Source organism: Phyllobates terribilis, unplaced genomic scaffold (genome assembly GCF_046119375.1).
Source record: "Phyllobates terribilis strain yellow unplaced genomic scaffold, ASM4611937v1 Scaffold_7__3_contigs__length_470593459, whole genome shotgun sequence".
Lineage (NCBI taxonomy): Eukaryota > Metazoa > Chordata > Amphibia > Anura > Dendrobatidae > Phyllobates > Phyllobates terribilis.
The window spans coordinates 203,316,063-203,425,789 of NW_027362767.1; the positions used below are offsets into that span (position 1 = coordinate 203,316,063).

General features: G+C 46.3%; 1 protein-coding gene across 1 annotated transcript; it reads left to right on the forward strand.

Annotated features, from left to right (window-relative positions):
- The first annotated feature begins 21,256 nt into the window (after positions 1-21,256).
- On the forward strand, positions 21,257-64,103 carry NOX1 (NADPH oxidase 1). Its single transcript, XM_073639673.1, has 13 exons — positions 21,257-21,432; positions 31,717-31,812; positions 32,664-32,774; positions 34,867-34,951; positions 41,883-42,025; positions 45,207-45,388; positions 47,991-48,153; positions 50,064-50,156; positions 51,985-52,220; positions 52,306-52,468; positions 56,083-56,229; positions 58,899-59,023; positions 60,648-64,103. Exons 1-13 carry the CDS (start codon positions 21,388-21,390, stop codon positions 60,772-60,774), a joined length of 1,716 nt encoding a protein of 571 aa, XP_073495774.1. The 5' UTR covers positions 21,257-21,387; the 3' UTR covers positions 60,775-64,103.
- The last annotated feature ends 45,624 nt before the right edge of the window (positions 64,104-109,727 follow it).

Here is a 109,727-nt window from a genome sequence, read left to right on the forward strand (position 1 = left end):
ATGCAGGATGTCACCCACCTCCCCTCCCATATAATGCCCCATGCAGGATGTCACACACCCCCCTCCCATATAATGCCCCATGCAGGATGTCACACCCCCCTCCCTTATAATGCTCCATGCAGGATGTCACCCCCTCCCTTATAATGCTCCATGCAGGATTTCACCCCCCCTTATAATGTCCCATGCAGGATGTCACCCCCCTTATAATGCCCCATGCAGGATGTCACACACCCCCCTCCCTTATACTGCCTCATGCAGGATGTCACACAACTACCCCATATAATGCCCCATGCAGGATGTCACATCTCCCCTCCCTTATAATGCCCCATGCAGGATGTCACACACCTTCCCTCCCTTATAATGCCCTATGCTGGATGTCACACAACTACCCCATATAATGCCCCATGCAGGATGTCACATCCCCCCCTCCCTTAACATGCCCTATGCTGTTATGTTCTGCTACCAAAGCTAAGGAAAGAGAGGAGATCTGTCCCTACTATGAGACTCAGCTGAATCCCTACGATGTAACAGGGAACCTGATCCTGCGATCAGACCTGCTAAAGTCCTAATCTAGTCTGTACGAAGACCTATAGATGTGGGGAGGGAATCCCTACAAGTACTAAGGACTGGGAGGAATATGGGACACCTCCTAACAGAAATAGTAGCAGACAGACGAACAAACAAAATAGATAGAACATAGAGGTCCGTAGACCAAGCAAACTAACAGAGTTAGATTCAGAGCACAGGCTAGCTAGAAAGTAGATATACAATGAAGTCCAGCAAAGCCAGAAGGGCGGAGCAGGACTAAATAGGCCAACAAGGTCATGTGACCAGCAAAGGAAAAAAAACCTAACAGCAAGGTTCTAACAGTACCCCCCCCTTCTAAGAGGATCCTCCGGATCCCCTAGGACCAGGCTTATCAGGAAATCTCCTGTGAAACGCTCTGATAAGTCTGGACGCGGAAACATCATCTGACCTCACCCAAGAGTTATCCTCGGGTCCGAAACCTTTCCAGGCCACAAGATACTGCAAACTACCTCTATACCGTCTAGAGTCAAGGATGCGAGAAATTTCATATTCCCCGTCCTCCACCACCGGAGGAACAGAGGCAGAGGCGTCACCATCCGACACAACAGCTTTTTTTAACAGAGAGACATGAAAGACCGGATTAATTCTCCAGGAGGTAGGAACCTCCAACCTAACAGCAGATTGGTTGACAACCTGAAGCACCTTAAAGGGCCCTACAAACTTGGGACCCAATTTCTTAGAAGGAATCCTCAACCGCAGATTCCTAGAGGACAACCAAACCATGTCACCAACAGCGAACAAAACCTCCTGTCGTTTCCTATCAAAGTAGTCTTTAGATTTTCTGTTGGCCTCCTGAAGATTACCACGCACATCCGTCCAAACTCTTTCCAAATCACCGGAAAAATTCTCCTCCTCAGGCACGGCAGATCCCAACTTGGAGAACGACCCAAACGACGGATGTCTCCCAGAACAACAAAAAAAAGGCGAACAACCAGCAGAAGAAGATGTATGATTGTTCAGAGCAAATTCGGCAAGTGGCAGAAACTCAGACCACCCCTCTTGATTGTCTGCCACAAAACAACGCAAGAACTGCTCAACATCCTGGTTTTTCCTTTCTGTCTGGCCATTAGATTCAGGATGATATCCGGACGAAAACGACAAATGAATTCCCAACCTGTCACAAAAGGCACGCCAAAAACGAGCCACGAACTGAGGACCCCTATCAGAAACAATGTCAGTAGGAACGCCATGAAGTCTGACAATTTCCTTGACAAAGGCCTTAGCGAGAGTTTTAGCGCAGGGCAGTTTGACGAAGGGAACCAAGTGACACATCTTGCTAAAGCGGTCCACGACCACCCAGATGACAGTAAAACCCTCAGAGGGGGGAAGGTCAGTTATAAAGTCCATAGCCAAATGTGTCCAAGGAGCACTGGGGACCTCCAAAGGACAAAGCAACCCCGCAGCAGGAGTATGTGAGGACTTAGATCTAGCACATATAGTACATTGGCGCACCCACTTAATGACTTCCTTCTGCCATCCAGGCCACCAAAAACTGCGACCCACCAGTCTCTTGGTCTCAGAGATTCCGGGATGACCTGCCAACCGAGATTCGTGACGCTCAACAAACAAATCTCTCCTAAAGGTCTCAGGCACAAACAACCTCCCATGAGGAGTGTTAGATGGGGCATTCTCCTGAGCTTTAAGAATCTCATCTTCCAAAACGGAGTCTAAAGCAGCTATCACAACACCTTCTTGTAAAATGTTTTCCTCTTTCTCAGCACCGACTATGGGAGAAAAACTGCGAGACAAGGCATCCGCCTTAACATTCTTAGTACCAGGGATGTAAGTAACGGAGAAATTAAACCGCGAGAAAAACAGTGCCCACCTAGCCTGACGGGCATTCAGGCGCTTGGCAGCATCAAGATATATCAGATTTTTATGATCCGTAAGAACCTGAACGGGAAATTCCGCACCTTCCAAGAAGTGGCGCCAGTGTTCAAATGCGAGTTTAATAGCCAATAATTCCCGATTACCAATATCGTAATTCAATTCAGTCTCCGAAAATTTTTTTGAAAAAAAGGCACAGGGATGTAATCCATCCCCGTTATCCTGAGACAATACTGCGCCAACCCCCACAGAGGAAGCATCAACCTCCACCAAAAACGGCCTAGTAACATCAGGCTGCATAAGGATGGGAGCAGAGGTGAACCTCTCCTTGAGATACACAAAAGCTTCAATGGCCTCAGAAGACCACTGAACCGCATCAGCACCTTTCCTGGTGAGATCAGTCAGAGGTTTGACAATACTAGAAAAATTTTTTATGAACTTTCTATAGTAATTGGCGAAACCCAAAAACCTCTGTATCGATTTCAAACCAATAGGCCTAGGCCATTCCTGCACAGCCTGAACCTTAACCGGATCCATCTCAAAACCTTTGCTGGAGATAATGTAGCCCAAAAAACTAATTCTCTGTACAGCGAACTCACATTTCTCCAGCTTAGCAAAAAGCGAATTGTCCATTAATAACTGTAATACCTCACGCACGCTCCGCCAATGAGACTCCAGATCTGGCGAATAAATCAAAATGTCATCCAAATACACAACCACATTTTTACCGATCAAAGGTCTAAGGATGTCATTAATCAGATTCTGAAAAAATGCAGGAGCATTAGTGAGACCAAAAGGCATAACCAGATTCTCAAAATGACCCACAGGAGTGTTAAAAGCAGTCTTCCATTCATCACCCTCCTTCATGCGCAACAGATTGTATGCCCCCTTAAGGTCAATTTTAGAGAACCACTTGGCCCCCAATAACTGGTTAAACAGATCAGGAATCAATGGCAGTGGGTAAGGATTGCGTACCGTAATTTTGTTAATCTCACGAAAATCCAGACAAGGACGTAAACCGCCGTCCTTTTTTTTTTACAAAAAAAAATCCAACCGCCACAGGAGACTTAGAGGGCCTAATGTGACCGGCGGCCAAGCTTGTCTGTATGTATTCCTCCAAAGCCTTCCTCTCAGGAATAGTAAGGTTAAATAAACGACTCTTAGGAAGAGTCGCTCCAGGGACAAATTCAATAGAACAATCATAGTCTCTATGGGGAGGCAAAACCTGCGATTCCTTCTCAGAAAAAACTCTCCAAAAATCCTGAATAGGAACAGGCAATTCTCCCCTATCCAAAGCTGCAATACGCCCGTTACAACACTTGTCATAACATTTATGGCTCCAGGATTTAATTTCACTGGTAGACCAATCCAGTACAGGATTGTGAAATTTTAACCAGGGCAAACCCAATATTACTGGAGAAGGCAAGTTATTCAACACTACCAAATCCAATTTCTCATGGTGAACACCATTAATAGTGAGAGGAAATTCACTGACCTTGAGAGTAATATTCTTCAAAGGGGAGCCATCCACAGAAACCACAGCAATGGGGGATGATAAAGGTTCAGGTTTTAAATTGAGTTTTTCCACGAATCCCCCATCAATTACATTCAGTGTAGACCCGCAATCAACAAACACCCGGAATTCCATTAATTTTTCCTGAGCAATCGTGGAAGCAGCTAAAAATACACCCTTGGAATTTAAACAGGCAATACGGGCGTGACTGACCATTTTTTTTTCTTTCTTCATACGAAGCTCACAGCCTTTAATCAAATGACCAGATTTTCCGCAGTAGAAACACAAGCCTTGCGAAAAACGACGGTCTTTTTCTTGAGAGCGAGGTGCCACCGATCCAATCTCCATCGGTTCACCACTGTTAGTGCACACATTATCATAACCAGAAACTGACATAGCAGAGGATTTGCTCTCATTAACCCTAGCACGCAGTCTTCTATCCACCCGTATAGCTAATTGCATAGCCTGTTGCAAATCTTCAGGTGTAGGATAAGCAATTAGCAGGTCTTTAACCCTTTCACTGAGCCCAGCAAGAAATAGACTTTTCAGAGCAGAATCGTTCCACCCTGTTTGAGTGGACCAACGACGAAAATGTGTACAATATTTTTCCACATTACCCGATCCTTGTTTTAGACGTCTCAACTCAGTCTCAGCTGATGCGACACGGTCAGGATCATCATATAATAGTCCCAAAGCAGAAAAAAAAACTATCCACTGATCTGAAGCATGAATCACTAGGTTGCAAAGAAAAGGCCCACTCCTGAGGCTCTTTGCGCAAAAGTGACATTATGAACCCTACGCGCTGGGATTCATCCCCAGAGGACTTAGGTCTCAAACGAAAATACAATAAGCAAGCATTTTTAAATGAAAAAAATTCTCGGTGTTCACCAAAAAACAAATCCGGCAAACATACCTTAGGCTCCAAGAAATGTGCTCCAGGACAGTTACTCACGTGCTGACGGAGCTCGGCCACCTCCAGAGAGAGTCCCTGCAGGCGATGAACCAAATCCTGAACCGACACCATGATGGAACAGAAAAATCTTTCCTTAGAGAATTTGCTGGCTGGACTTACTGTTATGTTCTGCTACCAAAGCTAAGGAAAGAGAGGAGATCTGTCCCTACTATGAGACTCAGCTGAATCCCTACGATGTAACAGGGAACCTGATCCTGCGATCAGACCTGCTAAAGTCCTAATCTAGTCTGTACGAAGACCTATAGATGTGGGGAGGGAATCCCTACAAGTACTAAGGACTGGGAGGAATATGGGACACCTCCTAACAGAAATAGTAGCAGACAGACGAACAAACAAAATAGATAGAACATAGAGGTCCGTAGACCAAGCAAACTAACAGAGTTAGATTCAGAGCACAGGCTAGCTAGAAAGTAGATATACAATGAAGTCCAGCAAAGCCAGAAGGGCGGAGCAGGACTAAATAGGCCAACAAGGTCATGTGACCAGCAAAGGAAAAAAAACCTAAAAGCAAGGTTCTAACATATGCAGGATGTCACACACCCTCCCTCCCTTATAATGCCCCATGCAGGATGTCACTCACACCTCTCCCTTATAATGCCCCATGCAGGATGTCACACGACTACCCCATATAATGCCCCATTCAGGATGTCACACCCCCCCTCCCATATAATGCCCGATGCAGGATGTCACACACCTCCCCTCCCATTTAATCCCCACGCAGGATGTCACACACCTCCCCTCCCTTATAATGCCCCATGCAGGATGTCACACACCTCCCCTCCCTTATAATGCCCCATGCAGGATGTCACCCCCCTCCCTTATACTGCCCCATGCAGGATGTCACACAACCCCCCTCCCTTATATTGCCCCATGCAGGATGTCACCCCCCCTTATAATGCCCCAGGCAGGATGTCACACAGCCGCCCTCCCTTATAATGCCCCATGCAGGATGTCACACACCCCTGCCCCTTATAATGCCCCATGCAGGATGTCACACACACCCCCTCCCTTATAATGCCCCATGCAAGATGTCACACACCCCTCCCTTATAATGCCCCATGCAGGATGTCACACACCCCTCCCTCCCTTATAGTGCCCCATGCAGGATGTCACACACACCCCTCTCCGTTATAGTGCCCAATGCAGGATGTCACACACACCGCCCTCCCTTATAATGCCCCATGCAGGATGTCAACCCCCCCTTATAATGCCCCATGCAGGATGTCACCCCCCCTTCCTTATAATGCCCCATGCAGGATGTCACACACACCCCCTCCCTTATACTGCCCCATGCAGGATGTCACACACACACACCCTCCCTTATACTGCCCCATGCAGAATGTCACACAACCACCCCTCCCTTATAATGCCCCATGCAGGATGTCACCCCCTCCCCCCTTATAATGCCCCATGCACGATGTCACCCACCCCTCCCCCTTATAATGCCCCATGCAGGATGACACCCCCTTTATAATGCCCCATACAAAATGTCACACACCCCTCCCTTATAATGCCCCATGCAGGATGTCACCCCCCTCCCTTATAATGCCCCATGCAGGATGTCACACACACCCCTCCCTTATACTGCCCCATGCAGGATTTCACACAACCACCCCATATAATGCCCCATGCAGGATGTCACACACCCCCTTATAATGCCCCATACAGGATGTCACACACCCCCCTCCCTTACACTGCCCCATGCAGGATGTCACACAACCACCCCTTATAATGCCCCAGGCAGGATGTCACATCCCCCCCATATAATGCCCCATGCAGGATGTCACACAGCCCCCCTCCCTTATAATGCCGCATGCAGGATGTCACACACCCCCGCCCCTTATAATGCCCCATGCAGGATGTCACACACCCCCCTCACTTATAATGCCCCATGCAGGATGTCACACACACCCCTCCCTTATAATGCCCCATGCAGGATGTCACACACACCCCCCTCCTTTATAATGCCCCATGCAGGATGTCACACACCCCCTCCCTTATAATGCCCCATGCAGGATGTCACACCCCTCCCTCTCTTATAATGCCCAATGCAGGATGTCACACACACCCCCCTCCCTTATAATGCCCCATGCAGGATGTCAACCCCCTCTTATAATGCCCCATGCAGGATGTCACCCCCCCTCCCTTATAATGCCCCATGCAGGATGTCACACACACCCCCTCCCTTATACTGCCCCATGCAGAATGTCACACAACCACCCCTCCCTTATAATGCCCCATGCAGGATGTCACCCCCCCTCCCCCCTTATAATGCCCCATGCAGGATGTCACCCACCTCTCCCGCTTATAATGCCCCATGCAAGATGACACCCCCCTTATAATGCCCCATACAAAATGTCACACACCCCTCCCTTATAATGCCCCATGCAGGATGTCACCCCCCTCCCTTATAATGCCCCATGCAGGATGTCACACACACCCCTCCCTTATACTGCCCCATGCAGGATTTCACACAACCACACCATATAATGCCCCATGCAGGATGTCACCCCCCCCTTATAATGCCCCATACAGGATGTCACACACCCCCCTTCCTTTCACTGCCCCATGCAGGATGTCACACAACCACCCCTTATAATGCCCCAGGCAGGATGTCACATCCCCCCCATATAATGCCCCATGCAGGATGTCACACAGCCCCCCTCCCTTATAATGCCCCATGCAGGATGTCACACACCCCCGCCCCTTATAATGCCCCATGCAGGATGTCACACACCCCCCCTCACTTATAATGCCCCATGCAGGATGTCACACACACCCCTCCCTTATAATGCCCCATGCAGGATGTCACACACACCTCCCTCCTTTATAATGCCCCATGCAGGATGTCACACACCCCCTCCCTTATAATGCCCCATGCAGGATGTCACACACCCCCTCCCTTATAATGCCCCATGCAGGATGTCACACACCCCTCCCTCCCTTATAATGCCCCATTCAGGATGTCACAGACACCCCTCTCCGTTATAATGCCCAATGCAGGATGTCACACACACCCCCCTCCCTTATAATGCCCCATGCAGGATGTCAACCCCCTCTTATAATGCCCCATGCAGGATGTCACCCCCCCTCCCTTATAATGCCCCATGCAGGATGTCACACTCACCCCCTCCCTTATACTGCCCCATGCAGAATGTCACACAACCACCCCTCCCTTATAATGCCCCATGCAGGATGTCACCCCCCCTCCCCCCCTTATAATGCCCCATGCAGGATGTCACCCACGCCTCCCCCTCATAATGCCCCATGCAGGATGACTCCCCCCCCTTATAATGCCCCATACAAAATGTCACACCCCCCTCCCTTATAATGCCCCATGCAGGATGTCACCCCCCCTCCCTTATAATGCCCCATTCAGGATGTCACACACCCCCCTCCCTTACACTGCCCCATGCAGGATGTCACACAACCACCCCATATAATGCCCCATGCAGGATGTCACCCCCCCTTATAATGCCCCATACAGGATGTCACACACACCCCTCCCTTATACTGCCCCATTCAGGATGTCACACAACTACCCCATATAATGCCCCATGCAGGATGTCACACACCCCCCTCCCATATAATGCCCCATGCAGGATGCCCCCCCCCATATAATGCCCCATGCAGGATGTCACACACCCCCTCCCTTATAATGCCCCATGCAGGATGTCACACACCCCTCCCTCCCTTATAATGCCCCATGCAGGATGTCACACACACCCCTCTCCGTTATAATGCCCAATGCAGGATGTCACACACACCCCCCTCCCTTATAATGCCCCATGCAGGATGTCAACCCCCTCTTATAATGCCCCATGCAGGATGTCACCCCCCCTCCCTTATAATGCCCCATGCAGGATGTCACACACACCCCCTCCCTTATACTGCCCCATGCAGAATGTCACACAACCACCCCTCCCTTATAATGCCCCATGCAGGATGTCACCCACCCCTCCCCCTCATAATGCCCCATGCAGGATGACTCCCCCCCTTATAATGCCCCATACAAAATGTCACACCCCCCTCCCTTATAATGCCCCATGCAGGATGTCACCCCCCCTCCCTTATAATGCCCCATTCAGGATGTCACACACCCCCCTCCCTTATACTGCCCCATGCAGGATGTCACACAACCACCCCATATAATGCCCCATGCAGGATGTCACCCCCCCTTATAATGCCCCATACAGGATGTCACACACACCCCTCCCTTATACTGCCCCATTCAGGATGTCACACAACTACCCCATATAATGCCCCATGCAGGATGTCACACACCCCCCTCCCATATAATGCCCCATGCAGGATGTCCCCCCCCTCCCATATAATGCCCCATGCAGGATGTCACACACCCCCTCCCTTATAATGCCCCATGCAGGATGTCACACACCCCTCCCTCCCTTATAATGCCCCATGCAGGATGTCACACACACCCCTCTCCGTTATAATGCCCCATGCAGGATGTCAACCCCCTCTTATAATGCCCCATGCAGGATGTCACCCCCCCTCCCTTATAATGCCCCATGCAGGATGTCACACACACCCCCTCCCTTATACTGCCCCATGCAGAATGTCACACAACCACCCCTCCCTTATAATGCCCCATGCAGGATGTCACCCCCCTCCCCCCCTTATAATGCCCCATGCAGGATGTCACCCACCCCTCCCCCTTATAATGCCCCATGCAGGATGACACCCCCCCTTATAATGCCCCATAGAAAATGTCACACCCCCCTCCCTTATAATGCCCCATGCAGGATGTCACCCCCCCTCCCTTATAATGCCCCATGCAGGATGTCACACAACCACCCCATATAATGCCCCATGCAGGGTGTCACACCCCCCCTTATAATGCCCCATACAGAATGTCACACACACCCCTCCCTTATACTGCCCCATTCAGGATGTCACACAACTACCCCATATAATGCCCCATGCAGGATGTCACACACCCCCCTCCCATATAATGCCCCATGCAGGATGTCCCCCCCTCCCATATAATGCCCCATGCAGGATGTCACACACCCCCTCTCTTATAATGCCCCATGCAGGATGTCACACCCCCCTCCCTTATAATGCCCCATGCAGGATGTCATACCCCCCCTTATAATGCCCATACAGGATGTCACACACCCCGCTCCCATATAATGCCCCATGCAAGATGTCACGCACCCCTCCCCCCTTATAATGCCCCATGCAGGATGTCACACTCCCCCCTCCCTTATACTGCCCCATGCAGGATGTCACACAACCACCCCATATAATGCCCCATGCAGGATGGCACCCCCCCCTTATAATGCCCCATACAGGATGTCCACACACCCCTCCCTTATACTGCCCCATGCAGGATGTCACACAACCACCCCACACAATGCCCCATGCAGGATGTCACACACCCCCCTCCCTTACACTGCCCCATGCAGGATGTCACACAACCACCCCATATAATGCCCCATGCAGGATGTCACCCCCCGTTATAATGCCCCATACAGGATGTCACACACCCCCCTCCCTTATACTGCCCCATGCAGGATGTCACACAACTACCCCATATAATGCCCCATGCAGGATGTCACACACCCCCCTCCTTTATAATGCCCCATGCAGGATGTCACACCCCCCTCCCTTATAATGCCCCATGCAGGATGTCACCCCCCTTATAATGCCCCATGCAGGATGTCACATCCCCCCTCCCTTATAATGCCCCATGCAGGATGTCACATCCCCCCCTCGCTTATAATGCCCCATGCAGGATGTCACCCCCCCTTATAATGCCCCATGCAGGATGTCACACCCCCCCTCCCTTATACTGCCCCATGCAGGATGTCATACAACTGCCCCATATAATACCCCATGCAGGATGTCACACACCCCCCTCCAATATAATGCCCCATGCAGGATGTGACACACCTCCCCTCCCATATAATGCCCCATGCAGGATGTCACACACCCCCCTCCCATATAATGCCCCATGCAGGATGTCACACCCCCCCCTCCCTTATAATGCCCCATTCAGGATGTCACACACACACCTCTCCGTTATAATGCCCCACGCAGGATGTCACACACACCCCCCTCCCTTATAATGCCCCATGCAGGATGTCAAACCCCCCTTATAATGCCCCATGCAGGATGTCACCCCCCCCTCCCTTATAATGCCCCATGCAGGATGTCACACACACCCCATCCCTTATACTGCCCCATGCAGAATGTCACACAACCCCCCCTCCCTTATAATGCCCCATGCAGGATGTCACCCCCCCTTATAATGCCCCATGCAGGATGACACCCCCCCTTATAATGCCCCATACAAAATGTCACACCCCCCTCCCTTATAATGCCCCATGCAGGTTGTCACCCCCCCTCCCTTATAATGCCCCATGCAGGATGTCACACACACCCTTCCCTTATACTGCCCCATGCAGGATGTCACACCCCTCCCTTATACTGCCCCATGCAGGATGTCACACAACCACCACATATAATGCCCCATGCAGGATGTCACACCCCCCCCTTATAATGCTCCATACAGGATGTCACCCCCCCTCCCTTACACTGCCCCATGCAGGATGTCACACAACTACCCCATATAATGCCCCATGCAGGATGTGACACACCCCCCTCCCATATAATGCCCCATGCAGGATGTCCCCCCCCTCCCATATAATGCCCCATGCAGGATGTCACACACCCCCTCCCTTATAATGCCCCATGCAGGATGTCACACCCCCCTCCCTTATAATGACCCATGCAGGATGTCATACCCCCCCTTATAAAGCCCCATACAGGATGTCACACACCCCGCTCCCATATAATGCCCCATGCAGGATGTCACGCACCCCCCTCCCTTATACTGCCCCATGCAGGATGTCACACATCCACCCCATATAATGCCCCATGCAGGATGGCACCCCCCCCCCTTATAATGCCCCATACAGGATGTCACACACACCTCTCCCTTATACTGCCCCATGCAGGATGTCACACAACCACCCAATATAATGCCCCATGCAGAATGTCACACCCCCCCCTCCCTTATACTGCCCCATGCAGGATGTCACACAACCACCCCATATAATGCCCCGTGCAGGATGTCACCCCCCGTTATAATGCCCCATACAGGATGTCACACTCCCCCTCCCTTATACTGCCCCATGCAGGATGTCACACAACCCCCTCCCTTATAATGCCCCATGCAGGATGTCACACAACCCCCTCCCTTATAATGCCCCATGCAGGATGTCACCCCCCCTTATAATGCCCCATGCAGGATGTCACACACCCTCCCTCCCTTATAATGCCCCATGAAGGATGTCCCACACACCCCTCCGTTATAATGCCCCATGCAGGATGTCACACAACTACCCCATATAATGCCCCATGCAGGATGTCACTCACCCCCCTCCCATATAATGCCCCATGTAGGATGTCACACACCTCCCATCCCATATAATGTCCCACACACCCCTCCGTTATAATGCCCCATGCAGGATGTCACACAACTACCCCATATAATGCCCCATGCAGGATGTCACACACCCCCTCCCTTCTAATGCCCTATGCAGGATGTCACACTCCTCACCTCCCTTATAATGCCCCATGCAGGATGTCACCCCCCTCCCTTATAATGCCCATGCAGGATGTCACACAGCCCCCCTCCCTTATAATGCCCCATGCAGGCTGTCACCCCCTCCTTATAATGCCCCATGCAGGATGTCACACACACCCCTCCCTTATACTGCCCCATGCAGGATGTCACACACCTCCCCTCCTATATAATGCCCCATGCAGGATGTCACACACCTCCCCTCCCATATAATGCCCCATGCAGGATGTCACACACCCCCCTCCCATATAATGCCCCATGCAGGATGTCACACCCCCCTCCCTTATACTGCCCCATGCAGGATGTCACACAACTAACCCATATAATGCCCCATGCAGGATGTCACACACCCCCCTCCAATATAATGCCCCATGCAGGATGTCACACCCTTTCTCCCTTATAATGCCCCATGCAGGATGTCACACACACCCCTCCCATATAATGCCGCATGCAGGATGTCACCCCCCCTTATAATGCCCCATGCAGGATGTCATACACCCCCCTCCCTTATACTGCCCCATGCAGAATGTCACACAACTACCCCATATAATGCCCCATGCAGGATGTCACATCCCCTCCTCCCTTATAATGCCCCATGCAGGATGTCACACACCCTCCCTCCCTTATAATGCCCCATACTGGATGTCACACAACTACCCCATATAATGCCCCATGCAGGATGTCACATCCCCCCCTCCCTTATAATGCCCCATGCTGGATGTCACACACCCCCCCTTCCTTATAATGCCCCATGCAGGATGTCACACAACTACCCCATATAATGCCCCATGCAGGATGTCACACACCCCCCTCCCATATAATGCCCCATGCAAGATGTCACACACCTCCCCTCCCTTATAATGCCCCATGCAGGATGTCACCCCCCCTCCCTTATAATGCCCCATGCAGGATGTCACACAGCTCCCTCCCTTATAATGCCCCATGCAGGATTTCACACACACCCCTTATAATGCCTCATGCAGGATGTCACTTCCCCCCCATATAATGCCCCATGCAGGATGTCACACAGCCCCCCTCCGTTATAATGCCCCATGCAGGATGTCACACCCCCCACCCCTTATAATGCCCCATGCAGGATGTCACACACCCCCACCTCACCCCCCTCCCTTATACTGCCACAGGCCTCCATACAATAAAAAAAAAAAAATCAAATACTCACCTCACTTCTTCTCACCTGCTGACACTGCTCTGGACTCCTCAGCGTCGCCCGCCTCATCCCGCTCTGCGCTGTGACTGCTGAGGAGAGAGCGTGGTGTAAAGACATCACCGCGCCCTCTGACCTGAGACATCACAGTGCAGCAGCCGCGGAGGATGCAGGAGCTGCTGCGGAGGCACGGGGAGGGGTAAGTATTGTGACACTCCTGTCCTCCGCTCACGGGTCCCATAGCGCGCGGGGTGCCCGACGGTGAGGGGGCTTACCCGCCTGCTCAGAGCCCCGGCATTTGCCCGGGTGCTGACACCGGCCCTGTGCAAGTCTCTTCGAGCCATTGCAAAACTAAATTGGTCGCTAATAGGTAGGTTTTGGAAATATCCTGGAAAATGTCAAAATTGTTGCTACTCTTTTAAAGATAATCTGTAAATAGTTTTTTTCCTATGTAATCCGAGAGCAGCATAATGTAGGGGCTGAGACTCTGATTCCAGTGATGTATCACTTATTAGATTGTATTGAAACGACAGCGCACAATCAGTGTTTTATCAGCAGGAGGTTATTACTACAGGACAATGTGTCATGTGCCATGTAGTCCTCTTGCTCTGTATAACCCCGCCCCCACCACTGATTGGCAATGTACTGACAATGCACACATGAAGCTGCCAATCCGTGGTGTGGGCTTGGTTATATACAGTTCAGCATTCGTCCACTGATACATTTACAGAGGAAACAGGGATTTTATCAAAACTGCACTGAGCAGCCTAGTAAGTTAAATATTGCTGGAATCAGGGTCTCTGTCTCTAAATTATGCTGCTCTCAGATTCTATAGCAAAAACCTGCTGACAGATTCCCTTTAAGCTTTCTAGCACCCTACAAAATAATAAAAGGAAGTTTAAAAAATAATGGCAACATAAACTGTTTAGCTCAGACATTGAGGTGCATCCTCAAAGCCCAAGGTCCCGATGGGCACAGGCAGGTGTTGCACACAGGAAAAAGGTAGTAGAGTTACTGGAAGCCGCAAGCAGACTGGAAACGTCCGGGAAACCACAGACAGGTGACAGAATTACTGGAAATCGCAAGCAGTCAGGAGATGTCCTGGAGACCACGGACAGGCAGCTAGGATGCTGGAAACCGTAGGCAGGCTGGAAATGTGCTGGAGATCACGGACAGGCAGCTAGGATGCTGGAAACCGTGTGAAGGAGATCACGGACAGGCAGCTAGGGTGCTGGAAACCGTAGGCAGGCAGGCATCATCCAGGAGACTATGGATAGGCAGCTGGGATGCTGGAAACTATAAGCAGGCAGGCAACATCCAGGAGACTATGGATAGGCAGCTGGGATACTGGAAATCATAAGCAGGCAGGCAACATCCAGAAGACTATGGATAGGCAGCTGGGATGCTGGAAACTATAAGCAGGCAGGCAACATCCAGGAGACTATGGATAGGCAGCTGGGATACTGGAAATCATAAGCAGGCAGGCAACATCCAGAAGACTATGGATAGGCAGCTGGGATGCTGGAAACCATAGGCAGGCAGGCAACATCCAGGAGACTATGGATAGGCAGCTGGGATGCTGGAAACCATAGGCAGGCAGGCAACATCCAGGAGACTATGGATAGGCAGCTGGGATGCTGGAAACCATAGGCAGGCAGGCAACATCCAGGAGACTATGGATAGGCAGCTGGGATGCTGGAAACCATAGGCAGGCAGGCAACATCCAGGAGACTATGGATAGGCAGCTGGGATGCTGGAAACCATAGGCAGGCAGGTAACATCCAGGAGACTATGGATAGGCAGCTGGGATGCTGGAAACAATAGACAGGCAGGCAACATCCAGGAGACTATGGATAGGCAGCTGGGATGCTGGAAACCATAGGCAGGCAGGTAACATCCAGGAGACTATGGATGGGCAGCTGGGATGCTGGAAACCATAAGCAGGCAGGCAACATCCAGGAGACTATGGATAGGCAGCTGGGATGCTAGAAACCATAAGCAGGCAGGCAACATCCAGGAGACTATGGATAGGCAGCTGGGATGCTGGAAACCATAGGCAGGCAGGCAACATCCAGGAGACTATAGATAGGCAGCTGGGATGCTGGAAACCATAGGCAGGCAGGCAACATCCAGGAGACTATGGATAGGCAGCTGGGATGCTGGAAATAATAGACAGGCAGGCAACATCCAGGAGACTATGGATAGGCAGCTGGAATGCTGGAAACCATAGGCAGGCAGGTAACATCCAGGAGACTATGGATAGGCAGCTGGGATGCTGGAAATAATAGACAGGCAGGCAACATCCAGGAGACTATGGATAGGCAGCTGGAATGCTGGAAACCATAGGCAGGCAGGCAACATCCAGGAGACTATGGATAGGCAGCTGGGATGCTGGAAACCATAGGCAGGCAGGTAACATCCAGGAGACTATGGATAGGCAGCTGGGATGCTGGAAACCATAGGCAGGCAGGAGATGTCCTGTAAACCGAGAAACTCAGAGCCTTAGTAGCATTGAAGTCTTGATACCAAGATACAGGTGTGTGACTTGTTGAGCCTTATATAGACCCAGGCAGATGATCATAGGGGAGCTCACTGAGCAAATCTGCTAAGCCTGACTTGGGGCACCACGGGGTTTAGCGGACCAGGGGGAGGGAAGCAAACCACAGATCTAGGACAGGTCATAACACAAACTTGTTGACATAAATTTACTATGAACAAAAAGTATATGTCATGGAAAAAACTGCCTCAGCACATCTGATGGGAGGCAGGTGGACATACAGTATTCTAAGATTATTACCAAAGAAAATGACACAGATCTGAAAATGGGACTCAGTCAGCAAAGCCAAAACTGGCTGCGGAAGGAAGGGGTTAATCCAGCAGAAACACAATGAATGAACCAATAACCACACTAGAATACTGCTGATATTACCAGTAACATGGTCTACTGCTCCAGACCACCAGAGATATTACTTATTAACTTGTAGCCCTAGAGAGATATAATCAGGAAATCACTGTTTGGCAGAGTGGCCCAGTGTGTGCAGAAAAGTTACTGGTGTCTCTGGCGCTGCCGGCCCCAATGAGCACATGTGGAAAGTTTAGCAGGCAGAAAAAGGTTTTAAACTGACTTAATAGCAAGGCAAAAAGTTTCCTTCTTGGTTTGACCTTCATGATCACTATAACAAAAAAAGTCCTAAAGGGAGTCTGTCAGCATGAATTGACTGTTCAAACCAAGCATCACACCTTATAGGGGACATAGGCTGAATAAAAATCATATGTCTTTAGTTTCCAAATTCATTGGTGTGCTTGCAACATATATTCAAACATGCTACTGGAGCGCTTAGTGCGCCCAGGGTGTGGACAAGCAGGTCAGTGTATTTTCCCATGTATTTGTTTTCTATCTACAGTGCCTTAAAAAAGTATTCATACACAGCGAACTTTTCCACATTTTTTCAATTTACAGTCACAAAAGTCTGTAAATTGTTCTTTGCATTGATAGTCAGAGACTCTGTAGTCTGATACCCTTAAAAAAAATCCAGAGTGACCAATCGCCTCCGGAAGTCACATAATTAGTACATTGAGTCCACCTGTGTGTAATTTATTCTCAGTATATCATGAAAACCAAGGAGCCCACCAGACAGGTCAGGGATAAGGTTGTGGAGTAGGGTAAAGCAGGGTTAGGTTATAAAAATAGCCTAATGCAGGGTTAGGTTATAAAAATAGCCTCAGCTCTGAATATCTCACAGAGCACTGTTCAATCCATCATCCAAAAATGGAAGGAGTATGGCACAACTTGGAAACCTACTAAGCAAGGAGAGAACTAACTTGAGAAATAGCCAAGAGGCCCATGGTCAGTGGAAGAGCTGCAGAGATCCACGGCTCAGGTGGGGGAATCTGTCCACAAATCTGGATTTTATTGAACGGTGGCAAAAAGAAAGACATTTTTGAAGGCAAACCATAAGAAGTCCTGTTTTCAGTTTGCAAAAAGCCATGTAGGAGACACAGCGAGCATGTGAAAGATGGGGCTCTGGTCAGATGAGACCAAAGTAGAACTTTTGGGGCTAAATGCAAAATGCTATGTGTGGCAGAAAACTAACACTGCACATCACCCTGAAAACATCACCCCCACCGTCACACATGGTGGTGGGAGCATCATGCTGTAGGGAGGCTTTTATTCAGCAGGGATAGAGAAGCTGGCCAGAGGTGATAGGAAGATGGATGGTGCTAAATACAGGGCAATCCTGGAGGAAAACCTGTTAGAGGCTGCAAAAGACTTGAGACTGAGGCGCAGGTTCACTTTCCAGCAGGACAACGACCCTAAACATCCTGCAAGAGCTACAATGGAGGGTTTAGACCCGAGCATATTCCTGTGTGTGAACGGCGCAGTCACAATCCAGACCTAAATCCCAGAGAATCTGTGACGAGACGTGAAAATTACTGATCACAGACCCCTCCATCCAATCTTACTGAGCGAGAGCGAGGGGGCAAAGAAGAAGGGGCAAAATGTCACAGACCCCAAAAGACAGACCCCAAACGACTGCAGAGAAAGCTGGAGAGCCAGACCCCAAAAGACTGCAGAGAAAGCTTGGGAGACAGACCCCAAAAGACTGCATAGAAAAGCTGGGGAGACAGACCCCAAAAGACTGCAGAGAAAGCTGGAGAAACAGACCCCAAAAGACTGCAGAGAAAGCTGGAGAGACAGACCCCAAAAGACTGCAGAGAAAGCTGGAGAGACAGACCCCAAAAGACTGCAGAGAAAGCTGGAGAGACAGACCCCAAAATACTGCAGAGAAAGCTGGAGAGACAGACCCCAAAAGACTGCAGAGAAAGCTGGAGAGACAGACCCCAAAAGACTGCAGAGAAAGCTGGAGAGACAGACCCCAAAAGACTGCAGAGAAAGCTTGAGAGACAGACCCCAAAAGACTGCATAGAAAAGCTGGGGAGACAGACCCCAAAAGACTGCAGAGAAAGCTGGAGAAACAGACCCCAAAAGACTGCAGAGAAAGCTGGAGAGACAGACCCCAAAATACTGCAGAGAAAGCTGGAGAGACAGACCCCAAAATACTGCAGAGAAAGCTGGAGAGACAGACCCCAAAAGACTGCAGAGAAAGCTGGAGAGACAGACCCCAAAAGACTGCAGAGAAAGCTGGAGAGACAGACCCCAAAAGACTGCAGAGAAAGCTGGAGAGACAGACCCCAAAAGACTGCAGAAAAAGCTGGAGAGACAGACGCCAAAAGACTGCAGAAAAAGCTGGAGAGACTGACCCCAAAAGACTGCAGAGAAAGCTGGAGAGACAGACCCCAAAAGACTGCAGAGAAAGCTGGAGAGACAGACCCCAAAAGACTGCAGCAGTAATTGAAAGGTGGTCCAACAAAGTATTGACTCCGGGGCTGAATATAAATGCACTTCACAATATTCAGATTTATATTTTTAAAATATTTAGAAAACCCTGTATCATTTCCTTTACACTTCACAAATACTCGCTACTTTGTGTTCTATCACAGGAAATCCAGATAGAATACATTTAAATTTGTGGGTGTAATGTGAAAAAAGTGGCAAAGTTCACGGGATATTAAGATTTTTTCAAGGCACTGTATTTCCACCCTCCTCTGGTTCCTCTAAAGCCAGAGCTGTCAATCAAGGAAGATGAGGATGGAAATAAATGGAAAACTAGTGGATGCGAAGGTGCAATGAACTGCTCAGCCTCACTAAGGGGGCACAGAGAGCCTCATTACCATATATGAAGAAGAGGTTCATACTCATCTGTGTGAAAAACGGACAAGTGTAATCCGATAAAAAATCAGATTGCACTCTGACTAATGTTATTCTATGATTCCCTGCTTCTATTTTTTTTCTCAGCTCAGATCAGACAGAGAATAAAATTGCAGCATGCTGCAAGAGGCCGCGTATATCGGACCAGACTCGCCTATGCAAGTCAATGGGTGTGAGAAAAAAATTGCACGGCACACGGACCATGCGCATGCCATCCAATTTTTATGCACCCATCTAGAAAACCTGACAATTCATTAGCCGAGTACAGAAAATTCAGTGTGACAAGTCAGAATAGAATAGATATATATACATAGAATAGATAGAAAGATGTCAGTGACATATATAATTACTACAGTGCGTGTGTAATTTAATGTTCATGTATTTAGCTAATAATTCAATAAATTAAAGAAAAAATGATATGGGGTCCACCGAAATTTTAATAACCAGCTGAGGGAAAACGGGCAGCTGGGGTGTGATTTTTACAGCATGGGAAGGGGGTAATACCCATGGAGCTTCCCAGGCAATTAATATCAGCCCTCAGCTGTATACTTAGACTTTACTGGTTATTAAAATGCCCCACCCTTTACCCTGAAAAAATGACTTGGATCCTTCCTATAATTAATAACCAGCAAAGACTAGGCAGACAGCTGCGGGCTGATATCAATAGGCTAGGAAGGGGCCATGGATATTGGCCCCCTCCCAAACTAAGAACATCAGCACTTGGGTAATAGGGTCGGGGTTGATGTCTGCTCAGCTGACATCAAGACCAGGGGTTAGTAATGGAGAGGCGTCTATTAGACACCCCCATTACTAACCACATAGACCTATTGCAAAAAAAACACATCCAGAATAAAGTCCTTTAATTGAAAGAAAGACACAGACTGCTTTATTGAAATAAACACTCCCCTCTCTTTTACCCATTTATTATTGAAAAATAAAAAAACACCATATTCCTCCACTGTCCGACGAAAAGATAATTTGACAAGTCTAGCTCTGCTACATCTAGATGCCTTGCTGAACGGTGGCATGATGCGACCATTCACTCTGGCATCCAGAAGAGACACTGAGTTGCATGTGATAGTGCACCATCAGTGCCTCACGGTAACATGAATAAGGTGAGCAAAGTTCATAGTTGATGAACTCCGTTCACCTCACTGACATCAGCGCTAGCGGCGTGAAAACTTTTTTTCATTAATTTATTTATTTATTACTTATATACATGTACAGTAAACTGCACACACAAAGCACTGATTATATATTTCACTCACATATTTCCATCTATATATTTTTTAGAAGAATATTTACTTTGAAAACTATCATTAAATGACATAGAGAATTACTCTATGTTAAAACTGGATTACATACACATGTCATACAGATGCTAGGTGAGAAAAATGTATGTACAACATCGGACCGATTTTATTAACGCAGATGGGTATGAGCCCAAACAATGATTTCTGGCAACTGCAGAAACAGATTTGGACATTGAAGGTACAATTTTTATTAGGACTGCTGTATGTCCTCTAGAAGGTGATGTGCTTGGTTTGAACAGTGATTTTGTGCTGACCGGGTATTTTTAATAAATCGGTGATAATTTTGTGCTGCAGGGCAGAAAAACATGAGGGGTTGAAAGGGTTAAATTCTTCAACATTAAAGTATTTGTGCTGAAGAACCAAATCATTTCTTGAACTGTGAAACTAGGAAAGGCTAGGCTTTGGGAATATCCGATTCATGCAATACTGTAAGGAAATAAGTATAAGTTGTTTCCTCATTCCTATGAGATACACCGGGAATTTACCTGTACAGAGAAAGGAGTGACTAATAGATACAACATACTCAATAAAGACCGAGCCGGAGAAATGCAAGTATTCTGTGCTCAGCCTAAGGAGAGGAACCTGTACGACAGATACAAGAGCAAAGACAGACACCAAGGAGCAAAATGGGGAACTGGGTGGCCAATCACTGGTTCTCTGCCGTAGTGCTGGTAAGACTTTTGGATTTCTTTTACTGGGTGGCCAATCACTGGTTCTCTGCCGTAGTGCTGGTAAGACTTTTGGATTTATTTTACTGGGTGGCCAATCACTGGTTCTCTGCCGTAGTGCTGGTAAGACCTCTGCATTTATTTTACTGGGTGGCCAATCACTGGTTCTCTGCCGTAGTGCTGGTAAGACTTTTGGATTTCTTTTACTGGGTGGCCAATCACTGGTTCTCTGCCGTAGTGCTGGTAAGACTTTTGGATTTATTTTACTGGGTGGCCAATCACTGGTTCTCTGCCGTAGTGCTGGTAAGACTTTTGGATTTATTTTACTGGGTGGCCAATCACTGGTTCTCTGCCGTAGTGCTGGTAAGACCTCTGCATTTATTTTACTGGGTGGCCAATCACTGGTTCTCTGCCGTAGTGCTGGTAAGACTTTTGGATTTCTTTTACTGGGTGGCCAATCACTGGTTCTCTGCCGTAGTGCTGGTAAGACTTTTGGATTTATTTTACTGGGTGGCCAATCACTGGTTCTCTGCCGTAGTGCTGGTAAGACTTTTGGATTTATTTTACTGGGTGGCCAATCACTGGTTCTCTGCCGTAGTGCTGGTAAGACCTCTGCATTTATTTTACTGGGTGGCCAATCACTGGTTCTCTGCCGTAGTGCTGGTAAGACTTTTGGATTTCTTTTACTGGGTGGCCAATCACTGGTTCTCTGCCGTAGTGCTGGTAAGACTTTTGGATTTATTTTACTGGGTGGCCAATCACTGGTTCTCTGCCGTAGTGCTGGTAAGACTTTTGGATTTATTTTACTGGGTGGCCAATCACTGGTTCTCTGCCGTAGTGCTGGTAAGACCTCTGCATTTATTTTACTGGGTGGCCAATCACTGGTTCTCTGCCGTAGTGCTGGTAAGACTTTTGGATTTCTTTTACTGGGTGGCCAATCACTGGTTCTCTGCCATAGTGCTGGTAAGACTTTTGGATTTATTTTACTGGGTGGCGAATCACTGGTTCTCTGCCGTAGTGCTGGTAAGACCTCTGGATTTCTTTTACTGGGTGGCCAATCACTGGTCCTCTGCCGTAGTGCTGGTAAGACTTTTGGATTTCTTTTACTGGGTGACCAATCACTGGTTCTCTGCCTTAGTGCTGGTAAGACTTTTGGATTTATTTTACTGGGTGGCCATTCACTGGTTCTCAGCCGTAGTGCTGGTAAGACTTTTGGATTTATTTTACTGGGTGGCCAATCACTGGTCCTCTGCCGTAGTGCTGGTAAGACTTTTGGATTTATTTTACTGGGTGGCCAATCACTGGTTCTCTGCCGTAGTGCTGGTAAGACTTTTGGATTTATTTTACTGGGTGGCCAATCACTGGTTCTCTGCCGTAGTGCTGGTAAGACTTTTGGATTTATTTTACTGGGTGGCCATTCACTGGTTCTCTGACGTAGTGCTGGTAAGACTTTTGGATTTATTTTACTGGGTGGCCATTCACTGGTTCTCTGCCGTAGTGCTGGTAAAACCTCTGGATTTATTTTACTGGGTGGCCAATCACTGGTTCTCTGCCGTAGTGCTGGTAAGACTTTTGGATTTCTTTTACTGGGTGGCCAATCACTGGTTCTCAGCCGTAGTGCTGGTAAGACCTCTGCATTTATTTTACTGGGTGGCCAATCACTGGTTCTCTGCCGTAGTGCTGGTAAGACCTCTGCATTTATTTTACTGGGTGGCCAATCACTGGTTCTCTGCCGTAGTGCTGGTAAGACTTTTGGATTTATTTCACTCTTAGATGTTACTTGAAGTGGAAATCTGTAACTTGTCCTCCTGAAATTACAACTTTCATAGTAGTACAGACAAGAGTACTATACATATGTAAAAAAAAAATCATTCCAAATACAATGTTTTTGTAGTTATTCTAAACAATTAATTAATTGGAGGGTAATTCATTGGGGGTTAATTAATTAACGCTTATCAAAGCTCTACTTTGTTAAATGTTACATATTACAAAAAATTTGAGTAAATACCGTATTCTGCAAATGTATAATATACAGCATCATCGCTGTGGTTTTTGTATCTGAACAAAGTGTATGATAAAACACAGGATAGAAACGCACAAAAAAACTGCAGGTGTGAACGAACCAGCTGAGTTTTGTTATCATTTATATATATTTATATATATTTATATAATCGAGTGGTTGAATGTAAGGATTGTAAGATAGCTGTTTGTAGGTGGTTACAATGTGAGGCTGGAGGCGCTCATCTGTCTGAGTGTTACTATGTGAGGGAAATGGAAAGGTGTATTTCTATCGCTTCAGGGATAGACGTTAATGGCCGAGTCTGATCGGCAGAATAGATGAGGATAGGAGCTGCTCTGAGTCCGGAGACATGGACTGATGTATGATGTACCTATGGCTCAGTGAAACGCTATGGGTCAGAGTGCTGTCCAAGAAAAAAGCCCTAGGAAGTGTCCAGCAAATGGGTAGATGTAGCCTGAGTCTGACCCTTATAAGAGAACCTGATAGCAATGAGGCTATTCTGAAGATACAATTTGAGTATAAATAGTAATGAGTTGAGCTGTTCTCTTTTTCAATCTACAGCAACACACTGTATTAAGTACTGACGATGATGAGGAAGAGTCTGATATATTCACGAGATGGTCCCATTATTCTTAGTCTCTCTTCCCTCACGCCACCCCCTGCCTGTGATTGACAGAAGGAACTGATGGAGAGAAATGAGCAATTCCTTCCATTATTGTATGAGTTTGTTGCCACCTTCAGGTTTTTCAGGCAATTTTTGACGCTAAAGCCAAGAGTGGATGTAAAGAAAGAAGATATCTCTTTACAGATAAGAAAAAAATCAGACTCGCACACCTTTAGTATTAAATTAATGTACAGGTGCACAAATACGCTATATAACTAATATACAAATATATACATACCCGATGCGTCTAATGAATACATGGATTCTTCTATTGCTAAAATGTTAAAAACGTAAAGTACTTGGTTAGCTATTTTTGATCAGAGGAAAAGCGTCCAACCATGTCAAGGTGACCTAAATATGGATTGTCCCTAACCACTATATGTTCTACCTCTCCATGTGCCAAGCAGCTTTATGTGAATGGGGAGTGAGAAGGAAACCAGGCGTAGCTCACAATTAAAACCTTGTGTGGGAAAGATGGGTGAATAAGGGTGCTGAGCCCTGGTTTCCTTCTCAACCCCCATTTAGATGAGGCTGGTTTGGCACATGGAGAGGTAGGACATATAGTGCATAGGGACCATCTATATTAAAAGGTCACCTTGGCATGGTTGGAGCCTTTTGAGCTCTTGGATCGAAAAACGCTAAGTACCTTACGTTTTTAACATCCACAGCAATATTGGAGTTCATGTATTCATTAGTCGCAGTGTACTGATATGTATATATTTCTTTACAGTTGTTTTCTGTATTTGATCAATTTTTGCATAAAAAACGAATGTTGAAGCATAACTTTATACTACATCTCCCCTGTAACATCTTTGCAGGAGAAATTTGTAGAGAATTACATCTTCCTCCAATAAAATCAGCTCTTTGCTGGGGGTTTGATGAGCCAGAACTATGGCGATTACTGGATCAGCTGTCATATTGTAGGAGTTCTTTGTTTGAAACAGAACTTTTAAATTAAGATGTACTGAAATAATTACTAGATATACCCATCAATGTACCCATGAACAAGAGCTACAATTAAGGCTGACCATACACATCAGAGTCTTGTTTGTCAATTGCTCATCCGTCCAACAACTTGTCATTATGGAGCTCCTCTGAAACCCTGACTGTGGCCGGGCTGCAAAGGAGAATGTGATTTTTACTATATATAACAATGCTGTGGCACTGCCGTACATAGCACAAGGGATCAAGCGATCGCAACTTCAAGTCCCCTAAGGGGACTAGCAAGAACAGTGAAAAGTTAAAAAAAATCTTTGAAAAAAAACAAAAACATAAAAGTTAAAAATTTCCCCCATTAAAAATAATAATAATAATAATAATATATATATATATGTCTGTATACATATATATATATATATATATATATATATATATATATATATATATATATATATATGTACAGTGCCTACAAGTAGTATTCAACCCCCTGCAGATTTAGCTGGTTTGATAAGATGCAAATAAGTTAGAGCCTTCAAACTGCAAACGAGAGTAGGTTTTATGAACAGAAGCATAAATCTTACAAACCAAAAAGTTATGTTGCTCAGTTGAATTTTATTAAATTTTAAACATAAAAGTGTGGGTCAATTATTATACAACCCCTATGTTTAATATTTTGTGGAATAACCCTTGTTTGCAATTACAGCTAATAATCGTCTTTTATAAGACCTGATCAGGCCGGCACAGGTCTGTGGAGTTATCTTGGCCCACTCCTCCATGCAGATCTTCTCCAAGTTATCTAGGTTCTTTGGGTGTCTCATGTGGACTTTATTCTTGTGCTCCTTCCACAAGTTTTCAATTGGGTTAAGGTCAGGAGACTGACTAGGCCACTCCAACACCTTGACTTTTTCCCTATTGAACCAGGCCTTGGTTTTCTTGGCTGTGTGCTTTGGGTCGTTGTCTTGTTGGAAGATGAAATTACGACCCATCTTAAGATCCTTGATGGAGGAGCGGAGGTTCTTGGCCAAAATCTCCAGGTAGGCCGCGCTATCCATCTTCCCATGGATGCGGACCAGATGGCCAGGCCCCTTGGCAGAGAAACAGCCCCACAGCATGATGCTGCCACCACCATGCTTGACTGTAGGGATGGTATTCTTGGGGTCGTATGCAGTGCCATCCAGTCTCCAAACGTCACGTGTGTGGTTGGCACCAAAGATCTCGATCTTGGTCTCATCAGACCATAGAACCTTGAACCAGTCTGTCTCAGAGTCCTCCAAGTGATCATGAGCAAACTGTAGACAAGCCTTGACATGACGCTTTGAAAGTAACGGTACCATACAGGCTCGTCTGGAATGGAGACCATTGCGGTGGAGTACGTTACTTATGGTATTGACTGAAACCAATGTCCCCACTGCCATGAGATCTTCCCGGAGCTCCTTCCTTGTTGTCCTTGGGTTAGCCTTGACTCTTCGGACAAGCCTGGCCTTGGCACGGGAGGACACTTTCAAAGGCTGTCCTGGCCGTGGAAGGCTAACAGTAGTTCCATAAGCCTTCCACTTACGGATGATGCTCCCAACAGTGGAGACAGGTAGGCCCAACTCCTTGGAAAGGGTTTTGTACCCCTTGCCAGCCTTGTGACCCTCCACGATCTTGTCTCTGATGGCCTTGGAATGCTCCTTTGTCTTTCCCATGTTGACCATGTCTGAGTGCTGTTCACAAGTTTGGGGAGGGTCTTAAATAGTCAGAAAAGGCTGGCAAAAGAGATCTTTAATCCACACATGTGAAGTTCATTATTCTTGGTGCCTGAACTACTTCTTAATACTTTTGGGGGACCAAACAGAATTCTTGTGGTTTGAGGGGTTGAATAATAAATGACACTCTGAATTAACTTTTTACGTTTAAAAAAAAAAAAAAAAAAAAAAAATTTGCTGCAGTGCATTTCCCACTTCCAGGCTGATCTACAGTACAAATGTCACAATGCCAAGTTAATTCCGCATGTGTCAACCAGCTAAATCTGCAGGGGGTTGAATACTACTTGTAGGCACTGTATATATATATATATATATATATATATATATATATATATATATATATATATATACAAAAATACACATATGTGGTGTCACCGCATTCAGAAAAGTCTGATCTATCAAAATATAAAAATAATTATCCTGATCTTACCGATGCAATGGTGGTTCCAATTCCACAATAAATGCTGTAACAAGTGATCAAAAAGTCACATCTATTCCAAAATGGTATCAATAAAAATGTTGTCTCACCCAGCAAAAAATAAGCTATCACACAGCTCCATCGACCAAAAAATAAAAACTCGGGTCTTGGAAAATGGCAACACAACTCCCCAAAATGTTTTTTTGCAAACTTCTGACTTTTATTTTCATACTAAAATAATAAAAAAAAGTGGACATGTTGGGTATCTCCGTAATCGGACTGATGAGCAGAATCTTATTCCAAGGTCATTTTTACCACAATATGTACACCGCAAAAACAATTCTCAAAAATCGATGTCAGAATTGTGGGGTTTTTTTTCACAATTTCTCCCCACTTGGTATTTCTTTCCTGCTTTGCAGTACACTAAGTGGTAAAATAAATGGTATCATTCAAAAGTACAAGTCGTCCTGCAAAAAACAAGCCCTGATATATCAATGTGGACAGAAAAATAAGAGTTATGGCTCTGGGAGGGGAGAAAAAAATGAAAGCGCAATAACGGAAATTGACCGCGTCGTGAAGGGGTTAAGGTCCTCATTCACATTAAATTATAGGGATTTCCCTTCTGAATACATTTATCTCCTTTACACAAAACAGGTGATAAATGTTTGATCGCTGGAATATCTACCAATCTTGAAAACTGGGATAGAAAGTTCCTATGTACATAGAGCAGTCGTGCACATTACTACAGTCTCCCCTTTAAACTGATGTGTGCTCAGGCAAGCCGAGTGTGCATGTGTATGGGGAGATCAGCAAAGATTGCGTCTGCCAGCCGCTATCTACAGTTATAGGCACCTATAGTCTCATTATTCAATTCTGACAGGTACATCAGAAACAGAAGGGACTTGAAAATTAGCTTGTTTCCTAATCTGTACACACCCTTTACATAGACGAAAAAAACACATAAGTTACCAAACAAGTTTTACTATAATGTGCAGAATAAGCCTTCGTTGTGCAAAGCTGCAGGTATTTGTTCTTTCATTTATGGTATAACTGGCTTTGAATAGGCAAAGTGTATGATTGTAAGAAAATACTGAAATTCTCCACGTCAAACGTTGGATTGATATTGAACACACAGTTTATTGAAAGTACCAGACACATAAGTAGCTAGGCGTTCTGTACGGGGGGTAGGTGCGGGGCTGAAGTGGGTATGGGAGAACACATCAGTAGGGCCGCAATCGAGCAGTGGGCACCGCTGCAGATGACAAAACCACTACTGAATAAAATACACAAGACAATGATCAAGACCAATATTACCACCATACAGTGGTAGACACCAGTTTTGCAGGTCGGGATTAGAGCACAATTAGAGATAGTGACTTACAAGTGATGCCCTTTTTTATTGGAGTCGTTCACTTTTCCAGTCTTTACAATCTGGCCCAGGCCGCCATGATGACTTCTCTAAGCCACAACTTGTCTTTCTTATTGGAGTCGTTCACTTTTCCAGTCTTTATGATTTAGCCCAGATCGCCATGATGACTTCTCTAAGCCACAACTTGTCTTTCTTATTGGAGTCGTTCACTTTTCCAGTCTTTATGATTTAGCCCAGGCCGCCATGATGACTTCTCTAAGCCACAACTTGTCTTTCTTATTGGAGTCGTTCACTTTTCCAGTCTTTATGATTTAGCCCAGATCGCCATGATGACTTCTCTAAGCCACAACTTGTCTTTCTTATTGGAGTCGTTCACTTTTCCAGTCTTTATGATTTAGCCCAGACCGTCATGATGACTTCTCTCGGCCACAACTTGTCTGAATTTGTAACACAGACACATTTGACTTTCTATATTCCTAGCACCGTCCTCATCTATTCCCAACCTGCACAAACTCCTCATCCGGCTCCTACCCCTAATACTGAGTCTGTTGTTGGTCTGCCCCATTTGCCTCTATTACTGCACTTGCTGTGTGGCTCAATACCCCTGAGTACCGTACTTATGAAAAAATTATTGTCATTACTTAAATTACCCCAAAAATATGCTACAAAACAGACAGAAACCCTATGAAGAATATTGTCCACTGAGTGAACCCCAGAAAATAAGAAAGCAATAGTGCCTCCTTTTTGGCCCTATGCAGTAGTAATTGCCCCTAAGTTCTCTTCATGGTAAGTAATAATGTCCTGTGAGTGCCTCCTTTAAAAAAGTAGTTATGGCCCTTTAGAAAGTAATAACTTATTGCTCTCCTAAAAATTAAAAATGCCACATTAGTGCCATCTTAAAGAGGATCTTTCACCAGTTTGAGCATGTTAAATTGGCCAATCTGTCTCCGTGAATTTGAAAAATTTGCACGGATTGAAAAATAAAATATTTGTCTCTATGTCACCTACTGCTGAATATTGCATTAGCTGGACAGCAGGCTCTTAACGGCGGGCTTCCCCATAATGCCTTGAAGCTATCATATAGTCTAGTGCAGGCAATCAGGGGGGACAATCGCAGCCACTATAAAAGATAAGAGTAGGGAAAGCATCGACAATTGTAGGATTTTACAGCTTTAGAGATAGGAGGTGAAGGTCCACAGCACATTACACATAGGTATAGGAAAAGGCCTATGTCTTATTTTGGTGTACTACTACAGTGTTTAACCACATTGAAAATGGCAGTGATAGTCTCAGTCTGTGAATAATTATACAAAGATTCAAGTGATAGGGAGGTGCAGGACCTGCAGAGTCAGTGTGAGTCAGCGTGACTGTGAATTAATTGGTCTGTGATATACTGCAGTTCAGCACCTTAATAACACAATTTTTTTTATTCTTCACACTCTTCAAACAAGTAGGTTAGTTTTATACCCCTATGTCCTAATTTTATGTTGCGTTAAATGGCTCTAAAGGGGTTGAATACATTACTAGAAGACTTCAGAATGCTACACATGTATTTTCCAGGCAATTAAAGGCTTCACAAAATTGAAAGTGTGACAAATTTATTCAACATAAATCACATTTTTGGGTGAAAATTTGGCAAAGTCGGTGAATTGTAATAATAATAATAATAATAATAAAAATTGTTAATTTCTACTGTCTGGTCTAAGTTTCCACCAATTAATAACTGGTTTACTTTTAAACCACTTTGCATGTTTTAAAAATCAAAAAGGGGAGCACAAGTTTAACGAATATGGTATATTTTATGGGCAGCACTGTGGCTCACTGGTTAGCACTGTATGGTGGCTCAGTGGTTAGCACTGTTACTTTGCAGCTCTGGGGTCCTGGGTTCAAATCCCATCAAGGACAACATCTGCAAGGAGTTTGTATGTTCTCCCCGTGTTTGTGTGGGTTTCCTCCGGGTTCTCCGGTTTCCTCCCACACTCCAAAGACAAACTGATAGGGAATAGGGAATTTAAATTGTGAGCCCCAATAGGGACAGTGCCCATAATGTCTGTGAAGCGCTGTGGAATTAATGGCGCTATATAAGTGAGTAAAATAAATAAATAAAAAATGTACAAATACACCCCTACATAGAAACTTATTAAAAGCGAAAGGGCAAAAAGTATCTAAAACTATTCCAAACAATTTTGGCAAATTTTAGTTTGTTTTAGTTATTTGTCTGCCCTAGCCAATCACAGACCTCAGCGTTCCTGTGACAGGACATTCTGTGCCGGCACACACCTCTGGGGGGGCCTGCTCTCGATCCACAGGGGTGACAGCAGGTGAGTATGGCTCACTTTGTTATTTTCATTACATTCATGTCCCTGTAAAGTTTTTATTTGGCCCGGAAAACCTCTTTATTGTCCAGTTTACTGTGTCCTTTAATGAGTTGATAAGCCTCACCCAGATTCACAAGATTGCAGTTTCAGCACTGATGTCCTGCTGGTGCAGTGTTCATTCCGGCAAGTCTAGAGCCAAAGATGGGGGAGGCTCTAAAGTTGTTATTTCTGAAACTAGCTGTAAATTTGTGGGACATATCTAAAGTGGACATTCTATGTATTTAAGCATCAGTGTTTTTGTTATATGACTATCCTATTACTGCAGTCACCTGCCTGGTAGGGTGCGGACTCATCTCCTGAGCCTGCTCCATATACAGTATATTGAACCAGGCATAGGACATGTTATTACATACTATGTCTAAAAGGGGTTAATAATCTGACATAGAGAAAACTATATAATTTTGTCTTTTATAAATCACCACCTTTTGAGTTTTAGTCCCATAAAATATACCTGTGAGCACAGTAATAATTAGTGTTCCTCCCTGAAAATGTTTGTGTCGGGTTTTCCACTCTTTTCTTGCACACTCAGTATTTGGGCCATGATCTATTTCAGAGCTATATCCAGTGTTAGTTTTAAGCTGCAGTTTCTTTATAAAAAATGTCTGTAATTGGGGATACAATAGGTATTTTTTTTTGTTATTTCTGATTTATTTTATTTGTCTTTTTTTTGTTATGTTTTGTTTCATTTTTACAAGGTATGAGATTTTTATCTCTTCACCTTTTTCTAAAAGCTTTTCTTCATGTCTTGCAGATTGCCTGGCTTGGACTAAACATTTTCCTATTTATTTATTACTTTATGTTTTTTCAAAACCAGAAACAATATGCTTATACGAGAGTTCTGCTGGGAGTAAGTATTCACCAACACCATGTGTAATGAAGAAATATAGCATATAGCTTACTGTATACATTGTATACGGGTGACTCAATGCTTGTCATGGCTATAATTCACATATAAATCCCATGGACTCTGTATGCCAGCCTAACATGCTCCATTGTGTGTCGAATGTGGAAGATATTGTCACCTAGAAGCACAGCCTCTGTAATATGACTCGTGATGGAGCATGGCTCCGTTTTATAATATTAAATATTTTTAGATTTCAAAAGTAACAAAAAACATAAAATATCATAATCAATTTCACAATCTAAAGATTAATTCATAGATCTCTTAGACCAGAGGAGGCTGGTGTACCTACTTTGGAAAGCCATTTTAGAAGGATTGTATAATTGTCAAACTATGAATTTTAAGAGTCCAGCTTAGGGAGGACTCATAAAATGTTCATTTTTATTTTAGGCAGAAATACTTTCACAAATGATTATACAGCCATTTTTAGGGTCTTTCCACAGGGAACCCGTCTGAAAAACAGCTGCAAAACTTTGTTCTGAAGCGGCTTCACCTAGGAAAGCCTTGCAGAAAAAGATGTCATATTCACATACCCTAAAACTAGCAAAGTTGTCATGAAAAAAATAAAAAAACTTAGAAGATTATGCAAAACGTATATGATTCCTTGTGCTGAAACATATAGAGAATACGGTGCAAATACAAAAGCCATTAATACAGAGCAAATTACTCCAGAGAACTAGAGAAAGAACAATGATGAATCGGGGCCATAGTCTTTTTGATGCCCATATTTTACTATTCACCTAAACTGAAGGTTTCTGTTTAAACTGAACTTCCATTGTTTTTCTGCTTCCTTTCAGCCTGCACTTGCCTGGGCCCGTGGATCTGCCGCTTGTCTTAATTTTAATTGCTTGCTGATTTTGTTACCTGTCTGTCGAAACCTTCTGTCCTTTTTACGTGGAACCTGTTCAGTAAGTACAACTGCTATTTTTACCAAGTCGAATACAAAGGAAAATAAGTCTTCATTTCATGTGCATTCTGTAACATTTTTGAAAAATTATAATTGATGAACAAAGAAAGGAAAAATTGGTGTGATGGCGATTAGTTGGCAAAGAATACTAATTTTATATAAAAGAGGTGAACAACTTAGAACAGCGAAGGAAGAAACTCAGAAACAGTGAATCATTTCCCCTGTCCATCTCTCCCATTACAATAAATATGTCTTAAGTATAATAAAATATTAAGAGAAGATATACTTATAAGATAGAAGTGATAAGCCACATGCACAGTTTGTTATTGTTGTTAAAAAACACATTTTGTTTTTGTTTTTTTCTTTTCTTTTTTTTTTTTGGAAAAATAAATAAAAATCTATTGAAAGAGAAACAGTGAATCATATAATTCAAGTAGCATGACAACATATATGAAGGGATATCATTTTAACCAGACTGACATTTATTTGTAATACAAAATAGAGAAAAGAAAGAAAAAGAAAAGAAAATGGCAACATGTACAAGTGTCAGGTATCATAATATATTATGGGTAGAATGAGGGTATATAGATAAAAAGTATACCCTATACATTCCTTAAACAGATGGGGGGTGAATAGAGAAGGGAGTATTCTTTATAATTTCCATAAAGAGAACCTGTTACTTGCACAAAAATAATTGCGTTAAATACCATGTAAAGATCCCTGAGCTCTCCTGATTCTGCCGCTCTTTTTTGTTTTGTGCTGCGTCGCTCCATTGCAGAGATATTCACATTTGTTTCTTCTGGAGCGCAGTATGTGACATCTCTGCTTGTAGTGCAACTGGGCGTTTCTTCAGAGTCTCCTCTGGGGAGTGTGCTTTCACCCCTCCCAGGTGCTGCCAATCACAGTTCAGCAGCTGATCTTGCAGTTTAGCAGTCTCAGACAATGCTGAGCTATGACTGGCAGTATCTGAGAGGGAGGGATGACAGTGCACGCCCCTAGAGAAGAATCTGAAGAAACGCCCAGTTGCACTGCAAGCAGAGATTTCAGATATCGCGCTCCAGAAGCAACAAATGTGAATATCTCTGCAATGGAGCGACACAGCACCAAATGGGAAAGAGCAGCAGAATCAGGGGAGCGCGGGGATTTTTATAAAGGTATTTACCTTTTTTTGTGCAAGAGACAATTCTTTTTTAGACAAATAGATGTCGAATTACAAGTAGGATTTCCAGTTGTGATCTTGATTTTTTTTCAACAACTATTGCAAAGTCGGATTATTAGCAACATTTACAAACTTTCTGTTTGCAATAATCCGATTAAACAATAACAATCTAAATTACGTGGCACAACTAAAATAGAAAGTGGTTTTGCCAAATCCATCACAAAGTGCCACTTTTACTGATTATAGAATTATTCATCCCCTTTATGACAAGCATCTTTAATACTTAGTAGATCACCAGCTGTTATGACCTGCTGTAAAAGTGATGCATAGCCAGACACCGGCTTCCTGTGGAATCTTAACCCTTTCCTCACGGACAGGCCTTCAGTTCACTATTCTTGGGTTTGTGTACTTGGCTACTGTCTTCTACACCAATACTTTTCCAGGGGGAACAAATCAGCCACTCCAGAATCTATACCCCATTTCCAGAACCCTCCCCATAAATTCCCAACCTATACAAACTCCCCATCCTACGGCTACGCCCAGTTTCTGCCACATTTGCCCAATCACTGCAGCTTTTGTTTGACACCATGATCATAATATTTGCAAAATTGCATCATTATTATAATTGCTCCCCTATAATTACTACTTTATCAACATAGTGTTCATCTTGGCCAAACAGACATGTTATTTATAAGGAAGGATAACGCACCCCTGCTCTTGGGAAAATAAGGGTGTATTTACATATGCAAATTTAGTGATAACTTATAATGTTGATTTTCTAATAATTGTTGCAAAAAAAAAAAACCCTCTACAGATCCACAACATGTAAGACGTGAATCCTGGATCACTCCATAGATGTAAATGAGACAGTCAACAAGTCCCTATTGAAACAATCCTGGGTCTATGTAGATAATTGCAATATGTTTTCTTCCAGTGTTGTCGGCGTTCAGTTAGGAAACAGCTTGATCACAATCTGGCCTTTCACAAGATCCTGGGTTATACAATTGCCTTAATGACAGGTAACAATTTAGTCTTTTTATATTTTTCTACTTTTCATTATATGTTTCCTTAAGAAATGTACCATTTTGAGCCTATTGTCAACGAGCATTCCTATGAGGCTGAATTTTTCCTGTAACTGGGGCTAATCTAGCAGCCTCAGTTACAGGGGTAATTAGTTAAAAAAAATATGTAGTTAAATGTTGAAATGTCACCTGTGGTGCATAAAATGTGATAGAAATGAAAATTAAATAGATAAAGAAAATGAAAGAATGAAAAGCAGGAAAAAATTAAAAGAGGCCGCTGCAATTCTAAATGACTGTTACTAGCTTCGCCATCGTTGAAAAAAAACATGTCCGATATATAAAAATAATTGTTATGGAAACTTGAACAAATTTTCAAATTCATTTTACTGCTCCTATGGCGTGAAAAAAAATATTAAAACCATATACAGATTTCCTTTATTTTTCCACTTATATCGCTCGATACTTGAAAGAAATTAAAGTACCAAGTATGAACATAACATAAAAATAATTCCTCAAGTATCGTGAAAAAAGGTGCAAAATTATTTGGATATCTAAATGAGAAAAAAAAAATGTACACAAAAACCCCTGAAAATGTGCCTGATCTGGAACTTGGGGTAAATGGCCCGGTCTTCAACTGGTTAACCTGGTTCTCTACTTTCGCTATGGTGATTGTTGTGTTTCTTTATACGCTGCTGTATATCAGAACTATTTCATCAACTCCGCTCCATTACTTCCTTTTCACATTTCTTTTATTTTTGTCCCACCACCCGTCACATTTTCGGCGTTCTCTTGTCTCTGGCATGTTCACCCATTGTCGTTGTCACTTCTTCTCGTGGCATTCTTGTTCACATTTCGCTGAATATTTCCCACCACCCGTCACATTTTCGGCGTTCTCTTGTCTCTGGCATGTTCACCCATTGTCGTTGTCACTTCTTCTCGTGGCATTCTTGTTCACATTTCGCTGAATATTTCCCACCACCCGTCACATTTTCGGCGTTCTCTTGTCTCTGGCATGTTCACCCATTGTCGTTGTCACTTCTTCTCGTGGCATTCTTGTGCACATTTCGCTGAATATTTCCCACCACCCGTCACATTTTCGGCGTTCTCTTGTCTCTGGCATGTTCACCCATTGTCGTTGTCACTTCTTCTCGTGGCATTCTTGTGCACATTTCGCTGAATATTTCCCACCACCCGTCACATTTTCGGCGTTCTCTTGTCTCTGGCATGTTCACCCATTGTCGTTGTCACTTCTTCTCGTGGCATTCTTGTGCACATTTCGCTGAATATTTCCCACCACCCGTCACATTTTCGGCGTTCTCTTGTCTCTGGCATGTTCACCCATTGTCGTTGTCACTTCTTCTCGTGGCATTCTTGTTCACATTTCGCTGAATATTTCCCACCACCCGTCACATTTTCGGCGTTCTCTTGTCTCTGGCATGTTCACCCATTGTCGTTGTCACTTCTTCTCGTGGCATTCTTGTGCACATTTCGCTGAATATTTCCCACCACCCGTCACATTTTCGGCGTTCTCTTGTCTCTGGCATGTTCACCCATTGTCGTTGTCACTTCTTCTCGTGGCATTCTTGTTCACATTTCGCTGAATATTTCCCACCACCCGTCACATTTTCGGCGTTCTCTTGTCTCTGGCATGTTCACCCATTGTCGTTGTCACTTCTTCTCGTGGCATTCTTGTGCACATTTCGCTGAATATTTCCCACCACCCGTCACATTTTCGGCGTTCTCTTGTCTCTGGCATGTTCACCCATTGTCGTTGTCACTTCTTCTCGTGGCATTCTTGTGCACATTTCGCTGAATATTTCCCACCACCCGTCACATTTTCGGCGTTCTCTTGTCTCTGGCATGTTCACCCATTGTCGTTGTCACTTCTTCTCATGTCATTCTTGTGCACATTTCGCTGAATATTTCCCACTGCCCGCACACTTCTCACCTCACACCTTTCTTTCGGGGCATTCCCTTATGCTAGTTACAGTAACACTGCTTATACTGTATTTGTACTTACACATAATACCGTTCAGTCCTTTATTCTTAGATTACTTTTTTTATGGTGACAGTATGAACTATTGTTGCATCTTAAATAATGGTGATATTTCCAAAAATGAGAGTGATTTGGTGATTTGGTGATTTTTGTTATAAATTTCCATGAATTTATGATTTTTATGAATTACAGTCACATTATCATTGCTGTCTTTACATCTGTTGTCTATTTATTTTCATTTTTCTATTTATACTGTGATACATTATTTCTTTTCGGGTCATTATGGCTGCGCTCTATTCTTTATTCTGTCTTTCCTCTGATCCTCGTATCTTTTTTTGCAAGCCTGACTCTTTGAAGGGGTTACGCATTTCACATACTATTGATGTTTTCTATCTCCAGCCCTAGACCAGTATTGGTACCGTACAATCCACTTCTGTGTAAGTGTGTGGGTTCATTTATTTATTTGTTATTTATGTGGTTTTGAAGGTTTTTTTTTTTTTTATAAACTTTCAATAACGATTATATTTTTATAGTGTATCTTTGTTTTGCTTGTGTTCATGCTTTGTAGATAGGTGCGGTATATTTAGGCGCAGACACAGATAAAAGAGGCCTCTGTGCAGGAACAGAATATGGGCCCTTTGCAGTAATGCACAACGCCACCTGCTTTGTAGGTGATAGTGGCCCCTAGACCTCTTGGCCCCCTGTGTGGCTGCACAGGTGGCACCAATGTCATGTCCACCCCTAGGTATATTGGTTATACATGAGACCAGTGTATAGCTTTCTGGACATGGATGCCATTATTGTCCACAGATAGACAAATATGCAGCAGCAATTTTTCAGGAAGGCTGAAAAAAGAAGAAGGAATCAAAATTGCTGGACGAATCATCAACAATCTTAAATACGCAGAAGATACAACATTGATAGCAACAAGCGTAGATGGAATGAAGGACTTACAAAGTGTCAAGATGGAAAACTAGAGCATGGGACTCCTACTCAACACAATGAAGATACTGACTACTGGCAGGTACGACCGGGACACATTTGAGATGGACGGCGACGAACTGGAAGCTGTAAAGGACGTCAACCTGCTCAGATCGATGATCACTCAAGATGCAGCGATGACACCGGAAGTCAATAGGAGAATAGCTGTGGGAAAATCAACAATGAAGTCACTGGACGAGGTCTACAAATCAAGGAACATTTCACTGGTGATGAAGACTCGGCTCGTACGTAGTCTGGTCTCATCTGTAGTAACATACGGATGCAAAGCCTGGGCGATAAAGAAACAAGAAAGAAGAATCGGCGCCTTTGTAATGTGCTGGAGAAGGATGTTATCAATACCATGGATGGCAAGAAGAACAAACAAATCCATTTTGGAACAAATCAAGCCGGACATGACACTGGAAGCAAAGATCACCAAGCTACGACTCGCCTACTGTAGACACATCATACAAATAGAGAGCAATCACTGGAGAAAGACATTGACTCGCCCCCTGGGCCGTGGGGCACGCGGAACCGGGCAATAGGGAGACGCTGGGAGTAGTAGTGGCGGCCCGGTCCCGCGGCTCAGGGTGGTCAGACCAATGGTAGTCTGCTATGCTCTATTGATGATAATGTCCGACTACGCCACCCGTGGATTGCGGTTATTAGGAACCGCCGCTGCAAGGCAGTCCGCTGGGGCTGATGATGTATGCAGCTGGGATGGTGTGACTCCCCACGGGAAGAGTGCGGCCCCAGGGCAGTATAGTGGATGGTGGGAGTGATGGTAGTGAGAGTCCCAGTGCTGATAGTGCTGGAGGCGCGAAGTAGCACACGGACAACAAGTTACAGTCCAGGGTCTTTACTCACAGTTCGTTTGTTCCGGGTCACTTCCGTCGGCAGTGACCGCCCGAGCCGTGCTGCGTCCACCAGGTGAGGGGCTCGGTCAACTCCCAGGCAGTTCAGGAGCATGGCACAGGACCCCCTTTAATCCTTTCTCTGGCCTGCCTCACCAGTGAACTAAGATGGTGCCCACCTTTTATACCTCCCTCTAGCCAAGAGCCCAGGTGACCAGCAACCAATGAGCTCCTATCTACGCTCAGGAACCGCCCCCTATCTGCCCCTACAGCACTGGGTGTTCCACCCCCCCCCTCCCCACTCCAGGCAGGGACATGGTCGGTCGTGCCTGCACTTCTGTCTAGTGGGAGCACCGTTGAGCTGTCCCTCGGAAATGGGGTGTGTGTGCTGTATGCAGCTAACTGAGCCCTGGTCCATACTCCATCCTTACCCGGGAGTGGAATATCACACCTCTGGTCTGAGGTGCAATACCCCTGTAGCGGCCGAACCCTCGGGGCGCTACAACATCATAGTCAGAAGAATAGAAGGAACAAGGCGAAGAGGAAGACCAGCAACCTGATGGCTTGATACAATCAATATAATGGTGGAGAAGACCCTGGTGGACCTATCCAGGCTGCACAAGATCATCTTTTCTATAGATCGTTCATTCATCAAGTGTCCAAGGTTTGAGATCGAGCTGAAGGCTATTAAAAAAAGAAGACAAATAGGAGTTCTGTTGGCACCATGGCACCAGTGAAAGGGTTCTGATGGGATTGTCTTGAGTCTCTCCCCGCTGCACGGATCTAACGTGGTCCATATTTACTATAGACGGCAAAATAGGTTCGAGGTGATTTGTGATCATGTAAACTTTATGGTTCATTAAAGGGGATGTCCATGCAAAAGGTTCTCATTACCTGGAGGTTGTATTCTGTCCAGATAACTAACTAAATCATACTCACGTGCTGTCACCATCCGTGGATATCGCTTCCACCAGATCCGATGACTGAACCATTCAACCAGCCACAGGACTACTGCGGCTTGTGATAGACTGCAGCGGTCAGGTAACTTGAACTGCACATCATCAGAATAACATCCAATGAAGTGCGGCACAAGTCACCTCATCTTACAGTTTATCAGAAGCCACAACGGTCTTTTGGCTGGTTTACCGGAGCGTTGATTGCTTCTGCTGCGGTGTAGAGTAAGGAGCGGTCTGTGCCGGATCCAGGACGGGGACAACAAGTCAGTATAAGTTATTTTCTCATTACAGAATCCAACCCACAGGTAACAAACAACTCTTGCCCATACAGCACCTTTAAGAAATTACTGCACTGAGTTTGGTCTTTCCCTAGTTTTGGAAGTAGTTAAATGGAATCTGTCAGAAGGTTTTCGCTATGTAATCTGAGGACAGCGTGAGGTAGGGGCTGAAACACTGATTTCAGCGAAGTGTCACTTATTAGTCTGGGCGCTGTTGTTTCAAAACAATGAGTGTTTTAACAGCAGGAGATTATCACTACCCAGACTAGTGCCCCCGTGAGACCTGGTCCAACTCCGCCCCTTCCTCTGATTAGCAGCTCACTGTCAATAGACAATGTACTCAAGAGTGCTGTGGTTTGGGCTTGGTCAGCTTTCTGAGATCTGCTACATGCTACATCTAAGAGCCCTGATTCTATCACAGCTGCTGCATCCAGTAAACTAAGTGATACATCGCTGGAATCAGGATCTCTGCCCCTACATCATGCTGCTCTCAGATGAGGTAGCTAAAAACCTGGTGACAGATTCCCTTTTAATAAGGACTGGAAGGGATTGTAATGTAAAGGGACCTGGAGGGGAAATAGAGTTTAACAGTTTAAGAAAAATGGGAACTATGGGTTTCAACAAACTCTTATAGAAGCTGACAGTGCAGCCATCTGCTCCTGAGGGTTTTTGTTTTTTTTAAGGTTTTTAGCAGCTGTTTGTAGTTCTTCTAGAGTAGTCAGATTCCAGCTCCTCCATCCAGTATTGAGATCTAGATAGTAATTTGTTTTCCTCAATGTGTGCAAAAGTTTTTATCCCCTTGGGCTGAAAAGGATAAGTGTCTCTATATACCCCGGGGATGGAGAAAACGGACAAGTCGATGACGCTGAACTCCCCAAGAACATCTCTGGCGTTATAGTTCACCTGTGGGGAAAGAGATCCGTTTTATGACTTGACTTGTTTCTCATTGGGGCTAAAAATCTGCCATTCTTATCAACGAATTAATATAAATCTCCGTAAAGTTTCATGTAAAGTGGATCTGTCACCTGATTTGACAATAGAAACTTCATGCTCCGTTAAATAAATCCGCATGAGACCGCACGAGGCTGATGTACTTACTTTGAAAACATGTCAAAACAGCTTTATAATTTTTTCATTTTTTTTTTAAGTTTACAAATGAAAATGAACCGAGCTGAACTCATAAAATGTTCAAGCTTAATATCAGGATTGTGGAACCGCTTTGAAAAAATCTAAAATTAATACATAATATATTATTAATAAAAATTAAAAAAAAATAATATAAAAATAACATATAATTAATACAGTATAATATAATGTTGATAAAAATAATATCAAAATAATCTAAAATAATATAAATATAATATAAAAATGATGTAAAATTAATACAGCATAATACAATATAATAATAAAAGCAATATAAAAAATAGTAAAATTAATACAGTATAATATAATATAACATTAATAAAATCATATAAACAAATAATCAAAAAAATAATATAAAAATAATACATTTATAGAGTTTGTACTGTGAAATCTGGTGAGAGATCGGCTTTGGCGTGTTATCGATAAGGTTTTCATTCCTGATTGAGCAGCAAATATGAGTAGAAAACGTTCCCTGCAGTCAGTTAACGGGTCTTATAATAAGAATTGGAGACCAGTGTTATTTATTATGGGGTCTCCTAACCTACAATATATGTAATCCTATGGGTACCATAAAAATATTACTGCTGCTCATAGAGTAATGGACAGCCATCAGGAGTGCTGCGCTGGTGGCCATACTGGTTTCCCATAAGCAGATTACTGTAGTCATTTACCTGGCGGTGCTTGATAATATAATGATATATGGCATCTTGTGTCTTTCAGCCGTCCACACCATCGCACACTTATTTAATGTTGAAAGATTTTATGATGGTGCCCAGTCCGCAAATAACACTCTTAAAGGAATGTTATCAAGCATGGGCGACGACGATGGAGATTGGGTCAACCCAATAAGATCCAAGCGTGAGGTAAGATATGGGGACATTATTAATAGTATATTCAAAGTAAAAGCCTGCTTCTTTATTATTATTTTTTACTCTTCTTTTGGTTTTGTGGACACCGGGTCACATTACTTACTCCAGCCGCTGCCATCATGAAGGAGTTGTCCATGTTCTTTCAAAAATAACAAAGCAATTTTTCATGAAATTGTGTCCAGTAGTGCAACTCAGCGCCAATGAAATGGAGCTAACCTGCAGTACCGCACACTACCTGAAGACCGGTTGGGCGCTGGTTTTTAAAAACTAGCAACCATGTTTTTTGAATCGTGGACAACTCCATTAAAGGGAATCTGTCACCAGGTTTTTGTAACCCATCTAAGAGCAGCATGATGTAGGGACAGAGACACTGATTGCAGCGATGTGTCACTTACTGGGGTGCTGCTGTCATTTTGATAAAAATCCCTGTTTTCTCTGCTGCAGATCTATCACTTCTCCGAATGCTGAGCTGTGTATAACCCCAACCACAACACTGATTGGCTGCTTTTTGGGTACACTGTGCATAGGCAGAAAGCAGCCAGTGGTGGGGGCGGGGTTGGACTACCTGGCAGGAGATTTACTAGTCCTCTAGTGATAACCTCCTGCTGATAAATCTGTGATTTTATCAAAACCACAGAAAGTAGCCAAGTAAGTGACACATCGTTGGAATCAGGGTCTCTGTCTCTACATCATGCTGCTCTCAGATTAGGTGGCAAAAACCTGCTGACAGATTCGCTTTAAGGTCATTATTATCTGACCGCTAAACCAAGACTGTGGCCCCGAGGACTGCTCTTCAGTGATCAATTAGTTATTGTACATGGTGTGGGTATATTAATCACAAAAAAGGAAATAAGAGGAGATCTGTAACTGGAGGTACAGATGTGGCAACAAAAGCTACAAAAAATATTTTCATACCGATTATTACAATACTGTTTTATATGAAACTGGGCCAAGAAAAACAAAAGCGTGACTGGTAGTATAGCCGGAAACGAAGCCGCCGTCTCCTGGCTCATCGCTCCTTCAGGGCTGGGACTCCCCTTACTGCGTCGGGGCGGCTCATCCTCACCATTTATTCTGTGTAATACTTGATCCCCTGCATTGGCCAGATCAAATCCTGACAATGACAACGGATCATCAGGGGAACATGGGACCGGACCCTCAGCAATTAGATGATTCCTAGAAGCATTGGAAGCCACCGAGGAGATCCTCATCCATATAAAAGTACAACGGTTTCATTGCTTATAGTAGACAGACCTTAACTGCTGCAGAACCTCTTTTTAAAGAGTAAGTGGGAAACTACTGTCCACTAATATCCTTATCCTTTATCATATCTCAGAATGACAATCACCGATCATCGTAAGATAAGAATATGACAAATGAGATGTGGTAGACCATCTGTGACCGACGCCCCGGGTCTCACAGCTCCGGAATATGGCGCCTGTAGGCTGCTATCTGCCTAAGCACATGTACATTCATTGCAGATGGGTGACGGCTGGATTACTTGTCCAAATATCTTATTCCGTTGTCCTGCTGGTCTTGGACTCGCGGATGTGCGGTGTGTTTATATAGAGGTTTATCTCCAGCTATTATCTAGACAGGAGTAACGTGCCGTCAGGGGAAGAAGGATTCAAAGCTCATTTTTATTTTTACATGTAATGTAATTCATTTACAGCAAAAAAAACTAAATTTAAATATGTAAAATGAGGTTCTGTTATTAGGCCTAGGGTCACACCACCATATGTTCTGCATCCGAGAAAACACTGTGCGATTATGCTAATCAGACGCTGATCAGAGTAGGGTCCGTTTTTATCAGATGTGGAGAAAAAAAAAATATTCCCCATCTTCTCCATTCTGTCAGTCTGAGAAGATCGGATGTCACCCACGTGCGGTCCAATTAGTTTCATGGATCCATAGACTTGAATGGCTGAGTGCGATACGATTATTGAAGGACCGAGTGGTCCGAGAAAAAAATTTGACATATGCACTGCCTCATTAAATAACATTGGTCCGAGTGCAATCCGACGTTTTGACGGATCACACTACTTTCGTCTCCACCTGCTCTAATGGTAAACTCATTTATACTTTTCCATAGACAAATCCATTGTGGTCATGATGCATCCAAAATTGGCTTTATTCCATGACATTTAAACGCAAAAATAAAAAAAAAAGTCTATTCAAAGCTCTACAACCTCAAAGACAAAGGCCTCAAATTCATCGAAATGTTGACGCCAGAAAACTGGTGTAAAGCACTTTAATAAGTTGCAACATTTTGCACAAAAATTGTGCAACTTTTGGGCAACTACGCAAAAATGGATGAAGCTGAGTATGATCTAGGACAGGACGGGGCGTGACAACGCCTGCCCTGACTGGAGGAGGATTTGTGACGAGGTGCACACCACTGAGAAGACGCAGCAGGTGCCTGTTAATGCGTTCAGAGCATCCTACTCCAACACGCCCCTTCATTAAGACTGGGGTGTAGACGTTACATGCAATGCATGCCGTAGGACATGTGCAGTTTGCCGTTGAATACTTACAGAGGCGAGGCCGCTCTTACAAAATGTCATGCTATCTAGCCTCTGTCTGGAAGGGACACGTCATCCCAAGACTTCTCTGACATGACTCGTTGGGTGAAAGCCTCCACTATAAGGACAATCAGCATGCGTCGCAAGCAGTTTTATTGTTCTCCTTACCATTTAGGAAACATAATTCCCTGCAATATATGGAGAAAAAGTGAACTCGGGATTGTTATAGGGCTGCGTTCACATGTGCATTAGGAAATCTGTTTTTCTGTTCCATTAATATAGATTTCATGCATTGGATGCACCCGTCAATGTATGGACACAAACATAACCTGAGCCACCAATTGACTATGAAACGATGTGGTGCGTTGGGTTTCCGAAAAAGGTTTCCAACATTTTATTGGAAAAAAATAGTGCAGCATATCTTGTTATTTATTCCAATGAAATTAAGAAAATTTGAGATGGAGGCTGTAATGGAGAAATGGATAGAGATAACTGTGCAGACCTTCCCTACAGACGCTGCACACCCACGGAGAATAATGGCTTTGAATCTTATTTTATTGTGACGTTGCAGGTGATAGCAAAGTCTTTTGATTCTTCCAAGTATTTTGCATTTAGAAGCTGCAATAAATATTTCTTATCTCTTTCCTTCACAGACACAATCTTCTTTATGCTTCACTACCATTGCTGGTGTATCAGGCGTGGTGATCACACTGGCGCTGATACTAATGATCACGTCCTCTACTGAGTTTATCCGCAGGTGCTATTTTGAGGTTTTCTGGTACACTCACCACCTATTTGTTATCTTCTTTGCCGGCCTCCTGATTCATGGCGTTGGGTGAGTTTGCTTCTAGTAATCAGCATATTTCTCAAATAAGCTTTTCTTTGGGATGACATTTGCATTATGACAATATCCAATAATATTTTTGTTTCGGTCTTCATGAATAACCCCAAACACATTATCACCCTCTGAAATCATCTTTATTATTGCAAATATTTTTCCCGTCACTCGCAATTTATCACATTGTTGCTTAAAACAAAGTCTTTTTCCTACAACCCCAATTCCCAAAAAATTGGGACTCTGTAAAATGGAAAAGAAAAACAAGAATCAATGATCTGGAAATCTCTTCTAGCCATATGTTATTCCAAACAGAACACAGATCGGAAGGTGAAAGTTAGAAATGTTTCCATTTCATCTGAAAAAATTAGACACTGATGGCAGCAACACATTTCAAAATAGTGGGGACCAGGTTAGCAAAAGGCTGCCAAAGTAAGTGATACTAATGAAAAACAGCAAGAGGGTTTATCTTCAACTAAGTCACATGAACCTGTAAAAAAGAGCATATTAGAGAGGCAGAGTCTCTCAGAAGCAAAGATGGTCGGAGGTCACCGATCTGTGAAAACTGCTTCTAAATATTGTGGAACAATTTCAGAAAAATGTTCCTTAACATATAATTGCAAAGACTTTGAATATCCAATTATTTATAGTATGTAATATCATCAAAAGATTCTGAGATTCTGGAGAAATTCATGTTCACAAGAGACAAGGTCGACCGTTAATATTGGATGCTCGTGATCTATGGGCCCTCAGGTGGCACTGCATTAAGAACAGGCATGGTTTGGTCCTGCAAATCACTGCATGGGCTCAGGAATACTCCTAGAAATTATTGTCTGTGATCACTGTTTACTGTGCAATAAACACAAATGCAAGTTAAAGCTCCATCAAGAAAAGAAGAAGCCAAATATCAGCACAATTCACAAAGGCTGCCGTCTTCTCTGAGTCAAACTCACTTAAAATGGAAAACTGTTCTTTGGTCAGATGAATCAGCCTCAAGAGGAGAGGGACCATCCAGCTTGTTATCAGGGCACAGTTTCTGCATCTCTGATGGTATGGGGCAGCATTAGTGTATATGGCATTGGCAGCGCTCACATCATGAAAGGCGCTATCAATGCTGAGCATTATATAGAAGTTTTAGAACATTGGAAAAAGGGGGTGGTTAGGACCTCACCACGTCCGTAGAACAAATGCACTGAATGATTCCCTGGGAGTGCTTGGATCCAGCTGACCGAGCACAGCCAAGAAGCAAAGAAGACCAGGAAGACTATACGACGCTTCTATCCTGTAAAACATTGGTTAAAAAGCTATGTTTATTGCTTTACTGATGGAGGCAGTATGTGGTTTACCATAGTCTTTCTGAAATTTGCAAGGCCTTCCCTGAAATAGATGACATCTGGATGGGAGCAGATGATGTTCTAAAACAATGAAGAGCAGGAGGAGTATATGGCACATCCATCCGGTAAAAAGGCAATCTTTATTTGGTGTCCATTAAAAACAGGATCCAAAGGGGGGGGGGATTTTAAAACGGACACCTTTCTGGCGCATCGGAGCTCCCTTAATCACATGATCTTATGCGCCAGAAACATGTCAGGGTTTAAAATGATTAAAGAGTGATCCTATGTGACTGAAACGCGTCAGGTTTTAAAATTTCCCCCTTTGGATCCTGTTTTTAATGAACACGCAATAAAAATTGATTTTTACCAGATGGATGTGCCATATACTCTTCCTGTTCTTCGTTGTTTTAGAACATCATCTGCTCTCATCCAGATGTCGTCTATTTCAGGGAAAGCCTTGCAAATTTCAGCAAGACAATGGTAAACCTCATGCTGCCTCCATCACAACAGCATGGCTGCGCAGAAGAAGAGTTCAGGTGATGACCTGGCCGCTTGCAGTCCAGTCTCTTCACCGATAGAAAACACCCGGCAAAGACGACCCCGGACTGTGGAGCAGCGAGAATCCCACACCAGACAAGAACGGGACTCCCAAAACTCCAGCTATTGTCTCCTCACTTCCCAAACATTTGTAGATTGTTGTAAAAAGAAGAGGGGATGCTACACAATGGGGGTCTGAGCACAACTTTTTTGAGATGTCAATTTTTTTAATGAGTTAATTTTTTCAAATGAAATGTAAAAATGTTCAATGTTCAACTTATGATCTACGTTCTGCTGTGAATAAAATACGGCTAGGAAAGATTTCCAAATCATTGCATTCTCGTTTTCTTTACATTTTACACAACTTCTTTTGGACCTGGGGTTCTGTATTTTGTCCAGGTATACTTGCTCAGCTTTGGCATTATTATTTAATCTTGGAGACCATAGTTGTTCTAGATTCACAGCTCCTTGTTTTATCCCATAGCCCGTTACCCCTCTTAATGATTATAGGGTAATCTGGTAAAACCATTGTCCTCTTCTATAATTATGTATGTCTTATTTGTTGTTGGTGTGATAATTAAAGATCACCTTTTTGCATATTTTATATTTTGGTGTAAATCCATCCATCTTAGCAGTATCTGGGTGTTTGTAGAATGGACATAATCTTTAGTAATACAGCTACTTGATTATTACTTTGTCCTCGTTCTCTAAGTTCGCTGCTTCATTTGCAGTCGCATAGTCAGAGGCCAGACGTCCGGCAGCCTAGAAAGTAACAGTTACGACAGCTGCTATGAGAAATACTCTATATGGAAGGGAAAAAAAGGTAGAGATGATGATGATGATCATGATGATGAAGAATGTTTAATGCCCAGTTTCCAAGGAAACGATCCCATGGTAAGCAAACGTGATACATTTCAGAATACTATATGAATATTTATAATAACTGCCTAATAAGGGATATTATATAAATACATTTTTTATGGATATGAATTAAACCTTTGGCTAATTTAGTTATCAGAATTGTATACAAATATGGCTATAATAAGCCTGCGCTAAACATTCTCATACAGCACCGGATATAGTAATGTAGATACAGTATGCATCTTATATAGTAATATAGTCTCAAAACATATTTTACCAGCTTTAAGTTTGAATTAATTTACAAAATATTTATCAATAGTGTTACGTCTGCCAATTTTAGGGCAGTGTGCAATAGGGGCAGAGACCCTGATTTCGGTGATGTATCACTTACTGGGCTGCTTGTTGTGGTTTTGATAAAATCACAATCTTCTCTGCTGCAGATCTAGCAGATCTCTGAATGCTGAGCCCTGCATAGCCCCGCCCACACCACTGATTGGCTGCTTTCTGTGTACACTGTGCATAGCCAAAAAGCAGCCAATCAATAATGAGGGTGGGGATGGACAGAGCTCATGGTTAAGGAAGACTAGATAACAGGAGTTCATAGTTAAGAGGGCTAGGAAAGCTGCCGCAGTGCTTTATCAAAACTACAACATGAGCCCAGTAAGTGCCCCAGCATTGCAAGTATATTGAGCGAGGCCAGACACGTCTAGTCGGAAAGTGACTAGAAGTATACAAATCACATACTTGCAGTCACAGATTGGTGGGGGTACAACGCCCAGCATGCCCGCCGATCAACACCTATAAGCTCTTGCCGCCAGATGAATAGATCTGTAGATCACTGGCGAGTTTATTGTGTAGCGGCTGCTGCCGAGAACACCAGATAAGCTTCTATTCTCTTCTATAGAAGTGTCCGACCACCACTGATCTGCAGGTATGTCATTAATATCATATGCCCCAACAATCCCTTTAAATAGAAGCTATCATCAGAAAATGACTTATTGTGTAAATCAGGTTAAATCAATTTAAAATATTTTTAGCAATGCATTTTTTTTTTTGCATAGTACGATTTTTATTAAAAAAAAAAAGTAGTCTTGCAATTTTCACAGCGTTTAGAGGAATTTTATTATCAGCAGAGGCAGGATCACAATGACAGCAGGTAACCCTTCAATGAACAGCTGATAACACAGGATCCACCAGTCACAATAGGTGATGTCACACCTGACGCTGCTTCTCTCCCTTTGCAATGACCTTTGCACACGCTCACTAGACATTTCAGTTCAATAGATAGGGTCGAGATCTTAGCAATGTGGCCATATGCATGTGTTGTTTCCTGAAACAATAAAAAGTTATAGTCTAAAAAAAAAGCCCCAGTGGCCGGTGTGAAAATTACAAGATTTCTATTTTTTTATTTGTAATATAAATTGTGATATGTAAAAAAAAACATTGGCAAAAATGTTTAAAAAATACATGTAAAATAAAAAACCTGATTTAAACAATGGGTCGTTTTTCTGATAATAACTTACCCTTAAAGGAAATCTGTCAGCAGGATTGTCCTTCCTAAGCCATCTATATGGGCATGTAGGTCATAGGAAGCTGAATAAAATGATATCTTGATATCTGTGATCCAATATCTTATTCCAGATAAATCAACATTTTTCTTACCGTGTAAATGAGCTGTTAAGATCTATGGGCCGGACATAGATCTCCCCGAGAATCTGCTTACAGAGATTATTGTAAATGACAGGGGGCATTACTAGTGTGAGACATGTATTGACTGACAGTCTGCTCTCCTGACATACATATACTGCACTATATAACCGGAAATGGACTGTAATAAGAGATTAATGTACGTGTTTATGGATTGTATCACTGTACATTCAGATGCCACAGAACCTGTAAAATAATAAAAATGCCAATTTGAAAACACTTTTTTTTTCATCTAGACCTGGAAGTGGATTATAGCCCCAATTATAATCTATATACTTGAAAGGTTCCTGAGGTTTTATCGCTCACAGCAGAGAGTTGTTGTAATAAAGGTGGGTATAACTGCATTTGCACACATTGCTATTAACCTTTCCATATCTATAAGCCCCTGTACGCTGTAGGGGTACAAGCTTTATGGTAGCGGTTTGGGTACACAATGGCACTTGGTTTTAGTATAAAACAGTCTTAGGTTTATTTGTCCGTCATAAACCGTTAACACAGTTCACATGAAAGAAAAATAGTCTTTCCTCGGCTTAAACAAATGACAACACAGGAAGAAAACAGTCCCTTCTCTGGGTAAGCGAACGATTCACAACAGTCTCACTCGTGCAGCAATCCAGCTACTGATTCTACCTCATTCTGGTCAGCAGTAATGAACACACTGCAGATCCCACGCGTCACACACACCTGAGCCACTTCAGCTGCCTTTTGTAGGACCTGAAAAGCTCGGACTGGCGGTATGGGACCGACCTTTCCCATCCAGACTCTTTTAGTCACTCTTAAATCCCGGACCTAAATTCCGGTCCTAATAAAAATATTCTCAGCAACCTACCATTGCTGGAGCCTTCATTTCCAGAACTTACATCAACAAGGCTATCCACGTCGGTGACACATACCTTTAATCCTGGACTTTTCCTCCTGCTACTTTAAAATGCCTAAAGCTTATATTCATATCTAAAAGTGATTGTCCAACTTTTAATATTATATTGTCTTTAGATACACATTTCCTAATATATCTTTATAGGGGTCTGAGCTCTATGTTTCTCCCCACTTCTGCATAGACATAGTCTCCAACTGATGAAGGCTGGCGTTTTGAATGCCAGTTTTGATGAAGTGTGTGCTGGAGCAAGGTGATTTATATTCATTGAGATTTGTGTGTCTCCTAATGAGTTTGATGCATCTTTGAACTGCTGTGTGCAACTGCAAAGAAAATGTAATAAACAATCAAGGACTGGCATACATTTCTGTTGTAATTAACACCACTTTTCTGGAGTGAATTATGATGAACTGGCAAACGTGGTCAGCCATGTCCCATCCCCTCTGAGTTTCACCTTCTTTTCAAAAGAGGAGTTGGATTAGAAACACCAAAATTCACAAAACTGATTTCACCCCTATAGAGTTTAAAGAGATTGTCTAGTAAATATTTTTTTCTAAAGGCAGGGAATACATTAAAATAATAAACTATTAAATACTCATTTAATTCTCAGAAATCCAGCACCACCATTCTGCTCCTTAATTCTATGTATGTTAGAACTGTGGTGATTCAAAAAAAAAAATTAAAAGTGCAACTGTCGTTTCAAGAGAACTTGCAGCAGCAGGATATCTGTGTCTGCCTCTAGTTCATCCTCTTCTCTATAGAACTTTATGAGCACCAACTGCCATTTCCTATCTCAGCAATGTGAAAATCTGTCTTCAATAAATACAGATTTTACCATGGAATTAAGAGTGAAAAATCACTGGGTCCAGAAGAGGAAGCACTGTCAGTGCTTCCTAATGTGCATACTCAAGCACTGGTTTAGAATTATGCATACAGAGATCGAGAAGGTAAACCATGCCTCTGGGAAGTCAAGCTGTGTCTGAAAGCTGGCTAACCTCCTCCAAACCTGCATAATTTTGGAGAAGCTGCTTACTCTGCATTCACGTTTTAGAATGTCAATGCAGAGTAAAGTGTGGACTGCTCGGACGTTTACTGTCTATGGGCAGTCAAGAAATAGTTAACAATACTAAAAAATATTTTCTGTGGAGAAAAGGCTCAGTAATCTTGGTAAAATGCACATCAGCGCTTACCTTTTTCTACCCAATGATGACAGCTTTCACCTGTCTTACAGCTATTTTATGTCATTGCCAGCGTAACTATGTACATGATTGTTAATTATCTAGACTGTAAGTCATCCATCAAAGGCTCTTGAAATTCAAATGCAAAAAAGAGGATTCAAGATGGAAGTTGGTCAGTACATCTTCATTAACTGTCCTTTGGTCTCCCGGCTGGAGTGGCACCCTTTTACTCTCACATCTGCTCCTGAAGAAGACATGTTTTCTGTGCACATTCGATCTGCCGGGGACTGGACTGATAGCCTCATTAAGGTCTTCCAGGAGAACGCAGATAACCCACCATGGTAAAATAGTTTTATATAACATTTTATTTGATAGTTATGTTCTTCTCCAGAGTTAAGTCAACAATTTTCATTTTTTTTTAAACAGCCTTCAAGTAGATGGCCCATTTGGAACAGCGAGTGAGGATGTTTTTAAGTATGATGTCAGCATGCTAGTCGGCGCTGGTATTGGTGTCACACCATTTGCCTCAATCCTAAAATCCATCTGGTACAAATTTCAAAATGAAGATCACCGTTTAAAAACAAAAAAGGTAAGAATGTTCTGAAGCTCAGCATTTCACTGATAGTACACCTGTATTACTAAGGTGCATGCGCTGATTAGATGTCTAGCGCGCCCCTACAATCCAGTACAGTGCAGTCCTGGACAAACATTTTCACACTGACACAAATTTTGGTTGTCACAAATCTGCTGCTTCAGTGTTTTTAGGTCTTTAAGTCAGATGTTTCTCTGGTTACTGAAGTACAATTATCATCATTTCATAGTTTTTACACTTTTACTGACAAATACGTCAACTTTAGCTAAAGTCTCAATAGTTAAAGTGGTGACCCTTAGTTTTCAAGATTTCTGCCCTTCTTCTCGGAGGCTGGTAATCGGCTTCTGGGCCAAATCCTGACTGATGACCGCCCATTCTTACGTAATTAGTGCTTAGAGTTTATCACAATTTCTGTGGTTTTTTTTGTCCACCCACTTTTTGAGGATTGACAGGTTCTCTGTGAGATTGGGATCTGGAGTTTCCATGTCATCAGCCTAAAATTTCAATGTTTTGTTCACCGAGCCACTTAGTTATCACTTTTGCCTTGTGACATCATGCTGGAAAATTGTTTAGCACCAAATGGCTCCTGGACCATTGGGAGAAGTTGCTCGTGGAGGAGGTTTACAACCCATTCTTCAGTTATGGCGGTGTTCTTAATCAAAACTTGGCAATTAGGCAAAATTGTGAGTGAGTCCCTCCATGGAGAAAAAGCCCCCACACATGAATGGTCTCAGGATACTTTACTGTTGGCGGACACAGGACTCGTGTTAGAGATCACCTTTTCTTCTCTGGACAAGCATTCCTTCAGATGTCCCAAACAGTCTAAAAGGGGGATTCATCAGAGAAAATAACATTACCCCAATCCTCTGTAGTCTGATACCTGTACTTCCTGCAGAATGTCAGTCAGTCCTTAATGTTTTTGTTGGAGAGATGTGGCTTTTTTGCTGCCTTTTTTACACCAGCCTAGCCTCCAAAAAGCCATCACCTCACTGTGTGCAGATGCACAGACACCTGCCTGCTGCCATTCCTGAGCAAGCTCCACGCTGGTGCTGAACTGATCCCGTAGCTGAATCCTCTTTAGAAGATGGTCCTGGCATTTGCTGGACTTTCTTAGGGTCCCGGAAACCTTTTTCACAGCAATCGAACCTCTCTCTTTAATGTTCTTGTTGATCGATAAATGGTTGATTTAGGGGCAATCTTACAACCAGCAGTGTCCTTGCCTGTAAAGCCCTTTTGATGCAAAACAATGATGACTGCATGTGTTTTCTTGGAGGTATCCATTGTTAACAGAGGAAGACAATGATTTCAATCACCAGTCCCCTTTAAAAGCAACAAGTCTGGTCTTATTATTCATTCAGTATGACAGCTATATCAACTGCCTTGTCCATGATAGCACTTCTGAGATAATGAGAAGATCACTGAAATGATGTAAGCAGGTCAGTTAGTGGCAAGGTTGAAAATCAGTGTAAATGTTTTTTTTTTTTAATTAAGTTAATTTTCATAGCAAAAATTGACTTTTCAATTTTTGCAATTCATCTGATCACTCTTCATAACAATCTACGGTTAATGCATATTGCCACTATAAAAATTTAAGCAGCAAATTTTGTAAAAATCAAACTAAATTTCTAAATTTGTGTCAGTCTAAAAACTTTTGGCCATGAGTGTACATGACAACATGATTTGTACTGCTCTTTATGTTATGTTTTATGTGCTCCAGAATGAGCTGTTTTGTGCCCAAGGTGAGGGCAGCTCGAAAGGTGAATGACATCAAAAAATAAACTAGAAGATATAAAGTCTAAGCTTTCTTTGTATGAATACAATGTTCACATGGCCATTAGTCAACCGCTGTGTCATTCCTGATGTAATATCTAAGTAAATTAGCACTAATTGTGGCCTCAAATAGCATCAATAACAGGGAAGTAATAGGCAAATGTGCAGTTGTGGCCAGAAGTTTTGAGACCGACACAAATATTGGATTTCATAATGTTTGCTTCTTCGGTGTTTTCAGATCTTTTCCTCAAATGTTTCTCTGGTTACTGAAGTGCAATTATCAGCCTTTATTAAGTTGTTATGCTTTTATTAACAAATACATCAAAGACTCCTAATTGCCTAATCAGTGCTTGGAGTTTATCACAATTTCTTTGCTCTTTTGCTCACTGAGCCGCTTAGTTATCACTTTTGCTTTGTGACATGGTCTCCATCGGGCTGGAAAGAGCATTGGTCATCCTCAAATTGCGCCTGGATCATTGGGAGAAGTTGATCTTGGAGGATGATTAGATCCCATACTTTAGTCATGACCATGTGAGTGAGCCCCCTCCATGGATGAAAAGCCCCCGCACATGAATGGTGTCAGGATCCTTTACTGTTGGCGTGACACAAGAACTCATGACAGCACTCACCTTTTCTTGTCTGGACAATCATTCTCCCAGATGTCCAGAAAACATCAAGGACAGATGACGTTCTGCAGGAAGAAGTACAGGGTCACCACAGAGGACTGGGTTAAAATAATTTTTGTCTGATGAAGCCCCATTCAAACTGCTTGGATCATCTGGAAGAATGATTGTCCGGAGAAGAAAAGGTGAGCGCTTCGTTGAGTTTTTGTGTCATACCAACATAAAACATCCTCAGACCATTCATGTGTGAGGTCGTTATTCATCCAAGGGAGGGGACTCCTCCACCATTTTGCCTTGAAACATAAGGGTCAACACTGTAAATATTGAAATTTTGCATTAACTTGATGTGCAGTATAATTGTCATTAATAGTTTAAAAACTTATGAAATCCTTATAATTGTACTCCAGTAACTATAGAAACATCTGATTATAAGAGCTAAAAAAGAACTGAATCAACAAACTTTATGAAAACCAAAATCTGTGTCAGTTTTGAAACTTTTGGTCACGAGTTTATAATATTGCTGAGTGTCTTTTAAAGAGTGGCTGTACTTCTAAGTAACTTTTGAGGGTGTACATGAAAAATAACGCTATTATGGCCATAATATGACCTTTAAACTGCATTTTCACCAGTTTTCCCTTTTTGCATCCTCTGTCTGTAATTTGCAATCCACTCTGAGCTGCTGGGAGGAGATGAGCTACTGTGAACTCTACCATACCCAGCATGGAACAAAGGGATGGATTTCTGCTCTTCATTCCTTAGTTGGATCACAGAGATAAGCAGCAGCTGCATGGAGGAAATTACACTGCAGTAGTGATCAGTGTAGATATGTTCCAACTCTGGAGTGAGGAAAAAGTTCATCCTGGTCATTCTGTGTCTTCCTCCGCTTGTTTCCTCACTCTGCTCCTTACTTCTTCTCCCCTCTCCTTAGAGTATAATGGACTGTGTCACACAACATCACAGTGAACTGGTAGTCCATTTTGTGTGAAATAAACAGCTTATCTCTGTCTTGATCAGAGTGGATGACAAGTTCTGCATGCAGGAAGGAAGAATTGACTGATAAGTGGTTACGGAAGCAGATTTCTCTGACAAGATATATTACAAACTTTCTTATATTCGATTGTATTATTAATGTATGCAAAGTTTGTTGCATGCGACATAAACAAAAAAAAATTTAATCATTTGACTCAAAAAATGTCAATTTAAACTTTATATCTGCAGATTTATTTCTACTGGATCTGTCGGGAGACTGGCGCTTTTGCCTGGTTTGCTGATCTGCTGCGTTCTCTGGAACAGGAGATGATCAGCTCTGGAAAAGATGGATTTCTTAATTATCGACTCTTTTTGACCAGCTGGGACAGCAGCATAGTATGTGTCACGTGAAATCTCATACCTTTTACTAAATTGTGACTAATTCTGTAAATATAAAGAAAACATACATGCAACCATTGTCCAATGAACGATACATTTTAATTGAAACCTGCACAGTTGAAATTTACAATCTACAATCAAATTGCAATCTAGCATGAGCATGTAGGGTCTCAGACTGTCAGAAACAGCCAGGGACCTTGGGGAGAGAACATTGTGAGTGTGTTTTATTACCACTTCTGTCTACTATTTCATCAGTTGCACAGTGCTCAATGAGCGCCATGTAGTGTACAGAAGCATTGGCACTTCCATAGGACCTGGCGATCACATGGGTCCTGCGACTTCTCTCATTATTAGGAGCTGTTTTCCTCTGTAACTGTGGCTACCCTGAATGTCCCGGTTACAGTGAAAGAAATATTCCCAGGAACACTTTGATGACTTCTTTGGGGACTAATTATATAAAAAATATATACACATATAAAACATCTGCAGATAATAATGTTATAAATAGTCCCCATTGCAAAATATTTTAAATAACAAATTTATCTTTTTTTCATAAAAAAAATAGTTTTTTTCCATTCTTGAATAAAAAAAAACTACTCATATTAGGTATCGACATGACCATAACCTAGAGAATTCATTTAATAGGTTATTCGGTGTTAAACATAAACAGTAATTTATCCAAAAAAAGATCCAAGAATTACTTTCTTCTACATTTGTGTCACAAAAAATTACAAAAATTACAAAGTAACAGCGCTAAAAAAATACTATTTGTCCAGCCTAAAACTCATACAGTCTTGTCAATGAACAAATAAACAATGTTATGTATGATAACAGTACCCTCAACTCCTCTTTTGATTAGCCAGACTGGCGGGATGTCACATGTGCGTCTCGCAGTGTCAGAACAGGCGCCAGGAATTCCAGCACATGGGAGGCGGTTCACACGGCTGCCGCCCGGTGTCCATGGAGTACTGCCATGGCCACTAGACCAGGGTCCTGCAAATTTATTTGCACATCTCTAATAAACGCTCTGATTTCGACCTTTTATCATTTAATAAATTGTTGATGTAAAAAATGGATGACAATACGGATGAAAAATCATCATTTTTTTGGATGAAAAAAGGACGATTTTACATTAGTTCTTCTTTATTGTTGTCCAATCCAGTTAATTTATGGCGGTCCTAAGTGAGGTCCCGAGGTCTACTGAATGAAGCAGCCGTCAATCTTACACTCTACCACTCCATTATAGCTGGCTGCAGACGAGTGTATGAAAAATTGTCCAAGTTTCATCCAGAAAACTGGAATGATTTTTATCTCATTTTCATCCGTGTGCAGTCCGGGCATCCGTTTTTTTTTTCTGTCCGTGTGCGATCTGCTTTCATACATCTAAATTAAAAAATGTACATTATCAAATACAGTAACCTACATGGATAATAGAAATGTATCCAAAAAAATCGGACGAGAAATCGGATTTGTAAATACCATGTCACCTGGCTCTTCGCAAATCCCTGCCTGTGCAATGAAGCTGCGAGTACACTCCCAGTTTCATTGACGCATTGCGCATACACGGGAGACAGCAGCAATGCCGGACTTGGGCAGCTGCAGAGGAACTCCACATTTACTGGCTGAAAACATAAGGATGGTCTTATAGCCCCCATATGCCACCAAAGAAACAGAAACCACTAATGGTAACCGAGAAAGCTGGAAACATACAACCGGTTTCATTGCGTATTCTCAAGGAAAGAGAACGATGCGTGCATGCACAATAAGGAGAACATCGTGCGCATGCACGATAAGGAGAACATTGTGCGCATGCACAATAAGGAGAACATTGTGCGCATGCACAGTAAGGAGAACATTGCGTGCATGCACAGTAAGGAGAACATTGTGCGCATGCACAATAAGGAGAACATTGTGCGCATGCACAATAAGGAGATCATTGTGCGCATTCACAATAAGGAGAACATTGTGCACATGCACAATAAGAACATTGTGCGCATGCACAATAAGGAGAACATTGTGCGCATGCACAGTAAGGAGAACATTGCACGCATGCACAATAAGGAGAACATTGTGAGCATGCACAATAAGGAGAACATTGTGCGCATGCACAATAAGGAGAACATTGCACGCATGCATAATAAGGAGAACATTGTGCGCATGCACAATGAGGAGAACTTTGCACGCATGCACAATAAGGAGAACATTGTGCGCATGCACAATGAGGAGAACTTTGCACGCATGCACAATAAGGAGAACATTGTGCGCATGCACAATATATGGAAAGAGCTGGCGGTGATGTCAGTATTGCTAATCATGTAGCTGAAGGGCACGTTTACATGATGACAGGGAGTAATCAACGCCCCTCCACTCCCCCAAATAGTCAACCACCGGTCTGCATAGCGCAAGCGCAGCTTCAAACTTCATTTTGTATTAATTCACCAATTGCTAAGGGAGGGGCTTATTATTTTTCAGGGAAAGGTTGCTTTTCATACATGGTGGTGGCTTAAGGGGGCTTGGGCAGCTGTCAGGTCTCTTACATTCAGACCATGGACTGGAGACTCCTTTTCTTGTGATTGCTGGGGGACCAACCACTAGGATGGTGTGTAATTGAAATCTTAATACAACCTGTTTACTCTCTTCACCTGTTATTATGCTTGTCTTTGCAGGCCGGCCATGCCATTATTAACTTTGATGTGGCAATTGATACAGTTACAGGATTAAAGCAAAAAACTAGTTATGGACGACCCAACTGGGAGAATGAGTTTACACATGTGGCAGAGACACATCCCTGGTACGTAGAGCGAGGGGCCGTTATGGAAATAATGACTGTAAAGGCCCCGTCACACATAGCGACGCTGCAACGATCCCGACAACGATACGACCTGTCAGGGATCGTTGCTGCGTCGCTATGTGGTCGCTGGTGAGCTGTCAAACAGGCAGGCTCACCAACGATCAGGGGAGCAGCGACATCGTGGAAAGAATCTTTCCACGATGTCCTGCTCCTGGTTACGAGCCTGCTGAAGCAGGAGCAGGCTGGTAACTATGGTAAACATCGGGTTACTAGGGGCACACGCGCTCCTAGTAACCCGTTGTTTATCATGGTTACCACTCTGCTACAGTGAGCGGGAGGTTACCGCTCACTTTAGCAGGCTCGTAACCATGATAAACAACGGGTTACTAAGTGCGCGTGTGCCCCTAGTAACCCGATGTTTACCATGGTTACCAGCCTGATCGCTGCTCCCGCTGGTCACACACAGCGATGTGTGCTGACCAGCGGGAGAGCAACGACCAAAAAATGGTCCAGGACACTTTGCAGCGATCAGCGACCTCACAGCAGGGGCCTGATCGTTCCAAAGTGTCACACATAGCGACATCGCTGGTGAGGTCGCTGTTGCGTCACCAAAACCGTGACTCAGCAGCGATCTCGCTATGTGAGACGGGGGCTTATGTCTGTAAAGTGAAGCGCTCATTGTTTTATCAGTTTCAAAAAGTTCTCCCACAGCAGCAATTCTTCATTGTGTTTAATGAAAAGGTGTTTTCAGCCCAACTGCAAAATCGACAAGTCAATGAAATAAAAATATCTAAAAAAAATGTGACTTAGAATAAATAAGGTTGTGGTCATTCACTTGGTTGACCACCGATAGCAGTAAAGTAAGAAGTTAACAGTCACAATAAACACTTCAGAGTCTCTGCAAAGACCTCTACAAATTTACGACAAAAATTTCACCACTTAAATGAAAAAAAAAAAGCTATACATGTTTGGTATCTGCATACTCGTTCTGACCTGGGGAATTATATTGCCAGGTCAGTTTTACCATATAGTGAACATGGGAAATTAAAAAAAAAAAAAACTTGTGAAATTGCACTTTTTTTTGCAATTTCAACACACTTAAATTTTTTTTCCCATTTTCCACTACACTATGTGGTATATTCAAAAGTATAACTACTCGTCACGCAAAAAACAATCCCTCATATGGCTATGTGGATGGAAAAATAAAAAAGTTATGGCTCTGGGAAGAGGGGGAGGAAAAAATGAAAAATGTAAAAAAAAATAAAAAATGGAAATTTGCCCGGGTGTTGGCCACTCATCTGCTCAGGCTGTTGGGTCTGTGCTTTTTTACTCATTGTGTTACAATGTATATAAATATCATACTAGTGGTTTTCCTCACTACAGCCTATGATTAAGGGTGCATTTTGCACCAGAAATGCGTCAGGTCGAGGTTTCTACATTTTTAGTCTTTTAATCATGTAACCAATAAAGCTTTTCCAATTCAGTTTTTACATTCTGGATGGATGTGCCGATTTTTTACATTTTTCCATCCAATAATATCATAGTCTGAATGGTTTTACGTTTATGACCTTTACCTGGAATTTTACCGGGGACCTATAAAGCAATATTTGTTTGTATTTTACAGGTCTACTGTGGGCGTTTTTCTTTGTGGTCCTCAAGCTCTGGGTAAGACCCTGCAGCAATGCTGCCACCAGCACTCCAGCATGGACCCCAGGAAAGTGCAGTTCTACTTTAATAAGGAGAATTTTTGATTAATACTGATAAGGACAATGACCGGCTCTGCTTGAGACAGTGACTTTATAACAAGGAAACATTGCATTGTATTATTGGTGAATGTACAAGCTGTAAAGAAGCTCGCGGGCTGAGACTACGTTCATGTAATAGCATTCATTAGCGCCATCGTTTATGACAGGAAGGGTTTCCCGTTACGACAGCTAATGACAATCTGTACTGATAAATATTGTTTCTTATAGAAGCGTGAACGAAAATAGTTTTCAGACAGCAAAAGATGAATAAGACGGGAACCTTTTGCTCCAATAATATGCATTTTTAAGCATAGGGCAATGGATTTATTCATGGTTTCAAATAGTGGATCCATCAATCACCTTGAAAATCCGGATCCATCTAACTTATTAATGTAGCACTCTCATGAAAATGTTAACTTTTAGTTCAGGGTAGGTCCTGCAGGGCTCAATGTCCTTTCCTATAAGAGAAGTCACTTTTTGTTCATGCAATCCTTCGAGTCTCATAAGCTTACATTAATAAAGGGACTTCCGGTCCACACAGAAGACACATTGCAGCGCTGATAACATTAACCAGTTCAGGACTGTCACATTTTCCCTCATTCCCGTCCATGCACATTTAAGGGTTTTTATCATACAACTCTAAAAATGTTTCCCTTTCTGTAAAAATTATTTTTATATACTGGACGTATTTTTTTTTTTCAACGGTGGTGGGGCTAGAAAGAGTGATTCAGACTGGCTCTGTTTTTAAGTTAAGTTTTAGCTATTTATGCTTTTTTTCTATTTTATTTTTGCATTTTTTATTTTTCATTTATTTCACACAGTGTTCACTCCCCCCCCCCCCATAATATTTTATAAAAATATTAATACATTCTTTTTCTTGCTGATTTCACCTGTAACTCGGGATGGTATATTACCCCCAGTTACAAAGTAAATTCAGCCTTCTGCCAGCATAGCAGAGCTGACTGGGTAAGCCCAGCAGTTCCTGCTCTCTCTTTACACCCAGATCCCACATTCACTGAGTCTGGAGGAGGAAGCACAGTCAGTGTTTCCTAATCTGTATACACAAGCGCTGGTTCACCACTGTGTATAGAGTAATCCAGAAAGTAAACAAAGCATGTTTATCTTCTTTGTGTGGAGTCTGGCTGTGTCTCACAGTTGGCTCCCCAACCCCACAGCTGCACAATCTCCTGCAAGCTGCTTACTTAACACTGATGTTTTAAAATGTCAGTACAGAGTAAAGTGTGGACCGCCCAGGAGTTTATAGTCTGTGGGCAATCCAGAAGTAGCTAAAGATGGTGATCAGTAAGTATATTACGATCTACACTGTTTACACCATATACACCTAATGGGAACCTGTCAGCACATTTTTTTCATATGAAAGGCGTGGTTTGGCTGTATAGATACTTGCAAAAATGATATCTATTTTTGTAGAGATCAGATGTACTAGACACAAGAAGTATAGTGCAGAAGCCATATGCAAGTCAGCCTGGAAGTGCATCGGGGGAGTGTTGCTGCATTTGGGCTTCTTTTTCCAGGTGCATTAACACGCCCCCAGTGCACTACTAGCTCTTTTTTGTGGCACTTACAAACTTAGCAGGTTACACCATTCATTATATATTTGACTAATGGATATTCATGTCTCATACATTTGCCACAAAGAAACCTATGGGAATGTAACAATATACTTGTGTGTAAATGTAGCACCCTGAGGATTCGGCTGCTACAGGGGTATTGCACCTCAACCCAGAGGTGTGATATTCCACTCCCGGGTAAGGATGGAGTGTGGATCTGAGCTCGGTAGGCTGCATGCACTACACACATCCCATTTCCGAGGAACAGGCCGACGGTACTCCCACTTAGAAATGTGCAGGTACGACCGAGTCTGTTCCTGGCTGGAGTGGGAGGGGGGTGGTACATCCCAAGTAGTGTAGGGGCAGATAGGGGGAGCAGCCTGGGTAAAGATAGGAGCTCATTGGGTGCTGGTCACCTGAGCTCACACATAGAGGGTGTATATAAGGTGGGCACCAACTAAGAACAGGGTCAGTTGCAGAGAGAAAGTCAGCGAGCGGAGGAGAAGAGAGACCCAGAGTGAGAGAGGAGAGAGAGAGACCCAGAGGGGGAACCAGGAGAAAAGGACTCCAAGAACCCAACTTTAATCCCCGGGTGAAGAGTCGGCACAGGGTACCGGAACCCAAGCTGGTGGGGGCAAAAACACTCCCCAGCCAGAGACCGGAGACCGTGGGCAGCGTTTGTCATGGTCACCCACCACATCCACCACGAAGGCATACCACGAGGAGGGTCAGGGAACCCCAGGCCAAGGGTCTCCCCACAGAAGGCCCGAGGGAGCTGGACCTGGGTGGATCAATAGTGGGGACGGCCAGAGAAAGGACAGAAGGAGAGCTCAGGGTCACGCTCCGGACTTATTTGGGAGTTGGCTGGATCCAGAACCTGGTGGACGCAGCACGGCTCGGGAGGTCACTCGAAGCTGGAGTGACCAGAACATCAGCAGTGAGTAAACATCCTAAACTGCATAACCCGACTCTGTCTCTGATTGCCGTCTACACTGCACCACCACAACCCCCATCCTCTGCACCTGATCCCCCTGAGGCTATACCCCACCCGTTGGGGGTTATACCATCACAAGCTGCACCTACACCATCAGCCTCAGCGGACCCTGCTGCAGCGGCGGCCATAGTGACCGCAACACAACGGGTGGCGTAGTCGACAATAAAGAACTTATAACATCTGTAGGACTGCCACATACAACTGAGTTTGACACCCTGGGCACGGACCGGGTCACAGCCACTCGGAAGACTACAACCCCCATCTGATCCGGCTCCGGATATTCCCACTAACGAATATGGCCCAGGGGGCGCGTCATAATTATTACATATCTAATATATACGTCACATATAAGGCCAGCGGTCGCTGTTACGGATTCAGTCATCTATTCTTTTTATAATGAAGAGGCCTAATGGATTCAAAATCTCTGCTTGCTGTAGTAAAATAGGACGGGGGGATTACGTGGTACAAAGATATTTTTTTTTAGTGGATAAACATCAGTGGCAGACACGCGATGGACACAGCGGTGCCAGGACTGAGATCCCCATATGTCTGAATATGTGATAAAGTATCAGGGCTGTGAATGCTATGAATAATGTCAATTCTTTTGCACTTTTTCCACTTATTTTTCAACTTTGCGACGTTGCTCTGTTCAAGCAGATCACCAGCATTTGTGCTCATTATTATATTGTATTATATTCATCCTCACATGTAAAAAATCTTAATTATTGTAGATTTTTGTCTACTTAAAATAAAATGTAACTAAACATGAATTACCATAATTGTTTCAAAAAGTTTCTTCCTATTCTATATTCATTTTTCAGACACCACTAACAAAGCAAAATTATATTTTTCAAAGTAAAACGAGCTCCCCGAGTCCCCTGGGTGTGGGGCCCATGCTCAACCAACATTACATTCACTTCTTGATGGAATGGCTTACATTCAGCATTGGACTGGCCCGCCACAGGACTGGAGGATCCTCCGGTGGGCCCTGGCAGCCACTGCAGTACAGCAGTTTACCTACTGGCTACCAAAAAATTATATACTGCAAACATATAAAGCAAGCTTAAAAATCATTGCACCTAACAGATGAGCGTTTTGCTGATTTGACAGGTGATTACTGGATTTTTTTGGAAGGGTCCATAGTTGAGAACAATCATTCCCATGAATGCTCATTCCCCAATTATCAGCTTGACAAGATGGGAGATAAAGATAAGGGCAGACTCTGCTGTTAGTACCACTTACACATGGTGGGCCCCAAGAATGATTTTCTCTTGTGGCCCCAAACTACTCCAGTCCGACGCCGCTTACATTATCAGTGTCATAGACGTTAATGGCACTGTGATTGCGTACGGCACCACCGCTGTAGGCACAGAGCTGACTTGGAGACCCCCTACTATAAGCTCTGTGGGGGATAGCTAATACATTTTTGTTTTTTTAATCACATTTCTACAGACTTAGGCTGCATTCAGACTTCTGTTTTTTTTGTTTTTTTTCATACAAGTGCTATCTGTGTTTTTTCATGAATAGCACTTGTACCTACAATAGTAGTGGGTCCATTCACATATCCATTATTTTCCATGGACCGAGTGATCCGGGCAAAATAAAGGAGACATGTCTGATATTGATCAGAGTGTTGTATCAAAATCGGCAATGCAAGTCTATGGGTCGAAGAAAAAAAATCGGACAGCACTCAGATGGCACCCGAGTGCAGTCTGATTTTTACGGACTGTTACATAGTAATGCAATAGAGAGAAAAAATTTCCACGTGTGAGAAAAACTGATGACAAAGTCGGACGAATCTCTGAATTAAAATCACTTTCGAAACTTGTTGAGTTTTTCTCGTAAGTGAAAAAAACTGACATGTGAATGAGGCTGAATGCAGAGAATCTTCCTTTGGGAAAATGAGACATAACTATGATTAAGGCTGGGTTCAGACGGTCGTACAAGAGATCGGGCCAGTCAGGTCCACAAATTGCTCCGTGTGCAGCCCTTTGTGCTCCTTGGCATATTGGGCGACTGCAGGAGCTGTGTGCCATTTACATACACTAGTCTAGTCCGTAAATTGGACCAAAGTAGTGCGTGCTGGGATTCTTTCCATGCAGACCGTTGATCTGTGTGGAAAATTGCACATGGGCACTGGCACATTGACTATGATGGGTTTGGGGTATTTTCCTGTGAGATCTTTGGTGCACACGTCCGTATAATTGTTATGACTACACATTCACACGGGTAGCATACAAGCCAGGGGGACAAATACCTGAACCTGACAGATCCCTGTTCAGACTAGGAAAAGCCCTCCTCTGACCCTCGTCTGTCCCTGCCTGACCGCGGAGGTTGGCACCCTAAAATAATGCAATGGGGCCCCCACTAGACGATGGCTAACCCTGAATGTCCTCAGCAGCTCCTAGTATCGCTAGATTAGCAATTCCCTAAGGAATAAAGGAATCAAACACGAAATAGCTGCAAACAACACAAACTACAGCAAAGTGAATGAATCCAACAAAGTCTATCACCAACAGGAAACACCAGCAGAGGAAGGTATATAAAGCTGCACCCGAAAGGTGATAGGACAAACAAAGAGTAAGTGAAAAATACCGGTTACCCCAAACCGACAGAAGCAAAGATAACAGAAATAAGACACCCAAAGAAAAGGTGAATCTGCTGTCGCTTAGAGGAAAGAGACGCTGACCACAGAACACAGGATCAAGGGTTCGAATCCAGACGCATGACAGTAACACATGCACACATGACATAGCTGAACGATCATGACTTGGTCCTTTTGTCACAAAAGTCCCCTCCACAGTCAAGCCGAGTCCATTTTGAGAGTCCACTGCACTTGATAAACTGCAATACCATCCTAGAGAAACAAAAAAATTTTTTCTCATAGACTGTCTGAGCTATTTTATCCATTGACTGTTAACAAGCGATCAGTGAATAACAGATGAAACTCACACAGAACTCTGAAGTACAAAATGTGTCTTCCATGTTTGATCTGTGAATCACTGATCCCCATAGATCTCAATGGCCAAGTCTGAGCCACAAATCAGATGAGAATAGGACATGATGTGAGTCTCATGGACCAGAGACACAAATCTGTTTAAAAAAAGCGGGACAGCCCTGGACGTGTCACACGGATGTGTGAATGTAGCCTTAGACTGGAGCACACTGATCTCACCAAAGGAACTGATTTGGAGATTGTTATCTAGGACATTTTGTTTTGTATGAGTCATATCGCCAGCAGTTCTCACACTTTTCTGAATAACAGATATTTCATAAATCAGTGAAACCCATAAAATTGCGAAATAGGAACAGAATGTGATGAGCTGAATGTATGCAGAGGTTATGGCCCCGGTACAGAAGCTGATAATTGGTTATGCAATGTCTCAGAAACACAAAGAGAAGGAAACAAGGTGACAATTGGACCTTTTGCAATTAAGTCACTGTGTCCATATCTAGAAATGGTCACTCCTTAAAATAAAAAACACAGAATATTGCACAAAGAGTAGAAATGCATGTGTACAAGTATCATTCATTCCATGATAACACAAGCATCCTAGAGGAAGAGGCTCTGCAGAGTCCCATTTATCCTCCATGGGACTGCTGAAGATGGCCGAGTACAGGGCTTGGCTGTTAGACTCAACATGTGCGTCATTCAAGCCCAAGGTCCGAGTGGATACATGGGCCCCGGTGCAGACAGCCGAGGGACAGGAGACAGCAGGCAGGTAGACTGAAGGCAGGGAGCTAATATACAAAACAGGATATATACAGTAGAGTCTCACGGCTTTCAGTATCACCTCTATGCTGATGACACACAGATCTACCTCTCTGGACCTGATATCACCTCCTTACTAACCAGAATCCCACAATGTCTGTCTGCTATTTCATCATTATTCTCTGACAGATTCCTAAAACTTAATATGGATTAAACTGAATTCATCATCTTTCCCCCATCTCACTCAACACCCCCAACTGACCTATCCATTAAAGTTAATGGCTGCCCACTCTCCCCAGTCCCTCAGGCTCGCTGCCTTGGGATAACCCTGGACTCTGAACTTTTCTTCAAACCACATATCCAAGCCCTTTCCACTTCCTGCCGACTGCAACTCAAAAATATCTCCCGGATCCGCACATTCCTAAACCATGAATCTGTAAAAACACTAGTGCACGCCCTCATCATCTCCCGCCTTGACTACTGCAACCTCCTGCTCTGAAACCTCCCCTCTACCACTCTCGCACCCCTCCAATCCATCCTAAACTCTGCAGCTCGACTAATCAACCTGTCCCCCCCCTATTCCCCGGCCTCTCCTCTCTGTCAATCTCTTCACTGGCTCCCCATTGCCCAGAGACTCTAGTTCAAAACCCTAACCATGGCTTACAAAGCCATCCACAACCTGTTTCCTCCATATATCTCTGACCTAGTCTCCCAGTACTTACCTGCACATAACCTCCGATCCTCACAAGATCTCCTGCTCTACTCCCCTCTTATCTCCTCCTCCCACAATCGCATACAAGATTTCTCCTGTGCTTCCCCCCCTATTCTACCACTCTCTACCCCAACACATCAGACTCTCGCCTACCATGGAAACCTTCAAAAGGAGCCTGAAGACCCACCTCTTCCGACAAGCCTACAACCTGCAGTAACCACCACTCCACCATACCACTGCACGACCAGCTCTACCTTCACCTACTGTATCCTCACCCATCCCTTGTAGACTGTGAGCCCTCGCGGGCAGGGACCTCGCTCCTCCTGTACCAGTCGCCGACTTGTATTGTTCAAAATTTACTGTAATTGCATGTGCTATGTATATCCCTTTCACATGTAAAGCACAATGGAATAAATGGCGCTATAATAAATAATAATAATAATATAGATTCATTTTAGCTATTAGCACTGATTATAGATAATGGAGGTACCATATAATACAACATAACCCAACTATTACCACCATTCGAAGAATAATATAAAGCCATCATATACAGATATTTCAAATATCATGAAGTTTATTAGTTTCAAATCAAAAACACACTCGCAAACAGAAACCCAATAAAAAAGCCCTTAACCCTAGAACGCATACCTGGGGCCTCGCAGGCCCGCCCTGTTAATTGTTTTCTATTTTCTGCAAGATTACTTTAGTTAGGATTTTGAAACTCTAGGTATTCTTCATGTATATAGTTGTTTGTCATTTTTGTTTGAGTTATTCCATGTTATTTGCACACGGGCCTAAAAGGCCCCAGGTATGTGAAAAAGTAGATTTTTATGGTCATGCGTTCTAGGGTTAAAAACCACAGTTTAAAATGTATGGGCAGTGTGGTTGAAGATGACAGTAATTAAATGGCATAGATAATTCATAGAAGGCAAAATCCATATAATATACGTGGCATATATATAGCTGATAGTACAGTTGATTTTTATATAGTTAATAACCAGAAAGATTCCAGAATACCATATGAACAATGATTGCAATCAATATAAAACCAGTAGTTTTCAGAATTTCATTATTATATATTTCAGTTGTTACATACAGATAATGCCACAATTAGGGTACATTCAATGAATACAATCACAAAAGGGGTTGCCCAATAACCATCAATATCCTTATATCACAAAGCAGACACCATTGATAAGGAGTAAGCTAACCCAACAAAAGTACAAACCATGTGCCATGATATTGAACCACACTGCCCAGTACCCCAACGCACGTTTCGCATTCAGCTTCGTCAGGGGATACTGAGGCAGTGTTAGATCTGGACTTTTATAATGGAAATAGTGTAATTGGATCACCTGTAAACAGTTCATGTTAGTGGGCACGTGTATTCCACCCATCAAGCGTCGCTCTCCATGACCAGTGTCCCGGAAGTCGCACTCGCAGGTCTGTGCAGCGAGAGCTCCAACTGAACCCCAGGCGGGTGGAAGAGGTCATGATGACGCAGCGCACACACGCACCCATGGAGAGTCCCGAGGTGCCATTTTTAAGTTGAGCAACTATGCCATGAAAGGCAAAAGGAAGGCAGAGAGGACTGCACTTTAATATCACAGATACGCTGTTTCTAGTGTCATAGTGATGGCAGCATTTCCTTACCTCCCATTACAGGGAATCTGTCACCCCCCTGGGCGATATCAGACCTCTACTATGGCCATACAGGTTATAGAAAAGTAAATCTATACACTGTGTGCAGAATTATTAGGCAAGTTGTATTTTAGAGGATTATTTTTAATATTGATCAACAACTATGTTCTCAATCAACCCAAAAGACTCATAAATATCCAAGCTTAATATTTTTGGAAGTTGGAGTGGGCTTTTTTTCGATTTGGCTATCTTAGGAGGATATCTGTTTGTGCAGGTAACTATTACTGTGCAGAATTATTAGGCAACTTAATAAAAACCAAATATAATCCCATCTCACTTGTTTATTTTCACCAGGTAAACCAATATCAGTGCACAAAATTTAGAAATAAACATTTCTGACATGCAAAAACAAAAACAAAAAAAATTAGTGATGAATATAGCCACCTTTCTTTATGATGACACTCAGCAGCCTTCCATCCATAGATTCTGTCAGTTGCTTGATCTGTTTTCGATCAACATTGCGCGCAGCAGCCACCACAGCCTCCCAGACACTGTTCCGAGAGGTGTACTGTTTTCCCTCCCTGTAGATCTCACATTTTATGATGGACCACAGGTTCTCTATGGGGTTCAGATCAGGTGAACAAGGGGGCCATGTCATTATTTTTTCTTCTTTTAGACCTTTACTGGCCAGCCACGCTGTGGAGTAGCTGGATGAATGTGATGGAGCATTGTCCTGCATGAAAATCATGTTTTTCTTGAACGATACCGACTTCTTCCTGTACGACTGCTTGAAGAAGTTGTCTTCCAAAAACTGGCAGTAGGTCTGGGAGTTGAGCTTCACTCCATCCTCAACCCGAAAAGGTCCCACAAGTTCATCTTTGATGATACCAGCCCATACCAGTACCCCACCTCCACCTTGCTGGCGTCTGAGTCGGAGTGGAGCTCTCTGATCTTTACTGATCCAGCCTCTGGCCCATCCATCTGGCCCATCAAGAGTCACTCTCATTTCATCTGTCCATAAAACATTTGAAAAATCAGTCTTAAGATAAGATTTCTTGTCCCATTCTTGACGTTTTATCTTATGTTTCTTGTTCATAGGTGGTGGTTTTTCAGCCTTCCTTACCTTGGCCATGTCCCTGAGTATCGCACACCTTGTGCTTTTTGATACTCCAGTAACGTTGCAGCTCTGAAATATGGTAAAACTGGTGGTGAATGGCATCTTGGCAGCTTCACGCTTGATTTTCCTCAATTCATGGGCAGTTATTTTGCACCTTTTTTCGCCAACACGCTTCTTGCGACCCTGTTTGGCTATTTGCCATGAAACGCTTGATTGTTCGGTGATCACGCTTCAAAAGTTTGGAAATTTCAAGACTGCTGCCTCCCTCTGCAAGACATCTCACAATTTTGGACTTTTCAGAGCCCGTCAAATCTCTCTTCTGACCCATTTTGCCAAAGGACAGGAAGTTGCCTAATAATTAAGCACACCTTATATAGGGTGTTGATGTCATTAGTCAACATCCCTCCTCATTACAGAGATGAACATCACCAGATTTACTTAATTGGTTGTTGGCTCTCAAGCCTATGCAGCTTGGAGTAGGACGACATGTATAAAAAATATCATGTGATCAAAATACTCATTTGCCTAATAATTCTGCACGTGGTATACATACATGTATGGCCCATAGCAGAGGTCTGATTCCTTAGAAATCTTCTTTAATAAAATCCATTTTGCAGTGGCTTCCGTCAGGGGGACACCAAGCCAACCCCTCCTATCTGCTTATTATACATGTAATTCGCTGCCTCTTTTGGAAATTAACATATTTCCCCCCTCCCCGCCCTGCGCTGACACCCATCCCACGCATCCCTTGGAGCCGCTCTTTGTTTCCCTCCGGCTCTGTTTGGCTGCGCACTTGTGTGACACTGAAACAGCCTCGTATTGCGCAAGCGCCGGGAGTCACTGAGACTTCTGCTCCAGTGACCCCGCCACATATCAAAAGGTCTGGTCCCCATTTCCGCTCTTCATCCTGAATATTTTCAGCCATAAAATATATTGATGAAGGAACACATGTGTGTGGTTATATATATATTATATATATACACACACACACACATACAGTATATATATATATATATATATATATATATATATATATACATATATAAGTGTGTGTGTGTATACACTGTAAGGCGGCGGTGTTCACACCGTGCAGTAACTGAGGCAGTGACCCAAGCAAGTCCAACATAAGCAGCTTTTATTCAGCAAAACTTACAGGTAAACAGAAAGTCCTCCGGTTCGCAGCCGGGTTAACACAAGTCCATAACAATGGTTGCCGTGGGCAATGGCCGCGCCGGACCGTTCAGAGCCTGACAGGTGCAGAGCCTTCCCAGGCTTGGGTTCAGCTACTCACAGGCCCGCCGAGCTTTCCTGCTGTGCTCCTAGCAGATCCCAACACTGAACAACACTAATCCTTAATGCAGGGTTTTTAAAGGACCTGTGGCAAGAGACACAGGAAAACCCGGGTTGGAGGGAGGAGGCCGCCCCACTACCTTCCTGTAGCCTCCTCCAAGAAATGAAGGCCCTGCCGGGTTTTACTAATCTGCCTTAGCCCGATAGCCTGACCAGGTCAATGCTCATCTTCATTCCTGCATTGCAGTCACAGCTGTGTCTGTGACTGCAATGCACTCCAATGGATTTAATAGGTCTCTGTACACATTCTGGGGGATACATAACGTCCCTCGTATACGATCCTAGTCACTGCCTCACAACATACACACATAGATATGTATGTGACGCGCCCCCTGGGCCATGGGAGTACTCGGCAGCCGGGCCTCTGCGTATGCCGGTGGGGGATATCACGGTGGCTGGCCCGGTCCGTGACCCAGGGCGGTCAGTAAAAAGGGGAATTTATAGGGGATTTGGAAAGTTCGTGACGCCACCTGTCGAATGCGGCAAAAGGGTGCCGCCGCTGCGGAGCAGTCCTCTGGAGCTGGTGTTACGGCAGCAGGGATAGTGTGGCTCTCCACAGGTAGAGCTAGCTCCAGGGCAGCGTGGGGTGTAATGGAGGATGCTGTGGAGAGACGGCAGGACGGTCCAGGAGGAAAGACGGACACTCACCCGGGGATAAGCTTCAGTACCTTTACTGGTGATGCTGCAGGCACGGTCCAGGGTACTCCAGGTGAAGGGTGCACTTTTGGACTCTCCCCAGTGAGAGGGTATAGGGCCTCCTGATCCGTGGCTTTTCTCGTTAAGCTTCTGGCCTGCCTGAAATTAGGCCTAGCTTGGTTACTGTCTCTCTCTGCACCTGCTGACCTGGTGGTAAGGCCTTCTCTTTGGAGATCACTCTCCCTGGACGCTGGGGCCTCCGTGACTCCTAGCCCTGATACTGTAGTCAGCGTTTGGCAAACCTGGCACCTGTAGTCCTCCAGGGGTTCCGGAAGTCCCTACTGGGTGTAAAGATTCCCTGTAGGCATGCACCCAGTGTCCGGTTTATATCACGTGGTGAGCCTGGTATGCTCCTCTGCCCCCTTGCTACTTCTTCCTTCTCCTCTCACCTTCGGCCCACTCAAGGCCCTCACTAGGCTTCACACGTGCTGTAGGCCTTGGCTCGCCTAAGCACCGCAGCAGCGTGCTGCTCTTCGCTGCTCTCTGAGCGTCAGCATGCTCTCTGCTCACCTCTGAGCTGTGTTCCTCTCTGTCTCTGAACAGTAATCTGAGCTGCCTGGCTCCACCCTCCCTATATGTATCCCTATCAGGGCTCCCTCTGCTGGTCTGAGGTGGTAGGGTGGAGGTGTGTGAATGTGTGAGGGCCTCTTGTGGAGAAGTCCATCCATGCACCCTTCTGGGTTCTGTGGCATCAATGCGCAGCAGGGCGCCACATTCCCCCCTAGTAAAACTCAGTACTCCTGGACTGAAGCATTTTTCTAAAACAGGTTTAACAATAACAACTTTTCTTCCCTTTATGGGAGGCACTTTGCTTGAACGTTACAGGTAACAAAAACTTAATAAATAATAAATATATGTACAATAGCTAGAGTTTTTGAGCAATTGTCAGTGAGTCCTCTAACAGGGTATCCATTTCACTGAAAAGTACAAGGGAGCTTGAGGGACCTGTTCGTAAACTCTCCACGTAGGCCCTGGGCGTGGCTGCAGGGCGTAGGTGATCCGATGTTGGACCACAAGTCTTGCCATGCCAGACAGGTTTTTCTTCAGTGTTTACCTAAAAGGGGCACTCCAGGGAGTGCAATATGTACAAGTAAACAGTTTTTGTGCTGCACACAGTCTTCAGCCACCGAGTCCTTTATATATACCCTTACGGGTAACTAAATACAACAAGAAAAGTGTCCATGTCTTAACTAAATTGTCCATTGTAAGGCAAAAATAAGTCAATAAATACATACATGAAAATTACACAAGAATAACATACCCCAAGGGACAACTATTTATACTGTCAGAGTTTCTCTTCCTACTCTCTGTATCTGACAGGGGTCTGACCTTGCATGCTACGTGTTGACCTATGTAGTACTGGGATGCGTGTGGTACTGGTGTTTGTACTACCTCCCATTCTGTCAGTTCTAGGTGTGGAGGGACTGCAAGGCTGCCTTAACCTCCCTACGGGACTGGCAAGTGTACCATTGGCTGGGCCTTCTTGCTCTGCTCCAACCGGGGATCCTTCTTACGGGGATTCTTCCTGAGCAGGCTCTTCTGGGGCACCTACAGGTTCTACTTGCTGTGGAGGGTCTTCTGGCTGTTGGTAGAAGTGGATGACAGGTATTATTACCGCTCCATCCAATTGAGGCCAATCTGCCGGGAAATCTCCTAAGTCAGTATGGAGTACTTCTTCTTTAGGCTCCTCCGGTACGGTGAGAGGCACTTCCTCCTGCGGCTTCAACAGACTTGGGCACAACTTCAGATGGTCTCTCGATACCGTTGCAGTTGTTCTTCCTCCGTCTTTGCTAATTAGACAGGTTTTCCTATTATCGAATCTGGAATTCAACACAGTGTAAGGTTCTCTTTCCCGCTGGTCGTCAAGTTTTTGGTTTCTCCTTTTTCGTTTTAGCACAACTTCTCCAGGTGTTAAGGGTTCTGCTGGTGCACACTTGTTGTACTGTGCTTCCTGTTTGTCTCTTACCCTATTTAGACTGTCTTCGACACAGGCCTGTACTCTCTTGTACTGCTTCTGTCGAGTCGTATCCCAGTCTTCAGTGGACATATCTGCTTCAGGCTCTACCACTCCAAGCTCCAGGTCCATGGGCAACTTTCCGGGTCTTGCTCTCATGAGGTACGCTGGAGTACAATTGGTGAAACTCACAGGTATGTGATTGTACAGATCTACCAGGTCAGGTAGCTTGTCTGGCCACTGGTTTCTTTCTTCTAGAGGTAATGTGTTCAACAGGTTGATGACTATGTTATTCATCTTTTCACATAATCCATTGGTTTGGGGGTGGTACAGTGTAGTCCGGATCTTCTTACACCCGTACAGATGGCAGAACTCCTTGAACAATTCGGCTTCAAAGGCAGGGCCTTGATCCGTCAGCACCTGCTCCGGGTATCCATGAGGCCTGCAGAAGTACGCTTGAAACGTCTTGGCCGCAGTTTCAGCCGTCAGATTCTTGACGGGGGTGACCACCAGGAACCGGGAGTAGTGATCCACCATGGTCAAGGCATAGGAGTATCCTGACCTGCTGGGTGACAGCTTGACGTAATCCAAGGCAACGATCTCCAAAGGTCGAGTTGTCTTGATGGGCTGCAGGGGTGCCTTCTGGCTGCTGTAGTCTTTTCTTCTGAGGCTACAGGGTCCACAATCCCGGCACCATCTCTCTATGGAACTCCGCATTCCAACCAAATAAAACCAATTCTTCAGGAGGGTTTCCAGCTTCTTCCAGCCAAAGTGCCCTGCTTGATCGTGGTAGGCCTCCAACACCATCTGGATGTCTGTCCTGGGCACTACGATCTGCCATACCATCTCATGGGTCCTAGGGTTGACCTACCTCCGGCACAGCTTCTCTCTATAGATGAAGAGCCGGCTTCTCTCATTCCACAGTTGCTTGGCTTGTGGAGACGCGTCCTTCTCCAGGGAGGAACCTTCCTGGGTTATCAGTTCTTTGATACGGCTGACAACCGGGTCGCTGTCCTGGGTCTCCTTCCAACTGTGGTGAGGCAAAGGGTTTAGTGTCTTACCACGATACCTCCTGCGGGTGCGCTGCTCGTGGACCATCCCATTTCTGTGGAAGGCTGGTTGCTCAATCTCCTCCAGGTCATCCACTTCTTCTTCAGTATCCGACTGGTGCGGCATTCTGGATAGGGTATCGGCGTTGGCGTTCTTGTGGCCTGCCCCGTACTTGATGGTGAACTGATAGTTTGGCAGTCGGGCCATCCAACGCTGTTCCATGGCTCCCAACTTGGCTGTCTCTAGATGTGTCAAGGGGTTGTTGTCAGTATAGGCCGTGAACTTAGTGGAGGCTAGGTAGTGCTTGAATCGTTCAGTGATGGCCCAGACCAAGGCCAGGAACTCCAACTTGAAGGAGCTATAGTTTTCTGGATTCCTCTCGGTAGGGCGAAGCTTCCTGCTGGCATAGGCAATCACCTTTTCTTTGCCATTCTGCTTCTGGTACAACACAGCTCCCAGTCCCTCGTTGCTGGCATCAGTGTACAGCAGGAAAGGTTGGCTGTAGTCAGGGTAGGCCAGGATTTCTTCGCCAGTCAGGATCTCTTTCATCACTGCAAAGGACTCAGCCTGCTCTTTACCCCTCTGGAAGGGGGGGGGGGGGAGTTGCCTCTGTTGGGCTGTCCTACCAGGAGATCTTGCAAAGGCGCTGCCTTCTTGGTGTAGTCCTTTACAAATCTCCGGTAATACCCGACCAGTCCCAGGAACTGATGTACCTCCTTGAGATTCTTCGGTTCCGGCCATTTCTGGATGGCAGTGACCTTCTCCGGGTCTGGTGCTACTCCTTCTGGACTGACGATGTGCCCCAGGTACTGAACCTTCTGTTTGAGCAGGTGGCACTTGGAAGGCTTCAATTTCATCTCATACTGGGACAACGACTCAAATACCTCCGCCAGGTGCTTCAAATGGTCCTCATACGTCTTGGAGTACACTATCACGTCATCCAGGTATAGCAGCACGGTCTCGAAGTTACGGTGTCCCAAACAGCACTCCATCAATCTCTGGAACGTTCCCGGGGCGTTGCAGAGTCCGAACGGCATACTGTTGAACTCGCAGAGTCCCATCAGGGTAGTGAAGGCCGTCTTCTCTCGGTCCTCCTCAGCAACTGCTACTTGCCAGTACCTACTAGTGAGGTCAAGGGTAGAGAAGTAATTTGCAGACTTTAGTGCAGCCAGGGATTCCTCTATACGGGGCAAAGGGTATGCATCCTTGTGTGTTATGCGATTTACCTGTCTGTAATCTACACACATCCTCATGCTTCCATCCTTTTTCCTGACTAGGACCAGGGGAGTTGCCCAGGGGCTACAGCTATCTCTTATTACCCCTGCCTTCTTCATGTCATGCAACATCTCCTTCGCTTTCTGGTAGTGTGCTGGTGGTATGGGCCTGTAACGTTCTTTGATGGGCGGATGGTCACCTGTGGGTATATGGTGTTGTACCCCTTTAATCCTCACGAAATCAAGTGGGTGTTTGCTGAATACTCCCTCGTATTCCTGAACCACCCTGTGTACACCCTGTTTCTGATGGACAAGAGTGGCGTCAGTCCCAACATGGAGCTGTTGACACCAATCCCCCACCTGGGTTTCCGAGTCATTATCCTCCACTCTGTCTGGTGAGGTTAAGGACTCCACTGTGTGGATAGTGTTGTTATTTACAGTGTACAATCTGGCAACAGTGGCGTAGCGTGGTAATTTGACTTCATCCTCTCCATAGTTTAGGAGGCATACGGGCACCCTCCCATTGCATACATCCACTACCCCTCTGGCAGTTAAGAGTGTAGGTCTATGTTCCGAGCTAAGGGGCTCTACTACCGCCTGGTAGTTCTGTCCTCTGAGACCTATTGCTGCTCTACACCAAATCAGCATTTCACTCATCGAGGGAATCACAATGGGTATCGGGTCTGTCACCCGTACATTACCAATTTCACCACCTGTTAGTTTTACCTGTTGCTGGTACATAAGGGCTCGTATCTCTTTCTGGAGCACCCTCCTCTGCCCTGGTTTGGCAGTGTCGGCCATCTGTTGGAGCAAAAACAACACTTCTCCCAAACAGTTACCGACAACATTAGTACCAAGTATCATGTACAAGTCTGTATCATCAGGATTAGTCTCTACTACAATTAGTCCCTGGTCCTTCAGTTCCACTCTTCTCACCTTTACTGCCACATCCTTAACCCCAACTAGGTTAAGGGGAAGGCCATTGGAGGCATACACGGAAAGATTTGGAGCTGGCGGTTGAAGTTCGTCTATGGACCAGAACCTTTTGTAGAGGACATCAGGCATGATGATTGCCTGAGATCCAGTGTCCAGAAGGGCAGGTGTCGCAATGGCATCAAGCACAATGGACAGGAAAGGTCTTCCTCCCACAAACTGATTGTACCAGCCTGCTTGATCTACTCCTGGGTGTCGGCCCTCGGCCCCAGGGTTTGCTCGTTTAAAGGACAGTTCGGCGCTGTGTGGCCTGCCTTCTGGCAGCGGTAGCAGATGAACTCTCCTGGAGGATGACGTTGGTCGTTGGTCCTCCCACGGGGTGGCGTTGTCCTCCTCCGGGGCGGCGTTGTCCTCCTACGGGGAGGCGTTATCCTCCTCTTCCTCCTCATCCAGGGGACGTCCTAAGGGCTGTCAGCCAGTAGGATCCTTCCTTCAGGCTCAGGCTCCGTCTGTAGCTGCAGGGTGCTCAGGACAGTGGCCAGGGTTTTACTTAACTGGCGCACTTCAGAGCGTAGGCTGTCCAGCTCGCTAGGAGGCACTGTTTGCATGTTTGTTTCAGCCGTTACTGAAGGAGCAGTGAGTGAAGCGGGCACTGGGGTGGCCCCACCCTGGTAACACTGGATAGCAGTATCTGTTGTTTCCAGAGGATGCAGCCCCTTTATAGCCATGTCCTTAAGGATGTCAAAGGTGGCATCTGGATGATCTAAGGCCCACCACCGTACAGTTCTGCTCTCCTCCTGGGACCTCAACCCCCGGATGAACTGTTCCGTCAGCATTTTATTTTCGTTTTATATGCTGGCTGGACTAACCGGTTTCAGGGCCCGCAGGGCCTCCTCTACGCGCCAGGCGTAGTCCCGAACATTGTCCTCAGGTTTCTGGACACAGTGGTAGAACCTCATCCGGAGATCTGTCTCAGTGCGGTTTTCAAACACAGTTTGCAGTCTCTTAAAGATGATGGATACTGATTCCTGGTCTGCGGCTGGCCAGGTTTCAACTTCCCGCTCTGCGGCACCAGTCAATTGTCCTAGTACAACAGCAGCTCTCTGTTTGCCAGTCATAGAATACATATCCAGCACACCGCATATTTTTCTCTTAAATCCGGACAGCGTATCTGGTCTGTCGCTGTACTGAGGAAGCTACTTCGCTCCAGGGATACACGGCAGGGCCATGGGTATCAACGGGGTCACGACCCCTGCTCGTGGAGCGGCCGCTACGGCCTGTGCAGCGCCGGGCGCAAATTGGGCATCAGGAGCATTAACTGGTGCTCCGGTGGCTTGCTGGTTGTCGGCCATGGTTGCGCCCCCCTAGTGAATCGGAGCCTACCTTCTTCACTTCTCATCCGGTAGGCCGCAGCTCCGCGGGCGACGGTCTTCTTCCAGGACCTTGCGTCGCTCGCATCTGACATCAGAGCGTCCTCTGGGCTCCTTCTAGGACCTGACGCTTCCTGGTTCGATGTCAGGGGCGGGGCGTGTCCTGGGCTTCGCGCGCTTCCAGCGGTTACGCCTCTCCGATTCCCACGGTTCCGCCCCTCTTCTTCCCGCGCAGCGACAGGAAAATGGCGGACAATGGCGGGAAATCTCGGGAATGGCGGGAAACCTTCACCACAGTGAGTATCACAGTCTTTTAAGTCGCACAGTACCCGGTGGCAACGGGCACAGAATCCTGTTAGTGACACCAAGGCTGACGCTCCCCCTGAGCCATGGGAGTACTCGGCAGCCGGGCCTCTGCGTATGCCGGTGGGGGATATCACGGTGGCTGGCCCGGTCCGTGACCCAGGGCAGTCAGTAAAAAGGGGAATTTATAGGGGATTTGGAAAGTTTGTGACGCCACCTGTGGAATGCGGCAAGATGGTGCCGCCGCTGCGGAGCAGTCCTCTGGAGCTGGTGTTACGGCAGCAGGGATAGTGTGGCTCTCCACAGGTAGAGCTAGCTCCAGGTCAGAGTGGGGTGTAATGGAGGATGCTGGGGAGAGACGGCAGGACGGTCCCGGAGGAAAGACGGACACTCACCCGGGGGTAAGCTTCAGCGGGTATAGGGCCTCCTGATCCGTGGCTTTTCTCGTTAAGCTTCTGGCCTGCCTGAAACTAGGCCTAGCTTGGTTACTGTCTCTCTCTGCACCTGCTGACCTGGTGGTAGGGCCTTCTCTTTGGAGATCACTCTCCCTGGACGCTGGGGCCTCCGTGACTCCTAGCCCTGATACTGTAGTCAGCGTTTGGCAAACCTGGGACCTGTAGTCCTCCAGGGGTTCCGGAAGTCCCTACTGGGTGTAAAGATTCCCTGTAGGAGCAGACCCGGTGTCCGGTATATATCTCGGGGTGAGCCTGGTATGCTCCTCTGCCCCCTTGCTACTTCTTCCTTCTCCTGTCACCTTCGGCCCACTCAAGGCCCTCACTAGGCTTCACACGTGCTGTAGGCCTTGGCTCGCCTAAGCATCGCAGCAGCGTGCTGCTCTTCACTGCTCTCTGAGCGTCAGCACGCTCTCTGCTCACCTCTGAGCTGTGTTCCTCTCTGTCTCTGAACAGTAATCTGAGCTGCCTGGCTCCACCCTCCCTATATATATCCCTATCAGGGCTCCCTCTGCTGGTCTGAGGTGGTAGGGTGGAGGTGTGTGAATGAGTGAGGGCCTCTTGTGGAGAAGTCCATCCATGCACCCTTCTGGGTTCTGTGGCACCAATGCGCAGCAGGGCGCCACATATGTCTACACACTCTCAGACACACAAATATATATATATACACACACACATACAAACATGTATCTATATGTATATACACACACACATATATATATGTATACACACATATGTGTGGGTATACATATATATATATGTGTGTGTGTGTATATATATATATTGTGACAGTGTCACTGCTTTTATATGTGAGGGGAGGTATGTGTCACTCAGGATGCTCTCCTGTGTGAACTAAGACCTACTTTATTTTTCTGCTAGCGTGTTATATGCTGGTAGGTTTACTCTGTTAAAGGGTGCGCTGTTTTATGGGAATGGCAAAGAGGGCGGGACGCCATTCCCCCTACCTCCCCTCAGGGTGTGGCTGAGCAATGTGTAAAAGCTCAGTCCTTTTTTTTTCTCTGGAGTGTGGTCTGGAGAGGGAAGTCTCCAGACAGTGTTGTGGAAGCTGCAGAGCTTGTTACCTGGACTTTACCTGTGCAGTTTATGCTACTGAGTGCGGGCGGAACCCGCTCACCTATGGACTGAGCTATACTTTGTTTTGTTTTCCCGTTTAACCCAGGGGGGTCTTGTTTATTCTTTCCTGCGGAACCCTGCATGAGTTTATGCCAGATAATAAACCAGCAGAAAGGTAACCTGAGAACGTGTGTCCTGAGTCTGCCTCCGGGAGAGCCGAGCGAGTCGTCTTGCCACAATATATATATATATATATATATATATATATATACACATCTATGTGTGTATATTTATATATACATATATAACCACACACATATGTTCCTTCTTCAATATATTTTATGGCTGAAAAAATTCAGTATGGAGAGCGGAAATGGGGAGCAGACCTTCCGATATGCGGCGGGGTTACTGGAGCAGAAGTCTCAGTGACTCCCCGGCGCTTGCGCAATGCGAGGCTGCGTCAGCGTCACACAAGTGCGCAGCCAAACAGAGCCGGAGGGAAACAAAGCGCGGCTTCAAGGGATGCGTGGGATGGGTGTCAGCGCAGGGAACGTCACAGGGCCTGTGACATGATGGGGAGGGGGAGGAAATGTTCATTTCCAAAACAGGCGGCGAATTATGTGTATAATAAGCAGATAGGATGGATTTTATTAAAGAAGATTTCTCTGGAATCAGACCACTACTATTGGCCATACAGGTAAGTATAGATTTAGTTTTCTATCACCTGTATGCCCATAGTAGTGGTCGGATATCGCCCAGGGGGGTAACACATTCCCTTTAAGTCTTTCTTTATATTGTCTGGATACTGAGCTGGATTTTCAAAGCAAAGAGCCATCTTGTGGTTACTTTTCATATTACATCTTGAAATGGAAGAACAGGCATCAATATGATTATATGACAATAAGAAATTAGTATAAACATGTAGAAAAAACATATATTTTGCTCACAAACTATCACTTATGTTATATGTAAAATGATTTTAAGTGATTCTACCATTACATTACTTATTAATAAATATAATTTAAAGTATAGTAATCCCACCACAAGGAATCTCTAGAGCCGTGTCGTAAATCAGAATATTCTAATATATTATTAATCCTTTCACACATCTGTCTGACGTACAGTACCCATATCATCAAGTCATATTTATCAAATAATACCATATATATGTTCAGAAAAAACAAACACTACAAATAAATGGTAAAGAGGTACATAACTCCCCATAGAAATTCCCAACAGTGTCACGGCTACATAAGAAATGGAACAAAACTCACAAGATCACTTAATCCCTTAGGTTTTATAGTATTTTAGATGGTAATCCATTTTATTGCTCTTTGTTGTAATAATTTTTTAACATCTCCCCCTCTCGTTCCAAGATAGATTTTATCAATTCCACGAAATCGTAAGAAGCGCCAATTGCAATTATGAAATTCATGAAAATGCTTGGGGATATTCTTCAATTTGGCTATTTTCTCCAATTTATCAATTTTGGCAGCATTTTTAATATCTCCTATATGTTCCATGATTCTCACACGAAACTCTCTAGAAGGCCAATATATATTAATTTACAAGGGAAAATTGCCCAGTAGTTCACCCCTGTCGACCGACAGTTAATATACTGAAGAATCTTGAAAGTGCAAGTATCTGTGGCGTCATGAAAGTCATACACCCTGTCTACTTGAAGACAGGCTCCACATGAGCCACAGAGGTAACAACCCCATTTTGGGCCAGAGGATCCAGAGAGCGATGATTGTGGTGGTGGGGGTATATAATGGCTTTGAACAAGAATATCATTTAACGTTTGAGATCTCCTTGGGGTTATAAGAGGTCTGGCGGATATAACCCTATTTAATATTGGATCCAAGAGCAGAATCGGCCAGTACCTTCTGAAAATGTCAGACATATCCCTCCATTGTGCATGATATGGTGTTACACGCACGCCACTAGGTTCAGATAGGGGCGAGACAGGTTACATGAATTCTTTGGAATCCTGGGGGAACCGTTAATCAGGGCGACCATAGACCACGTGCTGCAGCTTCTCTCAGGCACACAGGGGTATTGACCCTCAGGCACAGACACGTAGGTTGTTTGACTTGCTGACCAGACACACTTGACAAGAGTCCTCATAAATGGTAAGAAGCCGCACAGCCAGTGCAAGTTAAGTCTTATGAGCAACAGGCTCCATTGACAAACAGTACAGTTTCCTTAGCAGCACAGCAGTTCACAGTCTTCCCAGTAGTACAGGACAGCACAGTTCTAATGCAAAGGCACATTAATGAACACAGCATTCCATACAGCACAGTGAGATGGGGGAGGGGGGAGGGTTTGCTGAGGGTGATGATCCCTGTGACACCATTTGTTCCAGTCCTTATCTTTCTGCCTGACAATACTCTGCACTGTTATTTCAGGAACTCTACCTGACATGTGCTTAGCTTCACTCCTGACTTGAATCCTTTTCGCTTTGCAGAGGCTCTTCTGTGAGATACAGAACACACACACCACCTTTCTCTTCGGCTCCAGCCAGACATTAAACAACTTTCCCACAATCCCCCTGGGGCTCTGCTAAAACACTCCCCTTCTCCTGTGACAGTGTTAACCCTTCTAGTTTCTGGATGCTTCTGGAGCACAACACTTCCTGTCTCATGTGCTTGTGTTACTTCTAATAGTTGCAGAATGCTTTTAAAGCAACAGCACTACTTCTGCATGTCACACTCTGCAACAGCACTACTTCTGCATGTCACACTCTTCCCTCCTTTTTGAATGTCGTCCTCGACATTCGTCTTAATAGGTAAATCTGACCAATTCTGAAACCGTGGTAAAAGTTGGATAACTTTATGTACAAATTGTCATTGTGAAATTAGTATGACGTTCATAAGCATTGATAACAACCTAATCTTACAACCTTTTTTTTGTAGGATGCCTGTAAGAAATAAACAATCATCACAATTAAAACAATCAGCATCTCTTCAGCTGGAGCTTTTCGTACGTCTTCAACCATTTCTCTCTCTCTCTCTCTATGCTTTAACAGTTCTTTGTTTCTACAAAGTCTTTTAAGAAAAATCAAAGCATGAAAACAAGTCTTTCCATCAGGCAGCAGCTTCAATACTGCCTCTCGGTGGTGAATACCACTCACTTACCTGGTCTGCAGGCAGAGATACCTGTTTCCAGTCGACAGTCCTTGGCACTTGACTCAGTTCACCAAGTGTCTCATACATCAGCATCACGGGCCTCCTCACTTTTTGAGTCTACATCCTCCTGGTGTGCTGTTCCTCAGAGACCACGGGTTCTTCGGTCACAGAAGGTTCTTCCACCACACTCATTTCCCGTGCTTACTCAGATGCTCTTGGAGCTGCCTCTGTAAGTTCCTGTACTTCTCCTGAGTCGCTTGTTTCCGCACGGTCTGGTAATTCCGCTCCTCCTATGTGTTGATCGGTCTGTTCAGTGGCCAGTGTTCGATCATCAGATCTGAATTGGACTTCATCTGTACTCCTTGTTACGAACTCTGGAGCCTCGGGACTTAGTTCACTCTCCGGAACATGGTACATCCCTGTCCTTGCCGGTACCAGAAATACAACAGTGTGTTCTTCTCCATCTTGCACTTTCAAGGTCACTATCCACCTCCGGAGCTTCTGTCTGTGGTGGTCCCTTAGTCGATCTCGGATGATGTCGGTCTACTTCGGAGAAGTCTTGTTGTGGTGGGAGATAATCACAGGGTAGTATTAAATTCCGATGGACTATTCTGGTTTTCTTGTCTCCTGTTTCCAATTGGATTTCATACACTGGGCTGTCACCAGCTTTCCTCCTTACGACCACATACACCTTGTCTTCCCAGTATGAACAAAGTTTTCCTGTACCGCCTTTCTCACGTATGTTTTTGACTAGCAACTGGCTTCCTGGTGCCATTTCTGCTCCATAACATTTTCGATCATAGTACTCCTTACTCTTACTCTGTCCTTGCGTAACCACTTTGAATGCTATGTTGTATGCCTCTGCCATCCGTTCCTTCTGTTTCCGAACTTACTCCGGATACGTTCTGTAAGTCTCTGACACCGGAGTATCGAACATGATGTCGATTGGCACTCTTGGCGATCGTCCATACAATAGGAAAAAGGGTGAGTAACCCGTTGCATCGCTCTTTGTACAGTTATAGGCATGTACCACTTTTGACAGAGAACTCTTCCAGTCTTTCTTCTCATCAGCTGTTAAAGTGCGCAACATCGACAATAATGTCTGGTTAAAACATTCCACTTGTCCATTACCCTCTGGGTGATAGGGCGTTGTGTGGCATCTCTGAATTCTACAGTACTTTTCCTAGCTTGGCAAAGAGCTGGTTCTCAAATTCTCTTCCTTGGTCGTGATGTAACCTCGTAGGGAACCCAAACCTCAAAGCAAAATCATTGAAGATCTTCTCTGCCGCTGTTTAACCCAATTTATTGGTGGTGGCATATGCTTGAGCAAATCGAGTGAAATGGTCCATCACCACCAAGATGTATTAGTAACCACCCTTGCACATCTCAAGATGTAGAAAGTCTATTGAGACCATCTCAAACGGATACGTAGTTTGGATGTTGCCCATAGGTGCCCAGGTTGATGTGTTTGGACGTTTATCTTTCAGACACCCACACTCCCTGGTCACGTACCTCTCAATATCTCTCTGCATGTACGGCCAGAAGAAACGTTCACGGATCAAATTTGTTGTCCTATCCACTCCCAGGTGTCCCATGTTTTCATAGACTTCTTTGAAAACCAACCTAATGAATACTCTGGGTAGTACCAACTGCCGGTTTTGTCCTCCTTTACGATACAGGATACAGTCTTCAGTGAGGTAGAGCTTTGTCCATTCTTTAATTAAAACTGATACTGCTGGTTACTCTTTATCTCTCTCCCATTTACTTGGAAACCGATTTTGGTCCACATAAAGTAGTATTCTACCAATTATCTGATCTTCCCGTTGTGCTCTATGGATTTTCCCTTTTGGTAGTTGTTGAATAGACCAGGGGTGATCTTTTTCTCTCGCTTTTATGGTGGTTTCCACCATCAATGGACAGCACAATGGTGTGTCTAACTCCTGATAAGCTTGTACTGCTTGGGTAGTGCTCTCAATTGCTTCCAGACTGACTTCCTCCGAGCATTCTCACATGAACTCCTCAGGCTCTAGTGGCATTCTTGACAATCCGTCAGCATCTGCATTGCATTTTCCTGGCCTGTACTTGATGCTGCAATTGAAGTCAGCTAGTTCAGCAACCCATCTCTGACCCGTTGCATTCAGTTTGGCTGTAGTGAGGACATAGGTCAAAGGGTTGTTGTTAGTGTATACTGTCCAGCATATCTTGAATCTTTGGTATCAGGTGTCGATCAGGTACCGACTTTTGGTTTAGTTCCTGGTAATCACAACAGAGTCGCAACGTACCGTCCTTCTTCCTAACACAGACAATAGGAGAGGAATAAGACGACTTCGACTTTTGGACCCATCCTCTGTTGATTAGATCTTGTAAATTTTCTTTCACTTCACGGTGTAATGGTTTCAGCACAGACATGTAACTTCTGGTTACTGGGGTCGTGTCTTTCAAATTGATTTTCAAATGCAACGACGGGATACAGCCTATATCAGTCATCTTTGGAGAACGCATGACACTGTTCTCTTAGCATCTGTTTTGCTACCGCTAGATCTTCAACACACAAGTGTTCCAGGGGTACTGTGGGGACTCCAGGACCCCGAGGTGGGTGCACAATTTTCTCCCCTGGGCAACTCCTGCTCCTTGGTGGGGAGACTGAATTCACTGTAGACCCCTGGGCTGGTCTCACACTGGCTGGATATACCGTTTTAACGGTTTTGATGTGACCTAACACAGTCTTTGGATCCAGTTTAGTTTCGTGTTTCGCAGTATTCATCACCAGTACTGTCACTCGAGCAAACCCACTAGTAGGAATCGTAAGCACAGTCTCAGTCTTGAACTAGGCCTTCCAGAAGTTCTGAGGAGTCTTTTGGCACGAACAGTCTCTTCTGGACTTTTCTTATTGGTTCTACCCTGACTCCACACCTCACCCCCACCATTTAGTTTGCAGGGATGATGGTTGGGCGCAAGCCTACCTTGACTTCTTTTAGGTCCATTGTATTCTGTGCTTTCTTTACTGTATGAATCACATTTTTCCCCACGGCGTTGGGTATGGCGAGCAATGTGGCGATTGCATCCACCACCAACGCCCCTGTCTTGTGTTTCGTGATGACCTCACTGATTACATTACAACCCAGGATAGGATCCTCTGCCACGTTCTGATCACTGGTCACGAAAAAAGGTACCAAAATCTCAGTGGTGTTGCTGTTCTTGGTGGCCCAGAGTTGGAAAGTCACTTCCACCCAGCCTATGAAAAGGATTTCGGTCTGGTTGACGGCTTTGCCGTGGAGTTCCACTGGTCCCAAGAGTTCTTTTAGTGATCGAAGGCAAGTGTGTGGCAGGTAGAGCCTTCTCCATTCTTCAATTAAAAGTCTCACTTGGGCTCCTGTGTCCCACAATGCTTTTACTAGGAGTCCATCTAGCTGGCACTGTATAAACGTGAGGTTCTGCAGCCGCTGAGGCGTCTAACGAGAGGCTCTGCAGCCGCCGAGACATCTAACATGAGGTTCTGCAGCCGCTGAGGCAGCTAATGCGAGGTTCTGCAGCCGCTGAGGTGTCTAACGTGAGGTTCTGCAGCCGCTGAGGTGTCTAACATGAGGTTCTGCAGCCGCTGAGGAGTCTAACATGAGGCTCTGCAGCCGCTGAGGCATCTAACGCGAGGCTCTTCAGCCGCTGAGGCGTCTAACGTGAGGTTCTGCAGCCGCTGAGGTGTTTAACATGAGGTTCTGCAGCCGCTGAGGTGAGTAACGTGAGGTTCTGCAGCCGCTGAGGCATCTAACGTGAGGTTCTGCAGCCGCTGAGGCATCTAATGTGAGGTTCTGCAGCCGCTGAGGTGTCTAACGTGAGGTTCTGCAGCCGCTGAGGCGTCTAACGTGAGGTTCTGCAGCCGCTGAGGTGTCCAATGTGATGTTCTGCAGCCGCTGAGGCATCCAACGTGAGGTTCTGCCGCTGAGGCATCTAACATGAGGTTCTGCAGCCGCTGAGGCATGTAAAGCGAGGTTCTGCAGCCGCTGACGCATGTAACGTGAGGTTCTGCAGCCGCTGAGGCATGTAACGTGAGGTTCTGCAGCCGCTGAGGCATCTGTGAGGTTCTGCAGCCGCTGAGGTGTCTAACATGAGGTTCTGCAGCCGCTGAGGTGTGTAACGTGAGGTTCTGCATCCGCTGAGGCATCCAACGTGAGGTTCTGCAGCCGCTGAGGCGTCTAACGTGAGGTTCTGCAGCCGTTGAGGCATCCAACGTGAGGTTCTGCAGCCGCTGAGGGGTCTAACATGAGGTTCTGCAGCCGCTGAGGTGTCTAACATGAGGTTCTGCAGCCGCTGAGGGGTCTAATATGAGGTTCTGCAGCCGCTGAGGCATCTAACATGAGGTTCTGCTGCCGCTGAGGCATCTAACATGAGGTTCTGCAGCCGCTGACATGTCTAACGTGAGGTTCTGCAGCCGCTGAGGTGTCTAATGTGAGGTTCTGCAGCCGCTGAGGCATCTAACATGAGGTTCTGCAGCCGCTGAGGCATCTAACATGAGGTTCTGCAGCCGCTGACGTGTCTAACGTGAGGTTCTGCAGCCGCTGAGGTGTCTAACGTGAGGTTCTGCAGCCGCTCAGGTGTCTAACGTGAGGTTCTGCAGCCGCTCAGGTGTCTAACGTGAGGTTCTGCAGCCGCTCAGGTGTCTAACGTGAGGTTCTGCAGCCGCTGAGGGGTCTAACGTGAGGTTCTGCAGCCGCTGAGGCATCTAACGTGAGGTTCTGCAGCCGCTGAGGCGTCTAACGTGAGGTTCTGCAGCCGCTGAGGCGTCTAACGTGAGGTTCTGTAGCCGCTGAGGTGCCTAACGTGAAGTTCTGCAGCCGCTGAGGCATCTAACATGAGGTTCTGCAGCTGCTGAGGTGTCTAACGTGAGGTTCTGCAGCCGCTGAGGTGTCTAACGTGAGGTTCTGCAGCCGCTGAGGTGTCTAACGTGAGGTTCTGCAGCCGCTGAGGTGTCTAACGTGAGGTTCTGCAGCCGCTGAGGTGTCTAACGTGAGGTTCTGCAGCCGCTGAGGCATCTAACGTGAGGTTCTGCAGCCTCTGAGGCGTCTAACGTGAGGTTCTGCAGCCGCTGAGGTGTCTAACGTGAGGTTCTGCAGCCTCTGAGGCGTCTAACGTGAGGTTCTGCAGCCGCCAAGGTGTCTAACGTGAGATTCTGCAGCCGCCAAGGTGTCTAACGTGAGGTTCTGCAGCCGCTGAGGCATCTAACGAGAGGTTCTGCAGCCGCTGAGGCATCTAACGTGAGGTTCTGCAGTCGCTGAGGCATCTAACATGAGGTTCTGCAGCCGCTGAGGTGTCTAATGTGAGGTTCTGCAGCCGCTGAGGCATCTAACATGAGGTTCTGCAGCCGCTGAGGCATCTAACATGAGGTTCTGCAGCCGCTGACGTGTCTAACGTGAGGTTCTGCAGCCGCTGAGGTGTCTAATGTGAGGTTCTGCAGCCGCTGAGGTGTCTAACGTGAGGTTCTGCAGCCGCTGAGGTGTCTAACGTGAGGTTCTGCAGCCGCTGAGGTGTCTAACGTGAGGTTCTGCAGCCGCTGAGGTGTCTAACGTGAGGTTCTGCAGCCGCTGAGGCGTCTAACGTGAGGTTCTGCAGCCGCTGAGGCGTCTAACGTGAAGTTCTGCAGCCACTGAGGCATCTAACATGAGGATCTGCAGCTGCTGAGGTATCTAACGTGAGGTTCTGCAGTAGCTGAGGTGTCTAATGTGAGGTTCTGCAGCCGCTGAGATGTCTAACGTGAGGTTCTGCAGCCGCTGAGGTGTCTAACATGAGGTTCTGCAGCCGCTGAGGTGTCTAACGTGAGGTTCTGCAGCCGCTGAGGTGTCTAACGTGAGGTTCTGCAGCCGCTGAGGCGTCTAACGTGAGGTTCTGCAGCCGCTGCGGCGTCTAACGTGAGGTTCTGTAGCCGCTGAGGTGCCTAACGTGAAGTTCTGCAGCCGCTGAGGCATCTAACGTGAGGTTCTGCAGCCGCTGAGGCATCTAACGTGAGGTTCTGCAGCCGCTGAGGTGTCTAACATGAGGTTCTGCAGCCGCTGAGGTGTCTAACGTGAGGTTCTGCAGACGCTGAGGCATCTAACGTGAGGTTCTGCAGCCGCTGAGGCGTCTAACGTGAGGTTCTGCAGCCGCGGAGGCGTCTAACGTGAGGTTCTGTAGCCGCTGAGGTGCCTAACGTGAAGTTCTGCAGCCGCTGAGGCATCTAACATGAGGTTCTGCAGCTGCTGAGGTGTCTAACGTGAGGTTCTGCAGCCGCTGAGGTGTCTAACGTGAGGTTCTGCAGCCGCTGAGGTGTCTAACATGAGGTTCTGCAGCCGCTGAGGTGTCTAACGTGAGGTTCTGCAGCCGCTGAGGCATCTAACGTGAGGTTCTGCAGCCGCTGAGGCGTCTAACGTGAGGTTCTGCAGCCGCTGAGGTGTCTAACATGAGGTTCTGCAGCCGCTGAGGTGTCTAACGTGAGGTTCTGCAGCCGCGGAGGCGTCTAACGTGAGGTTCTGTAGCCGCTGAGGTGCCTAACGTGAAGTTCTGCAGCCGCTGAGGCATCTAACATGAGGTTCTGCAGCCGCTGAGGTGTCTAACGTGAGGTTCTGCAGCCGCTGAGGCGTCTAACGTGAGGTTCTGCAGCCGCTGAGGCGTCTAACGTGAGGTTCTGCAGCCGCTGAGGTGTCTAACATGAGGTTCTGCAGCCGCTGAGGTGTCTAACGTGAGGTTCTGCAGCCGCTGAGGTGTCTAACGTGAGGTTCTGCAGCCGCTGAGGCGTCTAACGTGAGGTTCTGCAGCCGCTGAGGCGTCTGACGTGAGGTTCTGTAGCCGCTGAGGTGCCTAACGTGAAGTTCTGCAGCCACTGAGGCATCTAACATGAGGTTCTGCAGCCGCTGAGGTGTCTAAAGTGAGGTTCTGCAGCCGCTGAGGTGTCTAACGTGAGGTTCTGCAGCCGCTGAGGCGTCTAACGTGAGGTTCTGTAGCCGCTGAGGTGCCTAACGGGAAGTTCTGCAGCCGCTGAGGCATCTAACATGAGGTTCTGCAGCTGCTGAGGTGTCTAACGTGAGGTTCTGCAGCCGCTGAGGTGTCTAACGTGAGGTTCTGCAGCCACTGAGGTGTCTAACATGAGGTTCTGCAGCCGCTGAGGTGTCTAACGTGAGGTTCTGCAGCCGCTGAGGCGTCTAACGTGAGGTTCTGCAGCCGCTGAGGTGTCTAACGTGAGGTTCTGCAGCCGCTGAGGTGTCTAACGTGAGGTTCTGCAGCCGCCGAGGTGTCTATCGTGAGGTTCTGCAGCCGCTGAGGCATCTAACGAGAGGTTCTGCAGCCGCTGAGGCATGTAACGTGAGGTTCTGTAGCCGCTGAGGTGCCTAACGTGAAGTTCTGCAGCCACTGAGGCATCTAACATGAGGATCTGCAGCTGCTGAGGTGTCTAACGTGAGGTTCTGCAGCCGCTGAGGTGTGTAATGTGAGGTTCTGCAGCCGCTGAGGTGTCTAACGTGAGGTTCTGCAGCCGCTGAGGTGTCTAACGTGAGGTTCTGCAGCCGCTGAGGTGTCTAACGTGAGGTTCTGCAGCCGCTGAGGCGTCTAACATGAGGTTCTGCAGCCGCTGAGGCGTCTAACGTGAGGTTCTGTAGCCGCTGAGGTGCCTAACATGAAGTTCTGCAGCCGCTGAGGCATCTAACATGAAGATCTGCAGCTGCTGAGGTGTCTAACGTGAGGTTCTGCAGCCGCTGAGGTGTCTAACGTGAGGTTCTGCAGCCGCTGAGGTGTCTAACGTGAGGTTCTGCAGCCGCTGAGGCATCTAACGTGAGGTTCTGCAGCCGCTGAGGCATCTAACGTGAGGTTCTGCAGCCGCTGAGGTGTCTAACATGAGGTTCTGCAGTCGCTGAGGTGTCTAACGTGAGGTTCTGCAGCCGCTGAGGCATCTAACGTGAGGTTCTGCAGCCGCTGAGGCGTCTAACGTGAGGTTCTGCAGCCGCTGAGGCGTCTAACGTGAGGTTCTGTAGCCGCTGAATTGCCTAACGTGAAGTTCTGCAGCCGCTGAGGCATCTAACATGAGGTTCTGCAGCCGCTGAGGCGTCTAACGTGAGGTTCTGCAGCCGCTGAGGTGTCTAACGTGAGGTTCTGCAGCCGCTGAGGTGTCTAACATGAGGTTCTGCAGCCGCTGAGGCGTCTAACGTGAGGTTCTGCAGCCGCTGAGGCATCTAACGTGAGGTTCTGCAGCCGCTGAGGTGTCTAACGTGAGGTTCTGCAGCCGCTGAGGTGTCTAACGTGAGGTTCTGCAGCCGCTGAGGTGTCTAACGTGAGGTTCTGCAGCCGCCAAGGTGTCTAACGTGAGGTTCTGCAGCCGCTGAGGCATCTAACGAGAGGTTCTGCAGCCGCTGAGGCATCTAACGTGAGGTTCTGCAGTCGCTGAGGCATCTAACATGAGGTTCGGCAGCCGCTAAGGCGTCCAACGTGATGTTCTGCAGCCGCTGAGGTGTCTAATGTGAGGTTCTGCAGCCGCTGAGGCATCTAACATGAGGTTCTGCAGCCGCTGAGGCATCTAACATGAGGTTCTGCAGCCGCTGAGGTGTCTAACGTGAGGTTCTGCAGCCGCTGAGGTGTCTAACGTGAGGTTCTGCAGCCGCTGAGGTGTCTAACGTGAGGTTCTGCAGCCGCTGAGGTGTCTAACGTGAGGTTCTGCAGCTGCTGAGGCGTCTAACGTGAGGTTCTGCAGCCGCTGAGGCGTCTAACGTGAGGTTCTGTAGCCGCTGAGGTGCCTAACGTGAAGTTCTGCAGCCGCTGAGGCATCTAACATGAAGATCTGCAGCTGCTGAGGTGTCTAACGTGAGGTTCTGCAGCCGCTGAGGTGTCTAACGTGAGGTTCTGCAGCCGCTGAGGCATCTAACGTGAGGTTCTGCAGCCGCTGAGGCATCTAACGTTAGGTTCTGCAGCCGCTGAGGTGTCTAACATGAGGTTCTGCAGCCGCTGAGGTGTCTAACGTGAGGTTCTGCAGCCGCTGAGGCATCTAACGTGAGGTTCTGCAGCCGCTGAGGCGTCTAACGTGAGGTTCTGCAGCCGCTGAGGCGTCTAACGTGAGGTTCTGTAGCCGCTGAATTGCCTAACGTGAAGTTCTGCAGCCGCTGAGGCATCTAACATGAGGTTCTGCAGCCGCTGAGGCGTCTAACGTGAGGTTCTGCAGCCGCTGAGGTGTCTAACGTGAGGTTCTGCAGCCGCTGAGGTGTCTAACATGAGGTTCTGCAGCCGCTGAGGCGTCTAACGTGAGGTTCTGCAGCCGCTGAGGCATCTAACGTGAGGTTCTGCAGCCGCTGAGGTGTCTAACGTGAGGTTCTGCAGCCGCTGAGGTGTCTAACGTGAGGTTCTGCAGCTGCTGAGGTGTCTAACGTGAGGTTCTGCAGCCGCCAAGGTGTCTAACGTGAGGTTCTGCAGCCGCTGAGGCATCTAACGAGAGGTTCTGCAGCCGCTGAGGCATCTAACGTGAGGTTCTGCAGTCGCTGAGGCATCTAACATGAGGTTCGGCAGCCGCTAAGGCGTCCAACGTGATGTTCTGCAGCCGCTGAGGTGTCTAATGTGAGGTTCTGCAGCCGCTGAGGCATCTAACATGAGGTTCTGCAGCCGCTGAGGCATCTAACATGAGGTTCTGCAGCCGCTGAGGTGTCTAACGTGAGGTTCTGCAGCCGCTGAGGTGTCTAACGTGAGGTTCTGCAGCCGCTGAGGTGTCTAACGTGAGGTTCTGCAGCCGCTGAGGTGTCTAACGTGAGGTTCTGCAGCCGCTGAGGTGTCTAACGTGAGGTTCTGCAGCTGCTGAGGCGTCTAACGTGAGGTTCTGCAGCCGCTGAGGCGTCTAACGTGAGGTTCTGTAGCCGCTGAGGTGCCTAACGTGAAGTTCTGCAGCCGCTGAGGCATCTAACATGAAGATCTGCAGCTGCTGAGGTGTCTAACGTGAGGTTCTGCAGCCGCTGAGGTGTCTAACGTGAGGTTCTGCAGCCGCTGAGGTGTCTAACATGAGGTTCTGCAGCCGCTGAGGTGTCTAACATGAGGTTCTGCAGCTGCTGCGGTGTCTAACGTGAGGTTCTGCAGCCGCTGAGGCATCTAACACGAGGTTCTGCAGCCGCTGAGGCATCTAACGTGAGATTCTGCAGCTGCTGAGGTGTCTAACATGAGGTTCTGCAGCCGCTGAGGTGTCTAACGTGATGTTCTGCAGCCACTGAGGTGTCTAACGTAAGGTTCTGCAGCCGCTGAGGCGTCTAACGTGAGGTTCTGCAGCCGCTGAGGCGTCTAACGTGAGGTTCTGTAGCCACTGAGGTATATAACGTGAGGTTCTGCAGCCACTGAGGTGTCTAACGTGAGGTTCTGCAGCCGCTGAGGTGTCTAACGTGAGGTTCTGCAGCCGCTGAGATATCTAACGTGAGGTTCTGCAGCTGCTGAGGTGTCTAACATGAGGTTCTACAGCCGCTGAGGCATCCGACATGAGGTTCTGCAGCCGTTGAGGCATCTAACGTGAGGTTCTGCAGCTGCTGAGGGGTCTAACATGAGGTTCTGCAGCCGCTGAGGTGCCTAACATGAGGTTCTGCAGCAGCTGAGGGGTCTAACATGAGGTTCTGCAGCTGCTGAGGTGTCTAACATGAGGTTCTGCAGCCGCTGAGGGCTCTAATATGAGGTTCTGCAGCCGCTGAGGTGTCTAACGTGAGGTTCTGTAGCCGCTGAGGCATCTAACATGAGGTTCTGCAGCCGCTGAGGCATCTAACATGAGGTTCTGCAGCCGCTGACGTGTCTAACATGAGGTTCTGCAGCCGCTGACGTGTCTAACATGAGGTTCTGCAGCCGCTGCGGTGTCTAACGTGAGGTTCTACAGCCGCTGAGGCGTCTAACATGAGGTTCTGCAGCTGCTGAGGCGTCTAACGTGAGGTTCTGCAGTCGCTGAGGTGTCTAACGTGAGGTTCTGCAGCTGCTGAGGCGTCTAACGTGAGGTTCTGCAGCCGCTGAGGCGTCTAAGGTGAGGTTCTGTAGCCGCTGAATTGCCTAACGTGAAGTTCTGCAGCCGCTGAGGCATCTAACATGAGGTTCTGCAGCCGCTGAGGCGTCTAACGTGAGGTTCTGCAGCCGCTGAGGTGTCTAACGTGAGGTTCTGCAGCCGCTGAGGTGTCTAACGTGAGGTTCTGCAGCCGCTGAGGCGTCTAACGTGAGGTTCTGCAGCCGCTGAGGCATCTAACGTGAGGTTCTGCAGCCGCTGAGGTGTCTAACGTGAGGTTCTGCAGCCGCTGAGGTGTCTAACGTGAGGTTCTGCAGCCGCTGAGGTGTCTAACGTGAGGTTCTGCAGCCGCCAAGGTGTTTAACGTGAGGTTCTGCAGCCGCTGAGGCATCTAACGAGAGGTTCTGCAGCCGCTGAGGCATCTAACGTGAGGTTCTGCAGTTGCTGAGGCATCTAACATGAGGTTCGGCAGCCGCTAAGGCGTCCAACGTGATGTTCTGCAGCCGCTGAGGTGTCTAATTTGAGGTTCTGCAGCCGCTGAGGCATCTAACATGAGGTTCTGCAGCCGCTGAGACATCTAACGTGAGGTTCTGCAGTTGCTGAGGCATCTAACATGAGGTTCGGCAGCCGCTAAGGCGTTCAACATGATATTCTGCAGCCGCTGAGGTGTCTAATGTGAGGTTCTGCAGCCGCTGAGGCATCTAACATGAGGTTCTGCAGCCGCTGAGGCATCTAACATGAGGTTCTGCAGCCGCTGACGTGTCTAACGTGAGGTTCTGCAGCCGCTGAGGTGTCTAATGTGAGGTTCTGCAGCCGCTGAGGTGTCTAACGTGAGGTTCTGCAGCCGCTGAGGTGTCTAACGTGAGGTTCTGCAGCCGCTGAGGTGTCTAACGTGAGGTTCTGCAGCCGCTGAGGTGTCTAACGTGAGGTTCTGCAGCCGCTGAGGCGTCTAACGTGAGGTTCTGCAGCCGCTGAGGCGTCTAACGTGAGGTTCTGTAGCCGCTGAGGTGCCTAACGTGAAGTTCTGCAGCCACTGAGGCATCTAACATGAGGATCTGCAGCTGCTGAGGTGTCTAACGTGAGGTTCTGCAGTCGCTGAGGTGTCTAATGTGAGGTTCTGCAGCCGCTGAGGTGTCTAACATGAGGTTCTGCAGCCGCTGAGGTGTCTAACGTGAGGTTCTGCAGCCGCTGAGGTGTCTAACGTGAGGTTCTGCAGCCGCTGAGGTGTCTAACGTGAGGTTCTGCAGCCACTGAGGCGTCTAACGTGAGGTTCTGCAGCCGCTGAGGCGTCTAACGGAGGTTCTGCAGCCGCTGAGGCGTCTAACGTGAGGTTCTGTAGCCGCTGAGGTGCCTAACGTGAAGTTCTGCAGCCGCTGAGGCATCTAACATGAAGATCTGCAGCTGCTGAGGTGTCTAACGTGAGGTTCTGCAGCCGCTGAGGTGTCTAACGTGAGGTTCTGCAGCCACTGAGGTGTCTAACATGAGGTTCTGCAGCCGCTGAGGTGTCTAACGTGAGGTTCTGCAGCCGCTGAGGCATCTAACGTGAGGTTCTGCAGCCGCTGAGGCATCTAACGTGAGGTTCTGCAGCCGCTGAGGTGTCTAACATGAGGTTCTGCAGCCGCTGAGGTGTCTAACGTGAGGTTCTGCAGACGCTGAGGCATCTAACGTGAGGTTCTGCAGCCGCTGAGGCGTCTAACGTGAGGTTCTGCAGCCGCGGAGGCGTCTAACGTGAGGTTCTGTAGCCGCTGAGGTGCCTAACGTGAAGTTCTGCAGCCGCTGAGGCATCTAACATGAGGTTCTGCAGCTGCTGAGGTGTCTAACGTGAGGTTCTGCAGCCGCTGAGGTGTCTAACGTGAGGTTCTGCAGCCGCTGAGGTGTCTAACATGAGGTTCTGCAGCCGCTGAGGTGTCTAACGTGAGGTTCTGCAGCCGCTGAGGCATCTAACGTGAGGTTCTGCAGCCGCTGAGGCGTCTAACGTGAGGTTCTGCAGCCGCTGAGGTGTCTAACATGAGGTTCTGCAGCCGCTGAGGTGTCTAACGTGAGGTTCTGCAGCCGCTGAGGCGTCTAACGTGAGGTTCTGCAGCCGCTGAGGCGTCTGACGTCAGGTTCTGTAGCCGCTGAGGCATCTAACATGAGGTTCTGTAGCCGCTGAGGTGCCTAACGTGAAGTTCTGCAGCCACTGAGGCATCTAACATGAGGATCTGCAGCTGCTGAGGTGTCTAAAGTGAGGTTCTGCAGCCGCTGAGGTGTCTAACGTGAGGTTCTGCAGCCGCTGAGGCGTCTAACGTGAGGTTCTGCAGCCGCTGAGGTGTCTAACGTGAGGTTCTGCAGCCGCTGAGGTGTCTAACGTGAGGTTCTGCAGCCGCTGAGGTGTCTAACATGAGGTTCTGCAGCCGCTGAGGTGTCTAACGTGAGGTTCTGCAGCCGCTGAGGCATCTAACGTGAGGTTCTGCAGCCGCTGAGGCGTCTAACGTGAGGTTCTGCAGCCGCTGAGGTGTCTAACATGAGGTTCTGCAGCCGCTGAGGTGTCTAACGTGAGGTTCTGCAGCCGCTGAGGCGTCTAACGTGAGGTTCTGCAGCCGCTGAGGCGTCTGACGTCAGGTTCTGTAGCCGCTGAGGTGCCTAACGTGAAGTTCTGCAGCCACTGAGGCATCTAACATGAGGATCTGCAGCTGCTGAGGTGTCTAAAGTGAGGTTCTGCAGCCGCTGAGGTGTCTAACGTGAGGTTCTGCAGCCGCTGAGGCGTCTAACGTGAGGTTCTGTAGCCGCTGAGGTGCCTAACGTGAAGTTCTGCAGCCGCTGAGGCATCTAACATGAGGTTCTGCAGCTGCTGAGGTGTCTAACGTGAGGTTCTGCAGCCGCTGAGGTGTCTAACGTGAGGTTCTGCAGCCACTGAGGTGTCTAACATGAGGTTCTGCAGCCACTGAGGTGTCTAACATGAGGTTCTGCAGCCGCTGAGGTGTCTAACGTGAGGTTCTGCAGCCGCCGAGGTGTCTATCGTGAGGTTCTGGAGCCGCTGAGGCATCTAACGAGAGGTTCTGCAGCCGCTGAGGCATCTAACGTGAGGTTCTGCAGTCGCTGAGGCATCTAACATGAGGTTCGGCAGCTGCTGAGGCATCTAACATGAGGTTCTGCAGCTGCTAAGGTGTCTAACGTGAGGTTCTGTAGCCGCTGAGGTGCCTAACGTGAAGTTCTGCAGCCACTGAGGCATCTAACATGAGGATCTGCAGCTGCTGAGGTGTCTAACGTGAGGTTCTGCAGCCGCTGAGGTGTCTAATGTGAGGTTCTGCAGCCGCTGAGGTGTCTAACGTGAGGTTCTGCAGCCGCTGAGGTGTCTAACGTGAGGTTCTGCAGCCGCTGAGGTGTCTAACGTGAGGTTCTGCAGCCGCTGAGGCGTCTAACATGAGGTTCTGCAGCCGCTGAGGCGTCTAACGTGAGGTTCTGTAGCCGCTGAGGTGCCTAACATGAAGTTCTGCAGCCGCTGAGGCATCTAACATGAAGATCTGCAGCTGCTGAGGTGTCTAAGGTGAGGTTCTGCAGCCGCTGAGGTGTCTAACGTGAGGTTCTGCAGCCGCTGAGGTGTCTAACGTGAGGTTCTGCAGCCGCTGAGGCATCTAACGTGAGGTTCTGCAGCCGCTGAGGCATCTAACGTGAGGTTCTGCAGCCGCTGAGGTGTCTAACATGAGGTTCTGCAGCCGCTGAGGTGTCTAACGTGAGGTTCTGCAGCCGCTGAGGCATCTAACGTGAGGTTCTGCAGCCGCTGAGGTGTCTAACGTGAGGTTCTGCAGCCGCTGAGGCGTCTAACGTGAGGTTCTGTAGCCGCTGAATTGCCTAACGTGAAGTTCTGCAGCCGCTGAGGCATCTAACATGAGGCTCTGCAGCCGCTGAGGCGTCTAACGTGAGGTTCTGCAGCCGCTGAGGTGTCTAATGTGAGGTTCTGCAGCCGCTGAGGCATCTAACATGAGGTTCTGCAGCCGCTGAGGCATCTAACATGAGGTTCTGCAGCCGCTGAGGTGTCTAACGTGAGGTTCTGCAGCCGCTGAGGTGTCTAACGTGAGGTTCTGCAGCCGCTGAGGTGTCTAACGTGAGGTTCTGCAGCCGCTGAGGTGTCTAACGTGAGGTTCTGCAGCTGCTGAGGCGTCTAACGTGAGGTTCTGCAGCCGATGAGGCGTCTAACGTGAGGTTCTGTAGCTGCTGAGGTGCCTAACGTGAAGTTCTGCAGCCGCTGAGGCATCTAACATGAAGATCTGCAGCTGCTGAGGTGTCTAACGTGAGGTTCTGCAGCCGCTGAGGTGTCTAACGTGAGGTTCTGCAGCCGCTAAGGTGTCTAACATGAGGTTCTGCAGCCGCTGAGGTGTCTAACATGAGGTTCTGCAGCTGCTGCGGTGTCTAACGTGAGGTTCTGCAGCCGCTGAGGCATCTAACACGAGGTTCTGCAGCCGCTGAGGCGTCTACCGTGAGGTTCTGCAGCCGCTGAGGCGTCTAACGTGAGGTTCTGCAGCCGCTGAGGTGTCTAACGTGAGATTCTGCAGCTGCTGAGGTGTCTAACATGAGGTTCTGCAGCCGCTGAGGTGTCTAACGTGATGTTCTGCAGCCACTGAGGTGTCTAACATAAGGTTCTGCAGCCGCTGAGGCGTCTAACGTGAGGTTCTGCAGCCGCTGAGGCGTCTAACGTGAGGTTCTGTAGCCACTGAGGTATATAACGTGAGGTTCTGCAGCCACTGAGGTGTCTAACGTGAGGTTCTGCAGCCGCTGAGGTGTCTAACGTGAGGTTCTGCAGCCGCTGAGATATCTAACGTGAGGTTCTGCAGCTGCTGAGGTGTCTAACATGAGGTTCTACAGCCGCTGAGGCATCCGACATGAGGTTCTGCAGCCGTTGAGGCATCTAACGTGAGGTTCTGCAGCTGCTGAGGGGTCTAACATGAGGTTCTGCAGCCGCTGAGGTGCCTAACATGAGGTTCTGCAGCAGCTGAGGGGTCTAACATGAGGTTCTGCAGCTGCTGAGGTGTCTAACATGAGGTTCTGCAGCCGCTGAGGGCTCTAATATGAGGTTCTGCAGCCGCTGAGGTGTCTAACGTGAGGTTCTGTAGCCGCTGAGGCATCTAACATGAGGTTCTGCAGCCGCTGAGGCATCTAACATGAGGTTCTGCAGCCGCTGACGTGTCTAACATGAGGTTCTGCAGCCGCTGACTTGTCTAACATGAGGTTCTGCAGCCGCTGCGGTGTCTAACGTGAGGTTCTGCAGCCGCTGCGGCGTCTAACGTGAGGTTCTACAGCCGCTGAGGCGTCTAACGTGAGGTTCTGCAGCTGCTGAGGCGTCTAACGTGAGGTTCTGCAGTCGCTGAGGTGTCTAACGTGAGGTTCTGCAGCTGCTGAGGCATCTAACGTGAGGTTCTGCAGCCGCTGAGGCGTCTAACGTGAGGCTCTGCAGCCGCTGAGGCGTCTAACGTGAGGTTCTGCAGCCGCTGAGGCGTCTAACGTGAGGTTCTGCAGCCGCTGAGATGTCTAACGTGAGGTTCTGCAGCCGCTGAGGCGTCTAACGTGAGGTTCTGCAGCCGCTGAGGCGTCTAACGTGAGGTTCTGCAGCCGCTGAGGCGTCTAACGTGAGGTTCTGCAGCCGCTGAGGCGTCTAACGTGAGGTTCTGTAGCCACTGAGGTGTATAACGTGAGGTTCTGCAGCCACTGAGGTGTCTAACGTGAGGTTCTGCAGCCGCTGAGGTGTCTATCGTGAGGTTCTGCAGCCGCTGAGATATCTAACGTGAGGTTCTGTAGCCACTGAGGTGTATAACGTGAGGTTCTGCAGCCACTGAGGCGTCTAACGTGAGGTTCTGTAGCCACTGAGGTGTCTAACGTGAGGTTCTGCAGCCGCTGAGGCGTCTAACGTGAGGTTCTGCAGCCGCTGAGGTGTCTAACGTGAGGTTCTGCAGCCGCTGAGGTGTCTAACGTGAGGTTCTGCAGCCGCTGAGGTGTCTAACGTGAGGTTCTGCAGCTGCTGAGGCGTCTAACGTGAGGTTCTGCAGCCGCTGAGGTGTCTAACATGAGGTTCTGCAGCCGCTGAGGTGTCTAACGTGAGGTTCTGCAGCCGCTGAGGTGTCTAACGTGAGGTTCTGCAGCTGCTGAGGCGTCTAACGTGAGGTTCTGCAGCCGCTGAGGTGTCTAACGTGAGGTTCTGCAGCTGCTGAAGCATCTAACGTGAGGTTCTGCAGCCGCTGAGGCGTCTAACGTGAGGTTCTGCAGCCGCTGAGGCGTCTAACGTGAGGTTCTGCAGCAGCTGAGGTGTGTAACGTGAGGTTCTGCAGCAGCTGAGGTGTGTAACGTGAGGTTCTGCAGCAGCTGAGGTGTGTAACATGAGGTTCTGCAGCAGCTGAGGTGTGTAATGTGAGGTTCTGCAGCAGCTGAGGTGTGTAACGTGAGGTTCTGCAGCAGCTGAGGCATCTAACGTGAGGTTCATCATTGTATTGTTTTCTATGGATTTCAAAATCATTGACTTTTTTTTCTTTTCATAACAAAGAAGAAAATCAGAGACAAATCTGCAGCAATATCCACATGGTTCAGTGTAGATTTCCCTCACAATGATTTGCAGCATTGTCAGCTGGTGTGAGCCCAGGCTGCTTAATAACGGGATTATTGGGATAAATATGGTGGTGTTCTGCCATAGACAGCACCCCCTGTCCTCATGGTGTGCATGTGGTACTGCACCTCAGCCTGGTCAGGTCAGTGGAGCCGAGAGGCCGCGGCAGATAAAACCCGTGGACACGTTATTATGCAGGAAAGCAGAGCTTTCTAGTTTTGTACATTCCTCTGTAACATTGGTATTGTGGCTGCTCGGCCCGGAGTCGCTGCAGAGTAGGCGCCGGCTCCATCTTGTATAGTAGATATGTATATAGTAGATGCGGATCCCACTGACTGGGCCAGGACCAGCGCCAATCTCAGCCCAGAGAGGGCAGAACTCACTCAGGAGTTTGTATGTTCTCCCCGTGTTTCGTGGGTTTCCTCCGGGTTCTCTGGTTTCCACCCACACTCCTAATACTGATAGGGAATGTAGATTGTGAGCCCCAATGGGGACAGTGATGATGATGTCTGTACAGCACTGTGGAATTAATGACGCTATATAAGGGAGTAAAATAAATAAAATGTGTACAGGAATTATTCCACCTCTCCAGGACAAGCAGCTGCGCCTCATCCTATATCCATGAGAGTCCCAACGGTGAGATCTGCGTACACCAGCCATTATGTAATGTCCATGGATCCGGCGTAAAGGCACGAGATAAGTACACCCCTTTTTGTAAGATAAAAAAAAAAAGGTGGGTGGAAACTGGGTTAAAGGGGTTTTCCCACGAATGAAAGTACATTTTAACCAATAGATCCGGGAATAATAATAATTTCCACAATTAAATGTATTTAAATAAAATGTTCCTGTGCTGAGATAATCTTATACATGTACCCCTGCTGTGTACTGTGTCCCTGTAAGGTCAGACACAGCCATTACATAGTCTGATCATACCACATCTCCTGGGCAGGGGAGGAAGCAAAAGAGTATACAGACATTACAGCAGGGGAGGAAGCAAAAGAGTATACAGACAGGGCAGCAAGGGAGGAAGCAAAAGAGTATACAGACATTACAGCAGGGGAGGAAGCAAAAGAGTATACAGACAGGGCAGCAGGGGAGGAAGCAAAAGAGTATACAGACAGGGCAGCAGGGGAGGAAGCAAAAGAGTATACAGACAGGGCAGCAGGGGAGGAAGCAAAAGAGTATACAGACAGGGCAGCAGGGGAGGAAGCAAAAGAGTATACAGACATTACAGCAGGGGAGGAAGCAAAAGAGTATACAGACATTACAGCAGGGGAGGAAGGAAAAGAGTATACAGACATTACAGCAGGGGAGGAAGGAAAAGAGTATACAGATAGGGCAGCAGGGGAGGAAGCAAAAGAGTATACAGATAGAATCAGCAGTGATCCCACACTGTCCTTTCTGTGAGGTAAAACATTTCACTGCCTGATTTTAAACAATGTTTTACTTCAAAGAAAGAATCAGCTGTGATCCCCTGCTGCAATGTCTGTATACTCTTTTGCTTCCTCCCCTGCTGTAATGTCTGTATACTCTCCTGCGTCCTCCCCCGCAGTCCTATCTGTATACTCTCCTGCGTCCTCCCCTGCTGTAATGTCTGTATACTCTCCTGCGTCCTCCCCTGCTGTAATGTCTGTATACTCTCCTGCTTCCTCCCCCGCTGTAATGTCTGTATACTCTTTTGCTTCCTCCCCCGCTGTAATGTCTGTATACTCTCCTGCGTCCTCCCCCGCTGTAACGTCTGCATACTCTCCTGCGTCCTCCCCCGCTGTAACGTCTGCATACTCTCCTGCGTCCTCCCCCGCTGTAACGTCTGTATACTCTCCTGCGTCCTCCCCTGCTGTAATGTCTGTATACTCTCCTGCGTCCTCCCCTGCTGTAATGTCTGTATACTCTCCTGCATCCTCCTCTGCTGTAATGTCTGTATACTCTCCTGCATCCTCCTCCGCTGTAACGTCTGCATACTCTCCTGCGTCCTCCCCCGCTGTAATGTCTGTATACTCTCCTGCGTCCTCCCCTGCTGTAATGTCTGTATACTCTCCTGCATCCTCCTCTGCTGTAATGTCTGCATACTCTCCTGCGTCCTCCCCTGCTGTAATGTCTGCATACTCTTTTGCTTCCTCCCCTGCTGTAATGTCTGTATACTCTCCTGCGTCCTCCCCCGCTGTAATGTCTGCATACTCTTTTGCTTCCTCCCCTGCTGTAATGTCTGTATACTCTCCTGCGTCCTCCCCCGCTGTAATGTCTGTATACTCTACTGCGCCCTCCCCTGCTGTAACATCTGCATACTCTCCTGCGTCCTCCCCTGCTGTAATGTCTGTATACTCTCCTGCGTCCTCCCCTGCTGTAATGTCTGTATACTCTCCTGCCTCCTCCCCTGCTGTAATGTCTGTATACTCTCCTGCGTCCTCCCCCGCTGTAATGTCTGTATACTCTCCTGCGCCCTCCCCCGCTGTAACGTCTGCATACTCTCCTGCGTCCTCCCCTGCTGTAATGTCTGTATACTCTCCTGCGTCCTCTCCTGCTGTAATGTCTGTATACTCTCCTGCGTCCTCCCCTGCTGTAACGTCTGCATACTCTCCTGCGTCCTCCCCTGCTGTAATGTCTGTATACTCTCCTGCGTCCTCCCCTGCTGTAACGTCTGCATACTCTCCTGCGTCCTCCCCTGCTGTAATGTCTGTATACTCTCCTGCGTCCTCCCCTGCTGTAATGTCTGTATACTCTCCTGCATCCTCCCCTGCTGTAATGTCTGTATACTCTTTTTGCTTCCTCCCTGCCCTGAGGGGCTGTGCAGATTAGAGGGGGGCAATGATGAGGGGCTGTGCAGAAAAGAGGGGGGCGATTATGAGGGGCTGTGCAGAGAAAGTGGGTGATGATGGACAGTGCGGAGAAGGGGGAGATGATGCTGCATGCTGGGGGGTTGTGTAGGGAAGGAGATAATGCTGCATGCTGGGTGGCTGCAAGGGGAAGTGGGTAATATCGCTCATGGGGCTGGAGGCTGCGAGGTAAAGGGTAGTTAATGTCACTCATGTAGGGCTGCATGCTGGGAATCTTCATGGAGAAGTGGGTGATGTTACTCGCACCAGGGCTGCATATTGGGTGGCTGTTCAGTGTGTGTGTGGGGGGGGGGGGGGGGGGGGAGGGGTGATACTTGCATCGGGCTGCACAAGGAAGGGGGTGATACAACTCACATTGGGCTGCATACTGGGGTCTGTGCAAGGGAGTGATGTCACCTGTGTGGGGATGGTGGTGATGTTACTTGTATAAAAAAAAATAAACTAATAAAACCTTGATCCTCGCTTATGTAACCAATGTATTAGGTCCCCGCAGTGTGTCGGTGTATTTCGGCCTCCTGTGGCCCCTTACAGCTAATCTGTTGTACAAATCATATGGGACCAAACATTTTTTTTTTTACGGATTTTTATTAAAGGGCCATCAGTTGCTGAGGTCTGACTGCTGGAGCCCCCACTGCTCCATAGGACCGGCTCTGGCAGAGGTCACACTACAGATTTTACAGAGGTGACGGTGACGTCATTTAGTCACCTGATAGTCACGCGACCATCACCTGACCGCCGACATCAGCGGTCGCGTGACCATCAGCTGACTAAATGACGTCACCGCAGGTCCTGCCAGTACACCGCGGGACGCCGAGGAGAAAAGACGCGGCCAGGAGAAGACCAGAGAGGTGACTATACAGGTTTTTTTATTTTTAACTTTTTTTTTTTTTTACTATAGATGCAGCATTTAAAGCATCTATGTTGGTCACACAATATAAATCCATGCCAGTTGCATGGATTTATATTGTGTGACCAACTTGTCAAGCCCTTTTCCAAGTGATGCTCAAAATCGCTTGGAAAAGTGTTTATTTCAAACGCATGAAAAAAAAGCATGTAAATCTGCATCAAATCCACTACGTGGGCACATAGCCTTAAAACAACAGAATATAACTCCAAGTAAATCAAACTTCTGTGAAATCAAACTGTCCACTTAGGAAGCAACACTGATTGACAATCAATTTCACATGCTGTTGTGCAAATGGAATAGACAATAGATGGCAATTATTGGCAATTATCAAGACACACTCAATAAAGGAGTGGTTCTGCAGGTGGGGACCACAGACCACATCTCAGTACCAATGCTTTCTGGCTGATGTTTTGGTCACTTTTGAATGTTGGTTGTGCTTTCACACTCATGGTAGCATGAGACGGACTCTGCAACCCACAGAAGTTGCTCAGGTAGTGCAGCTCATCCAGGATGGTACATCAATGTGAGCTGTGGCAAGAAGGTTTGCTGTGTCTGTCAGCGTAGTGTCCAGAAGCTGGAGGCGCTACCAGGAGACAGGCCAGTACACCAGATGTGGAGGGTGCAAGAAGAAACAGGAGGTGCACTGCCAGAGCCCTGCAAAATGACCTCCAGCAGGCCACAAATGTGCATGTGTCTGTACAAACGGTTAGAAACCGACTCCATGAGGGTGGTATGAGGGCCCGACGTCCACAGATGGGGGTTGTTCTCACAGCCCAATACCGTGCAGGACGCTTGGCATTTGCCACAGAACACCAGGATTGGCAAAGTCGCCACTGGCGCCCTGTGTTCTTCACACTGAACACATGTGACAGAGTCTGGAGACGCCGTGGAGAGCGATCTGCTGCCTGCAACATCCTTCAGCATGACCGGTTTGGCAGTGGGTCAGTAATGGTGTGGGGTGACATTTCTTTGGAGGGCCGTACAGCCCTCCATGTGCTCGCCAGAGGTAGCCTGACTGCCATTAGGTACCGAGATGAGATCCTCAGACCCCTTGTGAGACCATATGCTGGTGCGGTTGGTCCTGGGTTCCTCCTAATGCAGGACAATGCCAGACCTCATGTGGCTGGAGTGTGGCAGCAGATCCTGCAAGATGAAGGCATTGAAGCTATGGACTGGCCCGCCCGCTCCCCAGACCTGAATCCGATTGAGCACATCTGGGACATCATGTCTCGCTCCATCCACCAACGTCACGTTGCACCACAGACTGCCCAGGAGTTGGCGGATGCTTTAGTCCAGGTCTGGGAGGAGATCCCACAGGAGACCATCTGCAACCTCATCAGGAGCATGCCCAGGCGTTGTAGGGAGGTCATACAGGCACGTGGAGGCCACACACAATACTCCGCCTCATCAGGAGCATGCCCAGGCGTTGTAGGGAGGTCATACAGGCACGTGGAGGCCACACACAATACTCAGCCTCATCAGGAGCATGCCCAGGGATTGTAGGGAGGTCATACAGGCACGTGGAGGCCACACACAATACTCAGCCTCATTTTGACTTGTTTTAAGGACATTACATCAAAGTTGGATCAGCCTGTAGTGTGTTTTTTCACTTTAATTTTGGGGGTGACTCCAAATCCAGGCCTCCATTGGTTAATAAATGTGATTTCCATTGATGATTTTTGTGTGATTTTGTTGTCAGCACATTCAGCTTTCTACAGAACAAAGTATTCAATGAGAATATTTCATTCATTCACATCTAGGAGGGGTTATTTCAGTGTTTCCTTTATTTTTTTGAGCAGTGTATATAGAGGGGACTCATACTGTGCATAGGGGCCAGTGAGAACCATTATACCATGTGTGGGGCGCTGTAAGGACAGTCATACCGTGTGTGGGGGGCTGTGAAGAACATCACTACTGTCTGTGGGGGGGATAGGGGAGCCATCACTGTGTGGGGGCTTCGTACTGTGCGTAGATGTTTATCAAGATACAATGGCGGAATAACAGGAGTAAATGATTTCTAAAATATCCCTGGTATACAGAATAGTAAAATCTCACTATGAGGGACATCTGCATCTTATAATGAGGCTTTCACGCCTGAACTTGTTTTCATCTGACCTCCACAGGACAGGTGATCGGTGGTGTCCTAGAGCGGGGAGCGGCGCGTTTATATCTTGTAGAGTTAGGCAGCCGTGCACATGCTCAGTCTGACCTCCATTCTAGCTCTATGGGGCTGCCGAGTGCTCTGCTTTTTCCAGCAGCCCCATTGAGAAATAACAGAGTAGTGGTCGAGCATCCAACCATTTTGTAATGGGGATAGAAAGTCCCCGTTTTGCCAGTCGGTGCAGGTCCCAGCGATCGCACACTCACTGATCAGCAAGTCATCACCTATCCCACATAGTTAAGTGATCATTTGTTTTCACTGCACAACCCCTTTAAAAAGGACTCTGTCAGCAGAGAATATCTATCCAAACAGTTAAGTGCTCCTTCCCAGCTACTTGTTTTTTTTTGACTATCTCCACCGGAGAAGGACAGAGATTGATGGAAAACAAGTAGGTGGGAAGCGGTATGTAGATGTTTGGGTGCACCAAGTGTGCATAGAGCACCTGTGCTTGGTTTGAACAGTCATTCTGTGCTGAAAGAGTCCCTTTAACCCCTTAACCCCGAGGGTGGTTTGCACATTAATGACCAGGCCAATTTTTACAATCCCGACCACTGTCGCTTTATGAGGTAATTACTCTGGAACGCTTCAACGGATCCCGCTGATTCTGAGATTGTTTTTTTGTGACATATTGTACTTCATGATAGTGGTAACATTTCTTCGATATCACTTGCGTTTATTTGTGAAAAAAACGGAAATTTGGCGAAAATTTTGCAATTTTCAAAATTTGAATTTTTATGCCCTTAAATCAGAGAGATATGTCGCACAAAAGAGTTAATAAATAACATTTCCCACATGTCTACTTCACATCAGCACAATTTTGGAACCAAATTTTTTTTTTGTTGGGAAGTTATAAGGGTTAAAAGTTGACCAGCGATTTCTCATTTGTCCAACAAAATTTACAAAACCATTTTTTTTTTTTTGGGACCACATCACATTTGAAGTCACTTTGAGGGGTCTTTATGTCAGAAAATACCCCAAAGTGACACCATTCTAAAAACTGCACCCCTCAAGGTGCTCAAAACCACATTCAAGAACTTTATTAACCCTTCAGGTGCTTCACAGGAATTTATGGAATGTGGAAGAAAAAAAAATGAACATTTAACTTTTTTCACAAAAATGTTACTTTAAAAGCCATATTAAAAGGAGTTTTCCATAACTTTTTATTATCCCCCAATGTATTCAGCCGGTGCCCACAAGTGTTTTTGTAATTACCTTACGTTGCACATACTGCCCGATAGTGGCGCTATCACTGGCCGCTCACAGGCATCATGTGACCCCCGGCTGCAGCCGACTGACATTTGCTGATGTCACGTCAAGTCCAGGCAGCAGCCGGGGTAACTTACTTCTGTGTTCCACTGTGGCCGCTGGGTTGTGGGCAGGGTTACCCCGTGCATCACACCCACCATCCACCGCGTGCTCTGCCTCTCATTTATTGGGAAAGTGCGCGGTGGATGGAGGGTGTGACGCGGGGGGGGGGGGGTCTAACTCCACACACAACCAAGCAGCGACTGTGGTGACCGTGTGACTACTGTCACATCAGCGGCGGGTCACGTGATGCCTGTGAGCGGCCCACGGTAGCACTGCTCAAAGGCAAAAAGGACAACTAAGGGCAATTACAATGACTCTTATGGGCACCAGCTGAACACATTGGGGGGTGGGGGAGAATAATAAAAAGTTGTGGACAACTTCTTTAAATAGCAATCAGCCCTACAACAGTTTGCCTGGCAGAAATCTCCCCTATCACATACACAGGAGAAGGTCACCAAACGTTCCTGTGCCCTCTATTATCAGATGTCTGGCTTCCCTAGTGGTGGCTTATCATTAGAGAAAAAAAGAGGATCAACCATTGGAATCCAACAAGCTGGACCCTTCCCTTCCCTCACAAAGTATGGAAGGAAAGTCCAGAGGCCCCATACACATCAGACTGTGGCTGAGCCTGCCGACCTTAGCCTTATGTGCACAGAAGCCTTAGTGTAACCTGTAGAATAGGCAGCACAGTGTGCACAGGAATCATTAGCCTCAGTGCAGTAACTCCGTCTCGTCATCTCTGTAGCGAGACAGCTACAATGGAGTTGCTGTATGGAGGACGTCCTTATAGGCAGTACAGTGTGCACAGGAATCAACCTCTGTGCAGCAACTCCGTCTCGTTATCTCTGTAGTGAGGCGGCTAGACTGGAGCTGCTGTACAGAGGACGTCCTTATATTACAGCCCCGAGACATGAAGTCTGGCATTGTACACGTACGTGTGAATA

Coding starts and splice junctions, on each gene's coding strand:
- NOX1 (XM_073639673.1), top strand. CDS start 21,388: ATGGGGAACTGGGTGGCCAATCACTGGTTCTCTGCCGTAGTGCTG. Junction 52,469..56,082: donor ACCGTTTAAAAACAAAAAAG/GTAAGAATGTTC, acceptor TTATATCTGCAG/ATTTATTTCTACTGGATCTG. Junction 56,230..58,898: donor CCAGCTGGGACAGCAGCATA/GTATGTGTCACG, acceptor TTGTCTTTGCAG/GCCGGCCATGCCATTATTAA.